The following is a 144,179-nucleotide window of genomic DNA, read 5'->3' as shown; positions in this document are numbered from 1 at the left end:
AACTGCATCTACTTGCCAAAATGTGGCTTTGCAGTCCCCAGGATGGCACAGTGGGCAACCCACCCACTGTAGAGACTTGAGAGACTGTGGCTTTGCACTCCCCAGGATTGAACAGAGGGCAAACCACCCACTATAGAGACTTGAGAGACTGTGGCTTTGCACTCCCCAGGATGTAACAGTGGGCAAGCCACCCACTGTAGAGACTTGAGAGACTGTGGCTTTGCACTCCCCAGGATGTAACAGTGGGCAAGCCACCCACTGTAGAGACTTGTGAGACTGTCGCTTTGCAATCCCCAGGATGGCACAGTGGGCAACCCACCCACTGTAGAGACTTGAGAGACTGTGGCTTTGCACTCCCCAGGATACATCAATGGGCATGGAGCCCCGTCATGGATCTGGCTTCGCATTCATCCGGCTGAGGTGCCCCCCCGTCCCTTCCCCCTGAGGTGCCTGTAGTGTTTCTATCTGATGCTCCGGCAGTGTTCTCTCGGATTTTGGTCAGGTATCTATTGTGGGCCTCGCCCATGCATTTTTGGACTGTTGGTGCACGGACATTGTTGTATACATATCTGCACTACTTCTTGTATTGTATATTTAGTTATGACAGATTTTGTGATATATATCAGTATATTTTTGAATGACATGTATATTGGCACAATAAAATGTTTGCCCGCAATTCGCATTGTCTTTGCATTCTTCCGGGGGGATTGTGGGTTGTTACTGTGATTTTTGTGACTGCATTGATGTGTATGTTGTGATATGCGAGGGTGGGGGTGTTTGGTGGGTGTCCCCCTAACTTTTGCCTCCCCCCTTCCCTGTGTCGTAGGTGCAGTACTCACCGGTATCTTCTGCGCCTACGTCGCTGTTGGTCGTAGAGGAGCAGGAAGACAAGGGCAGGTAGGATTTAGAGTTCCGGCTACATGGAGTCGTCGTTCCTCGTGGAGTGTGTAGAGGTGAGCAAAAGCTGTTTCTGCCGTGTTTTTATCCACGGTGAATCCGCCCCGGAAAAGGTGGCGGATTGGTGTGTTGTGATAGTGTGGGCGGTACATTGTCTCCCGCCTGTCTGTTGGCGGTGACCGCCACGCTGTTTGTCTCTACCGCCGTGGCGGGCGGTGTGTTAAAGTGGCTGTCTTTGTCGGCGGTTTCCGCCAGGGTCGTAATTCCCTTTTTTTTCCGCCGTCCTGTTTGCGGTATTTCCACACCTTTAACACCGTCCGCCAGGGTTGTAATGACCCCCTTAGTTTCTCCCCTATTTAGATGAGCTCTCCTCCCACATAACATTATCCAAAGTAGTTATGTTCCTCACTTTGAGTAGAGGCTGTTTGCATGGGAGAGTCCTGAGAATAAATAGGAGAAGCACTCCAGCTCAAAAGGGCTAGTGCTAAGGCTGTGCTTGTTCTGCCAAATGTTCCTGGGTTCAGAAAAAGGCATTTAAGCCCTCATTATGACATTGGCGGTAAGCACTGCTTACCGCCATGCTGACTGCCGCCAACATACCACCGGCGCGGCGGTTTACCGCTACCTATTTTATGACACACACATAGCAATCCATCACTATACAGCCACATACACAAGTCCGCCAGCCCAAAAGTCAGTGATAACCTGGTGGTAACCAAACCCACACCGTTACGCCAACAGAACTACGCCCACAGCATTATGACACACGAATAACTGTGGCAGACATTCAACCACTGTAAACCATTGGCGGTACATACCGCCGTGCTCAAAATACACACACACATACAAAACAGCACTACATTGGACAATTAAAAAAACACACACCTGACGCACACACCCCACCTACACAGCCACAACAATATAAAACACACGCTACCCACAACCCTTTACGACTAAAAACAATTGACAACAGAAAGAGAGAGAGAGAACAAGAGCACCCACAGAACCAGAGCCACAGAACACCATCACCCATACATCATCCACCCACCTTAGAGCACAAACACCAACACATCACCCCACATACCCTCACACACCACTCACACTACACCCATGGCACCACGAAGACACCCCAGATTCTCTGAGGAGGAGCTAAGGGTCATGGTGGAGGAAATCATCCAGGTAGAGCCACAGCTACTCGGATCACAGGTGCAGCAGACATCCATTGCTAGGAAAATGGAGCTATGGTGGGGAATCGTGGACAGGATCAACGCCGTGGGATAGCACCCCAGAACAAGGGATGACATCTGGAAGAGGTGGACCAACCTACGCGGGAAGGCGCGTTCCATGGTAGCAAGACACCAGATAGCAGTACAGAGGACTGGCGGTGTACCCCCACCTCCTCCCCCACAACTAACAACATGGGAGGAGCAGGTCTTGGCAATCATGCATCCTGAGGGCCTGGCAGGAGTAGCAGGAGGACTGGACTCTGGTTAGTGAACTATTTACTACTTCCACCCCCTATACCTGCATGTCATTACATAACCCCACCCCTACCCTCGCCCCTATTACTCCACCACCTCACATACACCCCACAATCACAACCCACCAATCCCAATACCAAGCACTGCACGTAACACCAATGCACAGACCCCCAACACAGACCTGCATGGACACACATCACTAAAGCATGCACAGTAGAGAGAATCACCTAGCCCACAAAATCACTACTCACACAAGGCAAAGCTGACAGGACAATCACAACCACCCATGCATAAAATGTCACACGCAGAAACAATAACACTGCATTTACATCCTCACAGGTCCCCCACACAACGTCACCAGAGAGGAGGTACCAGCAACATCCAGTACCCCCACAGAAGAGGCTCACAGTGATGACAGTAGCACTGGACACCTGGATCTGGATGACCAACCTGGCCCATCAGGGATCTCCGTACAGTTGGTTACCCGGGCACAGTCCCATACCACCACAGAGTCTCCCCCCTGAGGAAACACTAGCACAGCACCCACCCAGCGGGCCCATACCTCTGTCCCCAGGACACATCAATCAGCAGGGACCCCAGGAAACCCCACAAACACAGGACAATCAGGGACCTGGGGTCAGTGGCAGTGGGCACAGGGTTCAGGGGACAGAGACAGAGGACAGCAGGGAAGCTGGGAGGACTGCTGTGCAACAGGGGAAGGACAGGAACAGGGATATGACTCTCAAGGAGGCACTCACCAATATCCTGGGAAAATACCACCATTCCCAGAAGACGATGGGCAAGATACTGGACAAGTTGCAGGAGACCCAGTGGCTGAGGAGGGACAGTACCTGGGGATCGGGGTGGACCTGAAGGAAATCCACACCACCCTGGTCACCATTGCAGGGGTGCTGGCAGACATGGCCAACACCATGAGGGAGGCAGTGGCACACCACCGGGCCCCTGACACTAGCTACACCGATGAACAGCACTCCACCTCCGCTGCTGCTAGTGGACAGGAGGGCACGCCACAGGACCAACAGGCCTCCAGCACCCCTCCCCCTGCAGAAGGAGAACCACCCCGCAAATGGTCCCTGCGATCCACGCAGAAGCCAGAGAACATTGCCAAGACCTCTGCCAGGAAATAGGACTCTCCCGATTGTCACCCTTGTGTCCCACTCTGTCACCCTGTCCACCTTGAACTGCCATTGCTCCCCTTCCCATGTCCCCTTGGTCAATGGATCTGTGATACAAATAGACTGGACTCTATCCTGGACTTTCCTCCACCATCAACCCAGCCCATTCCGCTACCCCCTCTACTTCTTAGCACTTAAATAAACACCATTAAAAACATACAAGTATGGAGTCTGTCAAATGATTGAACTATGTATTCATTTAACAAGCATGAAACACTGCAATACAACTGTACATGAATAAATACATAGGAGAGACCTGTAGTAGTCTGCAGTCAACACACCAGGTGCCAGAGTGGGGCACAGATGTCTGAAAACAGAGATGCCAAAGGGTACATTAAGTGGCTATAGAATTGGAAGAATCTGCCTGCCATGTACAATGTCAAACACAAAACTGTGAATGTAAAATGAAGTTACAGTGTCTTACCTGTGTGTCACTGAAAGTACTGTCATATAATTGCTGTTCTGTTGTCCTCATCCTCAACCTCTGCCTCCTCATATTCACTGTCTACAGGGTCCACTGCTGCCACACTCCAATTTCCAGCCTTATCCTCCTGCAGAAAAGGCACCTGGCGTCTCAAGGCAAGGTTATGCAACATGATTATCTGGCAGACCTTCTTGGGTGAGTAGAACAGGGATCCACCAGTTAGATGAAGGCAACAAAACCTGGCCTTCAGGAGACCAAATGTCCTTTCTATTATTCTTCGTGTTCACTCATGTGCCTCACTGTAACGTTCCTGTGCCCTTGTCCTGGGATTCCTCACAGGGTTCAGTAGCCATGTGAGGTTGGGGTAACCAGAGTCACCTGCAAATATCGAGGGATACCTGTTAGACACAAACTAACCCTTATGGCCAGCACCATACCTATTCACCAACCTCCACTGGGAGGGTCCAGGGCTCACCTATTAGCCACACCTGGTGCCTCTGGAGTTGAGCCATCACATATCGGATACTGCTATTCCTCAGGATAAAGGCATCATGCACAGACCCAGGATATTTTGCAATGATGTGGGAGATATACTGGTCCACCAGGCACACCATCTGCACATTCATCAAGTGAAAGCTCTTTCGATTTCTGAACACCTGTTCATTTCTCTGGGGTGGGACAAATGCAATATGTGTTCAATCGATTGCCCCAGTGATGATGGGGATATGTCCCATTGCATAGAAGTCAGCTTTCACTGTGGCCAAATCCTCCACCTGGGGGAAAACGATGTAGCTGCTCATGTGTTTAATCAGGGCAGACAACACTCTGGTCAACACTATTGAGAACATTGACTGTGACATTTCTACAGCCAAGCCCACTGTCACTTGGAAGGAGCCAGTTGAAAAGAAATGGAGAACAGCTAGGACCTTGCACAAGAGGTGGGATCCCAGTGGGGTGAAGGATAGCAGATATCTGGTCTAATTCCAATTGGGCACTGTGACTGTGGCCCTGTCCAGCCTATAGGTGAGAATAATGTGACTGTCCTCCATTGTTGCCAAGTCCACCAGGGGTCTGTACGAGGGGGGATGTCTCCACCTCCTATTCATCCACAGCGGTTGTAATCTAGGGGGCAAAACGGGGAGCAGCTGGTCAGTATTCCACATTTCCAAACACTACACTGCATTGCATGTTGTGACTGTAACCGTATATTGTTGTATAGGCCCAAATGGTACCTATGTGTACTGTGATGCAGTTAGGTGCATGGTCTGCACTCTCTGAAATGGCGTCCACCTGTCCTGTGTGGATGGACATGTGGAAATGAAGTACTGTTGCTGCCGTTGTGTGCCGTTGCTGGAGGCGGTCGAGTACCGCCGTGCAACTCCTCATTGGTTGTCATTGGGCCCTATGGGTTACAGTGGCCAATGGTGATGTACGCTGGCAGTGACAGTACGCACTGCCGCAAACGTGACTGCCATTTTCTATCTGTTCACTTACTTGCTACCTGACCTTCAACAGGAGAGGACCTACACTGCAAGTGCTGCTGTGACCTGTGTCCGGAACCTACCATGGCTCATTTCACTGGGGAAAGGGGACCTGCCTTCACCACTGCGGAGTTGGAGAGACTGGTGGATGGAGCTCTACCGCAGTACCGAATGCTGTATGGGCCTCAAGACCAACACATGAGTACACTGTGAGCATGATGCATCGGGCATGAATGCATGGAGTGCTGTGTGTGAGGGCCTCGTGTGGGGGGGTTGGTGGATGCGCCCTGGGCTTGTATGACTGGCAATGTCTGTGCGTAAGGGGATGGGAGGGCTATGGTGAGACATGAGTGTAGCAGGCCTGACGGTCTGACTGATACCTTTTTCTATGTGTATTTTTCTGCAGGTCAGCTCCCATTAGAAAAAGGGTATTCGGCGTGCCATCGCCAAGGATGTGCGGACCCTGGGGGTCTACGGCAGGTGGAGCACCCACTGTCGCAAACGGTGGGAAGACCTGAGACACTGGGCTAGGAAGAGGCCAGAGGCCCAGCTGGGGATGTTCTCCCAACATGGAAGGGGTGCCCGTCGAATTCTGACCCCCCTGATGGCCCACATACTGGCAGTGGCCTATCCCGAGCTGGATGGGCGCTTGAGGGCATCACAGCAGCCACAAGGGGGTGAGTACAGTTTTCTAATATACTACTTGCGCATGGTGGGGTGGACTTCGGGTGGGGGATGTGGGCCTGTGGGTGCCCCTATACCAACATTGCAGGGTAGTCCCATGTTGGGTAGGGGCTGATGAACACCACCTCCTACCAAACTAGTAGGCATCCACTACTGGGCAAGGGTCTGTGGCTGTCAGGTATGCTGTTATTGGCGTTAGGTATTCCTGTCCATGGCCTGGTGACTAGCATTGCTACTGGTTGTGCATTGCTTAGTGTGTAGGGCTGTTCCCTGTGTGTGTGCTGTGTATACCAATGGTGGTGTTGTTGCTGCCATTGACCAAGTGTATCCTTTGTCCCTTCCCCCCCTTTTTGTTTTGTCACCCTGCCCTTATGTGCATTAGCATCATCTGGCACAGGAGCAGAGGCGCTGGCAATGGAGGGAGCTGTATCCCACAGGGCCCAGGAGCCCGATTCCACTGACGGTGAGGGCACCAGTGGGACGGAGGGTGAGGGGAGCACCATGGCAGAGACAGGAGGAGACAGTTCTGACAGTGATACCTCCTCCGATGGTAGCTCCCTGGTGGTAGTGGACATCTCTGTGCCCACCCCAACTATAGGTATCGCCGCCACCCCGTACCAGCACCGCCCTCCCAGCAGCCCCTCAGAGTGTTTCCTGTGCCTGCTCACTGAGGAGGGTGGGCATCTCCTTCGTCCCAGGCACCTCAGGACCTGTCCCAGTTAACCCTGATGCCCTGAGTGAGGAGGCTATTGACCTCCTGCGATCCATCTCTGTTGGGCAGTCTGCCATAGTAAATGTCATGTAGGGGCATTGCAACACACAAATGCATTCCTGGAGGGCATTCACTCTGGCATGGCGGCCCAACAGAGATCAATCCAGGCTCTGGCTTCCTTCTGATGACAGCCATTGTTCCTGTTTCTAGCCTCCCCCTCCAACTTCCTCTACCCAGTCCCATTCCCCTCAACCCCAACCCATCCCAAGCACACAGGCAACAGGCAGACCAGCATGCACACACAACAACACACAGGAGTGGCTCAGGCAAACACAAGCACCACACATCATCCCACTGGCACTCACACAAACATATCCATATGCAGACATACCAACATCCACTGCCTCCACTGTGTCCCGGTCCTTCTCGTCCTCCACCTCCCTCCCAGTAGCATCTCCACTCACACTTGCATGCACTACATCCTCATCCATTACCACCATCACCAGCACACCTTTCAGTACACACCCCTCACTGGCAGTCACCACCCCCACACCAATGTACAAATCCTCTGTGTCCTTTCCCACTGTGTCTGTGCCCCCTCCTCCGAAAGTACACAAATGCAAGCAATCAGACACCCAACAGCCATCCACCTCACAACAGCATCCAGCCCATGCACCTGCACCCAAAATCGGCAAACAGACACCTTCTACAACCACTTCCTCTTCCTCTACTCCCAGACCTTCACCCTCTTCCCACCCCAATGTACATAAGAAGCTTTTTCTCTCCACTGTTGACCTCTTCCCCATCCCTCCACTGGTCCTTCACGTCTTGCAAGGGTGGTCAGAGCCCAGGCGAGCACCTCAGCCACCCAGTCCACGGCCACAGTAGTGTCGACAGCTACTGCAGGTGGGAGAGGCTCCAGGGAACCAGGCATCAGCATTAAAAGTGTGCCTGCACCAGCTGCCAAAGGGAAGGGCAAGGAGGCACCATCAGCTGCCAAAAGGAAGGGCAAGGAGGCACCATCAGCTGCCAAAGGGAAGGACAAGGAGGCACCACCAGCTGCCAAAGGAAAGGGCAAGGAGGCACCACCAGCTGCCATGGGGAAGGGCAAGTGGCTTGCACCAGCACGCAGGAAGGACAGGAGGCCTGGTGCTGGGACTGTTTCTGAGCCTCCACCACCCACCATGGCGGTCCAGCCATCCGAGGCTGGAGGGGAAGGGCTAGAGACTCCCCCCACCACTGCCTGCACCACCGGCAGCACCACTGCCAGCAGCAGCAGCCCCAGTAGGCAGACGTCCGAGGCTGCAGGGGAAGGGCTGGAGCCTCCCCCCACCACTGCCTGCACTGCCACCAGCACCGCTACCAGCACCGCCAGCACCACCACTGCCAGCAGCAGCAGCCCTACTGGGCAGCTGTCCGAGGCTGCAGGGGAAGGGCAGGAGCCTCCCCCCACCACTGCCTGCACCGCCACCAGCACAACTGCCAGCAGCAGCAGCCCCAGTGGGCAGACATCCGAGGCTGCAGGGGAAGGGCTGGAGCCTCCCCCCACCACTGCCAGCCCCAACACCAGCCCCGCCACTGCCACCACTGAGCAGCCATCACCACTGGTGGGCAGTGTGTAGTCGTGCCTACATGGGCTGTAGTGCATCCTGGGCCCTGCAAATCCTGTAGGTATGACACCCAGATGAGAGACTGTGACTTTGCACTCCCCAAGATCTGCATCACTGGGCATAAGGCACCCTCCAGAACCAGTGAAGAAGCCATCCACTCACCCCATCCTTGCCAGCATAAAGCACACAGGGCATAATGTTCCCTCCAGAACCAGTGGAGAAGCCATCCACTCACCCCATCCTTTTCAGGATGAAGCACACTGGGCACAAGGACCTCTCCAGAACCAGTGGAAGAAGCCATCCACTAGAGGGACTGTGACCTTGCACTCCCCAGGACCAAGCAGTGGGCAAACCACCCACTTGAGAGACTGGGGCCTTGCACTCCCCAGGACCAAGTAGTGGGCATGTAGCTTCCTCCAGGACCAGTGGCATTGTACCATCTTCCGTCTGAAGTGCCCCCCATTCCCCGTCCCACTGAGTATTTTCAACCTGATGCCCCTGCAGTGTTCACACCATGTTGTTGCAGGAGTGAGGTACAGCCTTGGCCTATGTGTAGTGATGGTGTGCCCAAGGACATTGAGGACTGGGCAGTGTCCCTAAATTTATAAATATGTATATACTTTATGATTTTGAAGCACGTATTTATACTATTTTGGCTTACTACACTCACTTCAATCACTTCCTTTTGTCCTTGCTTTATTCCTGAGAGGTACGGGGTCGATATGTAATGTTATTGCATCTTATTGTGTATGGTGTTGGGGGTGGGGGTGTTGTGTGTTGTGTGTGTGTGTGTCACTCTCTTTTTCCTCCCCCTCCCTTGTGTGCTAGGCAGCAGTACTCACTGCGGTTGTCTTCGCCAGCGTTGCTTTTCATAATGCTGGATGAGGTATGCAAGCATTGGGAAGATGTGCAACTCGGGCTCCATGGTGGCGTGGTTGTTCTCTGAGTCTCCAGAGGTTAGTCCTCTGACTTCTGTGTTCTGTTTCCGCTGTGCTTTTGTTGTCGTTGGTACCACACCGGAAAAGGTGGCGTATATGCATGTCTTGATACAGTGGGCGGAACATTGTCTTCCACCTGGCTGTTGGCGGTTACTGCTGTGGTGGCTGCTGCTACCGCCATCCCGATTGTTGTGGTAAAGTGGCTGTCTGTCTGAGCGGTTTTCGCTGCGGTCATAATTCCATTTTTTGTTTTACAGCCGGCCTGTTGGCGGTATCACCGCCGCTTTATCATCAAAGCCAGGGTTGTAATTAGGGCCTTAGTCCTCTAAACCAGAGTTGTTAACTTTTCCAGCAAATATATGTATTCTACCTCACCTGAAGATAAGCAGCAAGAGTGATTTTAGGCCAATTTTGGATCAGGCAGCTTGCTTTTATCAAGTTATGTTGATTCTTACATTAGCAGAAATCTGATTTCATCATTAAATCATTTTTGATAACTTTAAGAAAGTTTTCTAGCATTTTGCCAGGCACAGATAGGAATTAAAGACTTAAATCTGAATGTAAGAGATTGGGGTATTGGTTCAGGAGTTGTAAACCCCACTCAGGCAACAACCAAATTCCTGGGTGAACCACAAAAGTCACTAAATTAACCTAGCCTTAATCCTGTGAAAACTCAGAGGCAATATGTAAAGTATTTATGCAGCACACAAACAGTAATAAAGCACAAATAGAACCCAAGACAAATCCCAAACCAAGTCAGGAAAATAGAGTAATTTTTAATAAACAAAATGAAAATACATTGACAAAACTTCAATCAGTAGAATCAGAGATATGCAGTTGTTAAGTTGTTAATGACAATAGTGCTTAAAAGTACGAAGTGCCACTCGTGGTCACCTGGTCACAGTAGACAGGAGGAAAGTCCGAAGTTCCGGCCAACTGCAAAGGTTCATGGGTTGCACACAGTTAGTCCTGCTGAAAAATTACTGTCTAAGTCTGGTGCAAAGAATTGTGTTAGCAATGGAGTAGGCCATGAAGAGCAGTGTCAATCAATTAATCAAAAAAATGTCTAGAGCGTGCTACTCACCCATGAGGGTCTCAAGGCGCTGGGGGGGTGGTGGGTTGTGGCGGGGGGTCAAGGAGGGTCACTGTTCAAACAGCCATGTCTTGAGGTTTTTTCTGAAAAGCAGGAGATCTTGAGTTTTGCGGAGTTTGGTGGGGAGGACAGTGGCCAGCAAGAGTCGTTCCATATGGTTTTGTTGGGGCCGAAGATGATGATTTCTGTTTTGTTGGAGTTGAGCTTGAGGTGATTTGTTGTCACCCAGGTGGCGGTGTCAAGGAGTGCAGCGTGGAGGTTGGTTTTGGTGGTGGTGGGGTTGCAGAAGAGGGAGATGATGAGTTGGGTGTCATCTGCGTAGGAGAGGATGGTGATTCTGTGTGGTTGGAGGATGTTGGCGAGAGGGGACATGTTGAAGAGAGTGGGACTGAGGGAGGACCCTTGGGGGACTCCGCAGATGATCTTGGTAGCAGTGGAGTGGAAGGGTAGGAGGCGGACTTTTTGGGTTCTATCGGTGAGGAAGGAGGTGAGCCAGTCTAGGGCTTTTTGTCGAATTCTTGTGTTGTGGAGGCGTGGGCGGAGTGTGTGGTGGCAGACAGTGTCAAATGCGGCGGAGAGGTCTGGGAGGATGAGTGCGACGGTCTCGCCCTTGTCGACTCTGTTTCTGATGTCATCAATAGATGCGATGAGAGCAGTTTCTGTGCTGTGGTTCTTGTGGAACCCAGATTGTGAGGGGTTGAGTATGTTGTTTTCCTCAAGGAAGAGGGATAGGCGGGTGTTAACTAGTTTCTCTGCAACCTTGGCGGGGAAAGGGAGGAGAGAGATGGGGCGGTAGTTGGAGAGATCGTCTGGGTCGGCTTTGGGCTTTTTTAGGAGTGCAGTGATTTCTGCATGCTTCCAGAGGTCTGGGAAGATGGCGGTGTTGAATGAGGTGTTGATTATGGCGCGGAGCTTGGGGGGGTGATGATTGGGCTGGCTTTGTTGAAGATGCGATGGGGGAAGGGGTAGGAGGGGGTGGAGAACCATGGATGGTCATCGCAGTTGTACGAGAAACAGGCCTGGCATCGCAGGCGGTCATCACTAAAGCATGAAGAGTCAGGAATCATAGTTAGTCATCGCTGTAGCTTTGTATTTGCAGTCATCACAGGCTGTCTTTGCTGTAGCACAAGGTGCCGTTCTTAAATTGCCAGTCATCACTGGTGGTCGCTGTTGATGTGAAAGTCAGTTCTCACCAGGGTTTCTTGCTGGTGATCGGCATGGGTGGCAGAGTCCTGGCTTGAACGGGCCCATTCATGGTTGCATGGAGCCCAAACTTCAAGATTTTTACCTTTTGATTAGGCGGATCACTCTTTGACTCCAGCCAAGGGTTCAGGACTTGGGAAGGCACGTCATCTACTCACTCCAGCAAAGACCAGCAGGGCTGGAGGAGGGCTACTTGCAGCAAGTCAGTTGGGCAGTAGCAGTGGGGCCTCTGAAGATTGTTGCCCTGTAGCTCACATACAACTTCAGCCAACTGGTCTTTTACGTCAGTCTGGGTAGTCAGGGATGATGGCAAGCAGGTTCAATCAACCTTCTCAGATACCAAGGCCGTCCTTCAGCAGTAAGGCAGTCCTTCTTCTGTAACTTCCACAGGTCCACAAGTGTTCTAATGAATGGCTCTGGAGGTCCATTATTTATACCTAGTGCCAGCCTTTGTGTAGGGGGACGACCTGCCCTACATCAACACCTGGTTCTACAAAGTTCTTCCTCTTCTCCTGTCATGTCTCCAAACTGTCTGGGGATGACAAAAGGTAAGTAGGCTGGTTGACAGGGTCCTTTACATGTACAAGATTCAATTCCTTATAAAGTGTAAGTAGGGCTGGGAATAGCCCCACCCTGTAATCCTGCTAGGTTGGTCCATCCTGTCTAACCTAAGTCCCCATCATATGTACTGTCTAGAAGCGATACCCACAACCCAACAGCAAAGTCATTCATAACCATATGACCCATGTCAATGGCAGCAGACACAAATATTTGGAACAAGAAAATGCCAACTTTCTTAAAGTTGCTTTGAAAAAACAAGGGAAACCTAATAATGTGGTATGAGGAACAAAGGTCCCTAAGGAAACATTAAGGAGAATACAATTCACTGGGGCTATAAATATAACCCTGGGAATGTTCAATCAGCTTTTCAAAAAACATAAATGTATTTATGCAGAAGGTAATACCCCTCCAGGGGTGCATTTGTACAGGTACGCAACATATGCAGGCAAAAGAAAAGTGACAAAGCCATACAAAATATATAGTCACAGTTCACTTTAGAACACAACACTACTGCACTTAATATTAAATTACATATTTTCAGAAGGGTCATAGTGCTATAGTCAATGACGCTCCATCCATATAAATGTAAGGATCATCATCAGGACTATAAAATGCATGTCTGGCACCTCATAACTAGACAAGAAAGAATTAACTAAATGGATATGATTAGAAAGTTCAATGGAAGGGGACAAATATGAGGCTGTGTTCAACTGCAGTATCTCTTCCTTACATACATCCAGTCCGGACCCCTCTCGCACCCCTGCTGTCACCACATTTTCAACAGAGCCAGTGCCTCCATTGCACCTGAACTCTGACGCACCATCAACTGTTCCATGGAGACCACCACCTTCCCTGAAGATTGAAAACACTCAGAAATCTACCCCCTACTGAAGAAACCCACTGCTGACCCGACATACCTAAAGAATTACACATCAATCTCTCTACTCCCCTTCCCAGCCAAAGCCATCGAGAAAGCCATCTACGACCAACTCTCTAAGACATCAAAACTAATAACATCCTGGACCTCTCCCAGTCAGGCTTCAGGAGCAACCACAGAACTGAGACAACCACCTCGCTGCCATAGACGACATCCAAAGGCTCCTTGACTAAGGCAAAATGACAGCCCTCATCCTCCTGGACCTCTCAACTGCCTTCAACACTGTCTCCCAACACACCATCTGTGCAAGACTCCACAATGCCGGCATCCATGACAGAGCCCTACAATGGATCCTCTCCTTCCTCACCAGAAGAACGCAGAAAGTCAGAGTACCACTGTTGCACTAAGAACCCACAGAGGTCAGCTGAGTGCCTCAGGGCTCCTCCCTCAGACCCACCCTCTTCAACATCTAAATGACCCTGCTTGCAGCCATCGTCAGAAGCCATGGACTCAACATTGTCTCCGACGCTGATGACACCCAGGTGATTCTCGCCCTCACCAATGATCCAGCAGCCACCAAGAGGAACTTCCACAATAGGATAAGGCAGTCACCACATGGATGAAGGAAAGCTGCCTCAAGCGCAATTCAGAAAAGACCACAGTCCTCATCCTTGGACCCTCCCCACCAGGGATGACTCCAGGTGGCCCGCTGCACTCAGAAGACCCCCACACCAACAGACCACATACAGAACCTTGGCATTATCCTGGACTCCTCGTTCCCCATGAACCACCAAATCAACACTGTCTCGTCCTCCTGCTTCCACACATTCCACCTGCTTCCTAAGATCTTCAAGAGGATCCCCACCGAATCCAGAAAGACAGTCATCCATTCTCGGGTCACTAGCACACTCGACTTCTGCAACGCATTCTATGCCGGCACCACACAAAAAATCCCAAACAAACTGCAGAACATCTAGAACACCTCCGAAAGACTCATTTTGAGCACCCCAACACGACCACATGACTGGACACCTGAGAGACCCCCAATCGACAAGCGATTTACCTTCAAAATCCTTACACATGCCTACAAAGCTCTCCACAATGGAGGATCCACATACTTCAACCACGCCTCTCCTTCTACACACCTACCAGACATCTCCGCTCTTCCCAACTGGCCCTGTCCTTCATCCCACAGATCTGCAAAACATCAGCTGGAGAAAGCTCCTTCTCTCATTTTGCTGAGAAGACCCGGAACTCCCTGCCCCTGCATCTTAGGCAATCAACATCTCTGCCTCAATTCAGGAAGGACCTCAAGACCCGACTGTTAGACTGAACCGCAGAAACTACACAGCACCTTGAGATCCTTACAGTCATGCTATATAAGAAATCTGATTGATTGATTGATTGATTGATACATGACCACAGGAGCTATGAGGCAACTGAAAATCTAAAATTAATGCAGATTTCAGAGTGAACAATAAGGGAGCATTTAGAGGTGGTCGCACAGTCTATCTTCTGTGTTGCGAACTATGACAATGCTGGGGTGTTAAATGAATTAAGGAAATAGTCAGGTCACACAGAACATCCAATGTGTGCAAGCAAGCATGGACACTATACACAATTAACATCAGTAGATGGGGTCAGAAAGACTTGGCGAGCAGGTCAGCCGAGATTTGGGTGGAACTGCTCGCTGAGTTGATCACTGCCTCATATTACAGTTAACTAGACTAACTTGGCCGAACCAATTTTCTCAATACATTTTTAAGGCCAGGCACTTACACTGCAGATTTGAATAGTGGTGTCACAGTGCATAGAGTCCTAATATAAGCAACAATAGGGTCTGGAGAAAAGTGAAAAATCTGGAGTTACAGTGTGCAAAAGGAACATTTGCTTCACATCTCAAACAAAAATGTATATGAAAAAGGAGAGAATGGTGGTAGGATACTGGCTGTCCAACTACACCAACAGAATTTTCCACATTCCATACTTGTGATTCATAAGAAACAATAGAGCCACTTCACACATCCTTTTATGATAGGATCTGAATTTGCCTTCTTTGCAAGTGATTTCAGTGGCATAATAAAGGGCCCTGGAGCCCCTGCCCTGCAGTGGGGGCCCTCAGCTCAGTACTCTGTCCTGAGAGCTTCAGAGAAGGACCCCTCCATGTATATCAAGCTTCCTTACTCTACTGAGTGATTTGTAAAATTCTGACTAAACAGCCACTAGGGAAATAGAATCTACCTTCTAATTGGGCCTTAGTCTCCCAGCACTGTCTGAGAAACTAAGAAAACATTCTATGAATGATTAAATTAACTATGTGATTGGCAAGCCATTAATGATCTCTCCAGAGAGAAGAAATGATGGTCATAAGGATTCACAATATAATATTATAAAATCAATACATCCATGGCTGACGCTTTAATTTGGAAACTAAAGATGAAGCTGAACATTAAGGTTTGGACTGCTACTTTAAAAGAACCCTTAATTTCTAGATCTGTTAAGGGCCCATTGGAATGCAATTATCAGCTAACATTAGTGATAAATATAGATACAGAAGTCCTTGTGAAACTACAGATGGATATGTGAAAACGATACATGTTTACTGCAATACCCCTCCCTATTAGATTTTCTACACATGTAAGAACACTTCTGCACATCCTGTGGCAGGTAAAGGATGACCATGATGATAAAATACTGACCCCCTAAGATGCATATTTTCCAAGGTGTGCAACCTTGCTCTAAGCTACCTCATTATACTGTATTTATCTAACCTACCTCTTTAATCCCACAGCAGACTCTGCTCTGCGGTTTCTCTATGGGATCACTCCAAGTCTGCGAGCTCTGCCTTCAATCATGCCAGGCAGCTCCAAATTGAACAAAGCACATTCCCTGAATACAAACCTTGAACGCCTCCCAAATAGTGGCAAACATCTTAACAGACCACAGGTTGTTACAAAAGTGTTTGACAATCGCCTGAGTAAGTTCCTTGCGGAATGCAGCATCTAGCAGCAAGTATTGCGGGAACCACAAGGAAAATGCAAGGGGTCGCAGATTTTCCAGTTCAACAACCAATAACACCACTGAATGGTTGGAATATGTTTGCAGTTGGTGCTCACAGTGCTGGACCTGAGGCCCCAAGCTCCGGGACAAGAGCCATTACTCAATACGCATGTAAATGTTATGGACCGTGAAATAATGAGTGTACCCCCTGAATAAGGAGGTCCTAAGATGCCATGCATCCAGCATTCCGCAGTGACTGGCCATGGCAGTGATAGCACCGCCTGCCGACGAGGGCCATCAGGAAGAGCCCTGGGAATGACCCAGTTCTGTGGATAAGACATTATTAAAGTCACCATCCCACATCTGGAGCAGACCTTCACATTGAACAAGCCGAGCACGCACAGCATAGTAAAACTGCAGATCATCATAGTAGGGGCCATACACCCCCACCAACAATGCAGCAAATTGATCTTTCTGACAACACGCCACCACAAAGCGGGCCCATCAGTGTCTACACACATTTCATGGACTTTGTCCCCAGAGTCATGCTGGACCCAAATCAATAACCGCTGTGCATGTGCATTGAAGCCTGCTGCATAACAGATGCCCCTCATGTATTTCTGGGTGAGCACCGCACTCCCCGAAGCCAAAGGTGAAACCTCTAATATTATGCTGTTGTAAATACATTACCACCTTTTGAACTTTTCTGCTGTCATTCAACCCCCTGACATTCCATGTGAGGAAATTCAGTTGTAATGGGCACCTACCACTGGCAGGGGCATTCATCATGTAGTCAACCATATCCATGGCATGCAAACTGATCATACCAGCCATACTGCAAACCAAATTGCACTGCCAGCACTCGCCAGGACAAAACTAATGGTTGTATGAAGCCCAGTCTACCCCCAGCCACATTGTTGCCCCAACAAATAGCGCAGCAGTATCTTACCTACCCAAACCCCACCCAATAAATGAACCCCCAAGGCAAACAATGTTCTACACACATGGAGACAGAAGATCCTCGCCAAGTGTTCCTGCTACATAAAGCACAGGTGGCTGCATCACAGCTATAGTACTCCCCCGTTAACCACCCACAGGAGCCACAGCAAGTATACAGTGAAGACTAGCCAGGGGGGATCCGCTCAACATGAAATAGTCATAGACACCAAGGCTGCCACCCTCTAATAACTGATTGTCAAGCCACCCCACCCCTGAGTGAACACTGCAGAAACACATATAACAGTACACATGTAAAACACCACTATGGAAGAAAAGTGACACAATCAAGATGATACATCTTGAAAGCATTAGTCCAGCCTCTCCAGTTCCTGTAGAACGTACAGTGCCTTTGTCGCAAAGAACCTGCAATTCCCAGGATCGGCAAAGTGCCACATCCCAGTCACAGCAATTTAGCAGTCTTGTAATGAGCAGGTGGGATCTGGCCCTCAGTGCTGGGGGAGGTGTAAGGTAATGGTGGGCATGCTCCACCACAAAGGTGTCAGAAAATGTTCCCCGCTCTATTAAATCAATGAGCAGTTTCTGCGTAAGCGGGCTTCCAGGTCTTCGATCTTGGTCTGTAGTGTGGCAATCGCCTTCATCAGCTGTTTTTGTACAACTGAGGTAGAAACCTGCTCATCTTCTGCCTCCGACACAAGCCTCTCCACCATATCCAGGCGCTTTGCAACCTTATTGATTTACTCTGACAACTTGCCCATCCGATTATAGAGGGCATCTATCTTGACATAAATCTCAGTGAGGCTGAGCTGCATAGTCATGTGAGAAGGCAGTTCTGAGCATCTAATCTAATCTTTTTTACCTTTTACTGTGAGGAAGCCTCAGAGTATGTGACTCACCCACAGTAAACACATGGTAAAGTAGACTACGCATGTCTAACACCAGTGCCTGCCTTTTAAGACAAGGTTACTGTGATGTAGCCAGGGTAAGTGGCACATGGCTGGTTACACGTGACCACATGTGCACAGGCATGTGGACACGTATAAGTGCTGCACGTGGGAGGCTCCTGTTGTGTGCAGCCCAAGAACTGCGTGCAGGTAGCCTGGTGCAGAAGGAACTATGCAGAGTATGTGGTGACCTGGAATAGGCCTTATAATGTGGGTGTACGCACGTAGGGAAAGTCAGTGTGCTTTACTGTTTTGACTCTAGTGACACTCCATTGTACTGCTATGGGAAAGGCTACCCTAGGGCACAACTCCAGTTTCCTAGGGTCCACAGACTCCAGAGTCTCACCAATGTACACTGCAACCTGCATGAAAAGAGCACTGTTGTGAAGGCCTTTTGTGACCCTGCTGAGCTGGGTTAATAATTTTTCTATCCTGCTGCAGGAACAAAGGATTCTGCCATCAAAAGAAGCAATTAACAGTGCTTAAGTCAGCACTAAAGGAAGAAAGAATTGGGTGAGTTGCTTTGCATCGATCAGCCAGCTGTCATCTCATGCCAGGAAAAGGGCCTGGCCCTGGCCACTGCACAAAGGAGGGAGGCCTGACCTCTGGAGCCAAACCAGAGGCGGGGCTCCTGTGAGGAGTTCCTGGGGGAAGGCCCTGTTAGTAACATCAGCGAGGGGTGTAACTGGGTCACCCAGAGCTCATGTGGCAAGTGACTCCTGGGTGATGCCATGTTGAGCTATCCCAGCAGACTGTGCAGGGAGGTTGGGACAATGGTGGAGAGCTGATGTAGCACATCAGGACAGGGAAGGGGTGAAGCCCTGTTAGAAACTCCTGCTCACACTTAAAAGGTTCTGCACAGGGGAGAGAGCTCTCTCTTAGATGTGCTTTACTTCAGAACACACAAACTGGAGGCTGGTGCAATGGATTATGGGAAGAAAGAACCCCCTGGCTGCCCACTGGATCAAATACTCTGTATTTGATTGACTCCAGGACCAGCTGTGGGAAAGACTTGGTTCTGCGTAAAGCGGAGAGTCCTAGGGGAGAACACAGTGAAAGTCTGGCACACAGAAACCTGCTCCTTAGAAAGTTTAGCATCTTTGAGGCCAGGAGGCCTGACAAAAGTGCTCCAGGTGGCAAGGGCTACTCACCAGGGGTAGAAAGACAACAATTAATCCTGGCCCAACGGGGTCTGAGTTAGGGCCAGAAGAACTTTTATGCCATTTGACCTTTGTTTCCACTGGTGACAAAGCGCATGGGGCTCTGCATCTATTCCCAGTCTTGCCCCCAGGGTGGGCCATAGCCCCGGGGCTGTCCCAAGAACAGAATATGTGCGGAAGCGCCAGCACATTTCCCCAAAGTTGAGGGGGGGAAGAGCCATCACACCCCTGTGTTATGCAGAAGGGGCCTAGGACCCCATTTCTGACCAGAGAACTACGAGGGAGCAAATTGCGCCCCCTTATGATTTGAGGTAGGGGCTCAGGACCCCATGCCTGTGCCTGAGAAGATTAAGCTTTGGTGGAGAGCCGTCATGCTTTCCACCACTGGTGTGGGAGGGATCCCAGGACCCCAACCCTATGCACTGAACAACAAGAAAGATGGAGGAGGAGTGCTGCTGCACTCTCCTTGATGACCCTGCTTTCCCTGCTACCTGTGCCTGCGTCCTGGGGTAACGGGAAGTTCGGCAGAGCAGTGTGCGTCTGCCCACAGGAGCATGCAGACCAGACCTAAGTGGCAGCTCATGCAGCAGCACATAAGTGTGTTGACTGGGAGGGGAGATGGAGGAAGCGGCTGATTGTGGAGTCCTCGAGCTGCTCTCCACATCATGAAAGCAGCACACGGGGTGTCCAGGTGGGACTAAGTGCCCAGCGCAAGACCACCATAAAAAAGAAAAACAAAAAGGAAACTGCGATAGCGGCTATCTATTAAGCAGCGGGAGGGACTCTCATTTCATATTCATCAACCTCTCGGAGGAGCACTCCATAATGCCCTGCGGAGCCTGCCCCCATTTCTTAACAGAAACCTACTCATTTTGGCATTGTGGTAGCCCCAGGGGGATGAGATCACCACCAAATGTCAGCAAATGGACCGGTGGAGCTGAAGGAGTAGCACAGCCTCCCCCCAATAGGAAGTTTTGCCTCCTCACCCTATGTTGGCTAGGACTCATAGGGTTTTCAAGCGTTGCCTTGGCTAGAGCTTTTGCCTAATGGGGAATGCTGTGTCCTCTTGTGGCTTAGAGTATGGCTATAATGCTTGTGGTTTACAGTGTTACAACTAAAGTCCTCATGTTGGCCTGACACCAACTAGCGGTGAAAAGCTGTAATTGCATATTTGTGTTACTGTTATCAGAGTAATGTCCTTTAGGGACTTGGTCAAAAGTGCAGGATTCTGCAAGCACCCTTTAAGGGTGAAAGTCTATAATTAGTAGGAAGGTAATTATAAAAGTGATGCTCTTTAGGGGTTGTGGTTACATTGCATGTATCATAAATCAATCAAAGATGTCTTTAACTTATAAATGAGACTTCCAGTCACTCTTGATCAAAGTAGACAGGCTTTACTGACAGTATTTAGTGTTCTCATTCCAAGTTATACTCAGATATTGCATTTGAATACACATGAATGTTTTTGACATGTGGCTTGTTGGTCTAAAACTCCCTTTACGAGAGACAAGAGTGATTACGCAATGTCACCCAGGAGCATTTCTATCAACTTGTGTACCTTTGCAAATTGTCCGATAGTATTGAGTAGTGTGTGGATGTAATATTTGTACTCGTTCCTTTTTCACAACAAAAAGCACAGACTGGACAATCATTTATTGAGTATTATTATTGTGAACTTGTGAATGGAGATTACTAGCCCACACCACCTCCCTCGAGGAGGCCTTGGACTGCTTTGCTTCACTATCTGGTGAGAGTCAAGAGCTTCAATAGGGTGTTTGGCTCCCAGTGGAGGACAAATGAGGACCCATTACTTCTGCAGGTCACACAACCAATGACCCATTTTCTAACAAGTGGTCAAAATCTGGCATTACTCACCATCCAGCTCTTGACCTGGGGTGGCAGAGCCAATCTCATGCATCATATCACCCTCCTCACTGGGGGTCTTCCATGTTTCAAAACAATGACAAGCACATTCCACTATTTGCAGAGACCCCAGCTAAGTGGAGCAGTCCCCAGTGTTGGTGCTATCATCACTGATATAGTCCTCACTGACCAAGTACTGGAGGTACCGCTCTAGGGGGCCCGATGGCTACAGAAGACCCAGCAGTAATGCCTAACAGGGAGCACCATAATCCACGCACCGCACCCTGCTCTCCTTACTTCATGTATGTTCCTGCCAGGGTGGTGCTCACCACAGAAGTCCTACAGCATCCAGCGATGTCACAGCATGATTGTTGCACACAAACAGGCTCCAAGGGGCTTTGCATCGTTCAGCACCTGTGTCATGGGGGCAGAGGGCCCAGAGATCACCAGCTGAGCACCACACCCATGGCACAGCAAGTAAAGGGCCGGTGTGCATGCTAAGATGGGCCCGGCAGCGAGGCAGGGGCCGTGCAGCAACTTCCAACCCCTGCAGCAGTGATAGGTCCAGCCAAAACCAGAGACCACCCCATCCGGTCCCACTGGCCTCACAGACAAGTACACCATCTGTGATCAGGGGTGACCAACCAGTGTTGCAGAGCCTCCCTTTCCAGACTATGGAGGCCCCACCTGGGTGTGAGGAAACTGCAACAGGCCCTACGGCCCGTGCTCAGCTCTGGCTGTGCAGCAAGCGGCAAAGGGCAGTCACAGTGCCCATTCACAGGCACACAGCAAGATTTCCGCAACCGGTTACGTACCGCGCTGGACTTCTCACCTCTGGATACTGAGTTGGTGAATACACCAGATCTTCTACAGGTTCTGGATACTCCCAGATAAGGGAGACCCCTTCTAGTAGCCACGGTGCCACTTGACATGCTACGCCAAAGAAGACTGTACCCTCCAAAAGGAGTCCCAGATGGATAAAACCCCAACACTGGGGAAAAACCTCTAACAGGATCTCTGGAAGAAAAAACAAGAAAAAACAGGACTTGACAACAGGAACAAAATAGGCAAAATCTCCAAAGGCAAAAAGCAGGAACAAAGAACAGGCAAAAGCTCCCAAGGAAAAAGCAGGAACAAAGAACATGAGCGAATCGCACAACCAGAAGGAAGTGTTTGCAACACAAGGCAGAACAAGACTGACTGACTTATATACTGAGAAAATGGAAGTGACATCACAGGAAAGAGAAAGAACACCATCTTGAATTGGGAAGAGCCCATAGACAAGAATAGGAAAAAGAAAGTAGTAGAAAAGAAAACCAGAGCATGCTGGGACAAAAACATGAAGAAGACAAGATGGACACAACTTGGACAGAGACAGGAAAGAAGACCAAACAAACCCACCACCATCAACAAAAAAGAAGAAAAAAGGGCTACAGGTAAGTGTAGCACGACCAGGAGCGAAATATATGCTTCCCAGGATGTGTAATAAAAAAACACGGGGAACAATGCTCCGAGAGTCGGCAGCGCGTTCAATCCGCGAGGACAGAAAGAGAAGCCGCGTCTAAGCGCAGCGTTACAGTAGGTCCCCTCCCGAGGCCCCAGGTTTATCAGGATGACGATCAAAAAACAGGCAGACCAAACGGGGAGCATGGACGGAGGAAGCATCCTCCCAAGAACAGTCACTGAGAGGGTATCCTTTCCAATGAACCAAAAACTGTAGTTTGTGCCAAAAAATTCTGGAATCACAGATTTCCTTTACTTCATACTCAGGCTGTCCGTTAACGGAAAGAGGAGGAGGACGCTGGAAATGGCGGTGGTATGGATCAGGAACAAAGGGTTTTAACGGGGACACATGGAAAACAGGATGAACCCTCCAGGTATGAGGTAAGCGGAGACGCACAACTACAGGATTCAGGATTTGCGAAATCCGAAAGGGTCCATAAAAACGTGGCTTGAACTTATTGATGGAAAACCGGGAAGGTAGAAATCTGGAAGAAAGCCACACCTTGTGGCCCAACTTGATACAAAGGCGCTGCTTGTCGATAACGATCCGCCTTTCGTTTCTTTGCTTGTTTTGAAGCTAGGAGAGTTGTGTGATGTAGACCCTGGATTTGATGGATCTGACGTGAAAAAAAGTGACAGCAGGAACAAAAGAGGATGTTCGGGAAACAGTAGTGAAAGTCCTCGGATGAAATCCATAGGTACAATAAAAGGGTGTGGTCTTGGTCGCACTATGTACTGTGTCATTATAGGAGAACTCGGCAAGAGCAAGATACTCCGACCAATTGCTTTGTGTGGCATTACAGTAACATCTCAGATACTGCTGAAGTTCTTGATTCACACTTTCAGTTTGCCCATTAGTTTGTGGATGGAAACCAGAGGATAAGGAAATCTCAATGTTAATTAAGGCACAAAAGGCTCTCCAGAAACGTGATATATATTGAGGCCCTCTGTCCAAAATGACCTCTTGCGGAATACCATGGAGGCGAACATTATCCAGCAGAAAAATGTGACTAGCTTCTGGGGCTGTCGGAAGTTTCTTCAAGGCTGAGAAATGGGCCATCCTGGTGAATGAATCTACGGTCACCATGATTACTTGGTTACCAGAGGAGGTAGGTAAAGAACATTATGAAATCCGTGGATAGAGTACACCAAGGAGCGGAAGGAATGGCAAAGGTCTTAATAAACCTGCCACCTTAGTTCAGGGTGTCTTAGTCTGAGCACATACTGGGCATGCTGACACATAGGTTTCAGTATCTGTCTTAAGCGAAGGCCACCAAAAGGATCGCTGAAGCAGCTCCTGGGTCTTACTGATACCTCGATGACCGGCTATAGGAGAATCATGACACATTTGTAGAGCTTCTGTCTGCACTTTTTTGGTAGGTAGGAAAAGAGCATGTTGAAGTAGTTGTCCTTCTTCTGCAAAAATGGAGTCACTCTATCCCATTCTGAAGCAGACAGAAACTGATACTCAGATTGAACGCATTCTTGAAAAGATTGAATAGCTCCGATGATTTTGCTAGACTCAATAAGATGTGGAGAGGAGTTCTTGGCTATGTCAGGATATCTGCAGGATAAAGCATCTGCCACTGAATTCTGGGAACCAGGTATGTACATGATCACAAAATCGTACTGGCTAAAGAAGAAAGCTCATCGTGCCTGATGACTATTGCGACACTGAAAACTCCGAAGACATTGGAGATTGCGATGATCAGTCCTGGCTTTAAAAGGTTCTCCGGAACCCATTAAGAAATGCCCCCATTCCTTACAAGCTATATTGAGAGCGAGTAGTTCTCGTTCCAGTACAGAATAATTGCGTTCAGCCTCTGATATGATATGAGACAGATAAAAGATAGGATGTTCCAATCCATCGTTGTCTTGTTTCTGCAGTAGAACTGCCCCAATAGCTCTGTCTGAGGCATCAGTCACAACAATACATTTCTTGGTATTGTCAGGATGACGCAAAACGGGTGCTTGAGTAAAGGCTGTCTTTAACTCTTGAAATGCGCATTCAGCATCCTTGGTCCAGACGAAACCCTTCTTCAGGTTCTCTTTCTTAATTGTTTGTGTTATGAAACTTTGTAGGTGGGCAAAGTTCTGAATAAACTGTTGGAGAAGGCCAATTTAATGTGGCACTGACCTTGTCAGGGTCCATGGATATTCCGTGTTGATTGATACAGAACCCCAAATACTTTACTTCGGACTTATGGAACTCACACTTCTCTGGTTAACAAAACAATTGATTTTTCTTGAGTCTTTCCAGGACTTTCAGGACATGATCTATATGTTGCTCAAGATCACGGGAATATATCAAGATATCATCCAAATAAATGACTTCATATTGGTTGAGTACATCAGAGAACACTGAATCCATAAATCGTTGAGAAACAGACGCAATGTTGGTCAGTCCAAAGGGCATAACACTGTACTCATAGTGTCCAAAAGGGTTACGGAAAGCTGTCTTCCATTCACCACCTTCCTTGATCCGAAGAAGATGATAGGCACCCCGTAAGTCTAATTTGGTAAACATCTTGGCTCCTTGAATGGCATCCAATATATCCCTGATTAAAGGCAACGGATATCGATCCTTAATTGTTATTCTGTTGAGTTTGCGAAAGTCAACACATGGATGCAGATCCTTAGTCTACTTGGGGACGAAGAAGAGAGGAGCCTCAGCAGGGGATGAGGAAGGAGCAATCAAACCGTTGTGTAAGTTATCATATAAATATTCCTTTAGCACCTTCTTTTCTTGGTCTGTCAGAGAATACATTCGACCAAAGGGTACGACTTCATCAGGAACTAAAGGAATAGCACAGTCATAACTGCGATGAGGCGGCAAAATAGGATTACTAGGTTTCTGAAAAATCCCGATGTAGTCCTGATAACAATCTGGAACTCCCCGGATCATATTGATAGAGTTAGCGTTATCCTTGAGTGACGGGCTGAATGCGTCTCGCCCGCACAGGAACGGGACTTGTGCTGACTCTGCCCCTGCTCACCCCGACTTTCCTGACCTAGTTCCCTGTGATTGGCTAAAGATCGTTCCTTCGCGGGTCAATCTGAGGACAAATACGGCACCGCCAGTAATTGAGGGCGTGTTAGGGGAAAGCGGAGAAGGAGACCTAGGAGACGCCGAAGACACTCGAGAAGGAGAAGAAGACAAGCAGACTAACATGGAGAGGGGAAGAGACCGGTGGCCGGATTCGGGGATGTCCAGAACCCGGAAGAACCCCGTCAACGACCTCGGACGCTACAGCAACAAACCCCGGGGAGACGACACGCTCATTCCCGCCACGCTTCTGGAGAAGCGTGGCTATACCAGGTGCTTGGGGCCGGTGAAGTGAAAGAAGCGGGAGGGAAAGGAAGGGAATAGAAGGGGGAAGGGGGGGAGGGGATCGGGCACTTGTTTTTGCACCTAACATAGTTTGAATTGCGCCGCTCACCGTTACGCCATGGCACCTTATCACAAACCAGAATAGTTGCGATAATACACAAGAGTCCCAGGCAGTGAGCACGTATCTTGATGAAGAGCTGGTACAGGAGAAAGTCAGGAGAACTGGGGGTACGGAAACAGAGACAAAGGAGAAGAATATGAAGAAGAGGCTTCCTAGGCAGTAAAGAACGACAGGAATCAGATCAGAAGAAGAGGAGGTGGAAAAACAGAGAGCAGGAAACGGGAAAAGACAAGACGGAAAAGGGAAAGACAGGAAAGGGCTAGACGACAGAAAGCGCACGACACAGTACTTACCATGGTGTTTTTCTGTCTCTCCACATGCGTTGTCCCGGGGAACCTGTGAGACGATAAAAGCAATGGAGAAGGAGGAACCCTCCAACAACCCCGCAAAGACCAGAAGGAAGAGAACTTGGACAGAACCAAAATGCAGGAACAGAGAACAGAGAAAGAGAGAGATTGTACCAAGCCTATTTGAGAATAAAATCCAAATAAGTCCACGATAACTGACTCCTGAGAATTCACTATACCCCGAGAGTGTCACACCTTGGTTGACTGACAGGCTCTTTTGTGAGTCCAATAAGAGGTAGTGGAATAACAATTCTGTTGACAAAATAAAGATATTAGCAATATAGTTCTTGTTTCCCAATTGTTATAGGGGATGTGTCGGGTTAACCAGGGTATTCCCAAAATCATGATGTGATTTGGTGAGGCTAAGAGATCAAAGGAAACATTTTCTTGATGCCCCCCAAATGTCAAACAAAGAGTAGGAGTTGAGGCCACCACAGGACCTGAGGTTAACGGAGAGTTTCTTTAGGAATTCAGGGAATTCCTTTATTCGTAGCCCAGGTCTCATCCAGATAGATTTCACTGGCTCCACAATCAAGGAGAGCCAGAAGGTGTTCTTCTTGATCTTGTGAACTTTTTAACTTGACCGAGAGGATAAACAGGGTGGACATTCTTTCTCTGGAGCGTGACCGGTAGTGAAATATATGCTTCCCAGGATGTGTAATCAAAAACCGTGGGGAACGGCGCTCCGAGAGTCGGCAGCGCGTTCCATCCGCGAGGACAGAAAGAGACACCACGTCTAAGCGCGGCGTTATACAACCTCAGTCACCCCGTCGGTAAAGATTGGCAGGAGATGTTTGAGGCAATGCTAGGAGCAAGTATGGCACAGTATTTTACAGGATTGTAATAGAGGCCAAAAAAGTTTGCCTAAATTGGTGCCATCTTCAGGCTAGGCAAGCTCTGCCCCCGATTAGGAAGATATTCCTATGTATCATGCTAAGAGGATACAAGATTGGTCATTTCACCATCCTGAATTAATGGCACTGTTACTTGTCCAAATAGGAAACTGCAAACCTGTGTCCAACATTAATATGCTGTAGATGGACCAAAAAAGAATGTGATGTTGTTCATATTCTATGAAATATTGTGAAGGTAAAATATTGCTGATTAGCAATTTGGGAAGAAAAAATAGTACATTTGGGATTGATGAGACTTCTATTCTCAGGAAAAGCACTTCATAAAATTCCTTCTAACGTTTCTGAACTCACACACCTTGTTAGGTGGTGATTTTCCATTTTATTGACTCTGGCCAAAATAATCAATCTAAAGCTGTGGAAAATACCTACAGTCCCAACGTACACTACCTACCTAAATGACATATTTACAATGAATATTATGAAAGGATAATTTATAAAATTACTGAACAATTTGTCAAATGACTATCCTTTACTCATGTGCTTGAATAACAATCATAATGGAAGAGGATGGGACCATAGCTAAGCTTGCTGCTCATTCTTCTCTATTTCTCAGAACATCTTTATTTTTCTATGTAGCATCAGGGATCTTGAGATTTGGGGATGGATCTAGCGGGCAATTTAGCAAGTATGCCTATTGCTTATTGATATTAACTTGATTTCTAGGTATAAATTTTAGCCTTGTATTGTTTCAATTCGGGCATGTGTTTAATACCATTACAGTAATGCTGGGTGATAAAACGTTATTTGTTTAAAAAAAAAAAATGAAAATATGCAAGCAATGTGGAAATGACTGTGTGTTGCATTTAATGTATTTATACTAGATGAATTATCTGTTTCAATTTCTTACACTGTATTCTGTTCTCCCGCTTCCCCTACTTATGACCTCTTGCATCTTACATGATGCCTTGTGGTGTCTCATGTATCTGTATCTGTTCTGTGTCATGCCTTTGTTTGGAGTCATATCAATTCTTAGTCCTAAGCCATGTGTAAGAAAATGTTCTTTTTGTTGCCTGGGGTGGAAGCCTGGTCAAGCAACAGCCATAATCCCTGGCAGCATGAACCACAAAAAGTAATTAAATTAACCTGCGCTTAACCCTGGGTGGCTTGGCACAAAAAGCAGTCAGGCTTAACTTAGAGGCAATGTGTAAATTATTTATGCAACACAGGTAAAGCTCAGGTGGGGTAGTCTGCAGGAGGTGTCTAAGGAGGGAGTGTTGTTGTCGGGGAAGCTTGGATCGAAACTGCGGTGAAGTCCTAGTCATATTTATGGAAGTTGAAAAACTTAAATGGGACAAGGCTGTAGCCAAATGGAACTGGACACCTCTATGATGAAGGACGGCTGAACAGGATTTGCTGCTGCTGGGAAGAACATAGTGGGACCAGCCACAAAGCCAGGGAAATCAGCGATGGACTTTGGGTGGCTAGAAGAACAGGCTGATCCCATTCTCCTCCTTGTTCTCAGAGCAGTTTTTAGACTCAAATTTTAGTCTTATGTTTTTGATTTTTGCTGTCTGGGCAAAGTTAGCACCACAACCAGGATTGGTTTCAGGACTAGAAAACTAGCCCTTTGAGTCACTCTGGTAGTCCTGGGTTCAGATGAAGAAGCAGGGCTCAAATAGCAGGGTGGGCCAACCACAGTACACAGCAGGCCCCAGGCAGCATCACAATCTTTCCAGGTACCGAAAAGCAGTCTTGGAGGTGCATAGACGTTCACAGCATCTGGTAGTCCTCTGAGAGTCCTTCCACAGGTCCACAAAATGAACAGAAGAGTTTATACTCAGTACCTCATTTGAAATTTGGGAGAAATTTCTACAGGTTTTTTCTTTGAAGTGCATGGAATTTCTAGACTCACCTGTCTTGACTCCAAGCTGGCTGCAGTGACAATGTGAAGTTGATAATCCCTTTGTGTGAAGGCAGAGCACAGCGTTTTCGGTAGTCAGTGGGGCTGTGCTCAGCTCTGTGCCCACATCCAGTTAGCAGATGGCACATTCAGGCACTCTATTGTGTGACTGCATGGAAGGTCAGTGAAACCCAGTCTGTCAGTTAAACCCAGTGATGTGACCCAGGAAAGGATGTAGATACAAAATGAATATGCTCAGGAAAATGGGAACTTTTTATTGTGAAACCGGTGCTGGGTGCTTATGTTACAGTATGGAAGTTTAGGCTGGACTGTTCACACTGGAAGCCCCGTCCTCCATGAATCAGAATACAAGCAGCCCAGGACTGGTTTCCCCCTCAATAGGACTCATCAGTCAGGTGTAGTTTTGTTCCTCTGACAAAGCTCTCATCATAGTAGGGCAAACTGGATAAATTGGAGGAAATCAAATGAGAGATTTCTTGTGCTGATTAGACTCTTAACCTCTGGTTAGTTTGCCATTTGCAGTGCTCTTACATAGCTATAAACAAATGGGCAAGATTATACAAAATACAAATAATTGTTGTCTGGAGTCATTAATGTATGTATGGTCATGGATCTTTGAAAGTCAACCTTGCCATGTGCCATCGGATGTTAATGGCTGAGAAGGGCTAATGTTATGTTATGTGCATTTGTTAAGTGAACTGTCAGAAGCAAGGTCATCCTGACACTGAGCAGACGTGCAGATGTGTAAGCCTAGCCCTCCCTCTGGTAGGTTGGGTAATTGAAAAGTCAGGTCTTGGGGAGTGGTCTGGCCATGAGCTGAGATAGCCGTCTAGGGAACGAGCTCCGTAGAGCGGCGGGCCTCTGGACGGGGGCGACAGCGCTTATATGTGTGGAGGTGCCACATGTTGTGCGCCGGAGAGATGCTGAGGACCGCGGGTGCCGGGGCTGCCCCATGGGCAGCCGTGGGAGGCACTTGACACTGCCATCTGTGGACACGGGGGAGGCGGCGGCCTGGCGGCCTTCAAGCAGACAAGAAGCCGCAGCCTCGTGTAATTTGGGGGCCCTGCTGGGAGCACGCAGGTGACCGGGGGCTTGGGAAGCCCTGAATACAGCTGTATACGGTGGCAATGGGCTGGTTGGGCAAGGGGAGACCTGGATTGCGGCCGCGTACTCGTCCATCTGTGTGTCTTTGCCTGTTCTCTCTTTTTTGGCCATCCAGGCCTGCCGGTGCACCTCACGGCTGTAATGCGGGTGGCACCCGGGGCAGTGTGGAGCCTCGGCTTTGGCGCACCCGCTGACTGGACCCTGACGAAGGAGAGGGAGACGGCGGCCCACCTTCCCCCCATATAACCATCAGTAACCCCTCTCTCTCCCTCGTCTGGGTGATTGCTGGAGAGCACGTGCTGGAGCAGTGACAGAGGGGGATGGCACCTGAGAAGTGGTTACCATGAGCACTCCATGAAGGCACCAAGAGCAAGAGGGAGAGGTGCGCAGGGGGATGACCCCTGATTGACAGCACCAGAGGTGGGCCACATGACGGGTGCACGGACGTGGAGGACTGTGAGGTGAGGAGGGGCCCATAGGGGTGCAATACCAGGCGGTATCATACAGCAAACCTGTGTCTCTTATCATATACCCTGTTGGCAATGCAGGGGGTCCCTGATCGGACTGTCCGGAAAACACCAACCACGGCGGTGTTTACTGCGGGCGAGGACTTAGTACAACCATAGCCACCACCCTCGTACCGGTCTGAACCATCGGACTGGAGCGCCAACAATACTTTCCTGGCCTTCCCGGCACTGGCCCGCTCCTCTTCCTGGACCATGAACGATGGGGCCCAGCATCCTCCCCACTGACTGCTACTTGGGTCCATTGATCACTGAAGCCCCGGTGAATGCTCTCTGATCACTGCTGGGATATGATCACCGCTTGAGAGATGACACACCTCCCTCCCCCTCCTTCTTCCCTTCTTTTCCTGCATCGCCCGCCTGCCCTACTGCGTCTGCCGCTCTGAGGACTGATACCCTCCCGATCCTTACCAATACGGAGGAACGTGCGATGCCCGGCAGACGGACGTCAAGCAAACACCTGGGAAAGCTTTTCCGACAACTGCTCTTCTCTGAAGCCCTGCGCCACCAAAAAGTCCCACCGACGGAGGAGCACTCCCTCATCCCCTCCAGTAGTATGGCAGAATCTACACGGGGGGACCATGGACTGTATCCTGCAGGAGATCTCTGCAGTGGGCCGCAAGTTGGAAGGTAAGGACAGTGCTATGGCCTCTCTGAAGGCGGAGACGAAATCCATGCGTTTGGACACAGCGGGCTTACAGACACAAGTTATGGGTCTAGAACAGTGAGTAGCAACTGTGGAAACACGCATTGCCTCCTGGGTGGACAGAGATCAGGAACTCCTATATCTCTGCAGCAAACTGATTGACTTGGAGGACAGGAGCCGAGAGACAATATCCGCTTCCTCGGGTTCCTTGAAAATGTTGAGGGTGCAGACATACACTCTTATCTGTGGGAGACCCTGCCCAAGCTGACTGGCATTATCTATGCCCCCCCTGGAATTTCAAAGGGTACACAGGCTAGGTCCCAAACGGCGAAACAATGCCAACCGTCCTTGCCCAATCATAGCATGCCTGCTGCACCATGTACTGACCCGTCAACTGTTGCAGGCGGCCAGAACGCACGGCCCATTCCGGCTAGACGGCCTGGAGGTTAGACTAGCGCTGACTTCTCCAAGCAAACGTAGGAGAGCCTTCTTGGACCTTCAACCCCGCCTCCGTCAGCTGGACGTGAATTACTACTTATTCGAACCAGCCAGGATGTGGATCACCAAAAACGGAGTGTCAAAAGACTTTTACAACCCCGAGGACCTATGAGTGTTTTTGGATGGTCTTCAGCACCAGATCCAGTCTATGGACACAGCGCCCTCGACCTGGCCTCTGGACCTGCTGGGGCCACTTTCGGGTGTCACCGCTTCTGCACCTGAAAACACGGGACTGCCCGCTACTGACTCTCACCCTAGGGGGATGGACCTGGAGAGACTCACGAAGAGTTATGACGATACGGGTCAAGTGCTGCAGGCGGTGGCAATGCACACGCAGATAGCTGATAGAGACAAGTCTCACTCACCCCTGAAACCCACTTTGACCCCCACATGAGGACATGGAAATGTAATACCCCAGGGGTGAACTGTCATCGAAGGACACAGGGGAGGTCATTACAACATTGGCGGTAAAAGCCGCTTACCGCCGTGCAGAAGACCGCCAACACACCGCCACGGCCGTGGAATTCCGCCACAGCTATTATGACCCACATTTCGGAATCCGCCAAAATTCAGACACCCACACAAGTCCGCCACAAAAGGTCAGTGATAAACTGGTGAAAACAAAACCTCCACCGTCACGCCAACAGAAATACGCCCACACTATCACGACACACGAATCCACGCGGTGGTCTTTCAACCGCGGTATTCCATTGGCGGTACACACCGCCGCGCTCAAAATACACACACATTTTCAAAACACAGCCACATTGGACAATTCAAAATACACACACCTGATACACATACACACACCAATCCCACACACCCATTACAATATAAAACACACACCCACATCACCCACAAGCCCCCATGACCAGAATCACCGAGAGAAGGCTAGAGAGAGACACCACCATCAACAAACTAGCATCCACAGGCACACAACACCATCACGCACACAACTTCCACGCACCTCACACAACACACCAGTACATATCACCACACTTATCACCACACACTCCACCCCACACATCACCTACACCACCCCATGTCATGGCAAAGACACCCCAGGTTCTCGGAGGAGGAGCTCAGGGTCATGGTAGAGGAAATTGTCCGGGTAGAGCCATAGCACAGGTGCAGCACACCTCAATTGCAAGGAAGGTGGAGCCATGGCGAAGAATACTGGACAGGGTCAATGCAGTGGGACAGCACCCAAGAAATCGGAAGGACATCAGGAAGAGGTGGAACGACTTACGGGGGAAGGTGCGTTCCGTGGTCTCAAGACACCACCTGGCGGTTCAGCGGACTGGCGGCAGACCCCCACCTCCTCCCCCACAACTAACAACATGGGAGGAGCAGGTCTTGGCGATTCTGCATCCTGAGGGCCTCGCAGGAGTAGGTGGAGGAATGAACTCTGGTAAGTCAAAGCTTTACTATTACATCCCCCACCCTACCTGCATGCTGTCACATACCCCCACCCTCACCCCAACACCCCAACTCCTCACATATGTCCCAACATCATAAACCACCCATCCCAACACCAAGCCCTGCATGCAACAACAAAGCATGGACACCCATCACCAAAGCATGCCCACTGCACATACCCACACCCCCCCCCTAAACCACCATCACACAAGGTCCCACACAGGAATGCTAGCACTGGGGTACATGGTCACCCACCCATTGCACACCATTACACACACAGATTTAATAAACATTATTTTATACCCCTACAGGACCCCTACCCAACGTCACCGGACAGGAGAGTCAACACATGTCCACACCACCAACAGAAGAGGCCCACAGTGATGACAGCACCTCTGTCCAACTGGATCTAGATGACCAGCCCGGACCATCGGGGACCTCGGGACAGTCGGTTCCCCTCACACAGGCACAGGCCACCACAGACCTTCCCCCCTCTGGAAACACCGGCACAGTACCCACCCAGCGGGCCCATACCTCCGTCCCCAGGACACGTCAATCAGCAGTGTGTCCACCACTACAGGGAACCCAGGATAACCCACCACCCCAACAACAACAGGGACCTGGGGGCAGTGGTAGTGGGCACACAGTCCTGAGGACAGAGGCCTAGGAACACAGGGGAACTGGGAGGGTTGCTGTGCAACAGGGGGCGGACAGGCCAAGGGAACCAACTCTCCGCAAGGCCCTCTACTCCATCATGGGAGCCTACCACCACTCCCAGGAGATGATGGCAACGGTACTGGACAAGTTTCAGGAGACCCAGCGCATGCAGGAGGAACAGTATATGGGCTTCAGGGAGGAACTCAGAACCATCAGCTCTACCCTGGGCACCATCATAGGGGTGCTGAAGGAAGTACTCAATACCAGGAGGGACACTGTGGCACAACATGGGGCCCCTGACACTAGCATGGACGATGAACTGCCCACCACCTCCGCCGGCGCTAGTGGACAGGACGCCCCGCCACAGGACCACCACACCAGCACCCCACCCCCTGTAGAGGGAGAACCACCATGCAAATGGTCCCTGAGATCCAGGACAAAGACAGAGCACGATGCCAAGACCCCCGCCAAGAAATGAGACCACCCTGATTGTCATCCTACTGTCCCACTTTGTCACCCTGTCCATACTTAAACTGCCGCAGCTCCACTTCCTATGCCCATATGGGCAATGCACCTGTGAGACTAATAGACTGGACTCTGCCATGGAAAATCCTCCAACATCTCCCCTCACCATTTCACTACCCCCTCCAATATTGAGCACTTAAATAAACACACCTAAAGCACAAAACGATCTGGAGTCTGTCTGTGATTTCGAAATAGTGTATTAGCAATTACAGTGACAAAATGCTTTTTAAATAGTAATGTCAACATACCTATGTCACACAGCTCTAGTCCCTGATGAATCTAAGCAGATGTCACACAGTGGGACCCACATCTGTGAAATCGTAAGGGAAAATGACAACTCAGTGACCATACACTGGGTGAAAATGACAGACAGTAGAGAGGTAGTAGTGTTAAAGTACATGTAGTAGGCAGGTTTGTATTCTTGCCTGTGTCTCACTGGAAATATTGCAGGATCACTGAGTCCCTGTTGTGCATGTCTTCTTCCTCTGCTTCCTCCTCTTCACTGTCCACAGGCTCCACAGCTGCCACAACACCACCATCTGGACCATCCTTCTGCAGAAAAGGCACCTGTCGTCGCAAAGCCAAGTTGTGAAGCATACAGCAGGCCACGATGATCCGGCACACCTTCTTTGGTGAGTAGAATAGGGATCCACCTGTCATATGGAGGCACCTGAACCTGGCCTTCAGGAGCCCGAAGGTCCACTCGATCACCCTCCTATTTCTCCCATGGGCCTCATTGTAGCGTTCCTCTGCCCTTGTCCTGGGATTCCTCACTGGGGTCAGTAGCCATGACAGGTTGGGGTAACCAGAGTCACCTGCAAATGGCGAGGGACAACTGTTAGACACACACTAACCTGTAGGGATAACCCCAGACCAAGACAACCATTCCCAATGACTTGCTTCCAGGTGCTCACCTAATAGCCACACACGGTGCCTCTGGAGTTGACCCATCACATAAGGGATACTGCTATTCCGCAGGATGTAGGCGTCATGCACTGAGCCAGGGAACATGGCATTCACACGGGAGATGTACTGGTCTGCCAAACATATCATCTGTACATTCATCGAATGATAACTCTTCCGGTTTCTGTACACCTGTTCACTCCTGTGGGGGGGGACCAAAGCCACATGTGTCCCATCAATGGCACCTATGATGTTGGGGATATGTCCCAGGGCATAGAAGTCACCTTTCACTGCAGCCAAATCCTCCACCTGAGGGAAAACGATGTAGCTCCGCATATGTTTCAGAAGGGCAGACAACACTCTGGACAATACGTTGGAAAACATAGGCTGGGACATCCCTGATGACATGGCCACAGTTGTTTGAAATGAGCCACTTGCAAGGAAATGGAGCACTGACAGCACCTGCACTTGAGGGGGATTCCTGTGGGATGGCGGATTGCTGACATCAGGTCTGGCTCCAACTGGGTACACAGTTCCTGGATTGTGGCACGGTCAAGCCTGTAGGTGATAATCAAATGTCCCGCCTCAATTGTCGACAGGTCCACCAACGGTCGGTACACCAGAGGATGCCGCCATCTCCTCACATGTCCCAGCGGACGGTGCATATGAAGGACAACAGCGAGCACAGAGTCAACCAACTCAGAGGTACGTACCCACAGTTTACACAGAACACCATTCATACACAAAAGGTGGCCTGTATGTGTGTTGAGTCTAGGCCTAAGTCTGTGTGACGCAGTTGAAAATGAAGCCATGTGGGCCCCTGAAATGGCAGCTGCCTGACCTTTAAAGTGGGATAATGGGATGTGAGGTAACTGCGCTGGAGTTGTACACCGTCACGATAGGCAGTCGAAGACCGCGGCGCAATGCTGCATTGGTTAACATTGGACCCTATGGGTCCCAGGAGCCAATGACGCTGTACGCCGGCGGTGACGGTACGCGCGCCGCGGACGTGACCGCCATTTTCTATCTGTTCAATCACTCGATACCTGATCTTCGACAGGAGAGGACCTACACTGCAAGTGCTGCTGTGACCTCGGTCTGGAAGAGACAATGGCTCCAGTGTCTGGGGAAAGGGCCCCTGCCTTCACATCGGAGGAGTTGGAGAAACTCGTTGATGGGGTCCTCCCCCAGTACACGCTACTCTACGGTCCTCCAGACAAACAGGTAAGTACACAGGGAGCATGTTGTATGGGCTATGCTTGTGTGGAGAGGGCTGGATGTAAGAAGGAAGGGGGCAGAGTGCTGCATGCATGAAAGACAGTGAATGCATGTGCCACATGGCAAGAGTAGGGATGGGGGCCAATCACTTTGACGGTGCAGTTGGTAATGACTTCTCTTTTTCCACTGTACATTTCATGTAGGTCAGCGCCCACCAGAAGAAAGATATTTGGCATGCCATTGCCAAGGACGTCCGGACCCTGGGGGTCTACCACAGACGGAGCACCCACTGCCGTAAAAGTTGGGAGTACATTCGCCGCTGGAGCAAGAAGACGCGGAGTATCAGCTGGGGATGGCCTCCCAACGTGGGAGGGGTGACCGTCGCACCATGACCCCCCTGATGTTCAGGATCCTGGCGGTGGCCTACCCGGAGTTGGATGGGCACTTGAGGGCATCACAGCAGACAAAAGGGGGTGAGTACACTCTCATTCAGCTGACTTTACGCGCATTACGAGGTGTCTGGGTGGGGGATGTGGGCTGTGGGTTTCTCTAGGCCAGGGCGAGTTCCGTAGGCAAGTCCCCTCCGTAAGGCAGGCCATGTGGCACCCTACCCCACCTCTGTAGAGTGCCAAGTACAGCTATTCATGCCCCTGTGTCATCTATGTGTGCAGATGTTGTCCATAGCCTTGTAGGCCATTTCCCAGGAATTGAACAGTGGAGCCCAAGAGCGCGGCGTAGTGCAGGGGGCTTCTGTGTCTGTCGTGTCCGCCAACGGAAGCGGTAATGCATGCACTCAACATGTCTTTCTTCTATTTCCCCCCCCCCCTTTTTGTGGTCTCCCTGTTCTTGTGTGCATTAGCATCATCAGGCGGAGGAGCAGTGGCACCGGAGCACGAGGGAGTCTGAATTCACCAGTGGGACAGAGGGCGAGGGGAGCTCCACGGCGGGGACAGGAGCTGAGACCAGCGACACGGACTCGTCCTCTGATGGAAGCTCCCTTGTGGTGGTGGCAACATCTGTGCCCCCCGCATCTACAGGTACAGCCGCCACCCCCCCTGCCAGCACCGCCCTCCCAGCAGCCGCTCAGCCTTTGCCCCGTGCCCGCTCACCCAGGAGCAGGAGGGTGGGCATCACCTTTGCCCCAGGCACCTCAGGCCCTTCCCCAGTCACCCCTGCTGCCCTCAGTGAGGAGGCCATTGACCTCCTCAGGTCCCTCACTGTTGGGCAGTCTACCATTTTGAATGCCATCCAGGGTGTAGAGAGGCAGTTGCAACAAACCAATGCATTCCTGGAGGGCATTCATTCTGGTCAGGCGGCCCTTCACCGAGCTTTTCAGACTCTGGCCTCAGCACTGATGGCAGCCATTGTTCCCGACTCTAGCCTCCCCCCTCCAACTTCCTCCACCCCGACCCAATCCCCTGTACCTCTGCCTATCCCAAGCACACCATCAGACCAGCCTGCACACACGTCAACACACAAGGGAAGCTCAGGCAAACATAAGCACCACACATCCCACAGGCACTCACGCAAGCAACACACACATGCAGACACACCAACATCCACTGCGTCCACTGTGTCCCCCTCCTCCTCGTCTCCCTCCTCTCACCCAGTCTCGTCTACACTCACACCTGCATGCACTACCTCTACAGCCACTACATCCCTCACCAGCACACCCACCACCACACCCCGCTCACATGCAGTCACCACCCCCACTACCATTCACACGTCCCCTGTGTCCTCTCCCAGTGTGTCTGTGACGCCCCCTCCCAAGATACACAAACACAGGCACACATCCACCCAACAGCCATCCACCTCACGACAGCCTCCAGCGCATGCACCTTCACCCAAAGTCACCAAACGTACACCTCCTACAGCCACCACCTCTTCCTCCACTCCCAAACCCCCTCCAGCTACCCGTCCCAGTGTGTCCCAAAAACTTTTCCTGTCCACCCTTGACCTCTTTCCCACACCTCCCCCACCCCGTCCATCTCATAGGTCCCAAAGTAGCTCCTCTGCCACAACATCTCCTGGACCAGTAGTGCCTGTAGTCACCGGAATGTGGAGTGCACCGGCCACCAGGACAGCCAGTGTGGCACGGAGCCACAGCACAGACAGTCCCCCACCTGTGAAGCCTCAGAAGTTGGCCAGTGCCCGGCAGGAGAGGGGGAAGACTCCATCCACCAAAGCCGCTCCCAGGGGTCCTGTTGGCAGTGTGGAGTCAGCTGTGACACCTTTCAAGGTGGGGAAGTGGCACAAGAAACCCGGCAAGTCTGGGAAGAGCAGCACGGCGTAGAAGACCGCCATCATCCCCGCTGTTCAGGAGGCCACCGCCAGCCCAAGCCCAGCTGCCCAGGAGGCCACCACCAGCCCCAGCCCAGCTGCCCAGGAGGCTACTGCCAGCACCAGTCTAGCTGCCCAGGAGGCCATCGCCAGCACCAGCCCAGCTGGGCCATGAAGGACCACCAGCAAAAGGCCCGTTGGGCCATGAAGGACCACCAGCAGCTGTGACCCTGCAATGTAGACCGCAATCTGAAGCACCGCTGAACAGGGCACCGCCATCTGAAGCACCGCTGCTCAGGGCACCGCCATCTCAAGCACCGCTAGCCCATGAGTGGCAGGGGCACTGACGCAACTGGGTCCGTCACGGGGTGAAACATACACTCTGGGCACCAGTCCCCATCCAGAACCAGTGGAGAGATCCATCCACTAGCTCTGTCCTTAACAGGATGAAGCACTCTGGGCACCAGTCCCCCTCCAGAACGAGTGGAGAGATCCATCCACTACCTCTGGCCTTAACAGGATGAAGCACTCTGGGCACCAGTCCCCCTCCAGAACCAGTGGAGACTGTCATCCACTTGAGAGACTGTGGCTTTGCACTCCCCAGGATTGAACAGTGGGCAACCCACCCACTGTAGAGACTTGAGAGACTGTGGCTTTGCACTCCCCAGGATTGAACAGTGGGCATGTGGCCCCCTCGTGGATTTGGCCTCGTGCACTCAACCGGCTGAGGTGCCCCTCTCTCCCTCCCCCTGAGGTGCCTGTTTTCTTGCTCTCTGATGCCCCTGCAGTGTTCTCTCCGTCATGGTCGGGGATCTTGTGTGGGCCTCGCCCATACCGTGTGGGCCCATAGTGTTCCACTGACTTTCTTTGTGCAGTACCTGGGCTACTATGCCTGGTATTTATTTTGTACATTGTGTATATATATATATTTCTGCCTACTTGTTTTTAATATATTCCCTTGGTTACACTCATTTTCTTTGGTCTTTGCATTCTTCCGGGGGTGTTTAGGGGGTGTAACTGTGATGTATTGATATGCATTAGTGTGTGTGTTGTGGTGGGTGAGGGTGGGGGTGTTGGGTGTGTGTGTCCCTGTTTTTTGCCTCCCCTGTGTCGTGGTCTTCGCCGCCAGCATTTGTGCTCCTGGTAGAGGTGCAGGAAGACTATCGCAGGGAGAATTTGGAGTTCCGGTTCCATGGTGTCCTCGTTCCTCGTGGAGTGTGTAGAGGTGAGCATTTTCCCTTCGAAATTCCTGTTTCCGCTGTGTGTTTATCCGCGGTGAATCCGCCCGGGAAAAGATGGCAGATTGGTAGGTTGTGATACTGTGGGAGGTACATTGTCTCCTGCCTGTCTGTTGGCAGTGACCGCTATGCTGTTTGTTTGTACCGCCGTGGCGGTCTGAGTGTTAAAGTGGCTGTCTTTGTTGGCGGTTTCCGCCACGTCGTAATTGCAATTTTTTTACCGCCGGCCTGTTGGCGGTCTTACCGCCGCTTTAATACCATCCGCCAGGGTTGTAATGACCACCAGAGTCCTGTGAGAACCCTTAGTGACCCTCCTGTTGAGACGACAGAGAGATGAGTACTTGCCTCTACCATATCACAGACATCTCACTTATAGATGGCCAGTTTTCTCACTTGGCTTATGGCAGCCGCACTTAGTTGATTAGTTCTTATTTGGTTTGTTTGCTGTGTGATTAACATTCTCACAAGTCTTCTCTGATCCCTTTCGCTAACAAGATGTTCTAAGTTTACCTGCTTCTGTATGTCAACTGTTGGATGTCTCAAGTTCTCTCGGCTACTTGGTTTAGCATGATGGAGACTTACTCTTCATCTCTCCCCAGCACATCACCACCTCCCCCCTGCGCCCATCCGTCCCTTCCCTCCCCCCTTTTTTTGTGATTCTGTCTCCTTCGCTGTGGTTTTGCTGTGGTCCAGCCTTGATATCCATCTCGATATGCCATTTACCACCCCTTCTCAGACACACACTCTCCCCTCCCTCCCCCGTCCAATTTGTGATGCGATGTTGCTCTGACCCCCGCTGCGTGCGCTCCTGCTGTCCCCCGATCTGCGCGCCCTGATGGGGAAGATTGGGAGTGCGGGGTGGTGATGTCCCGGGCCCATCAGTCGTACGATTGGGCTGCGGAGGATTAGGTTTAGACCCTCAGGTTACAGTACAGTTCGAGATCATCTGGACTTCTGTCCCACTCACTCTTCTTTTTTTTATTTTTTCTCTCTTTCCTTCTTTCTTTTTCTTCTCTCCTTTCTCCTTCCCTTCCTTCCCTCTCTTTCATCCTCTTCACTCCTTTTCTCTCCTCTCTTTCCCCCTTCATCTTCCACCCCATTCTCCCCTTCCCCCTTCCTCTCTTGTCTCACTCTCTTTTTTCCTCCTCTCTGCTCCTGAGGACAGCACCAGGGTTTCATTGCCCTCTCGGTCCATCCTTTGTGTTTCTCTCCCTTCCCTTCTCTGTTCCTAGCCTCCCTCCCTGTCCCTCCTTCCTTCTCTATCCTTAACTGGGTTCCAGGATGGCAGGGCCTCACCCATCCCCCTCAGAACCATTGCGGATCATATCGTGGAATGTAAATGGTCTCACCCACTTTATCAAATGGAAAAAAGTTCTGGTATTGGACAGCACAGGGCCCCTGGACGTTAACAATAACGCCGATAGAGCCTTACAGTCCAATATATTGTCGGACAATGGCCTGGTGGACCACTGGAGGTTACTACATCTGGCTGACAGGGAACATACTTTTTTATCAACAGTCCACGGCACCCAATCTCATCTCGATTACTTCCTTATGTCGCACACATTAGTGGCTCTGGCCCAAGATGCCTGCATACTCGAAAGCGGTCTCTCGGACCGCTCTCCAATCTTTGTTGCTATTCAAGTGGGCCTGATATCCCCGGGTCGCAAACCATGGAGATTTGTTGTTCACCATTACCGTTTCCCCAAGGCAAGAAACAGTGAAAAGCCCTCGCGCTCACCTTCTCACCTTTGCCCAAGAAAACCTGGGAACTGTCGACTCCAGGCGAACTCTGTGGGCTGCAGCCAAGGCAACGCTCAGAGGGCAGCTCATGCGAGATGTGGCGCTAGCAAATAAAGAGAGAAAAGCGTGACAAGCTGCACTGGAACAGAACCCGCCTCACACGCCAATATACTGACCACCCCTCTCTCTCAGTGTGTCGTTGTCTGGAACGCGCCCGTATGGCCCTTAATGAGTTATACACCTTCCAGGCCGAATACGCTCTACAGCATCTACCAGGGAGACATTACGAACAAGGCGAGAAAGCCGGTCTGCTGCTGGCAGATCAGCTTTGCTAGAGGACAGCAGCTCTCGCTATACCGGCCATTCGTGCCCAAACAGGAGTCGTGCTCATGCACCCTCAGGCGATAGGCAATGATTTTGCGTCCTTCTACCAGCATCTTTACACACCGGGAACAACATCTAACCCTGCTCAGATTGAGACTTTTCTTGCTAATCTTGACTTGCCCTCTCAATCCGTCGACGGGCGCAGCCTCCTAGATGGCGAAATTAGCAAACTGGAAATAGAGGGAGCCATCTATGCTCTCCCCTACCATAAATCACCCAGGGAAGATGGATTCCCTTCTGAATTTTATAAATGGTCGGGGGAGGAGGCGATTGACATTCTGCATGAGGCCTTGAGCGAAGCCTGCAGGGCAAAGGCTTTGGGATCCATCTCCAATAATGCCATGATAGCACTCATACCAAAACCAGGGAGGGACCCCATGCTTTGCGGCAGCTGCTGGCCCATCTCTCTCCTGAGCAGCCATATTAAACTTTTGTCCAGTATCTTAGCAAACCGGCTGCGTAAAGTCATACCATCCCTGATCCATCATTCTCAGGTGGGGTTTGTACCGGGTCGCACCTCCCGCAATCACTTACGTACTCTGTGCCATGCTCTATGGACTTCTAAGGAATTGCCGGAAGCTGCGCTGGCCTTGTCTCTAGATGGCAAGAAGGCATTCAATCGCATAGAGTGGTCCTATCTGTTTGCGACGCTAGCAAGGTTCGGTTTAGACGACAGATTTATTTCCATGGTACGACGGCTGTACGACCAAGCGAGAGTTAACTGTGGGGGTTTCCTCTCGGATCCCTTCCCCATCCACAAAGGGATGCGACAGGGATGTCCCCTCTTGCTACTTCTGTTCCTATTTGCGATGGAACCCCTTGCCGCTGCCATTCGCTCCTCTACCTCGATAAAGGGTCTCACTTTGCTGAACAACATCTCTAAAATATACCTGTACGCCGCCGACGTTCTGTTGACTATTACTTAAAGCATTCTCTGCCAGCCTTGCTGGAGAGTATCAACAGGTTTGTACTCCTCTCTGGCTATTGCATTATTTGGGACAAGAGTGAGGTGCTCCCTCTCTCGAGGGTGACCACGAAGGCCGCGCTTCTCGGCTTCCCATTTCGATGGAGCCCTGGTCGCGCGAATGAAACTTGATTTTGAAAATGGTTACAGTCCCTCACTTTACCTACGTCCTGGGGCTTTTACCTTTGCAGATGCCTCTCGCTCCTTTACCGAGCATTGACACCCTCATTAGAGCATTTGGTGGGGCTCTATGTGACCTCAAAGTTGATAGCAAGCCGTTCCTGTGGGGGCATGGGTTTCCCCTCGGTGGAACACTATGCGCTGGCACTACATTTGTCGCAACTGGCCCACGCCTGGCCCACTCCTTGGAGAGAGTATTACTTTCCACCAACGGTAGACTTGGAGGGCTTTATCGTGATGACCTTTCATCTTTTGGTAGGGCCAATCTGATCCTGAGGGTGACCCGAGCGGCCTGGCACAGGGCCCACCGCCTGTTTGGGGTCCATCCTCTTTTTGATGCCAATGCCCCCTTGTAGAACAACAATGGACTAAGGATAGGCAGGGAGGTACTCAACTCCGTTATGGAGGAGAGCTGGTATCCAGGATCTGGCTTAATCCCTTTGCCAAACTGCAGGAGGAATTTAATCTTCCTTCGAGGCAAGAGTGGCGATACTTGCAACTTAGTAAATGCAGCAGTGAGAGACTGCCTTTTCTCAGTAATAAGCCAACCTAGTAAACGTAACTGTGGTTGGTACGACAAGATCTGCTCTGATGCAAGGACAAACCTGAAGATGGCCACTAAGAAACATCCTAGAGATTGGGTCCTCGTAAAAGAAGCTAGAATGAAATATAAGAGGGCCCTGAGGGATAGCAAGATTAAACATAAGGATAAAGCCTGGGAAGAGTTAGAACGTGCCATAGCTCTGAAGGATCCTGGCCTGTTTTGGAGAGTGGTAAATAGAGGTTCCTTTGGAACAGACACATCTGAGGGCTTTGGCTGTAACATCGCCACGGAAGCATGGGTAACTCACTTTTGTAGTATCTTCGAGGGTTCTCCCCTAATAAATAATCGGGAGAATGAGTATGAGATGGCTCCCAATCTATCAATTAGGTTTTTGCTCCAGGAGGTTATGGATGCGATACAGAGTAGTGCATGCAAAAAACTCCGGGCCCGGATTCGATCCCTATGGACCTGTATAAAGCGAACCCCCAGTTATGGGCACCTGTTCTCTTAAATGTCCTCAATGCAGCAGTTACTGTGGGTATCCCTGCCTCTTGGAGACTGGCATGTATTGTCCCAGTGTTTAAAAAGGGCGACCATAATGATCCTAAGTCCTACCGCCCTATTTCTCTACTGGACTCTTCAGTGAAGATTTTGGGACGTTTTATTTTAAGGCGCCTGGAGTCCTGGATGAGAGGGAATGATATTTTAAGTCGGGATCAGTATGGCTTCAGGGAAGGCCTTGGCACGCAAGATCAATGTCTTAACCTATTGATGCTGATCGGCAAATACACGCAGGCTAGGAAAGGTACGCTCTATCTTGCTTTTATGGATCTTAGCTGTGCCTTTGATAAGGTGAACCGGTCTGTATTATGGGAAAGATTAAATCAGCTAGGGCTGGATCCTAATATTGTAGAGTTGCTCCGATACTTACATTCTGGGACGATTGCTAATGTTAGGGTGGGGTTGAATGGGGAATGCTCAGAGGCCTTTAAGCTGTCAAGGGGTGTGCGCCAGGGGTGTGTTCTGGCTCCTACTTTGTTCCTTCTATATACAAATGGATTGTCTGATTTTCTGATGAAACATTGTAGGGATGTTCCAAATGTGAATGGTTCTGATATCCCTGTACTAACGTACGCAGATGACGCAGTCCTTATGTCCCGTACTATGAATGGTCTCCGGGAATCAGTTAGAGCCTATGCCTCCTTTATGTCAGCTTTGGGTTTAGAGGTTAATTTTAAGAAATCTCATTTTATGGTGTGTGGAAGACCCCTGAGTAGGGTGGGGGAGCTAAGAATGGAGGATCAAATTATTAGTAGGGTCCATGAGTTTCTATATCTAGGGATTATTTTTGATGAGAAAGGATCTTGGAAACCTTGTATTGCCAGAAGGGGTGCGCTTTTTCATGCAGTAGTTGGCACAACTTTTGACTTTGCTGTAAGGGTAGGTAGTAAACCCATCAAGCCCTTGCTTGAAATTTATAGGCGGAAATGCCTCCCTGTTCTGCTGTATGGTGCTGCTCTTTGGGGGTATAGGGACTCCAGAGCCCTTACGGTGGAAGAAAATCGGTTCTGTAGAAGGCTATTGGGAGTTGGACAAAATATCCCTGGTTTCAGCCTTCATTTGGAGCTGGAGCTTGAGTTTGTCCAGGACACTATTCAGTTGGCTCCCCTCCTGCTATGGATTTCAATTTGGACTAACGAACATGCCACTCTGAATAGGGATATCTTAAAGGATTGTCTGGCTTGTGACAATGTAAAGAATATTCCCTGCCTGATGCACATAAGGAAGATGGCTCATGATTTGGGGTGGCCTGATTTGGTTGATTATCCTGAAGGCCTGACCAGGTGTGATAAGAAATGGGTTAAAGAGAATTTTTTAAAAATCCAGAAGAACAGGAGGGAGGGGGAGGCCTTTGGGAAAAAATTGATCAGGGATTTCATTATGCTAAAGATGTGGGTAGGTCCTGAGCGCTATCTCTTAGAGATAAAGGATGTGAGGGAAAGGTCTCTCATAACCCGTTTCCGTTTGGGGATCATTAGAAATAATTTGTGTTTCCCGTTAGGTCAGTATGGGGACAAATGTATTAGACCCTGCCCCTATGATGGGGTGTCCCAACAGACCTTGCCCCATTTTACTTTGTTTTGTGTTTTTTATGCACCATTCAGAACTCGTTTTTTATTACCTCTCCTAAGGCCCAAGGGTTTTGTGCAATATCGTCCGGCTTTTATGTGGCTGCAGATGGCTTCAGATGTATTGGTGTGGAAGGGGCTGGGATCATTCCTGAAGGGAGCTATTACTTGGCGTAACAATGTAGAGTTTTTAGAATGAATCCTTCTATTTTATTGTTTCTATGTATGTGGTTATATATGTTTTTATTCCTGATGGGTGGTCTCATTATTTATGGTTTTATTGCTAATTTTAACAAATGTATTGAAGATTATCTATTGTAATGGATGAATTTTTTCATACCGAATAAAAGTTTAAAGTTACTTGCAACTTAAACATTGCTTGCAACAGAGAGCCGACACCATTTGTTGGGGTTTCCAGACATCGCCTGTGGTAACATACCTGAAAACATGGGGACAGCACAAGGGCATCATGGCAGGCCTCTATGAGACTATCACTCAACAGCTATACTCTCAACCTCTTCTGGACACGCTACGCTTACAATGGCAAAACCGCTTACAGCAGACGTTTGACACGGAAGACTGGGTTGACATCCTGGAGGCCTTGGACAAGGGCACTCGGGAGGCCCGACTAAAGTTGTTGCTATTTAAGGTGCTGCATGACTGGTATTGGTCCCCAGAGTAACTGCATAAGACGGGACTCCTCCCACATGCACAGTGCTGGCATTGTGCGGAGGCGCAGTGTGATCTGAAACATATTTTACTTGACTGCCCAATGGTCCGCCCTTTGTGGACAGCTGTGGGCTCTACTTTGGCCGAATCTATACTGCTCCCTACGCCGCTCCCCCCCATCCCTCATCCTATTGCATAATATGACCGCTCTTTCGGGCCTACCCAGGCCGCGCAAACAGCTGTTGCACACGGCATTAGCAACAGCAAAAATCTGCATCCTCCGCCATTGGCAATCGCCAACATCCCTGACCCCAGAGGAATGGATTGTGGCAATGACCCACATAGCCACGTACGAGAGAGTCATTTACAACTTACAGGATCAAGCCCAGATATTTAACCAAGTGTGGACCCCTTTCCTGACCACCGGACCACCGGAGGCTGTATAACTACGCCCATACTAGCTACAGGCCACCCCTTGTTTCTCACTTGCACCTCTGTTCCTACCAGCCACTCATTGACTTTACACCTGTAAACCACATCAAATTCATGATTAAAGCAGAAGCCTTAGATATCATATTATTGCCCCCCCCGAGCCTCTGGCCATCTGTCCCCTCTTTCTCCTTCTCATCCAAACACCACACCGCAACATGCTTCCCCCCTCCCATTCCCTCCCTCCCCCTTCCCCTCTGTATGTGGGCCTTCCCTCCCCCTTCCTTATTCCCCCTCTCCCTCTCCCCCCCCATTGCCCCCTCCACACGGAATCCCCTGCAGTCCTCCTGCTAATGTCACTACCACTCCTTTCTCTATTCTCCCCCCTTGTTTATTCTATCTCCTTCCCTTTTTACCATCCCCCATTTCTTTTCTTTTTTCTCTGTCTTTATCTTTCTTCCTCACTGCCCTACGTTACCATTTTCAATCAATGCTAGGAAGCCGCGCAGTGACGCCTGCGCAGGCCGCCACGGGTCTTATCAACGGTCTTAGTCTAGTAGATTGGTCCTTGGCCCTCCACTTCTCTCACTATAAGACCCCTTCATAGTTGCCTGTTACTGAATCACAGCTATTGTATTAGGCCCCAGCTATCACATATGACATGTGAATGTCTTGCTGCAAAGGGTTCCTGTTCCTTTGTAATTTTGATATCATGACATTGTGTTTTTCCGATATTCTGATGATCGGATATACTGTCCTTTGATACGATGGACTACTATTTATTTTGGCAACGTGGGGTGAGCAGAAGGAATAGTAAGATGCAGCCCTGTTTTTCATCCTAGCAAAACCAAGCATTTTTGACACTACGTCATCAAGCTATTATGCATCACCCTTGCCCTATTACCCCTCTCCCTCTTTCCTATTATTTTTGAGATTCTGATTTTTCTTTTATATTCTGTTTCATTGCAATTGTCCCTTTATTGTGATTTGATATGTGGATGTCTGTGTCTTACTCGGTTTATTTCCTAAACGATCTATTGTGTGTCATTTCTTGTTCATGAAGGGACCTCGCTCCTACCTGGTTCTGTATTATCTTGCAGTGTTAATTAAGAATTTAAAAAAAAGAAAAAAAAAATTCAGGTCTTCAGCTTTTTGTGGAATTCAAGAAGAGAGGAGGAGGCTCTGATTTGGAATGGGAGGGTGTTCCATGCTTTAGGAGAAATGTACGGGTACACTTGTCCTCCTGATGAGGTTCTGTATGTGCATGGGATATGTGGAAGTATGAGTCCTTCTAAGTGGAGGTGCCTAGTTGGATGGTGGAAGGAAAGGCAACTGTCCAGGTAGGTGGGGCCTGAGTTGTACAGTGCCTTAAATGTATGTGTGAGGGGCTTGAATTGAGCATGTTTGTGTATGGGGAGCCAGTGGAGCTCCCTGTGGTGTGATGTGATGTTAGTTCTGTGTAGAAGGTTGAGAGTGAGTCTGGCTCCTGAGTTCTGGATGGTTTATAGTCTTCTGGTGAGGTGCTTGGTAACCCCGGCGTAGACTGCTTTCCCATAGTTCAACTTGCTGGTGACTAGGGAGTGAGTTTTTCTAGTGTTGCCTGGGAGCCATTTGAAGATGTTCCTTAGCATCATCAGGGTGTGAAGCAGGATGCAGTGATGATGTTGACTTGTGCAGTCATAACCATAATAGTTTGCTGTTGATGATTATTTCAAAGTTCCTGTCGTGGGTTATGGGTGCCCTTGTAGGTTTGAGTTTGGCTGACCCCACTTAGAGTTCCACTGTGAGGTGTTCTTGATAAAGATCACTACTTTTGTCTTGCCAGTGTTGTACTTCAGACAGTTGCCTTTTATCAGCACATACCCTCAGTGCCCTTACATACTCTGCACACGGTTGCCACTGTAGTGCACACTCCTCAGCACCCTTACATATTCTGCAGTGGTTACTGCAGAGTATTTAAGGGTGCTGAGGGATATGCACTTCTGTGCATACCCCTTGGCGCCCTTACATACTCAGATTATGTAAACCTTATATACTCTGAGAATGTAAGGGCACCGAGAGGTATCACTGCAGTTTAAAGTTTCATCTTCAATGGTTTTTAAACATAGTGGGACTGCTCCCTTTTCCAGCCCGGATTAAAAACCAAACAGTGCTGATTAATTCTGCTAGCAGAGCTGCAGAATTTATTAGTAATTCCACGTTACATGAGTAATTTGAATTACTAAATTTCTCCATTTCCGGTCGTGAAATTAAAAATGTTTTCCACCCCTGTTCGAGGTCTGGGCGAAGTGTGCGTAGCGTGTAGCTTCATAATATGACAAAAAAACTCTGCTGTGCTACGTGGAGTTCTGCAAGTGGCAGAATGTGTTAGGTCACACCGTTCACACTGATTTTTAGAGCTGAGTGTTTGTCCTGTGCTGTAAAATCGGCACAAAATGCACGACATGCAGCATAAGAAGGCGCTGCTTGGTCTCTGCCACTTGAGTAGATTTTCTACTCTAGCTGCACCTTCCTTAACACAAACAGGTTTCTCAATGCAAGTGGTAGCGACCATCCGTGACCACCCACACTGAGAAATCTCACTGGGAGGTGGACTGGAAAAAGATTTTCCTCGCTCGTGGTCACTAACTTAACGTTGGCAAGCGAGGAAAAAGCTCTGCTCCACTCCACTGTGCAGAGTTTTTTGCAACTCCATGGAGTGGGAAAAACTCTGCAAACTCCGATAGTGGAGCAAATTCCACTGCCTACCCCTATCCTATTCTTGAGCAGGGGCATGTCAGTGGAATGATTCCATGTGTCAGGGGATGTGGCTGAGTCAATGGGTGTGTAGAGGGTTGAGAATGTGTGTTAAAGCTTCAGTGATCACTAGAAGCCCTTAGGTGAAGCCATGGCCTGAGCAAGGGTTAGATGGAGCCCCCTGAGTGGATGGTCTTCATAGTACCAGTAATTTTGATGGTTGTGATGGAAGGACACCAGGTCAGGGTTTGTTCATCGGCTTTGATGGGACGTTAAGTTGCAACAGTGATGGGTTCATTTGAGAGTCAAAGTTTTTTTACAGAAGAATTCTGAGAGCTTTTTGCAAAGGTTTTGTGAGGGGGTGATGCTGCTGGAGATGAGGTGAAGTCTTTGATGATGGGTACAATCTTCTTGCTGCTATTAGTGCTGGTGTTGGTGAGTTCCGCAAGAGCTGTGCACTTGGGGTTCCATACCTGCAGGTGGGTAGCATCTTATGGCTGATTTGAAGATGTTTTTATCAGTGTTGTCCTGATTTGTTCTCCGTTTGTGCTTCAGTTGCTTGTAGTTGTCTTTTGTCAGCCTGAGTTCCTCTGTGTACCAGCTGGTATGTGGTTGGGTTTTTGCTGATGGGTTGCGCTTCAGGGGAGCCAGTGTGAAGGTGCATTCAGTTGATGAAGTTCTTTCTAGATTTCTGAATGTTTTTGATGTTCTCAGGCTGGTGCTGGAGAGGGTGTAAAGCCACTCCTCTTCTGTGATGCTTTTCCAACTGCTGTGGGCAGTTCCAGTGGTGGTAGGATAGTGGTGGTGCAGGATGAGTATGCTGCAACTGACAAGGGTGGTCTGTCTAGGTAATATTTGTTGACTTGTTGACTGTGATGTCAGACCCAATAGGTATTCAGCGGTGTGGGTGTGTTCAATATCGTACTGAATAAGGCCAAGGTATCTGAGGTTTTCTAGATGGGCCATTGAGTTTGAGTTTGGGTCGGTCTTCTAGGTGAATGTTAAACTCTGAGAGGAGAATGAAGGTAGGGGCATTGAGAATGAGGGATGCAATGAAGTCTGTAATATTGCTGATGAAATTGGTGCAGGATCCTGGTGGTCTGTATATGAGGGTTCCTCCCAGGGAGAAATTGGCTAGGTTGCATATCTTGAACGTGAGGCATTCCTGGAAGTTGGTGGGGGTATCCGTGTAGGTAGTGCAGCTGAATTTGAATATGATGGTAACTCCTGCTTTGGTCTTGCCTGGTGATCTTGTAGAAGGTGGGGATGACTGTGCGATCTCTGCTGCAGAGGCTGGGTTTTGTTGTGTCTGTGAAGACAATCAGGACCAGAACATGGTTGTGTAGTAGGTCCCATATCTCAATGTGAGCAGATGACTGGTTTGTGTGAGTCTGAGAGAGTGGGGTGCTGGGTGCTGTTGGTGCAGAAGTGGTGGGTATAGCGTATAGGAAAGTGCAATAGAACTTGCAGGAGACACATGTGACTGCTTGTTCTCAAGTTCAGTGTGCCAGAGCTGTGAATGGTGGTTGGCATTGAGAGCACACAGAAACCGCAGCAGAGTAGCAGTGGGTAGGAGAAGAACCAGTATTCCTGGAGCTGGGTGCCGTACAGACATGAATAGGTAAAACACAGGGTTCCCTTTGGCACATCTTCAATGCACTAAAAGCATGCATCTGACCTGCAGCAGCCTTTAAATAGGTCCTGGGAGGTGGAGGAGCACAGGTACCATTGGAAGGAAACCAGTGATGTCCCTTCCAGTGCTGATGTATGATGGTAAATGCACTGATTTCACTTCTTGTGCAGATTGGTGTTAGGAAATCCAATGATGTCACTTCCTTGAAGATGGATGATGGGAAATCAAGTGGTGTCACTTTTTTGCAGATGAGTGATGAGAAATGAAGTCCTATTGCTTGGCCTCTTCTTTTAAAGAGAGTTTTGACAGTAAAACAGGGATGCCACTGTGAAGTCACTTCCAGTGCATATAGCATATGGGAAATCCAGATGGGTGAAGTGCTAAGCTAAAAAATTGAAGTAGTATTGGTCATGGCTTTGGATGACTTTGGAGATCCTAGGTTATCCCATATTAATGGTGAGTGGTTCTCTTAATCTGATTAACACTACTACTGGTACAGCTCCCTGTATTCTCTTTGGCGCTCTCCCTTCCCTCTCCTTGGACTCTCTCCATGATGTTTGTGATCACCATTTCTCACCATCTCATAACTGCCACTCAGCAATGTTCATCTGGGCAGGCGTTCATAGGACATCGCTTGACGAGATGAGCTGAGGTCGGAGAAAGTGCGATGGGAACCTGCTCACTTCCAGTTTTAAATTTAATGAGTTGTCACCAGAAGTGTGGCACAATGGTTAGAGCGGCAGACCCTGATGCAAAGATCTGGCCCGGGGCCAGGGTTCAATTCCCTTGGACCAGATAATTCTTACCTCGGTGCCTAATCTAATTAATGGGTCCCACTCTGTAACTCTGGGCAATAGCTTGCTTAATCTCCACAATGCCCCTGCCAGTGTCTGATTGCCTGGCATCACCTTGGCGATTGCCCAGGAGTAGGTGCCTCACAGGGAAAAGCCAGGAGGGGTTCCACAGTGGTATGCGTACAGCGCCTTGAGACCCTAATGGGTGAGTAGTGCGCTATACAAGGGCAAGTTCTTTTTTTACCAGGTGAACCCCCCCTGGCAAGTACGGTTACCTTCATTCACATTGTACATATTGTAAAGTATGCAGATTTCACAGTAGTTACTCTATCGAAGAACTATAATAATGTTTCCTATTTCAACTGTGACCTGTATATATCTTTCCCAGTTGCACTGCATCAGACAGCAAATAAGCATTTCGTAGCTAAAAGTGACTTTTAAAGGCATTGCCTTTGGAAATGTTAATAGTTCATGCTCTGATAAGAATGCAATTTGTGTCAGTCCCTTTTAGAAATTACTAAACGCTAGTAGCATATCTACGTAACATATCTACGGCAAATATTGTTACCAAAATATGGGACTTCATTTTGATGATAGTAAAACATGAGTTTAAACATTAATTGCCCAAAACAGTGCAAAACATTAGCCGAGGCCAGATGTCACAATACTACGGCCATCCCACTTCGCAAAAGCATGTGTCCTCCTTTTTGGTACTGTATTATTTTTAATGTTTTTGCTTTGCAAACAAATGGAAATATTGCCGTGCATTTAACTGATGGATTCATAATCATTATAATGTGCCTTCAGTGGTACTGGCATTGTTTCTCAGCTGCTCAATCTCGAACCATTCTACATACTTTTAACATAGAGGCGTATAGGCATATTGTAGTTTCTATACATTGAGGAGATATGCATTTTTACTAACTATAAATCAATTACATTTGTTCTTAACGTCACGAGCGATAAATATTTGGCTACCTATGTACTAGTATTCAATTTGCTCACCAGAATGGCTGTATTTTATCTCTCTTATGACAATATCTTCTCATGCTGTTGATCTCACATACAGTAATATTTATCAACTGAAGGGCTGGAAATAAAAACAATATTTTGTAAGAGAACACACGCAGTTTTGCTCAACATTTGGTTATTTTTAGGTTGTTTTCTTAAAACTTTTTATTTCAAGTATCATGCTGCTTTTTCATTGCTTAAAATGACTTCATTTTCTTTTGAGCTGTTATTCTTTACACACATGATGAAAGCTTATTCCTGGCTTAGATTTGTTGTGAATTCTCTTTGCACAATCAATAGTCATGGAGAAAGCACTATATTTTAAAATTTGATCCTGACAAAATAAGTTCAGATATGATTTCATTTAGCAATGCACCCGAAGCCTAGAGAAATAATATTATATTTTTTGCATGTTTAGCAAAGATTGAGTCTACCAACCAGACAGTAATTTTACCGAATAAGACATAAAAAGCACTACCTTCAAAATACATTAAAACTAAATGGATGAATTAATAACAAACAGGTAAATCATATAAAACAACAGCAATCTACAAGCATGCACAGGAAATCACAAGTCAGAGGCTAGTCAAGCCCATTACTCCATATGTACAGTAGTATCGGGACAGGAACTAGCAATGCTACCCAATTTTCCCCATGCTTTCCAAAGAAATTGCACTACTGTAAATTGCTTAAACATATATTATCCACTGTCTCACGGGTCACATAAACAGTTTGTACGGTTTGTAGTCCGATACAGTGGAAGAGAGGTATTAGGCAACAATTGCAAATATTGGTGTAACTAGTAAGACTGCAAGTAGCCTGATGCTCTTGTACAAAAGATTACAATAAAATAGGTAGGTATTTATACGCTGGATATGAAACGTGCCATTTATTATTATTAAAATGCAGGATAAAAAAAGGCTTCACAAGTGTTATAAATGTGGTCTTTGGTTGGCAGTCAGGTTACCCCGTGTCCAAGCAAGGACCCTCACTCTAGTCAGAGTACGTCACACACAATCCAAATTATCCTGTGCCCACCCTCTGGTAGCTTGGCACTGAGCAGTCAGGCTTAACTTAGAAGGCAATGTGTAAAGTATTTGTGCGATAAATCATACAATAACACAATATAGCACCACAAAAATACACCACACAGTATTTAGAAAAAATATATAATATTTATCTGGGTATTTGTAGGTCAAATCGATAAAAGATGCAATAAGAAATTGTAGAGATATCACTGGGAAGTGATATAAAGTGTCTTAAGTCTTTTAAAAGCAAACACAGTCTCTTTCAAACACAAACTACCTGGTTTGGAGTGAAAAATCGCCACAAAGGGCCGCAGAGGAGGAGATGCGTGGAAAAATGGTGAGTGTGTTGGTTTTGCCCCTTCACACACGGACTTGCGTTGTTATTTTTCACGCTGTGAAGACGTGCGTCGATTTCCGGCACGCGGACAGTCGCGGGGTTTTCAGACACCCCGGGGTCTGTGCGTGGAATCCTGGGCTTGTGGTCTGGCTGCGAGTTGTTCCGGTGGGCTGTGCGTGGAATTTTCTTCCTCACGGCAGGCGCTGTGTCGATTTCCTCTCTGGAAGACGGGCGGCATTGTCCAGGCGGGCCGTGCGTCGAAGTTCCGGTCGCACCGCAGGCATCGCGTCGATCTTTTCCTCACGGGGTCGAGCGGCGTCTTTCTGGGTCGGCGTGCGGTGAATTTCTCTCCACGGAGCAAGCTGTGCGTCTTACTTTTTGCCGCACAAGGAGTCCAGTTTAAAGAAAGAAGTCTTTTTGGTCCAGAGACTTCAGGGAACAGGAGGCAAGCTCTATTCAAGCCCTTGGAGAGCACTTCTGCAGCAAGGCAAGAGTTCAGCAAGGCAGAAGGGCAACATCAAGGCAGCAGTCGTCTGTAGAAAGCAGTCAGGTGAGTCCTTTGAGCAGCCAGGCAGTTCTTCTTGGCAGGATGCAGGTTCTGGTTCAGGTTTCTTCTCCAGCAAGTGTCTGAGGTGGTAGGGCAGAGGCCCTGTTTTATACCCAAATGTGCCTTTGAAGTGGGGGAGACTTCAAAGAGTGGTGTAGAAGTTCACCAGGTCCCCTTTCAATTCAATCCTGTCTGCCAGGGTCCCAGTAGGGGGTGTGGCAGTCCTTTGTGTCAGAGCAGGACTTCCTCCCTGCCAGCCCAGGAAGACCCATTCAAAATGCATATGCATGCAAGTGAGACTGAGTACCCTGTGTTTGGGGTGTGTCTGAGTGAATGCGCAAGGAGCTGTCAACTAAACCTAGCCAGGCGTGGATTGTAAGGCACAGAAAGATTTAAGTGCAGAGAAATGCTCACTTTCTAAAAGTGGCATTTCTAAAATAGTAATATTAAATACAACTTCACCAGTCAGCAGGACTCTGGCCATACTAAATATGACCTTCCTACTCCCTTCAGATCAGCAGCTACCACTTCAACAATGTATGAGGGCAGCCCCAATGTTAGCCTATGAAGGGAGCATGCCTCACAGTAGTGTAAAAATTGAATTTAGGAAGTTTACACTACCAGGACATGTAAACTACACAGGTACATGTCCTGCCTTTTACCCACACAGCACCTTGCCCTAGGGGTTATCTAGGGCACACATTAGGGGTGACTTATATGTAGAGAAAGGGGAGGATTAGGCTTGGCAAGTACTTTTAAATGCCAAGTCGAAGTGGCACACAGTGCTGCAGGCCCACTAGTAGCATTTAATCTACAGGCCCTAGGCACATAGAGTGCACAATACTAGGGACTTATAAGTAAATTAAATAGTCCAATTGGGTATGATCCAAGGTTACCATGTTTAAAGGGAGAGAGCAAATGCACTTTAGCACTGGTTAGCAGTGGTAAAGTGCTCAGAGTCTAAAAGCCAGCAAAAACAGAGTCCAAAAAGTGGAGGGAGGCAAGAAAAAGTTAGGGGTGACCACCCTAAGGCTGTTAGGTCTAACAACAAGTTTATGTTTTTTTGTTTCAATGACTTTGTTTCATTAATCTGCAAACACCTTCCGAACATAAACACGTGTCAACCTGAGCTCAAACTTAAATAATGTATATCAGATTTCTTTAGGCGTAAAAGTTAAAGTGTTGTCCCAAAATTTCCCTTTCTCATTCAGTCGAACAGCAGTGTTTTGTCCAAGGATAACATTGACTCTATCACATAAAATTTAACAACATAGAATTACCAAAATAACTACTAAAAGAAAATTAAAAAATAAGGGCCTGATTTAGAGCATGTGAGAAAGGATACTTTGTTGCAAAGTAAACGGAGAATCCTTTCCATCATACTAAGGAAATTGCTAGTCTTTCACTGTCCGTCGCCACCAGGTAGAACCAGGTGGCAAGAGGCAGTTAATGCTTGTAAATTACCCCCCTCTCTATCAGAAAACGCTCTCACAGCGAGAGAGTCATTGTTTTTTTTGATTTCCAAAAATTAAATACCACTTTGGGATTTTGTTACTGAAAATTAAAAAACAAAGTTAACGCTTCCGTCATGCTGACAGAGCTGTCAGTTGAATTTTCAGTACATTGGCAAGAACCACTGTGACTGTGGTTTCTGCCATTGCAAGAAATGGCCATTGGTTTGGTGTACATCTCTAAATTCCATTGCCCTGATGGAGTAAATCTCATCTGCTGAAAACTAAATTGTGCCTTGGGTGTCTGCTTGCATAATGGTCAATAGCCCAAATAAAAATCTGAGCTTAAAATCTAATTCTCTACCTGAGTTGAAACTCTTCACTGTGTTAGATATTAGGAAGCACACAGACTTTAAATGAGGCCTGAACACACATTTGTCAAAAGGTTTTTGTTTTGGCCATGGGATTGGGGTAGAGTTTGGAGGGAGCACACTCCACCACACTAGGCACAGGAATACAATCTAGAAGTGTGTGGTATGTCATTCCTTCTCAAATCCTTTGGACGTGGGCATGAGAAGCATGAGCTGATTCCACAGATCATGCTCATTGCTGAAAATTCTTAAGGTGATCTAAAATGGTTTTAGTTGTCTAAACAATGAAAACAATGAAAAAAATGCAAACGTACTAGGCACAAGATAAGATCAATTTAAGATCTCCAGGCCTCAATTTATTTTTTTATAACTAACATTTGCAGAGCCAATAGTTCTCATCTTTTGACTTTGCCTATTCTGTTCAGGATTTGCAAAAGAAAATAAATGGTTAACAAAAAAAGCCACAACGCTCTGATGTATATGGATGCATGCATCAACACAAATGCATTGTATGAATTATGCTATAGTGGTCTCACCATGCAAAGTAGTAAGTAATGATGAGATGCCAATTTTTTTAATTTACTGTTCTAAGATGGGGGCGGACATTTTAAGACTTCAGACTCAGCCCCTTGTCCTGTTAAAAATAATAATTTAAAAACATATAGAAGTGCAGGGTAGGAATACCCTGGCTCCATAACTCTGGTTGGGGGTCACAAAGATCACAGACCCCAGATCCATGGTTCAGTTAAAAAGTAAATGTAGAAAGTTGGCTCTGTCCATCTTATCTCAAAGTGAGAGATACTGTGCACAGAGTCCAGGGTTCCCCTTAGAGGTTGATAATGGCAAAATTAGATAATTCTAATGCTCTATTTTGTGGTAGTGTGGTCGAGCAGTAGGTTTATCAGAGTGTAGTGTTAAGCATTTGTTGTACACATACAGGCAGTAAATGAGGAATACACACTCAAAGGCTTAACTCCAGGCCAATAGTTTTTATATAGAAAAATATATTTTCTTTATTTATTTTAGAACCACAAGATTCAATATTTGAAGTAAATACATGAAATGCAATGTACTCCACATAGGTAAGTAAGGAACTTTGCATTAGAGCAGTAACATACACAGTTTTATTTAAAATGCCAATATACTATTTTAAAAGTGGACACAGTGCAAAAATCAACAGTTCCTGGGGGAGGTAAATACTGGATAGTTTTTCAGGTAAGTAAGTCACTAACAAGTTCATTTGCCTGGGCATAGGCAGCCCACTGTTGGGGGTTCAAGGCAACCCCAAATTCACTGCACCAGCAACACAGGGCTGGTCAGGTGCAAAGGTCAAAGGAGGGCCCAAAACACATAGGCGTCTATGGAGAACAGGGGTGCACCGGTTCCAGTCTGCCAACAGGTACCTGCGTCTTCGGAGGGCAGACCAGGGGGGTTTTGTAGAGCACTGGGGGGGCACAAATAGGTACACAAAACACACCCTCAGCGGCAAAGGGGCGGCCGAGCGCAGTGTGCTTAGCAGGCGTCGGGTTTTCAATAGAAGTCAATGGAGGGACTCGGGGGTCACTCTAGCAAGGGGCTGCCCTGACTGGTGGGTGACTCCTCCTTTTTTTCTCATTATCTCCTCCAGCCTTTCCGCTAAAAGTGGGGGCAGTGGCCGGAAGGGCGGGCATCTCCACTATCTGGAATGCCCTGGGGTGCTGCAACAAAAGGCATGAGCCTTTGAGACTCACCGCCACGTGTTATTGTTCCTGCAGGGGGAGGTGAGAAGCACCTCCACCCAGTACAGGCTTTGTTCCTGGCCACAGAGTGACAAAGGCACTCTCCCCATGTGGCCAGAAACTCGTCTGGTTGTGGCAGGCTGGCAGAAACTGGTCAGTTAGCACTAGGAGTTATACTGGTTTTCAGGGGGCATCTTTAAGGTGCCCTCTGGGTGCATTTTACAATAAATTCCACACTGGCATCAGTGTGCATTTATTGTGCTGAGAAGTTTGATACCAAACTTCCCAGATTTCAGTGTAGCCATTATGTGACTGTGGAGTTCATGTTTGACAAACACTCAGACCATATGCTCTTTATGGCTTCCCTGCACTTACAATGTCTATGGTCTTGCTTAGACTCTGTAGGGGCATAGTGCTCATGCACATATGCCCTCACCTGTGGTATAGTGAACCCTGCCTTTGGGCTGTAAGGCCTCCTAGAGGGGTGACTCACCTATGCCTTAGGCAGTGTGTGGTGGGCATGGCACTCTGAGGGGAGTGCCAAGTCGGCTTAGGCATTTTCTCTCCACCAACACACAAGCTGTGAGGCAGTGTGCATGTGCTGAGTGAGGGTTCCCCAGGGTGGCATAAGATATGCTGCAGCCCTTAGAGACCTTTCCTGGCATCAGGGCCCTTGGTACCAGGGGTACCATTTACAAGGGACTTATTTGGGTTCCAGGGCTGTGCCAATTGTGGGAACAAAGGTTCAGTTCAGGGAAAGAACACTGGTGTTGGGGCCTAGATAGCAGGGTCCCAGCACACTTTCAATCATAACTGGCATCAACAAAAGGTAAAATGTTGGGGGCTCATCATGCCAAGGAGGCATGCCCTTACACCGCCCCCAATGAAAGAGGATGAGATTAACCTTTCCCAAGAGTGTCTTCATTTTCTAAGTGAAAGAACCTGGAAAGGCCATCAGCATTGGCATGGACAGCCCCAGGTCTGTGTTCCACTACAAAGTCCATTCCCTGTAAGGATGTGGACCACCTCAACAGTTTAGGGTTTTCTCCTTTCATTTGCATCAGCCATCTGAGAGGTCTGTGGTCTGTTTCAACTATGAAGTGAGTACCAAAAAGGTATGGTCTCAACTTCTTCAGGGACCAAACCACAGCAAAGGCCTCCCTCTCAGTGGCACTCCAACGCTGCTCCCTGGGGAGTAACCTCCTGCTAATAAAAGCAACAGGCTGGTCAATGCCATCATCATTTGTTTGAGACAGGACTGCTCCTATCCCATGCTCAGAGGCATCTGTCTGCACAATGAACTTCTTAGAATAATCTGTAGCTTTCAAGACTGGTGCTTTACACATAGCTTGCTTCAGGGTGTCAAAGGCTTTTTGACAGTCCACAGTCCAGTTAACTTTCTTGGGCATTTTCTTGGAGGTCAGTTCTGTGAGGGGTGTCACAATTTATCCATATCCCTTCACAAACCCCCTATAGTAACCAGACAAGCCAAGGAATGCCCTGATTTGAGTCTGGGTTTTTGGAGCTATCCAGTCCAGAATAGTCTGGATCTTGTATTAGAGTGGCTGAACTTGGCCAGGTGACCCAAGTAGACCACAGTATCCTGACCTATCTGACATTTAGATGCCTTGATAGAGAGGCCTGCTGCTTGCAGGGCCTGCAAAATCTTCTTCAGGTGGACCAGGTAATCTTGCCAGCTGGAGCTAAAGACAGCAATATCATCAAGATGAGCTGCACTAAAGGATTCCAAGCAAACAAGGACTTGATTCACCAACATTTGGAAGGTGGCAGGGGCATAATTTGAGGCCAGAGGGCATCACAGTAAACTGGTAGTGCCCATCAGGTGTAGAGAATGCTGTTTACTCTTTTGCTCTAGGTGCCATTTTTATGTGCCTGTACCCTGTTATTAACTCAAAGGTACTTAAGTATTTGGCATCACCTACGTTGTCTATTAGCTCATCTGCCCTTGGGTTGGGGTGAGCATCTGTCTTGGTGACAGAGTTGAGCCCTCTGTATTCCACACAAAACCTCATCTCTCTCTTGCCATCTTAAGTGTGAGGTTTAGGGACCAAGACCACTGGTCTAGCCCAGAGACTGTCAGAATGCTCAATCACTCCCAACTCCAGCATCTTGTGGACTTCCACTTTGATGCTTTCCTTAACTTGGTCAGACTGTCTGAATATTTTATTCTTGACAGGCATAGTGTCTCCTGTGTCCACATCATGGGTGCACATGTGTGTCCGACCAGGGGATAAAGAAAAGAGCACAGCAAACTGCTGGAGTACTTGCCTGCAGGCAGCCTGCTGTTGGCCAGTGAGGGTGTCTGAATAGATCACTCCATCAACTGAGCCATCTTTAGGGACATTGGAGAGGAGATCAGGGAGAGGTTGACTCTCAGCTTCCTGGTCCTCATCTGTAACCATTAACATGTTTACATCTGCCCTATCATTAAAGAGTTTGAGGTGGTTCACATGGATCACCCTCTTGGGGGTCCTGCTAGTGCCTAGGTCCACCAAGTAGGGGACCTGACTCTTTTTCTCAGGAACTGGGTAAGGGCCACTCCATCTGTCATGAAGTGATCTGGGAGCCACAGGCTCCAGAACCCAGACTTTCTGCCCTGGCCAAAACTCAACCATAGCAGCCTTTTGGTCATACCACAACTTCTGGAGTTGTTGGCTGGCCTCATGGTTTTTGCTTGCCTTTTCCATGTTCTCTGCCATCCTAGAGCAAAGGCCTAGTACATAGTCCACTACATCTTGTTTAGGCTCATGGAGACGCCTCTCCCAGCCTTCTTTTACAACTGCTAGTGGTCCCCTAACAGGATGGCTAAACAGAATCTCAAAGGGGGAATACCCTACTCCCTTCTGTGGCACCTCTCTGTAGGCGAAAAGCAGGCATGGCAAGAGGACATCCCATCTCCTTTTGAGTTTTTCAGGGAGACCCATGATCATGCCCTTCAATGTCTTGTTAAATCTCTCAACCAGACCATTAGTTTGTGGATGGTATGGTGTGGTAAATTTATAAGTCACTCTACACTCATTCCACATGTGTTTTAGGTAAGCTGACAAGAAGTTGGCACCTCTGTCAGAAACCACCTCCTTAGGAAATCCCACTCTGGTAAAAATACCAATGAGTGCTTTGGCTACTGCAAGGGCAGTGGTGGACCTAAGGGGAATTGCTTCAGGGTCCCTAGTAGCATGATTCACTACTATTAGGCTATACTGATTCCCTGGTGCTATGAGTGGTTCCAGTGGACCCACTATATCCACTCCCACTCTTTCAAAGGGGACCCCCACCACTGGAAGTGGAACGAGTGGGGCCTTTGGATGGCTACCTGTCTTGCCACTGGCTTGACAGGTTACACAGGAGGAGCAAAACTCCTTTATCTTTTGGGACATATACGGCCAGTAGAAATGGTTGACTAATCTCTCCCATATCTTGGTTTGTCCCAAATGCCCAGCAAGGGGAATGTCATGGGCTAAGGTCAGAATGAACTTCCTAAATCCCTGAGGCACTACCACTCTCCTAGTGGTACCAGGTTTTGGATCTCTGGCCTCAGTGTAAAGGAGTCCATCTTCCCAGTAGACCCTGTGAGTTCCACTGACATTTCCTTTTTCCTGTTCAGCTGCTTGCTGTCTTAGGCCTTCAAGAGAGGGACAGGTTTCTTGCCCCTTACACAGCTGTTCCCTTGAGGGTCCCCCTAGGCCTAAGAGCTCAACCTGATAAGGCTCTAGCTCCATGGGCTCAGTTCTCTAAGGGGATAGACCATCTTCCTGGGAAGAGAGGTTCTGTATCTTTTGCTGTGTTGAAGCTGGTTCCCCAGTCTTCTTTCCTTTTCTCTTGGAAGTACTTGCCATTATTCCAGACTCCAACACTTCTTTTTCACCCTGAGCCCTGCACTGTGCCCTTGTCTTGACACACTCCAGATCAGGGATACCCAGCATGGCTGCATGGGTATGGAGCTCTACCTTAGCCCATGCTGGGGGCTCCGGATCATTTCCTAGCAGACATTCTACTGCAATTGCAGAGGAGACTACCACTTGTTTCAGCCCAGTGACCCCTCCCTATTCTAAAGTTACCATTGCCATGGGATGAACTTTAGTCTGATTGTCAGCATTGGTGACTGGATATGTCTGTCAAGCCAGGTACTGTCCTGGGAAAACCTGTATGTCTGTCACCATTGTGACACTAGCACCTGTATCCCTCAGGGCTTCTACTCTAGTCCCATTGTTAGAAATGGGGACTTTGGTTGACAGTCAAGTTACCTCCTGTTCAAGCAAGGACCCTCACTCTAGTCAGGGTAAAAGAGAATCACCCTCAGCTAACCCCTGCTTACCCCCTTGGTAGCTTGGCAGACTAGTAGGCTTAACTTCAGAGTGCTAGGTGTAAAGTATTTGTACCAACACACACAGTAACTTAATGAAAACACTACAGAATGACACAACACAGGTTTAGAAAAAATAGGAAATGTTTATCTAAACAAAACAAGACCAAAACGACAAAAATCCACCATACACAAGTCAAGTTATCAATAAAAATGCAAAAAGAGTCTTTAAGTAGTTTTAAACACACACTAGCGCTGCAAGCGTGAAATTGTACCTGGTGTGCATCAAAAATAACCCCGCACGGGCGGGTGTGAGTCAAACATTACTCCGCACGGCGGTACATGAGTCAGAAATTCAGCCGCATGATGATCCGAAAACCCCGCAGCGCAGGTTGTGATCTCCCATCCTCCGTCAGCGAAGCTGCGCGTTGTTTCTCCTGCTGCGTGTGTTGATTATTCGGTCGCATTTCCTGCGGGCATCGTTTTCTCAGCTGAAGAGCCGGCGGCGCGTCATTTTTTCAGCCGCAGATCGGAGTTGCATCAATCTTTTCCCTGCACGGCGCTCTGTGCGTGGATTTCCTTGTCTTTAGGCTGCCAGCTTCTCCTTTCAGGGTCCCAGGAACTGGATGGGCACCACAGGGCAGAGTAGGAGCCTCTCCAGAGACTCCAGGTGCTGGCAGAGAGAAGTCTCTGCTGTCCCCGAGACTTCAAACAACAGGAGGCAAGCTCTACATCAAGCCATTGGAGATTTCTTCTCAAGATGGAAGGCACACAAAGTCCAGTCTTCGCCCTCTTACTCTGGCAGAATCAGCAACTGCAGGATAGCTCCACAAAGCACAGTCACAGGCAGGGAAGCTCTTCTTCCTCAGCTATTCAGCTCTTCTCTAGGCAGAGGTTCCTCTTGGTTCCAGAAGTGTTTCTGAAGTCTGTGGTTTTGGGTGCCCTTTTTATACCCAATTTCTCCTTTGAAGAAGGCCTACTTCAAAGTAAAGTCTCTTTGGAATGTGAAATCCTGCCTTGCCCAGGCCAGACCCCAGACACTCACCAGGGGGTTGGAGACTGCATTGTGTGAGGGCAGGCACAGCCCTTTTAGGTGTGAGTGACCACTCCCGCCCTCCCTCTTAGCACTGATGGCTCATCAGGATATGCAGGCTACACCCCAGCTCTCTTTGTGTCACTGTCTAGTGTGAGGTGCAACCAGCCCAACTGTCAAACTGACCCAGACAGGGAATCCACAAACAGGCAGAGTCACAGAAATGGTATAAGCAAGAAAATGCTCACTTTCTAAAAGGGCCATTTTCAAACACACAATCTGAAAATCAACTTTTTAAAAGATGTATTTTTAAGTTGTGAGCTCAAAGATCCCAAACTCCACATGTCCATCTGCTCCCAAAGGGAAGCTACACTTTAATCAGATTTAAAGGTAGCCCCAATGTTAACCTATGAGAGGGACAGGCCTTGCAACAGTGAAAAACGAATTTAGCAATATTTCACTGGCAGGACATATAAAACACATTACTACATGTCCTACCTTAACCATACACTGCACCCTGCTCTTGGGGCTACCTAGGGCCTACCTCAGGGGTGTCTTACATGTAAGAAAAGGGAAGGTTTAGGCCTGGCAAATGGGTACACTTACCAAGTCGAATTTACATTTAAAACTGCACACACAGACACTGCAGTGGGAGGTCTGAGACATGATTACAGAGGTACTTATGTGGGTGGCATAACCAGTGCTGCAGGCCCACTAGTAGCATTTGATTTATAGGCCCTGGGCACCTCTAGTGCGCTGTACTAGGGACTCACTAATAAATCAAATATGCCAATCATGGATAAGCCAATTACATACACAATTTGTAAAGGAGCTCTTGCACTTTAGCACTGGTTAGCAGTGGTAAAGTGCCCAGATTAACAAAAACAGTAAAATCAGAGTCCAGCACACAGCAACAACCTGGGGAACAGAGGCAAAAAGTTAAGGGAGACCACGCCAAAGATGAAAAGTCTAACACCCATTGATTAAGATCTGCTGCCTGTATTTCTAAATGTTAGGTGGCCAGGCAGCAAGTGTGGCCAAGTCTACCCAACCCTCAGAGATTAATGTAGCTTCAGTGTAAACCCTGATTTGCTCTGGGCACACTGTTGATCCCACCTGGAGACTGGCTATTCCAGTGCTAACTGGAGTAGTACTTGTTGTGGGACTTTTCTTGGGACAGGCCTTGTCTCCAGTTTGGTGTCCATGCTGAGTACTGATGCGACACCAGGCTTCTTGGGATACATTTTTTACCCTTACACCCATTTGAAGAGGCTCTGTAGAAGACTCTTTACTTTTTCCCTTGGATGTCTCAACACTCTTCCACTGGGTAGGCTTTGTGACCCCTTTCTTTTGGTCACCCCCTGTGGAAGTCTTGGTCACCCTAGTCTTGGCCCAATGGTCTGCCTTCTTTCCCAATTCATGGGGAGAAATTGGACCTATGGCTACCAGATGTTGATGCAGTTTGTCATTGAAAAAATTAAAACAGATGCTCTTTCATAAACAAGTTATACAGCCCATCATAATTATTTACACCACTGCCAGTTATCTAACTATCTAGTGTTTTGACTGAGAAGTCAACAACATCAACCCAGGTCTGGCTCGAGGATTTTTGAGCCCCCTGAACCTAATCCTGTTCTCCTCAGTTGAGAATCCAAAGCCCTCAATCAGGGTAGCCTTCATGACGTCATAGGATTCTGCATCTTTACCGGAGAGTGTGAAGAGAGGTTATCCGTACACTTTCCAGTGAACATTTCCCAAAGGAGAGCACCCCAGTGAGATTTGTGTACTTTTCTGGTTGCACAAGCCCTCTCAAAAACTGTGAACCATTTGGTGATATCATCACCCTCTTCATATTTTGTTACAATCCCTTTGGAGATTTTTAGGATGTCAGTAATCTCTCTGACCCTATTTAAGTTGCTGCCCCCATTGATGGGAGCTAAACTCATCTCATGTCTTTTCCTTTCTATGGCTAGGAGCTGTCTCTCCAAAGCCAATCTTTTGGCCATCCTGGCTAACAGGAGGTCATCTTCATTGAGGCAGCCCTCAATGCTTCCAGAGGTACTGGTCTCCACTGTGGAAGAACCAGTCTCTCTGTCTATGACTTGTGAAGCCAGGGTTTGAGAAACCCTGTTCTCCCTGATTAGGAAAGGAGGGGGGAATCATCCTCCTGGTCACTAATTTCCCCATCTTTAGGATTATCCTCAAAGGGGTGGTCCTTTGCAAACTCTGCCAAAAGCTCCTGGAGCTTTACTTTGTTAGGGTTGGACCCAGTATTTTTATTTTTTAGCTTACAGAGAGTCCTTAACTCGGACATCCCTAGATGCAGGCAAGGGGTGAGGTTGAGTTCCACCACCACCTCATCTGTGCTAGTCATTATCACTCTATAAGTTGGGATTACTTTTTAAGAATCTAAAAACTACTTCTAGAACTTAAATCCAAACTTTTGTAAACTTTTAAACTCTAAAAGAAATGGTAACAGGGACTTACACAAGGCCCTAGCAGGACTTTTAAAAAATTAGAAAAATAGCTAAAATTTAAAAAATCTGTTTCTAATGACAATTTTTGAGATTTAGCCATTTGATCAGGTATTGGCTGAGTAGTCCAGCAAATGCAAAGTCTTACACCCCACCGCTGATCCACCAATGTAGGAAGTTGGCTCTGTATATACTATCTCAAAGTGAGAGATACTGTGCACAGAGTCCAAGGGTTCCCCTTAGAGGTTTTATAGTGGCAAAATTAGATAATTCTATTTTGTGGTAGTGTGGTCGAGCAGTACGTTTATCAGAGGGTAGTGTTAAGCATTTGTTGTACACACACAGGCAATAAATGAGGAACACACACTCAAAGACTTAACTCCAGGTCAAGAGTTTTTATATAGAAAAATATATTTTCTTAATTTATTTTAGAACCACAAGATTGAAGTTTTGAAGTAAATCCATAAAATGCAAGGTACTCTGCATAGGTAAGTAAGGAACTTTGGATTAAAGCAGTAACATACACAGTTTTAGTTAAAATGGCAATACACTCTTTTAAAAGTGGACACTGCAAAAATTAACAGTTCCTGGGGGAGGTGAGTATTGGTTAGTTTTACAGGTAAGTAAGGCACTTACAAGTTCAGTTTCCTGGGCATAGGCAGCCCACCGTTGGGGGTTCAAGGCAACCCCAAAGTCACTGCACCAGCAGCAAAGGGCCGGTCAGGTGCAGAGGTCAAAGAGGGCCCAAAACACATAGGCGCCTATGGAGAACAGGGGTACTCCGGTTCCAGTCTGCCAACAGGTAAGTACCTGCGTCTTCGGAGGGCAGACCAGGGGGGTTTTGTAGAGCACTTGGGGTGGACACAAGTAGGCACACAAAACACACTCTCAGCTGCACAGGGGCAGCCGGGTGCAGAGTACTTAGCAGGCATCGGGTTTTCAATAGAAGTCAATAGAGGGACCCGGGGGTCACTCTAGTGATGCAGGCAGGGCACAAGGGGGCTTCTCAGGACAGCCACTGACTAGGCTGCGCAGAGGGTCGCCTGATGGTCACTCCAGCACTGGAGTTCGGTTCCTTTTGGTACTTGGGGCTGCGGGGGCAGTGCTTGGTCCAGACGTCGGGTTCTTTGTTCCAGGCAGTCGTGGTCAGGGGGAGCCTCTGGATCCTCTTTGCAGGCATCGCTGTGGGGGTGTAGGCGGGTCGTATCAGGTTACTCACGAGGTCGCAGTCGCCTGGGAGTCCTCTCTGCAGTGTTCATTCTCTGGAGCTCACGTCGGGGGCGTCGGGTGCAGAGGGTGAAGTCTCACGCTTTCGGCAGGAAGAGTGAGTCCTTTAAAAGTTGCTTTAAAGTTGCAAAAATGTTGTTGTAGGTGAACAGTGCCACTGTTCTCAGGAGTTTCTTGGTCCTTAAGTTCAGGGCAGTCCTCTGAGGCTTAATAGGTCGCTGATCCCTGTCGGATGCTTCGCTGTGCAGGTTCTTTGAGTCTGGAGACACGCCGGTAGGGCTGGGGCCAAGTCAGTTGTCGTCTCCGTTGTCTCTGCAGGGCTTTCAGGTCAGCAGTCCTTCTTCTTTGTGTAGGTTGGAGGAATCTGATTTCCTGGGTTCTGGGTCAACCCTAAATACTAGATTTAGAGGTGTGTTTAGGTCAGGAAGGCAGTAGCCAATGGCCTCTGTACTGGAGGGTGGCTACAACCTCTTTGTACCTCCTCCCTGAGGGGAGGGGGCGCATCCTTAATCCTATTGGGGGAATCTCCAATCTCAAGATATAGGATTTCTAAAGGCAGGGGTCACCTCAGCTCAGGACACCTTACAGGCTGTCCTGACTGGTGTGTGACTCCTCATTGTTTTTCTCATTATCTCCTCCAGCCTTGCCGCCAAAAGTGGGGGCAGTGGCTGAAGGGGCAGGCATCTCCACTAACTCTGATGCCCTGGGGTGCTGTGACAAAAGGCATGAGCCATTGATGCTCACCACCAGGTGTTACAGTTCCTGCAGGGGGAGGTGATAAGCACCTTCACCCAGTACAGGTTTTGTTCCTGGCCACAGAGTAACAAAGGCACTCTCCCCATGTGTCAAGAAACTCGCCTGGTTGAGGTAGGCTGGCAGAAACTGGTCAGCCTAGCACTAGGCTTCAGACTGGTATTCAGAGGGCATCTCTAAGATGCCCTCTGGGTGCATTTTACAATACATTCCACACTGGCATCAGTGTACATTTATTGTGCTGAGAAGTTTGATACCAAACTTCCCAGATTTCAGTGTAGCCATTATGAAACTGTGGAGTTCATGTTTGACAAACTGCCAGACCATATACTATTTATGGCTACCCTGCACTTACAATGTCTAAGGATTTTCTTCGACACTGTAGGGGCACAGTGCTCATGCACATATGCCCTCACCTGTGGTATAGTGCACCCTGCATTAGGGCTGTAAGGCCTGCTAGAGGGGTGAATTACCTATGCCATAGGCCGTATGAGGTGGGCATGGCACCCACCAGCACACACAAGCTGTGAGGCAGTGTGCATGTGCTGAGTGAGGGGTCCCCAGGGCGGCATAAGACATGCTGAAGCCCTTAGAGACCTCCCCTGGCATCAGGACCTTTGGTACCAGGGTTACCATTTACAAGGGACTTATCTGGGTGCCAGGGCTGTGCCAATTGTGGGAACAAAGGTACAGTTTAGGGAAAGGACATTGGTGCTGGGGCCTGGTTAGTAGGGTCCCAGCACACTTTCAATCATAACTGGCATCAACAAAAGGCAAAAAGGCAGGGTGTAACCATGCCAAGGAGGCATTTCCTTACAGTAAATACATAAATAAGTCAATGAGGCTCTCAGGATGGGCATCCTCTGCCCACACTGTCTCAGGCAGGGAACATAGCCTTTCTTTTTTCTGTGCTTCTGTGGAAGCACAGGAAAAGCTGCTTCAGCCCTTGTGGAAGCACATGAATGGAACTGGCTCCCCATGGCACCAAGGATTGGTGAAATGGGGAGCTTCCAAGGGCTACATAGGCCTTGGGGCTCTCCCCTTTGCCCCTAACAATGCTCATGTGGGTGACCAGGGTGGGCACAGGGCACTCACCTGAAAAAAACCGCTGGATCTTGCCAGCAACTGGTATTGGGTGCTGGCTGGGGTTGTGGGAACCTTAGGGCCCTCCCCTCTGCCCGTATCATTTGCTCATGTTGTTGGTGCTCTTGTAGGGCACCAAACACCCACTATAAAATAATTGCCAGCTCCCGCCAGCCCTCAGGATGGCCTGGGACTGAACTCATGGTGCCCGACCCTTGCCAGGTTGTGGGCACCCACATAAAAAATAATAATAATAAATGAGCATCAGGAGCCCTTCATTTATTATTCACTGCTCTGTGCATGGAGCTCCCCATAATGTCCTGAAAGGACATTTTTAAATTATATGTTTTATCCTGGTGGTGACCCTAAGTGCTGGAAACTACCAACCCTTATTTATGTCTGCGAAGACTGTATGGAGCACAACAGCCTCACAAGCAACATGAACAAAACACAGTAAGTCTCCTGGGTCATTAGAACCATGACCCCAGAAGAGATTGCCATCATTTAAAGGGCTCAGAGCTGGAGATGTATGATTTTCAACTGGAGTGCAGGGACTTCTTGTGGTTGGTTCTATGGCTGCCATTTGTGGCCTGAGAAATGTTAAAATTAGGTTTGAAGACATGTGTCATAATTTTTCCACAAGCCAATAATTCAAGTGAAACCCTTAAGGCTGCATCACAGAGAATGCACATAGTTGTTAGTTAAATAATGGGAAAGCAGCAAACAAAATCAAATCAGCAAGAGGACTGACTTAACATCTGTTCTATACGCAAGTGTAAAAAAACTCTTAGAATAATCAAATGACAGATTAACGCAGAGTCTGTTGAATTATAATGTCAGGACAAGCATAAGTATAAAGAAAGTAAATAGGCTAGTGCAGAGTCTGCTTAGTTTAAAAGGCGGAGGTAATCAGACACATATACCACAAACATAGGGCCGGATTTAGAACTCAGTGGACGGGTTACTCTGTCAAAATGCAATGGATATCCCCCCCACAACATTCTAATTCAGGGCTCTAATCCTTTAATAGGTTTTAGGCAAGGAAGATACACACTCAGGCCCAGATTTATTAAATTCTCACATAATGCAGCACAGCAGCCAAAAATGCTGAGGTGCATTGTGTGGGAAGGAGAGAGCAGGATAGCACCATTATACAGAGATATGGCTCTCTCCTTCCCTCTCCCTAGTGCAAGTGCAGAAATGTGCTGCTGAGTGCCACACACACACCTTTGCGCCATAGTGCAAGGGTGTGTGCATGAGTCCAGTATAGGTTTTCCACTGGAAGGTTATGTTTCCAGTACAAAATGCCATGTTTAGACTAACTTCAAAACTTTTCCCAACTTGTATGTGAGGTGTACATTTCAGCATACATGCAAAGTTGGAAAAGAAAATTTAAATAAAATCATTTTTTGACTCAAAACCCTGTAGACCTTGTTTGGTTGAGAAGGTTTTGCGTCAAAAACCATGGGTGTTTGCATGGGAACACCCATTCCCCACCTATGGAATGTCATCATGGCACTAACTAATGCAAAGTAATGCTATGCGCTGCTTCGCATTAGATTGAAGTGAACTTCTATTGAAAGGTTTTACGCTGGAAAGTATATTGGAAAAAAAACGATTTTGTGATTATTTGTGGCACTTTGTGCACAAAATCTTAGTAAATATTCACCTTGGCATGGTAAAACATAACATAATAGGGCTGGACTAACAAAGATATTTCAAATAAACCACTCATTCAAATAGGCAAGATTCTTCAAATAAGATATGAGCTATAATATACTTCTAGTAAACACCTACTATGCTGCATATTTATGAATGAGATGTGCTAGGAAGTTAGAGTTCTGACATTACGTTTGTGTAATTGAAAAAAACCAATAAACAATTCAGTTAATAAGTAGTCTCTAGAAATGACTCAAATAAAGGAACCTGAATGTTACAAAGACAAAAACATCCAGATGGCTTCTTCATGAAGAACACAACTTTAATACAACCAAAACAAGGTTTCTGTTTTGCAGCTTTTCTGAAACAGAAAAGAGCACAATGAAACACTTGTATGTGGAGAATGCTTGTTATCATGAAATAAAAGTGCCCTTTTTTACAACACTGGTGGACTAATGTCAATGCAGGCTGTTTGCGGCCTAGTCAGGCTAACCTGATCACATCAAAATTAAATATTATCTTTCATTTATTTTAAATATTCCTACATTTCCCACTTTCTGATGGTTTTCAAACTCATCATACTGCGCCTCATTATTACACACTAAACTTCATCATTCATCATTCTTGTTTCCAATGACTTATTATCCCTCAAGGCTTTCAAACTGTTGTATATTCTGGATTTAATTTCATTGAGTTCAATCACTCCCTTCCTTCTTCAACTCAACTAGCCATCTTCTTTGCTGTGACAACACATTTTAAACCTCTCTTAAAACAAATAAGTTTTAAATGTTTCTATATTAGCAATAAAACAATTATGATTAATAATATATATATATATATATATATATATATATATATATATATATATATATATATAAATGCTATACTGGGGTTAGCATTTTCTTTAGCATAACACCACCAATACTTCGAACCATTCACTCATCTCACCCAATCCTTACATAGTTTTACTAAACCAACAGGTTCCGAAGCACCAGTTTCTCTCAAAGAATGAATATCTCATCTAGTTCAGAACTGGATCTGGCTCAAGATGTTGTTTGCAGTTTTACAGGCAGTACGTTTGTCTAATGCCTGTTTACAGAACAGAACATTTTCTGCAGCTATTGCATTGGATATAGAATTGATATATGGTACACAAATATCCAATTCAGAAAGAAAAAGATCTGAGAGGATTTTATCTAAACCAATTGTTTTAGCCTTATTCAGCACTCTGATAGCTGCTGCACTTTCATGTAGGGAAAAGATGAATGCGTGGGGGGTATTTGCATTGCATGTATCTAGGCACAATTGTTCTGATTTATTTTGTTCATCCATTATCGGCTAATGATTATAAGGAGCTTGAATGTACTTGATCAAGTCACTTGCCTGCATAGGAATCTCTGGTAAATAGTGGAATTACAATCATCAATCAATCAGTCAAGTCGTATTTGCAAAGTGCAGCTTGCCACCTGAGAAGGTATTGAGGCACTTGCTGCTTGTGTTAGTCAAAGAGACAGGTTTTGAGCCTTTTCCTGAAGTGGGTCAGTGAGGGCATGGTGCAGAGGTTAAGGGGGAGGGCGTTCCAGGCTTTGGCAGTGAGGTGGGAGAAGAAGCATCCTCCAGAGCGCCAGTGGCATGTGTGAGGTATTTGTGCAAGGACATGGTGTGTGGAGAGGAGGTTCCTGGGAGGTCGGTGAAAGTGCAAGCCGTAGTTCGAGTTGGCTGGTACTTTGTTCTGGAGAGCTTGCTAGGTGTGGATCAGGAGTCTGAAGTAGCATGTCTTCTGAATAGGGAGCCAGGGAAGTTCCTTCAGGTGCTGGATGATGTGTGTTCTCTTGGGCAGGTTGATGATTAATCTGGCAGCTGTGTTCTGGATCACCTGGAGTTTTTGCATGAGTTTGGTGTTAGTGCCTACATAGAATATATTGCCAAAGTCCTGTCAGCTGGTGAGGAGGGCCTGTGTCACTGTCTTCCTGGTGCAGATGGGGAGCCATATGAAAACTTTGCAGTGTGTGGAATCAGGCTGAGGAGATGGCGTTGAGCAGACTTTTCATGGAGAGTTTGCTTTTGAGGATGATGCTGATGGTGCGGGTATGATTTATCGGTGTGTGGGGGGATCTGAGCTCTGACAGCCATCAGGCTTGTCTGTGTTGAGCTTCAGGCAGTTGTCCCTCATCCAGGCTGATATGTTCTTCATACAGTTGTGGAAGTTGGTCTTCAGGGAGAGGTCTGCTGTGTTGGTAGGCGATGATGTTGATGTGATGTGATCTGGAGATGTCTGCGAGTGATGTCATATAGATGTTGAAGGGGGTTGGGCTGAGGGATGAGCCTTGATGGATACTGCAGGTGGTGTGCTTGGCTTCCAAGGTAAAGGGGGGGAGTCTGACTCTCTGGGTGCACCCTGTGCGAAAAGATGCCATCCATCTGAGAGCATCACCTGACCCCAATCTAGCATAGTCGATTGACGAGTGTGTGGTGGAAGACTGTCTTGAATTGCGGAGAGGTCAAGCAGGATCAGGACGGCTGATTCTCCTCTGTCGAGTAGGGTGTGGATGTCATCTGTAGCGGCGATCAGAGCTGTCTTGGTGCTGTGGTTGGCGCTGAAGTCTGATTGAGATGGAGTCAACTAGATTGTTTCTATCTGCTTGATGAGTTGGAGGTTGATGGCCTTCTCCAGGACTTTGGTGGGAAACAGGAGCAGAGAGATTGGACAGTAGTTCTGGAGCTTGCTGGGGGTCGTGGAGGGCTTCTTGAGGAGGGATCTGAGCTGTGCATGTTTCCAGGCTTCAGAAAAGGTGGCTGTGGTTAATGAAGCATTGAGGATGGGTGTTAGCTGGTGGCTGATCGGTGGGTGCTCCACAGTGGATGGAGATCATAAGTGTGATTGTGTTCGGTGTGTTGAGTTCTTCCGGTGCAGTGAGTGGTTGGTTAGTGGAGGTTGGTGATGGGATGCGGAGGAAGTCAGAGGGTTGGGGACCATAGTTTACATAGATTATTTCTATCTTGTTGTGGAAGTGGTCAGCAAGGGGATCACAGAGTACCTGTGAGGAGGGTATACAGTTCTTGGTGGCTGACTGGAAGGTGAACTCTCTGACGATGATGAAGAGTTATTTGGTTTTGTTGGTGCTGGTCTTTATGTGGTGGATCAGGGCCTCTTTTTTGGTGGCTTTGATCTTGCAGTGGTAGTCGTTAAGGGCTCATTTGAAGGTGACTCAGTCATTGTGGTTCCTGCTAGTGCGTCTTCTTTCCAGTTGAGTGCATCTGTGTTTTGATGTGCTGACTTCCAGGGTGTACCAGCTGGCTAGTTTGGAGGGACTATGGGGTTTTATGTATTTTTTGGAGAGACTCGGTCGGTGGCCTTGGTTACCCAGTTGTTGAAGTTCTGTACTGCCTGATCCGAATTGATAGTGATGTTGGGCTGTGTGGTGCTGGGGGCTGAGAGAAAACAGGGCTGATTTCAGAGGCCCCCTGACTTTTTGCCCCCATTTTTCCCTTTTTGGTAGTGTTTTCCTGACTCTAATGGTGCCCTGGGGGGTACTGGTAACCAGTCCCAGGGCTTGTGCTCTGTGTAAAATCATAATGTAAATTAGGCTAATTATAACTGGCTAAGTTAGTCTTCCTATAAGTCCCTAGTATATAGTAGGGCATGTAGGTTTTGGGATCCTAGCATAGGTAGTGCACCTATAGGTGCACTGCTGAGGTGCTCAGTGTCATTTTAAAGGTAGGCCTGTCTTGCTGGCTGCTTTTAAATGAAAGTTACATGCAAATTTGACTTTGGAATTAAAAGTAGTTCCAAAGTCCTAAACTGACTTTTTTTACATATACGTCACCCCTAAGGTGTGCCCTATGTACACCTGGGGCTGGGTGCCATGTAACTATAAGCAGGGACCTTATACAAATAGTTTTATAAGCCCTGGTTAGGTAAAAACAGCCAATTTTTTTTCCCTCATTGTAGTGAAAGGCCTCCATGGGCTAGAATGGGGAGACTTCATTTTTTTGTATGAAGTCCCCTTAATTAACAGATACCTTAAGTTTGATATTAAATTAATTGTTATAATAAATCCCACCGCTTACAATTGTTGGATTTAATATAACTTGTGCAGGTAAAGAGTTTAAAACTTTATCTGAAAGGTTGCCAACTTCAGCCCTGCAGTGTTTTGCTGCTTTGCTCTTATTGGCCAGCCTCTGGCAGCCTGGCCAGGCTGACATGATGAGGTGTGAAGTGGCCTGGCTCAGCACAAAGAGATGTGCCTGGGGAAGGAGGAAGAGGAGGGCTGCCAAACTGGTCTTCAAAGGCAGGGAAGGACATTTGGAGAAACTCAGCACCTCCCTTACATTCTGCAAACCCAGGAAATTAGGTCCCCCCCCTGATTAGATTAGAAAAGGGCAGGAGAAGTGTGTGTTTAAGATTTTTAGCCACACCAGTGGGTGGGCTCAGCCAGAGGTAACCTCCAAAAATCACTTTCAGCCATGATGGATTTTTGAGGAATGTTGCTCCCTGAGATTGATTTTTGCCACACTTCCCAGGATGTGGTCATCACGGGAGGAAGGACCCTGCACCTGATTGGAAAAGCCTGGAGCAAGGATAAAACTGGCAGACCTGCACCCACACCTCAGATCCCTACCGGATTCCAACAAGAATGAACTACAGAAGAAGAACTGCCCTGCTGGACCCCTGACCTGCACCTGGACATTGCACTCTGGAGCACTCTAGAGGACTGCACCAGCTGCACACTTAGGCCCATATTTATACTTTTTGATGCAAACCAGCACCGGCAAATGTCATTCCTACGCACTCAGCAAAACTACATTTTTGTCTCTAATGTAAACTAATATTGGTATAGATATATTAATCCAACTAAATGAAAACTTTTAATTTAGTTGGTTTTGCTGTACACAGGAGAGCTACTGGTAAGTAGCTGGAGAGCTACCCTCTGGAGATGCCTGCTCTAATTAAAGCCTCAGTTTAAAAACAATGTACAAAATGAAAAATAAAAATGGTTGGAACCAATATGATGCAGGCATTTAACAAACATAGGGCCTGATTTAGATATTAGAGGAGGGGTTACTCCGTCAATGTGGTGACGGATAACCCGTCCTCCAAAATCTTAATCCCTTTGAGAATAGTGGGATTTAGATTTTGGTAGATGGGATATCTGTCACGGTTGTGATGGAGTAACCCCTCTGCCGATATATAAATCAGGATTATAATCCATTAAGAAACAATTGCTAGCAAATCTTGTGGTCCTTCAGGGAATTGATGCAAGTACAAAATATAATAGATTCAGGCATATAATTCAGAAGCTCAGAATTTCACAAAAATAATTCTGGCATCGGAAACAGTAGCATAAAATGCTGTTCAAATTTTTACAACAATTATGTGGGCAAGAAATAAAGTTTAGTTAAATTAAAAATTCTTATATGAGAGAGTTATGCAGACACATTAAAATTCAAAAAGTAAAACTTTCTTCTCATAAATTAAAAAATTCTGTTTCATTACTTTATCAGGAAATTAGCCAGTGTTGATAATCTTCATTCTCAGTTTGAGTGTCCAGTCATGAACATTCTTCAAGCAACAATCACAACTCCAAAAAATCAATGTCTTTTTCTTCTGGTTTGATGTTAGTCAAATACACCCAATCAGAAGCTGTGTACTTCTTGTTTTGCACTCTTACTCTTGTTGATCTTTCAACTTCAGATGATTCAAACTCTTTGTCATTTAGGTCTGTCACTGCTACAACTGAACTAATTCCATTTCTCCTTAGGTTGTTGAAAATGTGCAATGCTCTCTTTCTTTCTCTTACACCTTTGGATCAATCAGCTTTTATTAACCTTTCATCTTCAGTTTTATTTGCTTCACTTGCCTTATTTTCATATTTCTTCTTCATTTGTACACTTTGCAACTTTGATTTATTCTCTGAGTTTGAAAATGTGCATCAATAATTGCAGTTTGATTTTCTTCTTGTTGGCAAGGTAGAATGCAGGCATCACCTCTTCCACTTTGGTTTTTCAGACTCTGATTTTTAAAAGTTTGATTTTCTTGATTTTGCTGTAGTTCTTGTTTTATCTCTTGAGCTCTTTGTTCTACTCCCTCTGTATCCACATAGCAAACTTGAGCTTGACTCTGTGACTCAGCAGCTTGTATCACTGCTTCTTCAGCTACAGTCCATACTCTTTTTGTGTGGGATGCGTGGATCCAATACAACAAACCACACATCACAGCAATATTTTATCCAAAATGCCTTCATAAGGGCCCTGTCACTAAGGCTCTAGTCAGGTCTTCACCAAAACTAGGACTCCGGGTTGTAGGTCCCTGCAGGGTTCATTGCTTGTTAAATGTGTACCTAGTTTCCCCTGATAAGAGATAGAGCATACCAAATCAGCCAAACCCTTGCACTGATCCAGAACCTGTTGCTCAATAATATGCACAAGAGAAGCTGAAAGAGTGCCAGGAACCGTCAGTGCTTACGCCATTAACAACTTTTTGTAGTGCTAATCATATGACTTTATAAAGGATGCTTCTCATGCTTAGCAGAGCTAGGGGAAAAGCCTATGGACATTTCAGTGGCATATACTTTACTCACCTTTGCTTTCATCATACAGTTCACTCTCTTTACTAACCTGATGCTTCAGGATTGTAACTACAATGGAACTTTGTTCTGTTTTCAGTACCATGCAAAGGGTCCTAGTAATTTCCTTTTTTAAATGAGTTCCCTATCTGATTATAAAGATGATGCCAGGCCAAACCTAGGAAACAACTCCCGCAGTAATAACTTGGCTACAATGACTGCATGGCCCGCCTTGTTGAATATGCCTCAATCCATCTGGAAACCAGATAAGTAAACTATAAGATGTATCTAAGTCCAATGCGAACTGACATTTCTACAAAAGTATTGACCACACCATAACCATATTGCTATTTGTGTAAATTGTAACTAACGCTCAATTCATTCGCAATGAACCATGCTCATGTATTGGCAATCCGTTTTGCTACCTGTTCTGAAGTTATCTTACACATATATGATGCCTACACAACATGTGTAAAGGTGCAAAGGGTACATGCAGCTCAAAGAATCACATGATGGTCCCTCAGACAAGAACCATCCACAAATAGAATTAAATCAGCTAGTTCAAGTGGTTCATCTTGATTGTCTGATTTTGGCTTGGTGCATAATTTAGTTACATCAATATAATTATGCTTGTAATCATCAATTTCACTATCAATTTCTTTTGCTTCCTTCTTCAGCAAAGGCAGGAGTCTGGAAGGATTAGGGGTATTTCAACATTTATTTGGAATGTTCTCTGCTGTCAATATAATCTGTTCATACTTAGTAATGCTGCCACGTTTTGAAAACTCAGTACATGTGCAAGTTAGCAGTATCTCAACTGAATGTTGAACCAACACAATAAGTAAATTTTCTGCTACGATTACCTCACTCTATACAATTGACAAAGCAGCAGTTGCAATATTTTTTAGTCAACCAGGCAGTGCAGAGGGTACTGGATCTAGTATTGTAGAAAAGTATACAATGGGTATGTTCCCTGATCCATGCTGCTGAGTGAGAACAGCAAGTTGCCACCATTTCTTTTCATGGCAAAATAAATAAAAGTACTTCTTGAAATTAGGCATTCATAGAGCAGAGCAGTACACTAGCAGTGTCTAAGCTTTATGACGGATTTCCTACATTCATCATTCTAGGGCACTGGATCTCCGACATCATTGTGCATCGTCATCTGTAACAGCTTTAAAATCAAGGAATAATTTGTACGCCTCTGAAAACAGTAGCAAACCACTCCCATTGCCATCCTCATTCCTCTCTATGTGGTTGGTGGGTTTAGTCTCAAAATTGCAGAAATGCATTCTTTGGGCACTTTCAACACTCCCTTCTCAGTTTGGTATCCAAAATAAATGACTTCTATTTGGCAATACCACATTTTAGTAGGGGGTCTCTGTATGCCCCTTTTCATTCACATCATTATATAAATCCTATTGCCTTCTTTCCTTTTCTGCAATCATCAAATCATCAATATACTGCACCAGCACTGAATCACAAGGCAAATTTAACTCACAATATCATTTATTTTGCACAAATCCTGTACTATTGGTCATTTACCACTTAATTTCTTCTAGTCCATTATATGTGCATTAAATGAACTATGTAGGACTTCCTTTAGAATGCACTGCTCTTTCATTTTATCAATAACAAGTTTAATTCCCTCCTAAGCCTCACAAGTATGCCTATACTGAGGAGTGCAGGGATACACTACATTTGTTTTCACAATGATCTATTCTGGGCCCACACTTTTGAAAAACCCAATTCCTTTTCCTGTGAAGTACCAAATTACAATAGGGCTAAATCCTTTGTTATGAAAAAGGGAACTATTTATACATCTGATCTCCTGTAAAGTCCATCTCATCATTATTTTAATTACCAACACCATCCAGTGTCCAGTAAAAAAGGCAACTTAACTTGAACAAACAGTCATGGTCCAACATAGTTACTGGTCTTGTCTCAATAATTCTGAATTTGTATTACTAACACTTGAACAAATCTTAACTGGGACATTTGCTGACAACTTAGTAGCCACTTGTTTATTTGAAATATATATGACTTGGACCTTTTTCCCTTTAGGAGCAGGTTAGCAAATTCTGTTGGTCTTATTGTGCCTCTGGTAGCACCTGTATGGATTAAAAATGATTCTGCATTGTTTTTTACTTCCCCTTCACCAAAAGGACCATCCTGGTCTACCACTAAGGCTACGCCAAGCATGCAATCCTCAGCCCCTCTTAGACAGCATTATTGTGCCAAGCCTGTTATATAACTCAGCCCTTTGGGAACTCCAATTGTTGCTGCAATTTGTAAACAAATCATCATTAATTACAGAATGTTTTTGCTGAAATGTAAAATGTGGCTGACATCCTGCTGTATCATTCAGCACAGGTTATGTATGACTGTGGCTGAAGGCACGTTCCATTGACCCGCCTTGCATTCTGCAAGTCCTGCACAGGGGTCGGTAGATGTGGGACCATTGACTGATTCATCCCTGTGCCAGCTACTAGTGGGCCTACAGCACTGGTTGTGCCACCCACATAAGTAGCCCTGTAAACAAGGCTCATATCTGCCACTGCAGTGTCTGTGTGTGCAGTTTTAAACTGCCAATTTGACTTGGCAAGTATACCCAGTTGCCAGGCCTAAACCTTCCCTTTTTATACATGTAAGGCACCCCTAAGGTAGGCCTTAGGTAGCCCCATGCGCAGGGTGCAATGTATGTAAATGGTAGGACATGCACTGATGTGGTTTACATGTTCTAACTCTGAAATACTGCCAAATTCGTTTTTCATTGTTGCAAGGCCTCTCTCTATCATAGGTTAACATGGAGGCTACCTTTAAATATTATTAAAGTGCAGAATTCCCTTTGGGAGCGAATAGACATGTGGAGTTTGGGGTCTCTGAACTCACAATTTAAAAATACTTCTGTAAGTGAAGTTGGTATTTAGATTGTGTGTTCGGACATGCCCCTTTTAGAAAGTAGGCATTTGTGTGCTTAAACTATTCTGTGACTCTGCCTGTTTGTGGATTCCCTGTCTGGGTCAGTTTGACAATTGGGCTGTTTGCACCTGTCTATAAACAGTGACACACGAGGAGCTTGGGTGTGGCCGGCATATCACGATGAGCCATCTGTGCTAGGAGGGAGGGGAAGAGTGGTCACTTACATCTGAAAGGGCTGTGCCTGCCCTCACACAATGCAGTCTCCAACACCCTGGTGTGTGTCTGGGGCCTGGCCTGGGCAAGGCAGGATCTTGAAAACAACAGAGGCTTCCCTTTGAAGTAGGCCTACTTCAAAGGCAGAAAGGGGTATAAGAAGAGTACCCAAAACCCCTGAAAATTAGATCACCTCTGGAATCAACTGGAACCTCTGCCAAGGAGAAGAGCTGAAGAGCTGAGGAGAAGTTCTTCCCCTGCCTGTGGAAGAGAATAGAGTGGACTTTGTGGTATATTCCTTCTTGAGAAGAATCTCTGAGGGCTTGGACTGAGCTTGCCCCTGTTCTGAAGTCTCAGGGCCATCAAAGACTTCCCCTACCAGCACCTTGACTCTCTGCTGAGACTCCTGCCCTGACATGTGGTGCCTTATCCAGTCCCTCGGCCCTTGAAAGGAAAAGCTGGTGAAAATCCAAGAAAGCTGTCTTCGGACGACTTCGGATCAACACTGCTGCTGAATCCCGTGACGCTGCCTGTAACCGACTTCATGCTCCTTGCTTGAGTGTGATGACCCTCGCAGACCCGCCATCCCTGCAGCCCTGCAGAAGTCCCTGACTCCATGGAAATCGTGACCACCGGATATCAACTTCGCCCAAAGTGCGAGTATTCAACGCCTCCACCGTTCCACATCAAGGACCTGACGCCTCTCCATGATGCCTCTGCCCCTTCGCTTCACAACACTGTAACCGATGCCGCCTTGGATCCAGTGACACTGCGATTCCCGACTTGTTTTCACATTTTTCAGAGGCATTGTACCTGACTCGGTACCTGGCGCCATTGGTGTCCGATTGTTGGGAACGACTCCGTTGCAAGCTGTGTTTCACCTCATCAAAGCATTTTGTGTTTCTAAGCGCTACGTTTGAGTTTAATCTTTACAAATTCATAACTTGACTTTTGTATGTTGGATTTTTTGTCGTTTTGGTCTTGTTTTGTTTAGGTAAATATTGGCTATTTTTCTAAACCTGAGTTGAGTCATTTTGTGGTGTTCTTACTATATTACTATGGGGGTGATTCTAAGTCTGGCGGGCGGCGGAGGCCGCCCGCCAGACTTCCCTCTCCAAAATACCGCTCCGTGGTCGGAAGACCGCTGAGGGTATTCTGGGTTTTGCACTGAGCTGGCGGGCGACCGCCAAAAGGCCGCCCGCCAGCCCAGTGCAAAACTACCTTCCCACGAGGACGCCGGCTCCGAATGGAGCCGGCGGAGTGGGAAGGTGCGACGGGTGCAGTGGCACCCGTCGCGAATTTCACTGTCTGCAATGCAGACAGTGAAATTCTTTGTGGGGCCCCCAGGGGCCCCACGACAACCCATACCGCCATCCTGTTCCTGGCGGGCGAACCGCCAGGAACAGGATGGCGGTATGGGCTGTCAGAATCCCCATGGCGGCGCAGCGAGCTGCGCCGCCATGGAAGATTCAAATGGGCAGCGGAAAACCGGCGGGAGACCGCCGGTTTTCCACTTCTGACCGCGGTCAAACCGCCGCGGTCAGAATGCCCAGCGGGGCACCGCCAGCCTGTTGGCGGTGCCCCTGTCATTTTAGCCCTGGCGGTCTTGGACCGCCAGGGTTAGAATGACCCCCTATGTGTGTTGGTACAAATACTTTACACCTTGTCTCTGAAGTTAAGCCTATCTGCTCGTGCCTAGCTACCAGGGGGGCGAGTGGGGGTTAACTGAGTGTGATTCTCCTTTACCCTGACTAGAGTGAGGGTCCTTACTTGGACAGGGGGAAACCTGACTGCCAACCAAAGACCCCATTTCTAACACTAGCTGTTTGTATTCTGTTTGTATTTAGCACCATTTCTTAAGTATGATGTATGCTCATGTCCATTTTGGGCAAGAGTGGGCATTTTTGCTCTAAGAAATACTGCTTAATGCAGAATTACTCTTCTTGCGTAATTCTGCATAATCTTGTGCTATTCCTCTGTAACTCCATGTGATTACATTATAAGGAATCAAAAAAGTTATACCCACCCCTACCTAAAGTTGAGCTGACCGCGCATGCTTAGAAACAATTTATTTTTTTGTAAACCCAGCTGCCAAGGCCTTCCTCATGTGCCTTTTAGCAGAAGAACAGCAGCTAAATTGTGTGAGCAACTGCTGCAGTCTGACAGACCTGATATGAGGAGGAAGTTAGTTTGCTCGCTCGTGGAACTAAACATCCTGATGAGCTGAATGTTTACTGAAAAAAAGTTAAGATAGTTCTGACTGCTGCTCACACTGCAGACGTGGACAGAGGTGCACTGTGGGGTGTACAAGACAGCAGGGCACAGGAATCAGGCAGCATCTAGTAAATTACATTTAGTTGCACTGTGCACTTGTTTGTGCCCAAGAGGTACATTCAAGGTAAATTCTGACATATAAAAACGTTTGAAATGAAAATATATACTGTATAAATCAATTCTCATTGTTTGGCTCTGCACGCAAGCATATCTATCTCAGCCACTAGAATGTTCTTGTAAAGAATACTGGTGATAAATTATGAGATGGTCAAAAACCTTGACGTGAGCCTGGGAATATGTTTTGGTGAGCCATCTATGTACACGTTTGACAATCACCCATATGTGCATCACTTCATGAATTATGTCTTGCTGCAAGGCAGTGGATTCAAATATTTCAGTTCATTTTGTACTTGTTGCTGTGTGAAAACTTTCTATTAAAGTATTTTTTTAAACTTTTTTACTAAACGTTACATTTTCTCTAGATGTTTATGGTTGAGGGATAATGCTGTTTCCTATCAGCACACCATCAATGACCATGGTAGAAGAAAGGTAAGTGTTTTGGAATGTGTAAATTGCTTATCTTATGGATACGAATGTGGATATGGATATGGATATGGATATGGATGGATATAGATATTGCTAAGAATATGTGCATGCCTCATGTCTTCCCAAGATTTTCATTGCCAAAAGCCAATTGAGACACATTTGGAGACGTGGAAAGGAAATGGACCATATTTGGATAAGTATGGGTCTTCATGAAGCCGAAGGGTTTGACGTGGTCCCACAACAGTAAAATGCTTGAATTACTGGCCAGATAGGGTACAACGCATGTCCAAACTTTTCAAATTTCTGGAGTACACTGGTTTGTGAAGAACATATCCATTAATACACTCAAAGGAACAAACCCATTTGTACTCGACTTGTGTAACTAAACACGTGTTTTTTTAACACGCTGACTCTGACAACTCTTTCTAACTTGGGGCCAGATGTAGGTAGGAAAACATTTGCGAGTCGGAAATTGCGAGTTGTTGCGTCTCGCAATTTCCGACTCGCTAAATGGTATCCAAGAAGAAAAAGCGACTTCATTTTGCGACTCGCAAATGAAGTTGCATCTCAGATTGCGAGTGGGTGTCGCAAATTGCGACTGTGCCGCAAATTGAATGCAGGTGCAGCAGAACACTCTGGAAAACACTTCCTGGCTCTTGATGATGACATCACAGCCAGGAAGTTAACTAATACACCTGGGAGGAGGGAGGACCACACCCATTTTAAACTGCTGAACAGCCAACAGGAGGAACAGCAGCTACAATGGCAGACACTCCTAGAAAGAGAAAATTGAAATTTGATGAAAAAGAACTGGAGGTGCTGACTGAGGAATGCTGCCAGCACCACAAACAACTTTTTGGGAGGGTAGCCCTCAGTGTGCCAGAGGTGGAAAAAAATGGATTTGGACTGAAATACCGTACAAGGTCAACTACATGGGTGTGAGCCACCGGAGTATCGAGGAACTGAAGAAACAGTGGTATGACCTGTGCTCCCGGACCAAGGAGAGGGTGGCAGAGCGGCTCCGGGAGATGAGGGGCACTGGAGGGGGACCATCCACCATACCACCACCCACACCCTTGGAGGAAAGAGAGTAGGAGACCTTGGAACCAGAGGCAGTGTCCGGGATGGGAGAGCTGGATACATCAGCGCCAGGACCATCAACCGGTGAGTACCATGAGACATACATGTACACCCATATCTGCCATACCCCCACCCACTTAGTACACAGCAGCATGCACAACCAAAATAGCTCCATTTCAGAGTAGCAACCACCTGCGGGGTGCATTATGGGCAATGTAGTCAAGTAGGCAGTTGATAGGCAACAGTTTATTAGGAAGCAGATAACAGATGGTAGATACTGACAGTGTGTTCCCTATGTCCCACAGGTCTCCCACACAACACCACCTCCAGCCACAGCGTCCAGGGGCCACAGGTCAGCCACCAGCCAGCACAGGACTCAGGACCAGCCACCACAGGGACCTGCACCACCCAAACACAGTCCCCTATTGATGCACCAGTGGCCATACTGGAGAGTGAGCCAGCACCGGGTCCCAGCCACAGTGCCGGTGTACAGGACACGGAACCTCCACTGCGTCGCAGGCGACATCTCAATGTCCCTCCAGTGCCACAGGGTGAGGCAGGGGATGCCTCCATGTCCGCCGCTGAGGCTGCACTCCTACGTGGTCAGCGCCTGCAGACATGAGAGATAAGAATCATATCAGGGGCCATGAGGCGCATGGAACGGAACCAGAACACAGGGCTGCAACTGGTACACACTGAGCTGCAACAGCTAAATACCCATGTTGGTGACCTTGCGCTCTCAATGAGACAATTGGTGTCAGAACTTACCACTGAGAGAGAGGGTGCAAGGCGCCGTGACCGGCAGCTCATCCACCGGCTGGACCGCATGTCTGCCTCCATCGTCCGGCTGGCTGTTAACACCACTGGGCTGTCACGGCGCACGGTCAGCCTCCAGGTGGACATGGGCCACTTTGCCAGCAATGTGGCACGTGGGCTGGGACATATCAGCCACGCAGTAGATCTTATGGAGGCACGACAGGTGGCTAGGGGCGCGGCAGACACGCCGCAGGAGAGTGAGGAACGCTCTACTGTTAGCAGTGTCTCAGCCACAGACACCAGGGTGTTGCGCAGTGGTAGTGCAAGGCAGGGCACTGCAGACGCACCAGGAACCAGCCATGCTGGGCGAGCACAGAGTAGAGTGTGAGCTACGCACTGTCCTTGACTGGAGGCATATGAGGTTAATGTGTCCTCATGGCAGGTGGACTTTTACAGCCCCTGAACTGTAGTTTTTGTAAATAGTTTTTTGGTGCACATTATTAAATTCCTTGTTTGTTCCACTTCACACCTGGACTCTTTGTGTGTGACATTAGTGAGTGTGGTGTCATTTGCCACGTACCTTTCAAAGTATTGGTTTGCAATGTGGTCCCGTCTCTGTCTTCCTTGATTTGCAATGCTTCTATCCCCATGATGGCGATGTGGTAGCTCTTGCTCGTCATCCTCCGAATCTGGGTCTTCTGGGGTAAGAGGTAGCCCACGTCTGGTGGCAATGTTGTGCAGTATAGCGCATGCGCCAACGATCTTGAAAGCTGTTATTTGGGCATACTGGAGGGCACCTCCACTTCTGTGGAGGCATCTAAATCGTGCCTTCAGCAGTCCAAAGGTCTGTTCTATAATATTTCGGGGCCTCCTATGTGCACTGTTGTATTGCCTCCCTGTCTCATTGCTGGGTGTTAAGTATGGGGTAAGTATCCATGGTCGCAGTGCATATGCACTGTCACCTGTTTGGCACAAAATGTACAATGTTAGCTGGGCATAGATGGGTTCCACATTGACCTGTGTGTATGTCTACAAGGTGTATTCAGCTATACCTAGGAGGTATCCGTCTCCAAACTCCCCACGTTCTAGGCGTTGGTGCATCCCACTGTGCCTGAACATTTAGGAGTCATCTGTACTCCCTGGAAATTTGGCAACCATGTCAGTGATAACATAATGGGCGTCACATACCACCTGGATGTTCAGTGAGTGAGTACACTTCCGGTTGCGGAACAGATATTCCAGATTTGCAGGAGGGTATATTTGAATATGTGTCCCCTCTACACACCCTATTACATGGGGGAAGTTGGCAATCATGTAGAATCCCAACTTGGTGCTGTTGATTTCTGCCTCATTCCTGGGTAGGTATATGTATCTGGACATGTGTGTGAGTATGGCATCTTGGAATGCTCTGAAGAACCGTGAGAGTGCACTTTGGGATACCCCACCTGCCACAGCAATGACCCCCTGATAGCTACCCGAGGCCAAGAGGTGCAGTGAGCATAGCACTTGCACATGTGTGGGGATAGCGCTGCCGCGCACAGTCTGGCGTTGAAGCTGCGGATTGAGTAGATCTATTAAATCTAGGAATTCTGCACTGCTAAGTCTGTATTTATCATATATCCCCTCCTCAGTTTGTTGGAAGTGTCTGACTGGTTCTGTATATCTTCTCCTGCCTCTGGCTCATCCTCCTCATCTGCTGTGCGGCGTGGGCTCTCCTCCTCCTTGCTATCACATATATCTCCGCCATCTTCTGCCTTCTGGGTCTCCTTTTATACTTTGGTTCTGGTTACCACCTGCTCTGAGTTAGTGGTAAATTGGAAGTGCAAAATGGGCTTTTTGCGACTTCCTATTTGCGGGTCGCAAAATGGGGTCGCTATTTTTGCGAGTCGGTAATGGCTCACGTCGCATTTTGCGAGTCGGAAATGGGATTTTTGCATCCCATTTCCGATTTTGCGGGGTCGCAAATTGCGATTCGGCCATTTGCTACTCGCAAAAGTTTGCTACATCTGGCCCTTAGTGACTTAACCATGCCTAACATTCTCTACCGCTATCCCTTTTTGGGTATCATTACCTTCTATCCCATCCCAATCTGCTCTTTGCATTCTTATCTATTTCAGCTCATCCACACTGTCTTACGTCTCTCTCTCTCTGATTCTTATTCGATTTCTCTGCCTCACTTTGTCGTCTCTACGTCTCTCTTAACTCAAAATGTTCTCTTGACCTGTTGTACTAACAATATTTTCTTCCATTGTCTGTACTTTATCTTTCAACTTCACATCAGTTCCTCTGCGCCTCATCTTTTCCTATCCTTCATTCCTCATTTTCTTTTTCGTTACTTCATTTCTTTCACATTACCTGCATTTCTATATATCATTACTTATTTGGTGTAACTCACCAACGACTCTCTTCTCCACATCTCACACTTCAACTCTTTCATTCTGCATCTTCACCTGTTACCTCTCACTGCCTATCACGAATTCATCTAAATGTATTAGTGATAGGCAGTGAGAGGTAACATCTAAATGTATACCTTACCTCTCTCTTTACCTCACCCTTCAGTGTACTCCATCGTTATCTTCAAATTTCTTTCTCCTTGCCTCTAGCGTTTTTCATCCAAATCTTACCTTACCTATGGGCATTACTCTACCTCTCCATCAACCTTTCCTACGTTCTACCTTTCTATATTTTTGTTTCTGGCCATCACTACTTTTACTTTTACTTATGCAGTTTAGTACCTCACCTATCTTTCTAGCTTATATTTCTCTCTCCCTCAAACTCACCCCTCTCACTGTCCGTATCTGTTTACATCTCTGTCAATATCCTGTCTCCTGCGCCTTAATATTTATGTTTTTTATCGTGGTTCCTCGCGGCCGCTTTTTTAATATGTTGCACCAGACCACAAAACTTCAACCACGTCACACTTAACTTATATTTTCTATAATGATGAGAACAGCTGGTTAGATGTTGGATGCCACCTAAGATTATTGCTTTTGCAAACCTGAACTCTTTATTGAAACTATTTGGCTGACTGACACCTATCAGCTTGAGCTTTTGGCTGTTTCTCCTATTTCTAAAAGGTTCACTTATGACTCAATTATGTTTGGCTTCTTCAAGGTAGCAATTAGCTGAAAATGCGGCATAAAACGTTGCGCCAAAAAGGGGGCCTGATAAAAACGTTTTGCATTGTAGCTCAAAATAATTAACATGGTCCTGTTTCTCACCGGTGGAAGTAATCTAAAGACCGGGCGTTACTGTACCACCTATATTTTGGCTGTTTTTAAACAAAGTCATAACTGCTTATTTTGATGGGTCAGAATGCACTGATGGTAGATTGTACACAGGGTGTGGAACCATCTGGAAAGAAGGCTTTTTCAGCGGGATACAGATTCAAAGAGCAATTAGATTTAATGTGGCTGCGAATGGACATTGTTTCGTGCAATGATACTGCTACACATTTACAATTAGCATTTGATACGCTCATTAAGTTAAGAATTATTTCAATAGTCTGTCATATCTTCAATAATTTGTCTCAGAAGGCCAGTGGCACTTTTGTACACAACAACTAAACCACTGTCGGGTAATTGTGTAGTTATGGAGATTTTACCGTGCAGAATAGCGTGAACGATAAAATATTTTCCTGTTAATTTAATTACTGATTGTATGTTACGTTTTACATGTCACCATATATCGTTCTCCGTTTTCCCTTTAGCTGCCAAGTTTGTTTTAATTGCTGAAGAGCAGGGTTAAAATCATGCAGTGGCGTAGAAGAATAAAGGCTCTTACTTATACTTTTTTAGCTCCGCATTTGCGTCATCTTTTGACGCAAAAGCAGCGCAAACTTACAAAATACAATTATATTTTACCGCCGGCTAACGCCATTCCTACACGCCATGCGGGCGCCTTATTTAAGGATTGAGGTTAGCCGGCGCTGCGGGCTGGTCAGAGTAAAAAAAAATGACTCTAACCAAGTAGAGCCGGCGTAGGGGAAAATGAGGGTTGTGCGTCATACAATGGTGCAAGTCAGGTTTGAGGCAAAATTCATGGCTCAAACCGGACCTGCGCCATTTTTTGACGCACAACCCCCATTGAAATGACTCCTGTCTTAACAAAGACAGGAGTCATGCCCCCCTGCCCAATGGCCATGCCCAGGGGACTTCTGTCCCCTGTGCATGGTCATTGGGCACAGTGGCATGTAGGGGGGCCCAAATTAGTTACCTCAAATACTTACCTCAACTTACCCGTACTTACCTGGGATGGGTCCCCCCATCCATGGGTGTCCTCCAGGGGTGGGAGAGGGTGGCAGGGGGTGTCCCTGGGGGCAGGGAAGGACACCTCTGGACTGCTTCCATGGTCAGAGACCATAGAAGTGAGCTCACAGGTCCCTTAACGTCTGCCCTCATCCAGACGTAAAAAAATGGCGCACATCAGGCTGGGCTCTGTTTTTTAAGGCCCGCCCCCTCCTGTGTGTCAAAATGACACAGGAGTATAAATAAGGCGCACAGGCCTTAAAGTCATTTTTTGGATGGGAACGCCTACCTTGCATGTCATTAACGCAAGGCGGTTTCCCGCATCCAAAAAATGAGGCACACAGAGGATTTTTGACGTCCGCGGGGATGGGCATCAAAGTATAAATATGGGGCAAGGTTTGCGCTGAATGTGCGTCCAAATTTTTTACACACATTGGCCGCAAACAGAGTATAAATATGCCCCTAAATGTATCAAACATTACATGTAAGAAACTACTCTGGTGGATTTGTTTGTATGTATAACTTACTGGGAGATACACTGACATACAGAGAAAAGCAGTAAGGACAAGCTATTCGTGTAATTTTAACACCCCTTAAATTGAACTGACATCAGTTAAATGGCCTAGAACCAGATCAATAGTCGTCAAGTACCATGCTTTGCTTACTGGACATGTTGCTTCTATTTTTTTTAGTTCATAGTTCACAGTCATAATTGTATTGCCTAATTTATTAAAATCAATGTAAAACTTCATAATCGAATATAAAACAAAGATTAAAAGACTGGGTAAAACAATAAAAAAGTAATCAAGATGCTTACAATCATTTCAAGATGGGGTAAGGTCCACTGCTGTCGTGAGCTATCATACTTCATCTGCCTGTATGCCCAGAATGAGTGTTATTCAGCTGGTTTCCCAGATCCCACTGACAACCTAAAATAAATAAGTATCATAGTGAAAAGTTAAAACCACCTAACAAAACTAAAAGTCCATACATATATGGCAGGTAGTACCTTGGGAATTTTATCTTCTTTAAGGCGCACTTAACTAGATCCAGGTTAACTGAAGCACGGCTGAGAGTCCAGCCTTAGATAACCAGGGCAGCAATGATATATTTAGTGTTAAGTATTTAGTGATTGAAAACCTGCTGTGCAGAGTGGGAGCCCCCTTACCCTGGTCCTTGCTGAACCCAAGCCTCCCAAAAGAACCCTGCCTGCTTCAGCAAAATCAATTTCCAAAGAATGCAAGTTTCATCAGGACTTTTTAGAAGTATACGCCTCTGTGGTGAAAGTCCCAGGCAGCACCATGTGAGGGCTACTGATTCTGTATGATCTTTGCATAACCTGCAATGTTTCTGAGTACTGGATGAGGGCTTCCAATGGCATCTATATTCCCATACAGGAAAAGCTAGAAGCCATATCAGAAGTATGCTCCTAAACCCATGCCCACAGATGGCCTCCTTTAAAAATGGTTGACAGCGGGTGTCCACATGTAACTCCACAAGGCCATCTGTACCCCTGATGTTTCTAATACATGCAATGTCATCTTCCCTTGACACCCTTGCCTTAAGCAGTTTTAAGGTCTTCTTTAGCAGAGGCATCGTTATAATGAGGTCTTGCACATATGTGGGTGCCAGATCAAAGAATTCCTCTGTGCTCCCTAGATAACTTGCAGAATCACTTGACTACCAGGGGCGGCTCCTCTGTTAGGGTAGAGGAACATTACACCCCGAACTCCCGCCAGCAGTGGCAGCTGCAAAACCTTTAAAGGAAAATGATAATAAACTGTTTATTATTGTTTTCTTGTAAAGGGGCAGAGCCACAGGGGTGACGAGTAGCAGGGAGGAGTGCACAGCACTTCCCATCAGTGCGCCTCTATGTTTGGCCAGCTGTCTCGGGCCAGCCAAATACACATGAGCAGTAGGCTCTTTCTCCAGCCCAGCAACACAGTTGCCAGGATGGATAGAGCATGCACAGGCTCCCTGTCTGCCTGGGAGCGCCCTGGCTGGGTGCTCCCAGCCAATACTTATGCTGCTCTGAGCAGTGTCAGGATTGGGTACAGGGCAGGCTGGGAGCCTGTGTCTGCAGCAGAGGAGCAGATGGAACGATAAATAAATATTTTTGATTCATTGTGAATTCAGCACACCCCCACACCCCATGCGCTGCCTCGCCTCTCCTGCATGCCGCAGCCGAGCCTGTTTGGTATCTGTAAAAATTCCTTTTAAGGACCCTTACAGACTGGCTCGATCCGCCATGAGCAGTCCATGGTGAAATTTAATTATGACTTTTTTGCTTTCAATCTCCATCGTCAGCAAGTCGAATTCCTGACAAATCACTGTCTGCCTTGTAAGTCTTAGGATCTGGAATATTTTCTTTTATACTTTTAGATGGCATCTAAAAGTCGGGGTGTGCAAGATCGCAGTAGGTGATTGTTGCTAATTGCATGGCCTTGATGACTCTCCTGATCACCTTTTCAGCCGGGAATTTGAGCCTGTGATATAGTTTAGAGAGGACATAGGTAATTCTCTCAGGTTTCTCTACCAACACAGCTGTATGATGCATAGTTTTATCTTTATCTGATATCCAAACTCCAGGAAACCTTTAGTGGGCCTAGATTCCATTCCACTGTGTATTTTTTTGAGTGACGGCCAAAGATCAGGACCTTGGTTTTACCAGCGTTTACCTGCAAAGAGATCTTTAAATTATACCAATTGAGTATTTCCAGTCCCCTTTTCATCCCTATCCGTGTCTGGACGAGCAGGACCAGATCATCTGCATAGTCTTCAATAGGAAGGCGTGTATGACCCAGTTTGGGGGAAAATGTCTTCCCCTTGAGAAGCTTCACATATGGGTCAGCGGTGTATAGATTAAAGAGAGTAGGTGCAATAACACAGCCTTGTTTTAAGCCTCTATTAGTTTAAATTCTCTCTGTTGCATGCATTTGTGAAATCTTGATTTGCATCCATATGTCTGTGTATAATGCAGTAAGCTTTTGATCTGTTCAAATTCCCTAGATGCAGGAAATTAATGGGCTTCACTTCTGTGAACCCTTGGTTACCTGAACTGGCCGATACTGTCACGTAGGTTCTCCTTATCCTAATGAGACTACTGGATTCAGGCGGCAGAATCACCTGTACTATGGGAGACTGAGTCTGAACCCACGCCATGTGATGTCTGTTGGCCTAATGCAGGTTTTGTTCCAGCTAACAAGCAGTGCCTCATCTCCACCCAAGAGTAGGGGGGACTGGGGCAAGCGGGCACATGATATAAATGACTCCTCAGGGGAATTGTGGTCATTTAGATCTCACCCGTTTCTCTCAGTTATATTGGTCTCACATATGCAAGGACAATCAGAGGCAGAGTATAGTTCAATAAGGTTTTATTGAAGTAACTGCATCTTAGATAATAAGGCATGTATTGCAAGAACTAAGATGATAAAGTACAATAGGATTAAAATTGTGAGAAGGGAGTAAAACACAAAAATGATGCTAACATCTTGTCACTAGAATTTATAAGGATAGTTCATACCTAAGTTATGTTAGAGCCCAGCATGTTAAGCTCTAATTCTGCCCTTCAGGTTTCCCCTGGGACGACATCATCCCTCTTACCTGTAGTCTACATAAGCAGCAGCGGCCTAGCAATCAGCATACAGTTGTGGTCATCTGGCTGGAATCTCCCTCTAACGTACATTGGTCAAAGTAGTGTTTTTATAATAAAACAGCTGATGTTCCAAGAAAGAATCCCCACTTAAGAGAGTGTATGTTTCTGTGAACAATGGAGACAAAGCGTACCACTTTTGCCAGCAACCTATCTTACTGCAGCCTTGAGAAAAGCACAGAGTGAAAGAAATGTCTTGTTTAAGAATATAGACCTTGACAAAGAGCAGCTAGATAGAGAAAATGAAACAAGACCGCAAATGTGGCTACTCTTAAAATAATATAACAAAGTTAAAATAAAACATATCAAGGTTAAAGTGCACAGCGGCAGGCCTAGTGTGCTAAAATAACATATATACAACTATGGCTAAAATGGGGGCACACCAATACTAGTCAGGGCATTGGTCCACCAACTGGCTTGTCTTCTTTTTTTGAAGTAGGAAAACTATGGGCCAGATTCCATTGTGCATACTTGGTCAAACTGGCTGGACCCCAAGTAACCCATTTTATTAATGGGCCAAGATTGATACTGAGCAGCTTGCCACTAGCTGTATACATGTGATGCCTCAAAGCCCTAAGGTTGATCTCAGTTACCACAGGGTTGTGATTGCTATCAATACTTTAAATAATTGATGGCTAAGGCATCTGGCACACAAGGCCATTTTTAAAGTGCTGGCAAAGGAAGTCTTTGATGGCTCTGAGACTTCAAAACAGGAGGCAAGCTCAGTTCAAGCCCTTGGAGATTCTTCTTCAAGCAGGAATGCCCCATAAAGTGCAGTCCCCCTAAACAGGCAGCAGCAGCAGCAACTGCAGGATAGCCAAACAAAGCACAGTCGCAGGCGGGGGCAGCACTTCTCCTCAGCTCTTCAGCTCTTCTCCTTGGCAGAGGTTCCTCTTGATTCCAGAAGCGATCTAATTTTCAGGGTTTTTGAGTCCAATACTTATACTCCTTTCTGCCTTTGAAGTAGGTAAACTTCAAAGGGAAGTCTCTCTTGTTAGCAAGATCCTGCCTTGCCCAGACCAGGCCCCAGACACATATCAGGGGGTTAGAGACTGCATTGTTAGAGGGTGCACAGAGCCCATTCAGCTGTAAGTGACCACTCCTCCCTCCACTCTAGCACAGATGGCCCATCAGGATATGCAGACTAGACCCTAGCTCCCTTTGTGTTGAGATTCCTGCCCTGCCAAGATGTGCTTATTCAGTCCCTGGGCCCTTGAAAGGTGAAGTTGGCAGAACAAGAGCTGAAATCCATGCATAGAACATTGTGCAGGGAAATTTTCGATGCACCACCTGCAATGCGGCTGATAAATGACACGCCACTCACTTCGCAGCAAGAATCAACGCCCCACCGTATATCGCGGCTGGAGAAACAATGCAACACCCACTTGCGGCTGCTGATGACGATCCCCCACGCAGCTTGGTTTTCTAACACTGTGCAACCAGATTTCTCATGCATCTTCCCTGGGTGTCAAAGTCATTGTTGAATCGATACAGACCCAAGGTGCTCTCTCTAGAAATCTAACCTGACTGCCAACCAAAGACTCAATTTCTAACATGTCCCAAGGCTGATTATTGCCTGGGCAGATGTCATCTCCACACCTAGCATCTGCTGTACTAGTGAGTTTTTAATTTGCGACAAGCAGTCAGTTATTCCCTCACTACTTTTAACTTTAGGGCATACCTGCTGGGCACAAGTAGTTATCTGGGCATTCTGTGCTTCACACGGTGTTGGCTGAGTGTCATATCTGCTTTCCCCATTACAAGCTCCTGGGGGTGAAGAACATTCTAGGATGACCTGCCCTTGTATTCCTTTGGCTGCAACAGTTGACTGTGGGAGAAAACTGGATGCAGTGCATGAGAGGGGTTTTTGATGGAAGATCGGACAAAGCTGCCCCCAGGGACATGAAGCTCCTGCTTTTTGAAAATATGCAGCATGGTGCTTTCTTTTTAGCCATTGTGGCTCAGTCCACCCTTTATTGAGTGATTTCTTTAGCTTTTTCTTCAAACGTCTTGATAGCTGCATCTGGCGGTTACTTACTGAGACCTGTCTGCTCACTGAAGGGATAGTGGCTTCTGTCCCCAGCCCAATTATGCGATCTTGTGTTGCGACCTCTCCCAGAGAGATCATTGACTTTATTTGTTTTTGAGTTTGAGACAAAGGCCCTCATTCCGACATTGGCCGGCGGCGGTCGCCGCCGGCCTGTCGGGGGCCGCCAGAATACCGTTCCGCGGTCGAAAGACCGCGGCGGTGATTCTGACTTTCCCGCTGGGCTGGCGGGCGGCCGCCTTCAGGCCGCCCGCCAGCCCAGCGGGAAAGAGGCTTCCACGATGAAGCCGGCTCGGAATCGAGCCGGCGGAGTGGAAGCTGTGCGACGGGTGCAGTTGCACCCGTCGCGTATTTCACTGTCTGCAAAGCAGACAGTGAAATACATTTAGGGACCCTCTTACGGGGGCCCCTGCAGTGCCCATGCCAGTGGCATGGGCACTGCAGGGGCCCCCAGGGGCCCCGCGACCCCCCCTACCGCCATCCGGTTCCCGGCGGGAGAACCGCTGGGAACTGGATGGCGGTAGGGGGGGTCGGAATCCCCTCGGCGGCGCAGCTAGCTGCGCCGCCTTGGAGGATTCCTATGGGCGGCGGTACACTGGCGGGAGACCGCCAGTGTTGCCGGTCCGACCGCGGCTTTACCGCCGCGGTCGGAATGCCCATTGGAGCACCGCCGGCCTGTCGGCGGTGCTCCCGCGGTCCTCCACCCTGGCGGTTTAAAACCGCCAGGGTCGGAATGAGGGCCAAAGTGTTTAGTACCATGTCTGTACCTTCTTCACTGTTCTCTTTTGATGCAATATCCAAACCTTCATTGCTGGTTTCTTTTGGTCCATTGGTTCTCCCATTTTCTGTTAACTCTAAATCCATTGGGTCCTCTAGCTTCTTGACAGCCATCCGGCTATAATGTTCCCTGCTCAATGCTTGGGTGGTTTTGCAATAGTTTATAAGTGTGCTAGTAAATCAGACAAGGCGGTTAATTTATCTATTATTGCATCATTTCCACTACTGGCTGCTGCGCTTCCTTCGTTACATTTGTTAGCCCAAAGTTACAACTTCCCAATTAATGTATCAAGTTTTCCATCGATTAAAAGCATGCTCTGTGCAAGCATGTTCATTAGTTTCAGATGAATCTCTAATTTATGCAACTGCCAAGTGAGGGTTTTGACTTCTGTAAGATGGAAGCATTAATGGCATTTATGATGTCATCCAGGCTTTCACCACCAGTCACAGAATTACTAGATGAATGATCTTTTATGCTATCAGAGCCAACTGCATCCCCCATCTCCACTTCTTCACTCTAAGCCACATTTCTGTGCTCTCATGATGGTTCAGTAATGGTGGCCCAAAGGCCCGGCACTGTTTTTCCTAAGCGAGCGGAGCAAGCCTGGCTGTTCCCAATGGTGTCTTGCCCATGAATCAAATCTATTTAGAAGGAGGGCCGGATAACGTATCATTGCCTCTACTGTTAGTTTTTGTGTTCTTGGTGGAAAGACATGGTTAACCACTAACAGCCCACCTCTACTCTTCACAGCTGATCTTAAAATACTACTTGGGTGCATCCCCTCTAAGATGTTGTCCTTTGGCATTGCATTAGGGTCTGCATTAGCCCCGTCTCTAGTTTCCTCTATGTTCAGTGTTGAGGCGATCTCGATTACCTGTGGGTCATTTGTTCACTCTTGTAGGGCTGGATGCTGAGCAAGGCCTTTTTTTACCTAGCACAGTCTCTGCAAGCTCAACAGTTCTGCAATAGTTGAAGCATCCAAACTGGAACTCGCAGCACTATAAGTTTGGCTTGTCCCAAGCTTGAGCTTTGGCAAGGGTGAAGGCGCAGACCGGAGATTTGGTCGACTAAATTCAGCAGCAAATGATGTATCCTGGTCACCTGACAAGGCAAGGGTGCCGGCATTGGTGTTAGACAGCACTCAGATGGCCAGCAAAGAGTGAATCAGCAAGAGTGTCCCATATTTAGTAAATATGGCATATTCCTGCATTCACCATTTGATGCAACACAGCAAGTTGCACTGCTGCACAACACATTAAATGCTAGCAAATCTGGGCCCTGGTTCCCCTTTTGATAAGACTGACCATAAATGTGAGAACATCTTTTGAAGATTAAGGGTTATGTGGATCCACCTGCATGTTAATATCCCCTAGTACTGGTTCTCACAGAAATTATCACCAATTCCCTAAGTACCATCACACAGCAGATAGAATGGTGTCTTAAGGGTGTCGATCATGAATTGTGTGAATCTATTCACAAATCACAGTCTGATGGAGAACTAGGAAGCGATTGTAGCAGAAGCCTGGAATTTAGATGCACAGGCCCAAACAGGCAATGCATAAGTGCCTCCTTTATGAACCAAAGTCCCTTGGCATGATGTAGCGATAACGTGATTCTCCTAAGATAGGCAGTGGGCTCTGAGGCAGCACTCTGTTAAACACATTGGCTTGCAAACTGGCAAAGAAAGAGGCAATTATGTTTAAAATAAATGCAAGAAGAGCCTCAATCACCTTTACTAAGGCAGATCACTAGGCCGAAGACATGGTACATGGCAGACCTGACAGCCTTAGGGTAGTCTTCCTCCAACTGTTTGCCTGCCTCCCCCATTTTTCTGATCTCAATTCCACTTGTTATAGGACTCTAAGCACTTCACCACTGCTGACCAGTGCTAAAGTGCTTGTGCTCTCTCCCCTAAATGTGGTAACATTGGCTCATGCACAAGTGGCATATTTAATTTACCTGTAAGTCCCTAGTAAAGTGCACTAGATGTGCCCAGGGCATGTAAATTAAATGCTGCTATTTGGCCTGCAGCACTGATTGTGCCACCCACATACCTAGCCTCTTAAACATGTCTCAGGTCTGCTATTGCAAGGCCTTTGTGTGCCACTTTGACTTGGCATTTAAAACTAGTTGCCAAGCCCTAAATCTCCTTTCCCACATATAAGTCTCCCATAAGGTAGGCCCTAGGTAACCCATAGGGCAGGGTGCTATGTAAGTAAAAGGCAGGATATGTACTTATACGTTGTACATATCCTGGTAGTGAAAAACTCCAAAAGTCATTTTCATTACTGTGAAGCCTGCTCCTCTCATTGGTCAGCATTCAAAATGTCCTTACATGCTTTTAAGTGGTAATTTCTGATCTGAGAGGAATAGCCTTATCATGTTTGGAATAGTTGAAATAATAGTGAGAAATCCTACTAACTGGTGAAGATGGATTCTACATTACTATTTTAAAAATGTGAGTTTTAGAAAGTAGGCATTCCTCTGCACTTAGTGCTCTATGTGCCTTTCAGCCTGTTTCCAATCCACTTCTGGTCTGTGCTGGTTCACAGATCCTCTTGTGTATTCTCGTGAGACAGCTATAAACACAGGACACTCAGCTCAATCCACATTCATCAGCATTCTTATTGGTTTTCCAGGGAAGGAAGGGTGGAGGGGCTTTCACTTACACTTCAAAGGCCAGTGGCCTGCCCTCACACAAAGGACTGATAACTCCCCACAGGGCTCCTGGCAGACACGTTTGGGTTGAAAGGGGAACCTGTGCACTTCAAAACCACTCTTTGAAGTTTCTCCCACTTTAAAGGCACTTTTGGGTATACATACTGAGTCCGTGACCCCAACAAATGAGACACTTCTGGACCTACAACTGGACTATGTCAGAGGGACTGTCAGGCTGCACAAAAGACTCATCTGGACTGCTTTTCTGAAATAATTGCTTGCCTGATTGTTGTCCTGCTACATACTGGCCCCTGACTCTGCTGGAGGGACTCTACCTTCCCCCACAAGTGCTCTTCAGGGGCTTGAATTAACCTTGCCTCCTGTTCTGAAGTCTCAGGGCCATGAAAAACTTCACTAAAGAGCCAAAAATCCAGTGCATCTGGAAATCGAGACAACGCCTGGAAAAGTTGACACAACATCTGCCGGGTCAACGCAGCACCTGCCTCGCAGTTGAAGAATCACTGCATCACCCGCCGGATCAATGAGGCACCTGTTGCCTCGTCACAATGTGTTCTGGATTTTTCATGCATCAGCCCTTGGTTCCACACCACAGTGAGGAACCAAGGCTGCTCTCCCAGAAACTGGCACATTACCTTTCTTTGTGGAAAGAAAATATGCATTGCCTCCACTGCGCTGGAAAAACTGACACATCACTTTACTTTCTGACACATCTCCTCCTCTGCAACCCTCTGCGGCATTTTTTGTATGCATCCCAGGTACTGTGTGTTAAAAGGATACAACTACTGTTTTTTATGGATTGAGACTCATCTAAACTTTTAAGAAGTGATATCTTGACTTGTGCACAGTGGGTTTTTGTTGTTTTGGTCTTATTTCATTCAGATAAATATTATCTAGTTTCCTAAACTGGTGAAGAGTACGTTTTGTGGTGTTTTCACTATGTTACTCTATGAGTTATTGCACAAATACTTTACACATTGCCTTCTAAGTTAAGCCTGCTTGCTCTATGCGAAGCTACCAGAGAGTGAGTACAGAGTAATTTAAATTGTTTTGTGAGTTACCCTGACTAGGACTGTGGTCTCTACTTGGACAGGGTACATACATCTGCCAACTAGAGACCCAATTTCTAACAGTCCGCCGCTCACAAAGTTACAACAGGACCCACAGAGGTTGCAGTGCTCCTCACATTAATTTAGTGACTATCTTTCCCCAGGGACACTTTAATGAACCTAGCCTAAAATATAAAAAGTGCTGATCTGCTCAACTCCTAATATTTACCACCTTCAGACCATTTTACAATGAATTCCACTAGATGCACTTAACGCATACGACTGATGTAAGGATTTGTTTTATACACTTCAATGCCATTTTTGTTGTTGTTTGTAACCATACAAACAAGATACAGCTGCCTGCATCTAGATATGGGGATGTGCGCAAAAACAGTTGATATACAGTGGTGCTCTGCAAAGATTTCCAGTTTTACTTTAAAATCAATCTCATGCTTGTTTTATGCAGCACTGGGACAGTTGCGCTGTGATAATAACCCACATTTGATTATGTTGTAACGTTATACTGTATTCTAAGCATTTTTCCCTGAAACATTAATTCTGGTAGTGTACCGTACATGACTTGCATAATGCATTACACTCAGAAAATGCTAACATCATTTTACCTTTGTCGATAACGAATGAAGAGTGTGTGGGTAGGATGCTTTTTCCTCTTTGGCACCCTACCAATTTTTCAGAAAGATGCACTTAGCCTACGTGTAATGTACTTGGAGCTATTATGAGCAGAGGCGTCTTCCCAAGTAACACTGAATAAGAGTGTAATAATAATAATAGTCTGTCTCAAGCCTAATAAGGTTGGCAAATGCATTAGGAGGCTGCTTTTCATCCTGCCCACCTGCACAATAATATAGAACCCAAAAATATATAATTTTGCAGGGCAATTGAAGTTCAACCTTATTCAGTTATTCCACACTATAAAGGCCTACCTAATTCCGTGGTAAAATGATGAACAAATGAAGTAAATATTTTAAATAGTGCATTATAGTAATAAGTAAGCATTATGATGCAAATGGAACCTTTACTTTAGGTAAATGCAGTAACCACACTGCCATTTTACCGTCTGTGATGCATTTTGTGTGTTGTTGTGTTTTTATAGATAACAAGGTAATAGGGCATTCTAGGTTTAGGTTGAGAACATCTCATCTATATGGAGCTCCCTATAACACCACCATCACTCTGAATATGCTTATCTCAAATGTTTGTTTTTCTAACAGCGTGTTTAAGCACAGGATCAGCACACTGCCATCCACAGCTAGATATGTGACAAAGCATTTTACCATTTTACAACAAAGTCTTTAAGCATAGGATTAGCAAGTGCCATCCAGGAAAAGCTAAAAAAAAGATAACAGCCATTTATTACTCCAGGCACAGTATTACAGCTTTGGATTGATAAAATACTACCCAGACTAACTTGTAATGACTTAAAATAATCCCTTTCACTCTAATTAGCCCTCATCAGAGAAGTAAAATCTTTGTCCTGACACAAGGGAGGAAAGCACCCAGTATTGGTCAAGACAATATTCTTTCAGGCTTAGAGTGCCACATAAATCATACAAAAAGGAAGCAGGGAACTCTGTGTAGTTACCAAGGTTAGGTGAAGACAGACATTTAAGGTCAGCAGATTCAGAGTGTTGAAGGGTGCTACATATAAAGGAGTTGATCTCCACCATAACTTGGGAGTTACCTAGAGTTCCCTGCTTCCTTTTTTGCACAGTTTGTGCAGTACTGTAAGCTTGAATGGGTATTGTCTTGACCTACACCAGGTGAAGCCTTTTGTCTGGACAAAGTTACAACTCTATGATGAAGGTCACCAGTTATAGTTATCTCAAGTGAATATAATTTGCAGCCTACAGTAACTATAACTCACACCCCAGGGGTGGAGCCAAGATGGTGGCCGGAGCGGACGCGTAGTTCAGAGCTCTGCGCCGGCCCCGGAACATTTCTCCTGGCACAGCGGTATCGCTGCCCTGAGGCCCGAGGGAGCGTAGTCTGGAGGTGTCTTGGTGGCTCCTGAGACAGCTGGCTGGTGTTTTTGGGCTGGCGCGGTGCCCCGCTGCCCCGTACGCACCACTGTGGCCGGGGCCTTGACGGCGCAGCCTGACGCTGCTCTGAGGCGGCGCCAGCGGAGGGGGGACCCTCCCGGATTGCACACTTTAACGCACCAGCACCAACCAAGTAAGCGCTGAGTGGGGCAGCACAGGGGACCCTTATCGTGATACCCCAACCGTACCCGATACTACCTAGGTGGATCTGGGCGAGCGTTCGGCCTTCGCTGTGAGCGTGCCCCACCTCCGGATCCACAGAGCCTCCTGACCTGTTGGAGGGCCGCATGCGCTGCACGTCTCCCCATCGTCCTTGTTGGTGCTCGTGCCATTCTCCCTCCACCCGGGGGGTCTCCCCCACTGATGACGGCGACCCGCACAATCTACCCGGCTGGGCTTCCTATGGTCCCACATACTTACGCTGTACACCGGAATTGCTTGTTGGCCCCTGCCCAAGGGGCCCGGAGCTTTTGGGACACATCTCTGGAGACTCTGAGACACTGGTGACCGCTGGCTACCCGCAACGAGCTGCTCCAATACGGCAGCCGACCCTTCCTTTTACCGGTGTCCCTACATATAGTACTTACAACGCACGTTCTGCAGACACCGAGAGGGATTTTCATCTGCGTGTGCACCCAGCAAGGTGACGGACTACTACGCAGAGGTGAGCAGAACTGTTAAAAGCGCCCTAACGCTGGCGATTACTGGACCATCTGATATTGGTAGGGAGTGGTCCACCTCGAGCTGGTTGCATCATAGGTGTGAGAAAGTACTGCCTCGACTATTACTCGCCTAAAAACTTTTGCGACTCCTCTGGGCCTTGAGGGTACCTGGCGACTTCCCTTCGCTCCGACGCTGCCTGCTCTTGTTGTTGCTCCTCGATTTCACAGAGCTCCACACCGCTGCCTCTGCTCTTTGCTTTGCTGCCCCCGGTGTTCTTCTCCATTGCTCCGCTATATTCCTCCTCGGGCGGCAATGATGGGCAAACCTAAGGCACCTAGGTCTATGGGCCTGAGCTTGATCTCACCTCAAAGGGAGGGGGAGTCTTGGAGACCCTGGCACAACTAGACACTACACTCAAATCCCAATCTGCCCAATTCGATAAGGTTCTTCAAGCTATTCTTGACACCAAAACGTCCTTGGAAACCAGAATCAACACAATCACCACAGATGTTACCCTACTTTGGGCCGACCATCGTAAATTGGCTGATCGTGTGGAAGAAACGGAATCCTCATTGGCAGCTCTCTGTCCCACGGTGCAAGACCTGCATTCCCAACTGAAACAAATGCAATTGGATCTGACTACCCTACATAACCGCGCAGAGGACGCCGAGGGCAGGTTTCGTCAGAATAACATTAGACTTGTGGGGTTTCCTGAGCAGGTTGAAGCACCCAATACTGAACTCTTTGTGGAACAATGGCTGATTGACCACCTGCTAGACAGCAAGCCTCCTAAATTTTTCTCCGTAGAGAGAGCACACAGAGTCCCCGGCAGGGCCCCCGCCCAGGGGCACCGCCATGACCTATTATCGCCCGGTTATTGAATTTCCGCGATAGAGACTTAATTTTACAGCGCTCTCGCTCCCACGGCCCATGGCAGTATGAAAATGCCGCGATATCAGCATATCCTGACTTTACGGCCGAAGTACAGGCGAAACGTAACTCCTTCACCAAAGTAAAACAACGCCTCCTGGAACTAAATTATAAATATGCACTTTTATTCCCAGCTAAATTACGGGTGATTGATGGTGAGGCCACTAGACATTTTCAATCCCCGGAGGGTGCGTGGACCTGGTTGCATGCGAAGGGATTGGTGCACTCAGCTTCAGATACTCTGGAGGACACCACTTGGTTGACCCCACACTCCAAACGACGCAAGCGGAAATCAAGTAAAACTGGCCCCTCTCGCGCTCAAGCGGTTACTGAACAAGAGAAAGCAATACAGGAAGCAGCGCACTTCTCTCACAACTCCTTTTTGGCCTTATCCGACAAGTTTCAGTTCCCCTCCGATTCAGATACTGGGGCCACGTCACCTTCCAAGACCTCTGGTGATGAACGTGTCCCCCTGATAACTCCAAGACTAGCTGATGATCTTTGACACACCACAATCTTTGGCTCCTAAATATTGGTGATGTTTTGTCCCGTGTCTCCATGTTAGTGGCGCCTCCTATCTCTCTCGTGGCCCCAGGGCGCAATTGTATGGAGCTATTCCAGGGTCCTTGGGATGCTCTTTATTGTACTTCATAATACATACAACCCCCCCCCGACCGCAGGGGATACTGCGTGTATACTATCTCTTAGTCAGAGCTGTTTCTTATAAAGGCGGTCATTCTGACCGCGGCGGGCGGCGGTCACCGCCCGCCATGCGGTTACCGCTGAATGACCGCTCCGTGGTCAGGAGACCGCGGCGGCCATTCTGGTTTTCCCGCTGGGCCGGCGGGCGACCGCCAAAAGGCCTCCCGCCGGCCCAGCGGAAAAGCCCCTGCAACGAGGATGCCGGCTCCGAATAGAGCCGGCGGAGTTGCAGGGGTGCGACGGGTGCAGTGGCACCCGTTGCGATTTTCACTGTCTGCCAAGCAGACAGTGAAAATCTGTATGGGGCCCTGTTAGGGGGCCCCTGCAATGCCCCCCAGGGGCCCCACGACACCCGTTCCCGCCATCCTGGTTCTGGCGGTGAAAACCACCAGAAACAGGCTGGCGGGAAGGGGGTCGGAATCCCCATGGCGGCGCTGCAAGCAGCGCCGCCATGGAGGATTCCCTGGGCCAGGGGAAAACCGGCGGGAAACCGCCGGTTCCCCTTTTCTGACCGCGGCTTTACCGCCGTGGTCAGAATAGCCCTGGAAGCACCGCCAGCCTGTTGGCGGTGCTTCCGCGGTCCCCGGCACTGGCGGTCATGGACAGCCAGGGTCAGAATGACCCCCAAAGTGTTACGTGCTTTTGTTCCTTTTTCATGGGGTTGTGGCATGCTATCTGTTACGATACAGGCCTGGGCTCTGGGAGTTGTTCTAATGTTTTTTGTAGTTAGAGCCTGCTTGGTGTTAGACATGAGGGAGATCGCTTTCTTTTGGGAGTTCGTGGGGTGGGGGGAGGGAGTACTGGTATGCTTTTGCGCTCTTACTGCCTAAGACTACAGACTATAATATATTAACCTGGAATATCCGTGGATTGGGTGATTCCATAAAAAGATATAGAATCTACACTTACCTCCGACGGCGCCATATCCATATCGCCTTCCTGCAAGAAACACACTTGACTCATGGTGAATTACTTAAAATTGCAGCAGCACTGGAAGGGTCAAGTTTTTGACACCGGCTATTCCGCGTATGCCACAGGCGCCCTGATATGGCTCGCGCCGGAAGTACCAATCACTAAAACTAGATCTCATGTTGATCAAGAGGGTCGGTATGTCATATTGGACGGCCTTCTAAATGGGCGCCCTATTCTCTTGACTTCTATATATGGCCCTAACACCCTACAAAGCACGTTTTTCGATGATTTAACTCCTACCCTATTGTTAGATCCCAATACTCTCAGTCTATGGGGGGGGGGGTGATTTTAACTGTATTCAACATACTGCAATGGATCGCTCGACTCCTCCCATGCCAAACACCCCTGGTCTCCTATCCACTAAACATTTTCAACGCTGGTCACACGCTATGCACCTATCCGACATATGGCGTTTACATCACCCAGACGATAGGTAATATTCGTATTATGCCCCTAGCTACCATATACACACTAGACTAGATTATATTTTTTGTAATTCCCTTCTGTGGCCACACATTCGTAGCTCTGAATATCTGGGTAGAACTTGGTCGGACCATAATCCCCTTAGAGTGTCGTTCCAATGGGGGCCAACCAGACCGCGAATCCCATTATGGAGGCTGCAAGTGGCAGCTCTCCAAGACGCGCTGTTTAAAACTCAACTCGGTACCACCACTGCGGAGTATTTTAAACATAATGAAGGCTCTGTTGGGGACCCTAGAACGGAATGGGATGCTATGAAGGTTGTGATTCGTGGCCATTGCATGGCCTCCTCCTGGGGAGCAAGATCGGCCCTTACCCACAGTATAGGGATGCTTGAACACGAAATACGGCAATTGGAAGTTGCAGCTATCACTGACCCTTCCGTCCGTCAATGTCTATCCGCGATGTGTTCTCCAAGGACTTGTTGACTTGCTCCTTGCTTTTGCAATCTCAGGGCCATCACCTAAATACCATCACTGTGGGACTCTGCCACCTGCGAGGCTGGCAGTAATGTGTTTGGACCAAGGGCACAGCAAGAGTTGAGTGTTTCCTCTTTTCACCAAATTCAGCACCTGTGCCTAAGGTCTGCACTTATCAAATGAAAAGTCACTGCCGAACTGAGGGAAGCGCCCCGACACAGCTCCCATGTTGCTGTAGCGACCTTGCTCCCTTCTGCCACGTGGCAATGGAGGCCATGCTACTGCCACCGGACAAGGATCAGCCTGACTGCAGTTGACCGCAAAGGTACTGTGCCATTAAGCTGGGACCCGTGAGGCCTGCTGCAATCGATTGACCACACATAGGTAAGCCTGACTGCTCTGTGCCAAGCTACTAGAGGGTGAGCAAAGATTATTTTAAAGTGTTTATCTGACTTACCATGACTAAAATTATGGTCCCTGTTTGGACAGATGCCTCTGCCAATTAGAGACCCAGGTTCTAACAGCAGTGTTGTTGTCAATGTTGTTATTTCAGATGTGTATGTAATGTTGTCAGTGATACCACAGAACATGTCATGATTGATGTAAATTGGGTGGTATTTAGCAGTGCATGTCAAAGGCGTGAGCTATAGTTACTTTAGGGCAAGAGTTACTTGGGGTACTTGAGAGAACCATAACTGGAGAATATCAGTGGTTTTGTTTGTTCAGAACATTATGGTGGTCATTACAAACCTGGCGGTCGGTGTTAAAGCGGCAGTAAGACCGCCAACAGGTCAGCGGAAAAAAAATTGAATCACGACCGTGGCGGAAACCGCCAACAAAGACAGCCACTTTAACACTCCGACCGCCACAGCGGTAAAAACAAACAGCGCGGTGGTCACCGCCAACAGACAGGCGGGAGACAATGTACCGCCCACAGTATCACAACCTACCAGTCCGCCACATTTTCCGGGGCTGATTCACCGCGAACAAAAACACAGCAGTAACTGGACTTCGAAGGGAAACCGCTCACCTCTACACACCCCACGAGGAACCAGGATGCCATGGAACCAGAGCTTCACATTTTTCCAGCCTTTATCTTCTTGCTCCTCTACCAGGAGCACGAACGCCGGTGGTGAAGACCACGGTGAGTACTGCACCTACGACACAGGGGAGGGGGGAGGTAAAAAACAGGGGAACACACATGCAACACCCCCACCCTCACCCACGACAACACACACACTAATACAGCATGATACATTACAGTTACACCCTCCAACCCCCCCAGAAGAATGCAAGGACAAAAGGAAATGAGTGTAACCGTTGTAATCTATTAAAATTCAGTACGCAAAAATATATATACACTATAAACAAATATATACACCAAGAATAGAAGTCCAGGTATTACACCATTTAAGTCCATGGAACACTGGGCCCACACTGCATGGGCGAGGCTCACACAAGATACCCAAACATGACGGAGAGAACACTGCAGGGGCATCAGATAGAAATAAAACAGGCACCTCAGGGGGAAGGGAAAGGGGGCACCTCAGCCGGTTGAGTGCACGACCCCAAATCCATAAGGGGGCCACATGCCCACTGTTCAATCCTGGGGAGTGCAAAGCCACAGTCTCACAAGTCTCTACAGTGGGTGGGTTGCCCACTGTACAATCCTGGGGAGTGCAAAGCCACAGTCTCACAAGTCTCTACAGTTGGTGGTTTGCCCACTGTACAATCCTGGCGAGTGCAAAGCCACAGTCTCACTAGTCTCTACAGTGGGTGGTTTGCCCACTCTACAATCCTGGGGAGTGCAAAGCCACAGTCTCTCAAGTGGATAACAGTCTCCAATGGTTCTGGAGTAAGCTTTGTGCCCAGAGTGCTTCATCCTGCCAAGGACAGAGGTAGTGGATGCCTTTCTCCACTGGTTCTGGAGGGGGCTTTGTGCCCAGAGTTCTGCATCCTGCCAAGGACAGAGGTAGTGGATGTAAATCTCCAATGGTTCTGGAGGGGGCTTTGTGCCCAGAGTGCTTCATCCTGCCAAGGACAGAGGTAGTGGATGTAAATCTCCACTGGTTCTGGAGGGGGCTTTGTGCATAGAGTGCTTTATCCTGCCTAGGATAGAGGTAGTGGATGTAAATCTCCACTGGTTCTGCAGGGGGCTTTGAGTGCATCATCCTGCCAAGGACAGAGGTAGTGGATGTAAATCTCCACTGGTTCTGGAGGGGGCTTTGTGCCTAGAGTGCTTCATCCTGCCAAGGAAAGAGGTAGTGGATGCCTTTCTCCACGGTTCTGGAGGGAGCTTTGGGACCAGAGTGCTTCATCCTGCCAAGGACAGAGGTAGTGGATGTAAATCTCCACTGGTTCTGGAGGGGGCTTTGTGCCCAGAGTGCTTCATCCTACTCGTGGCAGGCTCAGTAGCGTCAGTGCTCTTGGCGCTCATGGACCAGTGGTGCTTGTGGTGGCGGTGTCCTTGGCAGCGGTGCTTGTGGCGGCGGTGTCCTGCTAAGCGGTGCTTGTTACGGCAGTGTCCTTGGCAGCGGTGCTTGTGGCTGCGGTGTTCTGTTCCGTGGTGCTCGTGGTGACGGTGTCCTGTTCAGCGGTGCTGGTGGCGGCAGATGTCCTTGGCAGCAGTGCTTGTGGCGGCGGTGTCCTATTCAGCGGTGCTTGTTGCGGCAGTGTCCTTGGCAGCAATGCTTGTGGCGGCGGTGTCCTTGGCAGCGGGGTTTGTGGCAGCGGTGTCCTGTTCAGCGGTGCTTGTGGCGGCGGTGTCCTTGGCAGCGGTGCTTGTGGTGGTGGTGTCCTGTTCAGCAGTGCTTTTTGTGACGGTGTCCTTGGCAGCGGTGTTTGTGGCGGTGGTGTCCTTGGCAGCAGTGCTGGTGACGGCGGTGTCCTTCGCAGCGACTCAGCTGCTGGCGGTCCTGTCTGGGCCTGCGGGGCTGCTGCTGGCGGTCCTGTCTGGGCCAGCTGGGCTGGTGCTGGCGGTCGCCTCCTTGCCAGCAGGGCTGGTGCTGGCGGTCCTGTCTAGGCCAGCTGGGCTGGTGCTGGCGGTCCTGTCTGGGCCTGCAGGCTGCTGCTGGCGGTCCTGTCTGGGCCAGCGGGGCTGGTGCTGGCATCGCCTCCTGGACAGCGGGGCTGGTGCTGGCGGTCCTGTCTGGGCCAGCGGGGCTGGTGCTGGCAGTCCTGTCTGGGCCAGCGGGGGTGGTGCTGGTGGTCCTGTCTGGGCCAGCGGGGCTGGGGCTGGTGCTGGCGGTCGCCTCCCGACCAGTGGGGCTGGTGCTGGTGGTCCTGTCTGGGCCAGCGGGGCTCGTGCTGGCGGTCGCCTCCTGGTCAGCGGGGCTGGTGCTGGCCGTCCTGTCTGGGCCAGCGGGGCTGGTGCTGGGGGTCGCCTCCTGGCCAGTGGGGCTGCAGCTGGTGGTCCTGTCTGGGCCTGCGGGGCTGGTCCTGGTGGTCCTGTCTGGGCCTGCGGGGCTGCTGCTGGCCGTCCTGTCTGGGCCAGCGGGGCTGGTGCTGGCGGTCACCTCCTGGCCAGCGGGGCTGGTGCTGGCGGTCCTATCTGGGCCAGTGGGGCTGGTGCTGGCGGTCCTGTCTGGGCCAGCAGGGCTGGTGCTGGTGGTCCTGTCTGGGCCAGCGAGGCTGGTGCTGGCGGTCCTGTCTGGGCCACCGGGGATGGTGCTGGCGGTCACCTCCTGGCTAGCGGGGCTGGTGCTGGCGGTCCTGTCTGGGCCAGCGGAGCTAGCGGTCCTATCTGGGCCAGCAGGGCTGGTGCTGGCGGTCGCCTCCTGGCCAGTGGGGCTGCTGCTGGAGGTCCTGTCTGGGCCAGTGGGGCTGGCGTTCCTGTCTGGGCCAGTGGGGCTGGTGCTGGCAGTCCTGTCTGGGCCAGTGGGGCTGGTGCTGGCGGTCCTGTCTGGGCCAGTGGGGCTGGTGCTGGCGGTTGCCTCCTTGCCAGCGGGGCTGCTGCTGGCGTTCCTGTCTGGGCCAGCGGGGCTGGTGCTGGCGGTCCTGTCTGGGCCTGCGGGGCTGGTGCTGGCGGTCCTGTCTGGGCCAGCGGGGCTGGTGCTGGCGGTTGCCTCCTGGCCAGCGGGGCTGGTGCTGGCGGTCCTGTCTGGGCCTGCGGGGCTGCTGCTGGTGGTCCTGTCTGGGACTGCGGGGTTGGTGCTGGCCAGATCCTGGGCAGTGGGGCTGATGGCGGTCTTCTCCGCCGTGCTGCTCTTCCCAGACTTGCCGGGTTTCTTGTGCCCCTTCCCCACCTTGGAAGGTTTCGCAGCTGACTCCACACTCCCACCTGTACCCCTGGGAGCGGCTTTGCTTGCTGCTGTCTTCCCCCTCTCCCGCCGGGCACTGGCCAACTTTTGATGCTTGACAGGTGGGGGACTGTCCATGCTGTGGCTCCTTGCCACACTGGCTGCCCTGCTGCCTGGTGCCCTCCAGAATCCAGTGACTACAGGCACCACTGGTCCCGCCGTTGTTGTGGCTGAGGTGCTAGGTTGGGACCAGGAGAGTCGGGCACTAGGAGATTGACAGGGTGGGGGAGGTGAGGGAAAGAGGTCAAGGGTGGCCAGGAAAAGTTTCTTAGGAACACTGGGATGGGTAGCTGGAGGGGGTTTGGGAGTGGAGGAAGAGGTTGTGGTTGTAGGAGGTGTCCGTTTGGTGACTTTGGGTGAAGGTGCATGCACTGGAGGCTGTCGTGAGGTGGATGGCTGTTGGGTGGGTGTGTGGCTGCATTTGTGTACCTTGGGAAGTGGCGTCACAGACACACTGGGAGAGGACACAGGGGATGTGTGAATGGAAGTGGGGGTGGTGAGTGCACTTGAGTGGGGTGTGGTGTTGGGTGTGCTGGTGATGGAAGTAGTGGCTGTAGATGCAGTGCATGCAGGTGTGAGTGGAGACGAGACTGGGAGGGAGGAGGGACACGAGGAGGAGGGGGACACAGTGGAGGCAGTGGATGTTGCTATGTCTGCATGTGTGTGATGCTTGCGTGAGTGCCTGTGGGATGTGTGGTGCTTATGTTTGCCTGAGCTGCCTTTGTGTGTTGAGGTGTGTGCATGCTGGTCTGATGGTGTGCTTGGGGTAGGCTGAGGTACAGGGGATTGGGTCTGGGTGGAGGAAGTTGGAGGGGGGAGGCTAGAGACAGGGACAATGGCTGCCATCAGTGCTGAGGCCAGAGACTGAAAAGCTAGCTGAATGGCTGCCTGACCAGAATGAATGCCCTCCAGGAATGCATTGGTTTGTTCAACTGCCTCTCTACACCCTGGATGGCATTCAAAATGGTAGACTGCCCAACAGTGAGGGACCTGAGGAGGTCAATGGCCTCCTCACTGAGGGCAGCAGGGGTGACTGGGGCAGGGCCTGAGGTGCCTGGGGCGAAGGAGATGCCCACCCTCCCAGGTGAGCGGGCACGGGGCAAAGGCTGAGGGGCTGCTGGGAGGGCGGTGCTGGAGGGGGGTGGCGGCTGTACCTGTAGATGCGGGGGCACAGATGGGGCCGCCACCACAAGGGAGCACAAATCAGAAGACGAGTCCGTATCACTGGTGTCAGCTCCCTGTCCCCGTCGTGGAGGTCCCCTCGCCCTCTGTCCCACTGGTGGCTTCAGACTCCGTTGTCTCGCCCTACAGGGTCATGTGGGATGCAGCTCCCTCCTGCTCCGGTGCCACTGCTCCTCCGCCTGATGATGCTAATGTACACATGAACAGGGAGACAACAAAAAGGGGGGGGAGACAGAAGAAAGACATGTTGAGTGCATGCATTACCTCTACCGTTGGCGGACACAACAGACACAGAAGCCCCCTGCACTATGCCGCGTACTTGGGGTCCACTATACAATCCCTGGGACATGGCCTACAAGTCTATGGCCGATATCTGCACACATGGATGTCACAGGAGCCTGACTAGGTGTAGTTGGCACTGTACCCAGGTGGGGTGGGGTGGGGTGCCACAGGGTCTGCCTGAAAAAGAGGACTTGACTAGCACACTCGCCCTGGCCTAGGAAAACACACAGCCCACCTCTCCCACCCAGATACCTCCACTGCATGCTGAATCAGCAGAATCAGTGTGTACTCACACCCTTGTTGCTGCTGTGATGCCCTCAAGTGCCCATCCAACTCCAGGTACGCCACCGCCAGGATCCTGAACATCAGGGGGGGTCATGGTGCGACGGGCACCCCTCCCACATTGGGAGGCCATCCCCAGCTGAGCCTCCGCCATCTTCTTGCTCCAGCGGCAACCAGACCTTGCTCCACCGGACGTCCTTGGCGCTGGCACGCCAAATATCCTTCTTCTGGTGGGCGCTGACCTACATGAATTGTACAGGGGAAAAAGAGAAGTTATTACCAACTGCACCGTCACAGTCATTGGCCTGCATCCCTATCCTTGCCATGTGGCACATGCACTCTCCGTCATTTCTTGCACGCATCATTCTCCCCACCCCTATCTTTCATCCGCACCACTTCACACAGGCATTGCCCATACAGCATGTTCCCAGTGTACTTACCTGTCTGTCTGGAGGACCATAGAGTAGCGTGTACTGGGGGAGGACCCCATCCACAAGTTTCTCCAACTCCTCCGTTCTGAAGGCAGGGGCCCTTTCCCCAGACGCACAAGCCATTGTCTCTTCGAGACTGAGGTCACAGCAGCACTTGCAGTGTAGGTCCTCTACTGTTGAAGATCAGGTATCGAGTGATTGACGTGATAGAAAATGGCGGTCACGTCCGCGGCGGTGTGTACCGTCACCGCCGGCGTAAATCGTCATTGGATCCTGGGACCCATAGGGTCCAATGTTAACCAATGCAGAATTGCGCCACGGTCTCCGACCGCCTACCGCGACGGTGTGCAATGCCAGTGCAGTTACCTCACATCCCATTGTCCCACTTTACAGGTCAGGCAGCCACCATTTCAGGGGCCCACATGGCTTTATTTTAACTGCGTCACACATACCTAGGCCTTGCCTCAACACTCATACAGGCAAAATTCGGGTTATAAATGATTTTCTGAGTAAGCTGTATTTACGTACCTCTGAGTTGGTTGACTCTGTCTTCTCTGTTGTCCTTCATAGGCACCGTCCGCTGGGACATGTGAGGAGATGGCGGCATCCTCGGGTGTACAGACCGCTGGTGGACCTGTCGACAATGGAGGAAAAACATGTGATCATCACTTACAGGCTTGATCGTACCACAATCCTGGAACTGTGTGCCCAGTTGGAGCCAGACCTGATGTCAGCTATCCACCATCCCACAGGAATCCCCCCTCAAGTGCAGGTGCTGTCAGTACTCCATTTCCTAGCAAGTGGGTCTTTTCAAACTACAGTGGACATAGCATCAGGGATGTCCCAGCCTATGTTTTCCAACGTGTTGTCCAGAGTGTTTTCTGTCCTGCTGAAACACATGCGGAGCTACATCGTTTTCCCTCAGGTGGAGGATTTGCCTACTGGGATACATGGCCCCCCACGCAGGAGTGAACAGGTTTACAGAAACCGGAAGAGTTATCATTCAATGAATGTGCAGATGGTGTGTTTGGCCGACCAGTACATCGCCAAATTCCCTGGCTCAGTGCATGACGCTTACATCCTGCAGAATAGCAGCATCCCTCATGTGATGGGTCTACTCCAGAGGCACTGTGTGTGGCTATTAGGGGAGCACCTGGAAGCAAGTCAGTGGGAATAGTTGTCTGGGTCTGGGGATATCTCTACAGGTTAGTGTGTGTCTAACAGTTGTCCCTCGCCATTTTCAGGTGACTCTGGTTACCCCAACCTGTCATGGCTATTGACCCCAGTGAGGAATCTCAGGACAAGGGCAGAGGAACGCTACAATGAGGCCCATGGGCGAACTAGGAGGATTATAGAGCTGACCTTCGGCCTCCTGAAGGCCAGGTTCAGGTGCCTCCATATGACAGATGGTTCCCTATTCTACTCACCAAAGAAGGTGTGCCAGATCATCGTGGCCTGCTGTATGCTTCACAACTTAGCTTTGCGACAACAGGTGCCTTTTCTGTAGGAGTATGGTTCAGATTGGGGTGTTGCGGCAGCTGTGGAGCCTGTGGACAGTAAAGACTAGGAAGCAGAAGAAGAGGACATTGACAACAGGAACTAGGTTATCCTGCAATACTTCCAGTGAGACACAGGTAAGAAGACAAACCTGCCTACTACATGTACTTTAACACTACTACCTCTCTACTGTCTGTCCTTTTCACCCAGTGTATGGTCACTGAGTTGTCACTTTCCCTCACGATTTCACAGATGTGGGTCCCAGTGTGTGACATCTGCTTTGTTTCCTCATGGACTAGAGCTGTGTGACATAGGTATGTTGACATTACAATTGAAAGAGCATTTTGTCACTGTAATTGCTAATACACTATTTCAAAATCACAGACAGACTCCAGATTGTTTTGTGCTTCAAGGATGTTTATTTAAGTGTTCAATATTGGAGGGTGCTGTAACATGGTGAGGGGTGATGGTGGAGGAATGTCCATGGCAGAGTCCAGTCTATTAGTTTCACAGGTGCACTGCCCAAAGGGGCATGGGAAGTGGAGCTGGGCAGTTTGAGGATGGACAGGGTGACAAGGTGAGACAAAAGGATGACATTCAGGGCGGTCTCATTTCTTGGCGGGGGTCTTGGCATTGTTCTCTGTCCAGGGTCTCAGGGACCGTTTGCGGGGTGGTTCTCCATCTGCAGGGGGTGGGGTGCTGGTGTGGTGGTCCTGTGGTGGTGCCTCCTGTCCACTAGCACTGGCAGAGGTGGTGGGCAGTTCATCATCCAGGCTAGTGTCAGGGGCCCCTTGTTGTGCCACAGTGTCCCTCCTGGTGTTGAGGACTTCCTTCAGCACCCCTACGATGGTGCCCAGGGTGGAATTGATGGATCTGAGTTCCTCCCTGAAGCCCAAATACTGTTCCTCCTGCAGCCGCTGGGTCTCCTGAAACTTGGCCAGTACCATTGCCATCGTCTCCTGGGAATGATGGTATGCTCCCATGATGTTGGAGAGGGCCTCGTGGTGAGAGTGGATTATCTGGGCCAGTCCTCCCCCTGTCGCACAGCAGCCCTCCCAGTTCCCCTGTTTCCCTGGCCTCTGTCCCCTGAACCGTGTTCCCACTGCCACTGCCCCCAGGTCCCTGTTGTTGTTGGGGTGGTGGGTTAGCCTGGGTTCCCTGTAGTGGTGGACACACTGCTGATTGACGTGTCCTGGGGACAGAGGTATGGGCCCGCTGGGTGGGTGCTATGCTGGTGTTTCCAGGGGGGGGAAGCTATGTGGTGGCCTGTGACTGTGTGAGGGGAACCGACTGTCCCGAGGTCCCAGATGGGCCGGGCTGGTCGTGTAGATCCAGTTGGACAGAGCTGCTGTCATCACTGTGGGCCTCTTCTGTTGGTGCTGTGGACATGTGTGGACCCTCCTGTGCGGTGACGTTGGGCAGGGGTCCTGCAGGGGTGTAAAAGCATGATTATTGCATCTGGGTGTACCATGGAGTGCAATGGGTGGGTGACCCACACCTCCCCATGGCACCTCAAAGACACTCCAGGTTCTCTGAGGAGGAACTCAGGGTCATGGTGGAGGAAATCATCCGGGTAGAGCCACAGCTATTCGGATCACAGGTGCAGCACACCACCATAGTTAGGAAGATGGAGCTATGGCGCAGAATCGTGGATAGGGTCAACGCAGTAGGACAGCACCCAAGAACTAGGGATGACATCAGGAAGAGCTGGAACAACCTACGGGGGAAGATACGTTACGTGGTCTCAAGACACCACATTGCAGTTCAGAGGACTGGCGGCAGACCCCCATCTCCTCCCCCACAACTAACAACATGGGAGGAGCAGGTCTTAGCTATACTGCATCCTGAGGGCCTCGCAGTAGTAGCTGGAGGAATGGACTCTGGTAAGTCAAATCTTAACTATTACAACCCCCACCCTACCTGCATGCTATCACATACCCCCACTCTCGCCCTCACCCCCATCACTCCAACTCCTCACATATGACCCTTTATCACAACCCACCCATCCCAACACCAAGCCCTGCATGCAACACCAAAAGCATGGACACCCATCACCAATGCATGTCCACTGCACATACCCACACACACCCCTAAACAATTATCACACAAGGTCCCACACAAGAATGCAAGTACTGGGGTACAGGGTCACCCACCCATTGAACACCATGGCACACACAGATACAATAATCATGCCTTTACACCCCTGCAGGACCCCTACCCACCGTCACCAGACAGGAGGGTCCAGACATGTCCACTCTACCCACAGAAAAGGCCCACAGTGATTACAGCAGCTCTGTCCAACTGGATCTAGATGACTAGCCCGGCCCATCTGGGACCTCGTGACAGTCGGCCCCCCTCACACTGGCACAAGCCACAACAGAGCCTCCCCCCTCTGAAAACACCAGCACAGCACCCACCCAGTGGGCCCATACCTCTGTCCCCAGGACACGTCAAGCAGCAGTGTGTCCACCACTACAGAGAACCCAGGCTAACCCACCACCCCAACAACACCAGGGACCTAGGGGCAGTGGTAGTGGGCACACGGTTCAGGGGACAGAGGCCCAGGAACACAGGGGAACTGGGAGGGCTGCTGTGCGACAGGGGGAGGACAGGCACAGGGAACCCACTCTCCACGAGGCCCTCTCCAACATCATGGGAGCCCACCACCATTCCCAGGAGACGATGGCAACGGTACTGGCCAAGTTTCAGGAGACCCAGCGGCTGCAGGAGGAACAGTATTTGGGGTTCAGGGAGGAACTCAGATCCATTAACACCACCCTGGGTACCATTGTAGGGGTGCTGAATGAACTTGTCAACGCCAGGAGGGACACTGTGGCACAACAAGGGGCCCCTGACACTAGCCTGGATGATGAACTGCCCACCACCTCTGCCGGCGCTAGTGGACAGGAGGCACCGCCACAGGACCACCACACCAGCCCCCCTCCCCCTGCAGATGGAGAACCACCCCGCAAGCAGTCCCTGAGATCCAGGACAAAGACAGAGAACAATGCCAAGACCCCCGCCAAGAAATGAGACTACCCTGATTGTCATCCTTCTGTCCCACTTTGTCACCCTGTTGATCATTAAACTGCCCCATCTCCACTTCCCATGCCACTTTGGACAATGCACCTGTGAGACTAATAGACTGGACTCTGCCATGGACATTCCTCCACCATCACCCCTGACCATTTTACAACACCCTCCAATATTTAGCATATAAATAAACACCCTTAAAGCACAAAACAATCTGGGGTCAGTCTGTGCTTTCGAAAATGTGTATTTGCAATAATTGTGTGAAAATGCTTTATCCATTGTATTGTCAACATACCTATGTCACACAGCTCTACTCCATGCGGAAACAAAGCAGATGTCACACAGTGGTACCCACATCTGTGAAATTGAAAGGGAAAGTGACTACTCAGGGTCCATACACTGGGTGAAAGTGACAGACAGATGAGAGGTCGAACAATTATATCAGATGTAGCAGGCAGTGATGTCTTCTTACCTGTGTCTCACTGGAAGTATTTATGAATCACCGTGTTTCTGTTGTCGATGTCCTCTTCTTCTGCTTCCTGTTCTTCACTGTCCACAGGCTCCACAGCTGCCACAATACCTCCATCTGGACCATCCTCCTGCAGAAAAGGCACCTGTCATCGCAAAGCCAAGTTGTGAAGCAAACAGCAGGCCACGATGATCTGGCACACCTTCTTTGGTGAGTAGAATAGGGAACCACCTGTCATATGGAGGCACCTGAACCTGGCCTTCAGGAGGCCGAAGGTCCTCTCTATAACCCTCCTAGCGTTCCTCTGCCCTTGTCCTGGGATTCGTCACTTGGGTCAGTAGCCATGACAGATTGGGGTAGCCAGAGTCACCTGCAAATGTCGAGGGAAATCTGTTAGACACACACTAACTCTTAGGGACATCCCCAGACCCAGACACCTAGTCACACTGTATAGGCTCCATGTCCTCACCTAATAGCCACACACAGTGCCTCTGGAGTTGCCCCATCACATAAGGGATGCTGCTCCTCAAAATGTAAGCGTCATGCACTTTGCCAGGAAACTTGGCATTTACATGGGAGATGTACTAGTCAGCCAAAGACACCATCTGCACATTCATGGAATGGTAACTCTTCTGGTTTCTGTACACCTGTTCACTTCTGCGGGGGGTACCAAGGCCACATGTGTCCCATCAATGGCACCTATGATGTTGGGGATATGTCCCAGGGCATAGAAGTCACCTTTCACTGTTGGCAAATCCTCCACCTGAGGGAAAACGATGTAGCTGCGCATGTGTTTCAGCAGGGCAGACAACACTCTGGACAACACGTTGGAGAAAATAGGCTGGGACATCCCTGATGGTACGGCCACTGTAGTTTGAAAAGACCCACTTGCCAGGAAATGGAGTACTGACAGCACCTGCACTAGAGGGGGGATTCCTGTGGGATGGCGGATAGCTGACATCAGGTCTGGCTCCAACTGGGCACACATTTCCAGGATTGTGGAACGATCAAGTCTGTAGGTGACAATTACATGTCGCTCCTCCATTGTCAACAGGTCCACCAGCGGTCTGTACAACGGAGGATGCCGCCACCTCCTCACCTGCCCCAGCGGACATGCTCTATGGAGGAGAACAGCGAGCAGAGAGTCAACCAACACTGAAGTACGTAAACACAACTTTATTCCTCAATTTTTTCAAACTGCTATGTGCCTGTATTAGTGTGTATGCAAGGCCTAGATATGTGTGACGCATTTAAAATTAATGCCATGTGGCCCCCTGAAATGGCGTCTGCCTGACCTGTAATTTGGGACAAGGGGATGTGAGGTAACTGCGCTGGCTTTGTACACCGTTGCGGTAGGCGGTCGAAGACCGCGGAACAATCCTGCTTTGGTTAACATTGGACCCTATGGGTCTGAGGAGCCAATGACGATGTACGCCGGCGGTGACGATACGCACCGCCGTGGATGTCACCGCCATTTTCTCTCTGTTCAATCACTTGATACCTGATCTTTGACAGGAGAGGACCTACACTGCAATTGCTGCTGTGACCTCAGTCTGGAAGAGACAATGGCTCATGTGTCTGGGGAAAGGGCCCCTGCCTTCAGCACAGACGAGTTGGAGAAACTAGTGGATGGGGTCCTCCCCCAGTACACGCTACTCTACGGTCCTCCAGACAAACAGGTAAGTACACTGTGAGCATGCCGAATGGGCAATGCCTGTGTGGAGTGGTGTGGATGGAAGATGGGGGGAGAATGAGGCGTGCATGAAACGACGGTGAGTGCATGTGCGTCATGGCAAGGGTAGGGATGCTGGCCAATGACTGTGACGGTGCGGACGGTTATATCTTCTCCTTTTCCCCTGTACTATTCCTGTAGGTCAGCACCCACCAGAAGAAGGATATTTGGTGTGCCATCGCCAAGGAAGTCCGTACCATGGGGGTCCACCACAGACGGAGCACCCACTGCCGGAAAAGATGGGAGGGCATTCGCCGCTGGAGCAAGAAGACGGCGGAGGCCCAGCTGGTGATGGCCTCCCAACGTGGGAGGGGTGCCCGTCGCACCATGATCCCCCTGATGTTCCGGGTCCTGGCGGTGGCGTATCCTGAGTTGGATGGGTGCTTGAGGGCATCACAGCAGCCACAAGTGGGTGAGTACACTCATTCAGCTGATTCTGCACGCAGTGGAGGTGTCTGGGTGGGGGAGGTGGGCTGTGAGTTCCCCTAGGCCAGGGCGAATTTAGTAGGTAAGGTCCCATCGTAAGGCAGGCCATGTGGCACCCCACCCCACCTGTGTTCAGAGCCAACTACACCTAGTCAGGCTCCTGTGACTTCCATGTGTCCAGCAATCTGGCAAAGGTCTTGTACCCCATGTCCCTGTGATTAATTAGGGAACTCAAAGTGCACGGCGTAGTGCAGGGGGCTTCTGTGTCTGTAGTGTCCACAAACGATAGCAGTATTGCATGCACTCAACATGTCTTTCTTCTGTCTTCCCCCCTTTTTGTGGTCTCCCTGTTCTTGTGTGCATTAGCATCATCAGGCGGAGGAGCAGTGGCACCGGAGCAGGAGAGAGCTGCATCCCACATGGCCCTGGAGGGCAACACAACGGAGTCTGAAGCCACCAGTGGGACGGACGGCAAGGAGAGCTCCACAGCGGAGACAGGAGCTGAGACCAGCGACATGCACTCTGATGGGAGCTCCCTTCTGTGCCCACCGCATCTACAGGTATAGCCGCCACCCCCCTACAAGCACCACCCTCCCAGCAGCCCCTCAGTGTGTGCCCCGTGGCCGCTCACCCAGGAGGGTGGGCATCTCCTTCGCCCCAGGCACCTCAGCCCCTGCCCCAGTCAGCCCTGCTGCCTTCAGTGAGGAGGCCATTGACCTCCTCAGGTCCCTCACTGTTGGGCAGTCTACCATTTTCAATGCCATCCAGGGTGTAGAGAGGCAGTTGCATAAGACCAATGCATACCTGGAGGGCATTCATTCTGGTCAGGCAGCCCAATAGCGAGATTTTCAGACTCTGGCCTCAGCACTGATGGCAGCCATTGTCCCTGTGTCCAGCCTCCCCCTCCAACTTCCTCTACCCAGACCCAAACCCCTGTACCTCAGCCTGTCCCAAGCACACCATCAGACCAGCATGTACACACCTCAACACACAAGGGAAGCTCTGACAAACATAAGCACCACACATCCCAGAGGCCCTCACACAAGCATCATACCCATGCACACATACCAACATCCACTGCCTCCACTGTGTCCCTCTCCTCCACGTCTCCCTCCTCCTTCCCTGTCTCATCTCCACTCACACCTGCATGCACTACATCTTCAGCCACTACGTCCATCACCAGCACACCCATCACCACACCCCGCTCACATGAACTCACCACCCCCACTACCATTCACACATCCCTGTGTCCTCTCCCAGTGTGTCTGTGAGCCCGCCTCCCAAGGTACATAAACGCAGCCACACACCCACCCAACAGCCATCCACCTCACGACAGCCTCCAGCCCATGTACCTTCACCCAAAGTCAGCAAACGTACACCTCCTACAACCACTACTTTTTCCTCCACTCCCAAACCCCTTCCATCTACCCGTCCCAGTGTGTCCCAAAAACTTTTCCTGTCCAACCTTGACCGCTTCCCCTCACCTCCCCCACCCCTTCAGTCCACTAGGGCCCGCCTTTCCAGGTCCCAACCCAGCACCTTAGCCACAACATTAGCGGGAACAGTGGTGCCAGCAGTAACCGGCTTCTGGAGTGCGCCAAGCAGCAGGGCAGCCAATGTGCCAAGGAGCCAGACCACGGACAGTCCCCCACCTCAAAAGCATAAAAAGTTGGTCAGTGCACAGCAGGAGAAAGGCAAAACATCTACCACCAAAGCCTCTCCCAAGAGTGCAGTTGGAAGTGGGAATACAGCTGCGCCACCATCCAAGGTGGGGAAGGGGCACAGAAAGACAGGCAAGCCGCCGAAAACCTGCACGACGGACAAGACCGCCACAAGCACCGCTGCCAAGGACACTGCCACCACCAGCACCGCTGCTGAGGACACCGCCGCCACAAGCTCCGCTGCCAAGGACACCGCCGCCACAAGCACCACTGCCAAGGTCACTGCCGCCACAAGCAACGCTGCAAAGGACACCGCCCCCACCAGCACCTCTTCACAGGACACCGCCGCCACCAGCACCGCTGCCAAGGACACCGCCGCCACCAGCACCACTTCACAGGATACCTCTGCCACTAGCACCGATGCCAAGGACACTGCTGCCACCATCACCTCTGCCAAGGACACCGCCGCCACAAACACCACTTCACAGGACACCACCGCCACCAGCACCGCTGCCAAGGACACCGCCACCACCAGCACCGCTGCCAAGGACACCGCTGCCACAAGCACCACTGCCAAGGACACCGCCGCCACCAGCACCGCTGCCAAGGTCACTGACACCACAAGCACAGCTGCCAAGGACACCGCCACCACCAGCACCTCTTCGCAGGACACCGCCGCCACCAGCGCCGCTGCAAAGGACACCGCCGCCACCAGCACCACTTCACAGGACACCGCTGCCACTAGCACCAATGCCAAGGACACTGCCGCCACCAGCTTCGCTGCCAAGGACACCGCCGCCACAAGCACCACTTCACAGGACACTGCCGCCACCTGAAGTACTGGGTTTTTCAGAACCCAGTGTTGCCAGGGAACACACCCTAAAACTTCGAGTCCTTCCTGTTTCAGACTACAGAAACACAGAGTCTTCTTGGTGAAGTCAAAGATCTTGTTTATTGGCTGCAGCCAGTAACAGGTATCCTAGAAGTACAACACGGTGTATATTCTCAGGAGACTGCTGCTCTTGCAAAGCTGACCTTCTCTTTTATACAAAATATTATGCTTTGGGCAAACATTCCTTATTTTACAGTTGACCATTCACATATTTTCACTACAAAGAAATAGCAGGGTTATGATGACAAGCCCATATTTCAGTTTGTCCAGCCCTCAATCAATTACCCGGCAAGGCTCAGTACTTTCATCAGATATCAACGGACCCCCCAATATAAACAGGCACCTCCTCCTTGTAAAGCAAGTCATAAAGAAAGAAACAGGGACAGGTGTGTGTAAGATTAGGCATGGTTTGTGTGTGATGAAAGGTTTTATGATGTGTTGTGCCTTGATACTAATCTCATTCGGCCACTGGGAAAGAAACTGGCCTAACAGGTTTGGCTTCAGGCAGTGGAGTCAGCTTGCCCAGGTCACAGAGGAGTCAGCAAAGATGTACGTGTCCTTCAGACTCGTTTTCAGCATTAGACATTGGCCTATGTGAGGGCAATCACAAAATGGCTGTCGTTTAAATGGAACACGAGGGTTCAGGACGGAAACTCTGATATTCGGGTGATTTCGTTACCCGAATATGAATACAATGCTTGTGCATACTATTCTAATCATTCTCGGTCTGCTGATACCAAAATCGTTGTGATACGACGATGTTTATAACACGGGTGCAGAATTTTCAGTACCACACACCAGCACCGCTGCCAAGGACACCGCCACCACAAGCACCACTTCACAGGACACTGCCGCCAACAGGACCGCAGGCCAATGAGCGCCAAAATCTCCCACGCTACTGGGGCCGCTACGAGCAGGATGAAGCACTCTGGGCACCAAGCCCCCTCCAGAACTAATGGAGTATCACATCCACTACCTCAGTCCTTGGCAGGATGAAGCACTCTGGGCACCAAGCCCCCTCCAGAACCAGTGGAGACTGTTATCCACTTGAGAGACTGTGGCTTTGCACTCCCCAGGATAAAGCAGTGAGCAAACCACCCACTTGAGAGACTGTGGCTTTGCACTCCCCAGGATAAAGCAGTGGGCGAACCACCCACTGGAGAGACCTGTGAGACTGTGGCTTCGCACTCCCCAGGATAAAGCAGTGGGCGAACCACCCACTGGAGAGACTTGTGAGACTGTGACTTCGCACTCCCCAGGATAAAGCAGTGGGCAAACCATCCACTGGAGAGACTTGTGAGACTGTGGCTTTGCACTCCCCAGGATAAAGCAGTGAGCAACCCACCCACTGGAGAGACTTGTGAGACTGTGGCTTTGCACTCCCCAGGAGACATCAATGGGCATGGAGCCCCCTCGTGGATCTGGTGTCGTGCACTCATCCGGCTGAGGTGCCCCCCCTTCCCTTCCCCCTGAGGTACCTGTTGTATTTCGATCTGATGCCCCAGCAGTGTTCTCTCCGTTTTGATCGGGTATCTTGTGTGGGCCTCGCCCATGCATTTTGGGCCCAGTGGTCCACAGACTTTAATGGTGGAATACCTTGGACTTTTATTCTTGGTGTATATATTTGTTTATAGTATATATATATATATTTTTTTTTGAGTACTGGATTTTAATAGATTACAAACGTTCAAATAATTTCCTTTTGTCTATGCATTCTTCCAGGGGGGATTGGGGGTGTAACTGTACTGTATCATGACGTATTAGTGTGTGAGTTGTCGTGGGTGAGGGTGGGGGGGTGTTGTATGTTGCGTGTGTGTCACTCTTTTTTCCCTCCCCCCTCCCCTGTGTCGTAGGTGCAATACTCACCGTGGTCTTCGCCGCCTGCGTTCGTGCTCCTGGTAGAGGAGCAGGAAGACAAAGGCACGGAGTATCTGGAGTTCCGGTTCCATGGCGTCCTGGTTCCTCGTGGGGTGTGTAGAGGTGAACGTTTTCCCTTCCAAGTCCTATTTCCACCGTGTTTTTGTTTGCGGTGAATCTGCCCCGGAAAGGTGGTGGATTGGACTGTTGTAATACTGTGGGCGATATATTGTGTTCTGCATGTCTGTTGGCGGTTACCACCGCAGTGTTTGTTTGTACCGCTGTGGCGGTCGGAGTGTTAAAGTGGCTGTCTATGTTGGCGGTTTCCACCACGGTCGTGATTCCATTTTTTTTACCGCCGGCCTGTTGGCGGTTTTACCGCCGCTTTAACACCGACGGCCAAGGTTGTAAAGACCACCTATGTGTATCTGGAGTCTGATCTGTGCTCGCACTTTATTTCATTATATACGTATTGCAATTTATGAGTAACCTGAATGATGATAGCAATTTATGGGGTTTGAAGTGTTTAATTCGGGGATTGTGAAAATGAATAATACGATCAGTGGTAATTAATTAACCCCTTCGCTGCCAGGCCTTTTCCCCCTCCTGTGCTGAGGCTTTTTTTGGCTATTTGGGGCAGTTCGCACTTAGGCCCTCATAACTTTTTGTTCACATAAGCTACCTATGCCAAATTTGCGTCCTTTTTTTCCAACATCCTAGGGATTCTAGAGGTACCCAGACTTTGTTGGGTCTCCTGAAGGAGACAAAGGAATCAGCCAAAATACAGTGAAAGTGTTTTTTTTTTTTTTTTTTTTAAATGGGAAAAAAGGGCTGCAGAAAGGCAGCTCATGTTTTTTTCCCTGAAAATGGCACCAACAAAGGGTTTGTAGTGGCAAGATCACCAACTTCCCAGCTTTCAGGAACAGGCAGACTTGAATTGGAAAACCCAATTTTTCAATACAATTTTGACATTTTACTGGGACATACCCCATTTTTACTATTTTTTGTGCTTTCAGGCTCCTTCCAGTTAGTGACCAAAATGGGTAAGAAACCAATGCTGGATCCCAGAAAGCTAAACATTTCTGAAAAGTAGCCAAATTCTGAATTCGGCAGGGGGTCATTTGTGTAGATCCTACAAGTGCTTCCTACAGAAAATAACAGCTGAAATAAAAAAATATTGAAATTGAGGTAAAGAAACAGCAATTTTTCTCCACGTTTTACTCTGTAAATTTTTCCTGCGATGTCAGATTTTTTAAAGCAATATATCGTTACGTCAGCTGGACTCTTTTGGTTGAGGGGATATATAGGGCTTGTAGGTTCATCAAGAACTCTAGGTACCTAGAGCCAATAAATGAGTTTCACCTTGCAATGGGTTTTTATTCTACACCGGGTATACAGCAATTCATTTGCTGACATATAAAAAGTGAAAAATAGGTATCAAGAAAACCTTTGTATTTCCAAAATGGCCACAAGATAAGGTGTTGAAAAGCAGTGTTTTTTTGCGCATCTCTGAATTATGGGGTGCCCATACTAGCATGTGAATTACAGGGCATTTCTCAAATAGATGTCTTTTTGACACACTGCCTTACATTTGGAAGGACAAAAATGTAGAGAAAGACAAGGCGCAATAACACTTGTTTTGCTATTCTGTGTTCCCCCAAGTCTCCCGATAAAAATGGTACCTCACTTGTGTGGGGAGGCCTAGTGGCCACGAAAGGAAATGGTCCAAAACACAACGTGGACACATCAAATTTTTTCACAGAAAACAGAGGTGTTTTTTACAAAGTGCCTATCTGTGGATTTTGGCCTCGAGCTCAGCCGGCACCTGGGGAAACCTAGCAAACCAGCACATTTTTGAAAACTAGACACCTAGGGGAATCTAAGATGGGGTGACTTGTGGGGATCTGACCAGGTTCTGTTACCCAGAATCCTTTGCAAACCTCAAAATGTGACCAAAAAAACACTTTTTCCTCTCATTTCGTTGGCAGAAGGTTCTGGAATCTGAGAGGAGCCACAATTTTTCTTCCACCCAGCGTTTCCCCAAGTCTCCCGATAAAAATGGTACCTCACTTGTGTGGGTAGGCCTAGCGCCCATGAAAGGAAATGGCCCAAAATACAACGTGGAAACATCAAATTTTTTCACAGAAAACAGAGGTGTTTTTTACAAAGTGCCAACCTGTGTATTTTGGCCTCTAGCTCAGCCGGCACCTGGGGAAACCTAGCAAACCAGCACATTTTTGAAAACTAGACACCTAGGGGAATCCAAGATGGGGTGACTTGTGGGGCTCTGACCAGGTTATGTTACCCAGAATCCTTTGCAAATCTCAAAATGTGACCAAAAAAACACTTTTTCCTCTCATTTCGGTGACAGAAAGTTCTGGAATCTGAGAGGAGCCACAAATTTCCTTCCACCCAGCGTTCCCCCAAGTCTCCCGATAAAAATGGTACCTCACTTGTGTGGGTTGGCCTAGCTCCCACGAAAGGAAATGGCCCAAAACACAACGTGGACACATCAAATTTTTTCACAGAAAACAGAGGTGTTTTTCACAAAGTGCCTACCTGTGGATTTTGGCCTCTAGCTCAGCCGGCACCTGGGGAAACCTATCAAACCAGCACAGTTTTTAAAACTAGACACCTAGGGGAATCCAAGATGGGGTGACTTGTGGGGCTCTGACCAGGTTATATTACCCAGAATCCTTTGCAAACATCAAAATTTGACCAAAGAAACACTTTTTCCTCTCATTTCAGTGACAGAAAGTTCTGGAATCTGAGAGGAGCCACACATTTCCTTCCACCCACCGTTCCCCCAAGTCTCCTGATAAAAATGGAACCTCACTTGTGGGGGTAGGCCTAGCACCCACAAAAGGATATGGCCCAAAACACAACGTGGACACATCACATTTTTTCACAGAAAACAGAGGTGTTTTTTGCAAAGTGCCTACCTGTGGATTTTGGCCTCTATATCAGCCGGCCCCAGGGGGAGGCAGAAATGGCCTAAAATAAATTTGCCCCCGCCCCCCCAACCCTCCTGGGGAGCGACCCTTGCCTATGGGGTCGCTCCCCTTGCGTGACATTGGCGCAAAATCCCCGGTTCCTAGTTGTTTCTGCCCCCCTTGGGGGCAGATTGACCTAAAATCTGTCGATCTGCCCCTAAGGGGGGCAGAAATGGTCTAAATACACTTTGCCCCCCAGGGGAGCGACCCTTGCCTAATGGGTCGCTCCCCATCTCTAAAAAACTAACAAACAAAAATAAAACACAAAAAAATTATTGCCCCGGTGCCTAGTTGTTTCTGCCCCCCTTGGGGGCAGATTGACCTAAAATCCGTCTATCTGCCCCCAAGGGGGGCAGAAATGATCTAACTACAATTTGCCCCCCAGGGGAGTGACCCTTGCCTAATGGGTCGCTCCCCATCTCTAAAAAAACAAACAAACAAAAAAAAAACACACACAAAAAATTTGCCCTGGCGCCTGGAGGTTTCTGCCCCCCCAGGGGCAGATCGCAAAATGGCCTAAATTAATTTGCCCCCCCCTCCCCGGGGAGCGACCCTTGCCTACGGGATCGCTCCCCTTGCGTGACGGCGCAAAAAAAAAATCCCTGGTGCCTAGTGGTTTCTGTCCCCCTTGTGGGCAGATTGAGATAAAATCGGCCAATCTGCCCCCAAAGCTGGCAGAAATGGCGTAAATACAATTTGCCCCTCCAGGGGAGCGACCCTTGCCTAAGGGGTTGCTCCCCATCTGTAAAACAACAACAACAACAAAAAATCCCCGGTGCCTAGAGGTTTCTGCCCCCCTTGGGGGCAGATCGGCCTAATTAAAATAGGCTGATCTGCCCCCCAAGGGGGCAGAAATGGCCTAAAATAAATTTGCCCCCCAGGGGAATGACCCTTGCCTAAGGGGTCGCTCCCCTTGCGTGAAATTCATGAAGAAAAAAAAACTCCCTGGTGTCTAGTGGTTTCTGTCCCCCTTGGGGGCAGATTGGCCTCATAAAAATAGGCCAATCTGCCCCCAAGGGGGGCAGAAATGGCCTAAATATAATTTGCCCCCTATGGAAGCGACCCTTGAGTAAGGGGTCGCTCCCCACCTCTAAAATAAAAAATAAAAATTATCCCTGGTGCCTAGAGGTTTGCCTAATAATAGGCCGATCTGCCCCCGGGGGGGGCAGGAAAGGCCTTAAAAAAAATGCCCCCGCTGGGATCGACCCTTGCCCAAGGGGTCGCTCCCTCATGCCAGTTTCCTTTTAAAAATTAAATCCCTGGTTTCTAGTGGGCGTTTCAAAAGCCGGTTTGCTTTACAATCCGGCTTTTGAAACGCAGTGAGAGACTTCAATGGGAAGTAAATTCCTTCCCTTCCCTTTGAAGCCTCTCTTGCCTCCTCCACGTGATCGGAAGAGAAATGCTTTGCATTTCTCTTTCGATCATCAGCGCGAAGGAGGAGACATTGTGACAATCAGTGTGCAATCGCGCGCTGACGTCACGGGGGGTCGTGGGTGGAAGGGGAAGGTCTTCCCCTTCCATCCCTGCCTTGGGGGGAGGGGGGAGCCCCACAGAGGGAGCGTTAGCGCTCCCTCTGGGCTCTGTGCCCAGGACGTAATGGTTACGTCCTGGGCACACGAACACTGTGCCTCAGGACGTAACCATTACGTCCTGGGCACAGAAGGGGTGAAATAACAGTTGTCTGCCTTTTACTTTAAGCTATTTTTTAGAGAATGAGTAAAAAATTCACTGATGTATAGACACAAAGAGAAAAATCAAAGGGAAAGAAGGAAATTAGAACTTTTTTCATCTGATTATGACTGTGTAATCATACTTTACATTGTTATTTATAATTAATGATTGACTAGCGTAATACAAATGCTGTCTTCATCAAAAGAAAAGTGGTATTGTAAAAGAAACAGTTATATGAAACAATGTCATTAAGGTACAGGGAAGAGTGGAAATAAAATTATGACACATTTTCATGTACTTGGATTCGATCTATTCCACATTATAATCAATTTGTTTCAACATAAGGGATATTTGTTATAAATATAATGATAAGACAACATTAGAGAAAAGTAAGAAAAATTTACAAAAATATGAAATGTTAAGAAAATGTTTAAGAATGCAAAGGATATCCAAGTTGTTCTGACAAACTCCAATTGTTCTTGTATGAAAGGAAAAGGAGACTATTAGCACATATGCACTTTAATAGGAACAGTTTGGCCTTAGCACTCTATGGTCCAGCTGAAGGCTATGCTGAAAGTATTCAACCATGTTCTTTTTAAGAGTTAATCAAGAGCTGCTATGCCACCAACACAGGATGTAAAGGCATGAGAAAACACAAAGCAGAAGAAATCAAAGCACACACACACACACACACATATATATATATATATATATATTACTCGGTGGTGGTCGACACTGATTAGTTACACAGAGGTCTGCTTTTCTATAGGAAACACATTTTGGGGTTTGGTCCAGAAAGTGTGACTTTTGTGATTTGGTGAAACAAAGAAATATATTGCAGAAGCCATGATAGGACTCAGGGACTCAGTTCCCTGTCCTGATGTTTTAAAAAAGATATAAGGGAGCACTGTACGGATGCCCTACCCCCTAGAAGAATCCCCTACTCCAAATAAAACAAAATTGTTTTTTAAAGATACGATCCAGGTGGACTCCAGCAGGACTCCCACAAAATCAGGGCATAAAAATAAAAAGGGAAATATGAGCCAGAGTACTTTTTTATTTCAGTTATTAGCCCTGTGGTGAGCCAGGGCCCGGGGGTCTTTGTCTTATTATATTTGGGGAGGAGGAGTGAGCAGGACTCCAGGCTCATGTGGGACCCAGAGGCCCCATTCCCAACAGCCAAATGGTAAATAGAGTGTAAAGGGGGAACATGGCCCCCTTCACCGAGTCTGTTGCCCCAACCTCAGGTGCAAAATTTAAATAAACGGTAAGGATGTGCGCAACACCCCTGCCTGAGCCATTTTCAGCCCCAGGGACCCCATCCTCCAGGGCCAGGAAAATTATTGTAAGAGGATAGGAGCATGCTGCCTCACTCTCTGAAGCCTGTTAAGGCCATGGGGTCTCTATTCTGCAGGGCCAGCTTAATGACTGTGTCTCAGGGAGTCCTCTCCCAGGTCACAGTAGCTTTCCTGCCTGCAGTCTGGCCACTTCCCCTTTATAAATTTACACACGGTCTGGGGGGATGGCATCCCCTGCAGCATCATAACATTCAAGGAGGGGGTCTGCAAGCCCCTCTACCATTTGAATTTGGCCCCAGAGAAGGGGTCTGGGAGGCCTAATGAGGCTGGCGGAGGGGGGCTACTGTGCCCCCTTCCCTGTTTAATTGAATGTAACCCTGGGGATAGAGTCCCCAGGCCCAAGTAAAAGTTTGTGGAAGAAGTGCCTTTCCACACCCCTTAATGAAGCAATTTATCCCCAGGGGATGAGGTCTCCACGGCCTTACGAGGCTCTGGATGGGGGTGCCATGCTACACCCCTCCACTTTTTTATTGCTTTTGGGTCCAGGTGATGGGGTTCCCAGGGTCTAAAGAGGCCCGGCAGTAGGGCCATGTGGCTTTCCTCCCCTTTTTAATTACATTTAGCCTTGGGGGAAATAGGGTCCCTGGGTCCTAATAAGGCTGGGGGACCAAATGCCCCACTTCTTTAGAATTCAGCCCAGGGGATGGGGTCCCTGAGGACCACAATGTCTCTGAGAGATTGTCAAACACCCCTCTCCCATTAATTATGGGATTTTGCACCAGGGAATGGAGTTCCCTGAGCCTATTAAGGCTTGGGAAGGGGGGCTGCTGTTGTCCCACCCCTTAATAATAGTATTTGAAACTACTGATGGGTTGCCAGGGCATAATATGTTTTTTTATGATATTTGGCCCCGTGGATGGGGTGACAGTACATTCAGGAAGGAGGGGACCATGTCCCTTTCCACTTAATTATGGTAATTAGCCCTGTGCAATGGGGTACCCAGGGCCTTTTGAAGCTCAAAGGGGTAATGTGCCCTCTCCCCTGTAATTCAAATATGTCCCCGGCGGAAGGGATCCCCAGGGCCTCCTAAGGTTCAGGAAGTGGGGCAATGCGCCATACATCCCTATAATTAAAAAATGGTTCTTGAGGCCCAATTTGGGCTTGGGGAGTGTGTGCCATGCACCCCCTCATTCAGACTCAGCTGCCAGCCAGGTGTAGATGGCAATCCCACACTGGATGCTGCCTTCAGGTCCGTACAGCTTAGGTAGGCTGGCCAAGCCAATATAACCAGTTTCTATTTGAAATGTTTGTTCACTGCTCATGGGCTTCTGCCAACAGCATATACATTTCATCCAATATAGTTTCTGAGTTTTGAAACCTTTTTTGTGTATGGGAACACAACTACTTTCATGAATTTTAAGACCCCCAAACACAAGGCTCACAAACCTCACAAAAATCAGCATTTCTATTTGGACACAAACTACTAGGGAAGCCTCCCGTTATAAGGTGAGGTGTCAGAGTCGCCTTTTCTCCTTATGGGCTTTTCATTTTCTTTTTTTTCAGGTCATGCGGTCTGTGCCCTGTATCCTGCAAAGGCACGCATAAAAGAAAATGTTATGTTGCTGCAAGCCAAACAAATCACCTGGATTTGCAAACCTGATTATATAATGGAGGCCAGGAGAAATGAAAAACTCCTTTGTCCAATGAGGTTCATTTTGGTTTTTAATTTGTACGCTAAGATAGTTCACAAACGTGAGTTCATGAATTGACTGTGAACTAATGGTCAGGATATTTCTGTAAAACTTTGAGCAGGCCTCTGGACTGTGGATGAACTGTAATAAGGCAATCATGACCTGGCCAGGAAGATTGCTTTGACATAGTTCAGACAAACTACCAGAGATGGGAACTGGATAAATGTACATGTGTTAGTATTGAAGTAGTACATACTGCTGAAAAATAGTGCTCATATAATATGGGTAGAGCATTGCAGGGTCTAAAATCTTTTCTTCAGCCTGGAACACACTCCTGCTTTTAAGAATGAGAGGAATAGCAGTGGCAAAGATGGTATTTTTCCCTGTCACCTTTATATCTTGTAGAACATCACGTGCCATGTCAAACGATCAAGACTTAAGGAAGCAGACAGACAAATAACAGGTCTGGACTGGTCCGGAAAGAGAAGCAGGGCTGACTTAGGTTCACTAAATTGATAACGGGCAGAGGAAGACTATGGGTGGTGTGACCTAGTTACACTACATATTCTCACAGCTTCCATCTGACTTGAAATGGTACGCAGAAGCAAGCAATGTGGATAAAAGGCTGATAAAGGACTGTGCAGAGGAAGCTTCCTCATGGCCTTATTGATGCAAGGCAGAAATATATTGAACTACCGCTCATATGTAGTATAGCAGACAGGGCATGTATCAGGGAAAGCAGAGAAGAGGGTTATTTGCTGCCCTCCCTTCTTACGGGACTTCAAGGTCTGGTACCTCTCTACAACCATGACATGCCATTAGCACAAAGGAGAAAGGATAGATCCCTTATCCTCGGAGACTTATACCCAAATGAGTAGTTTATCTCATTTCCAAAGGTAGAAGATACATTCAGAGCAGGACCAAGCCAGTTCCTCCAGTAGGCTAAGCTGGCCAGGACAGCCAGGGAAATAAGGACAGAGCTCGTTGATGTGCCCAGCGCAACACAGACATTAACGATGCTAATGGGACTGGGCCAAAATACTGGGCTGGTTTCTCAGCTATATAGAACACTGAAGAGTAAAGACAACTGATCCCACTGATAGTGAGATAAAAGGGTGGCAGTGATAACCAGGTGCCACTCAGAGATGGGGATGGAAGACAACATGTGCACGTGAAGACAGTTTTAGTTAACAAGGCTCAAGCTGGCACATTTTAATTTTCTGCACCTTACATACTTAGAACCACAAAAACATAGGAAAATATGTCTAGAGAAACTGCAAGCACGCCTGGTCCTTAGTAAGTAAACTTACAAGGGGGTGCGTATAGGTCGATGAAGCTTTTGAATCGCATTTAGTATCCTAGTCATATAGAAACCAGTAAATCAGTAACTGACACCAATAATCAAAATACATTCTCTGAAAAACAACTCTAACCATCAGATTCAAGAATAACCACTACTCAGGGAATGGGTTAACAATTTGTGTTCCCTATTGCTTACAATTCTAAGTCATCTGTTAATTCAATCTTTATTCAAATCAATTATTTTTTATTCATCAGTTAAAAGACATTGGGGGTGATTCTGGACCGCCGGGGCCAGGGTCGGCGGGAGCACCGCCGACAGGCCGGCGTTGCCCCGCAGGGCATTCTGACCGCGGCGCTTTGGCCGCGGTCAGTGCAGGAAAACCGGCGGTCTCCCGCCGGTTTTCCGCTGCCCCTAAACTGCGCCGCCGAGGGGATTCTGACCCCCCCTACCGCCATCCTGTTCATGAACAGGATGGCGGTAGGGGGGGTCGCGGGGCCCCTGGGGGCCCCTGACGTGCCCATGCCAATGGCATGGGCACGGCAGGGGCCCCCGTAAGAGGGCCCCGCAAAGTATTTCAGTGTCTGCCTTGCAGACACTGAAATACGCGACGGGTGCCACTGCACCCGTCGCACCTTCCCACTCCGCCGGCTCGATTACGAGCCGGCATCCTCGTGGGAAGGGAGTTTTTCCCTGGGCTGGCGGGCGGTCTTTTGGAGACCGCCCGCCAGCCCAGGGAAAAACTCATAATACCCTCCGCGGTCTTCTGACCGCGGAGCGGTATAATGGGGGCGGAATTCTGGCGGGCGGCCTCCGCCGCCCGCCGGAATCAGAATCACCCCCATTATCTCTTGAAGGAAACATATACGGCAAAGCAACACCATAGGCTATGAATATCAGCATTAATAATGTAATCCAGCAGTTGAGTACATCAGTCATTTGTCACTGTCAACGTCACCCCTGACAGCCTACCTAATCAAGATTAGCATTAGCATGTGGGTCTTCATGCAAAAACAATTTAGAGAAAACATCAATTTAGAAAACTTCTACTTAAGTGGAAGTCTCTGTAAAACAGCGCAGTTGGTACCTAGAAGGAAAGGCACAAAACCATCAGTCACATTTTCATAGCTACCTATCCAGGATGGATCAGCAACTGGTCAGTCTTCATCCCCAGGTCATCAAACAGTCAGCTACAGATCAGGCTCATAGAGTATGAGCCCAATATCAGCACCTCGAAGAGCGTCTCCTGACGTCATCAATATCTTCCCAAATTTGCCTAAAAACTGAAGTCTTAGCCCCTTGTCATGACTTTTTATTAGGGTATCCCAGTCTGTCCCACTAATTGCTAATTGGTCAATCAGTCCGAAGATGTGACTCTAACCTATAGTTTTCATTTACCAAATCTTTGAGTTTGCATATGACTCGAGTCCAATAAAACTGATTGGTTCTTCTCGCGATGAGGACATCATCCGGCTCTTCAGGTAACAAAATTGTTGCATATGTTTCTTCAGTCAGTGCCTCTATTGTTCAAGTCCTGGGAAAGTACATTTAGCCTACCCTACACATAATTGTATGAAATTGTCTTCATCATCTCACATCCATTGGTACATTGCAGAATGTTCTAGCTAAGCGGCTTGAACTCTGTGCGGTTCAAGGTCTCCTGTCTCCCATTACCAGTCCTTTGTAAGGCGTTTAAATTCTCCATGTTCAGAGCGAGCGAGGCCCAGTGAAACCAGGCCCTTAGTCCAGCTAATTTAAGAATATTAATTAATAATATAAAACATAGGTTATACATTTCATTATGACATATTAGTACATTTTTCTCATATGTTTTTCATTAATTTGCATTGTTTACTTTATTTTACTACACATGGTGATCATACCCTGTGGGCGCATTTCTCAACACATACGTTATTTTTTTATCATTAGTTTCTCTACGCATTTTCTTCATTAGTAAACACAAATATAAGTCATTAATAATTTTTTAATTAACATATCTGCTCCAACAAAACTGACAGTCTGCCCTAGATGAGGGGAGATGGGGACATCATGCTCACAGTTGACACAGGCCTGCAGTACAGCGTTCTTGCAAAACTAATGCCACAGCAGCATAAAAAAATGATGCTAATGTGGTGCTAGATGGCACTAGGCCTTTCTTAATTTGGGCCTTAGTACTCTTAGAAAAGGGTCCCCATGTTAAAATATATGTTTCTGTGAAATGTTAGAGACACAGGCCCTCATTCCGACCCTGGCGGATTCAAACCGCCAGGGTGGAGGGCAGAGGAAGCACCGCCAACAGGCTGGCAGTGCTTCCCGGGCCATTCTGACCGCGGCGGTAAAGCCGCGGTCAGAAAAGGGGAACCGGCTTTGCAGGGGCTTTCCCGCTGGGCCGGCGGGCGATCTTTTGGAGATCGCCCGCCGGCCCAGCGGGAAAGTTGAAATGACCCCTGCGGTCATTTGACCGCAGTGCGGTCTTTGGGCGGTTTCCGCCCGGCGGGGTCGGAATGACCCCCACAATGTACTACTTTGTGCTGGCAACCCTATCTTGTCGCAGCCTTGAACAAAGCACTTAGTAAAGGAATGTTGTGCTAAGAAATGTAAATGCATTCCTAGGCACAAGAACAGCAAGGTTGAGGAAAATAAAACATCACCACAAATGTGATAGTTTCTAAAATAATAAAATGTAATAAAAGTAAATGTAACTAGGCTAAAGGGCACTATTTGCTGAAATAACGTGCCCAAAACATAACTAAAATCGCTTCACAACATACTAAAAATTTCATCGTTTTGTGTGTAAATGTAATAATCAACAATACCTATGGGTAAATGCAATTATTAATATCAATAAAGTATGGCAACCTTGAGCAGAAACCACTGTCAACTTTGCTGTATCAATAAAACCTTTTAAAGTAAACATAACATGTGTCTGAGTGCTTTTTATAGACTTATAGGTCACATAAAGTGCAAGCACAAAAACAGTCCCTAGCAAGCACCACTTAAAGCTCTATAAAATGCAGCCATATAAACTGCCCATTGTCTTTCTTATACCTCTTCAACCCACAAAAAATGCAGCAAAACAACAATACTCTAAAGAGCACAAAAGCTCCAATCATAGGATTTACATTAAAAAAAAACATGACAAATCCCACATTAAAAACATGTAAAATCCCAGAAGGTGATGGATTCCTTGAACCCACAAATGTAGGGTCAGTTTACAAAGTTTACAACTGTGGGGCTGTTGTAACTTCTACAGCATCCAACAACACATTCTAGACTTGTTGGTGGTGCCTGTCCTCCTGGGGCCATCACAAGGCAAGATAAATATGAAAATTAACCTGCCTCAGAGGGTATTATGGGGCGTTGAAGCTAAGAACAGTGACTATTTTAGTAGCAGCTCAACTGCTGTGTGAGAGAGCCCTGACACTTTTTCTTTATATTTCTGGGGGTGCCTGTCCCCACCAAGGCACCCTGCATGCTTTCATTTGTTGGGGAAAGCTGGGCTCGCTTTACTCCTGGTGGTGGCTTTAGCAGACCTCATTACCTCCAATGTGGTGTATGTCACAGAGAGCTGGTTCTACTGGCTCCCTGCTCCAGCTCTCTTTGTGGTCTTTTACTATAGGCACAGATACAAGGATCTTTTCCCCAAATGGTCCGCAGGTAGTGTAAAGGGGGAAGCCGTACTGGCCCCCCTGGGGAGACCCACTGGTCCTGGTGTCAACAGGGAAAATATCTTTGGTTCTTTTGGGCTTCAAGGGGGTTTATTTTTCTCTTTCCAGTTGCCCATGGCTGTTGCAGCCCCAGGTTTCATCAGTAAAAAACACAAAATCACCAACAGCCCTCTCTCTTCCTTGTGTAATAGCTTTAAAAGGGGGTGGACGTTTTTTAGAGGCTTGGCACCACTGCCCAATCCTAGGGTGCCACATCTCATGTCCAAAGCCTCCTGCACAAAATGGTGCAACAGTTCCAGATGGTGTTATCCATTAGTCACTTGTCATATCTGCTCTTGGGTTCTCAGCTCCATTTCTTGCTGACATCACTGCCAGCGTCTTTCACACCAATATCTCAAAGATGAGCCTTCTCCTGTGTTGGCTGCAGTTATCTGGGTGTCTTTCTTTATTCAATAGGCATAGGTTGCCCCTAATTCCAGAGCAGTGTGACAGTCAAATAACAGATGCTGATTTTTACCCCAACCTCTTCGTCCTGAGGACCTGAGGGAAGTCTGTTAATTACTTTTTTGTGCAGAGGCCTTTGTTCCTGCTGATGGAGAGAAATGCAATTAATGTGGTCCAGCACTGTGACAAAAGGCCAGGGCTCCAATCCTGAGCTGAGCCAGAGAAATATGACAAATCCCAAAAGACCCAAAACAGTGACATATATGGTCTTGGAACCTGTGAATATGAACCATTTCCACCCCAGTTTCATACCTTACTGGACTTTGTAGGCCTACAGGAAGTGAAATGGCATTTCTCCCATGTGTGTAATAAAGGTTCACTATGAAAAAACAATAAATCACACTGACTTTATCTACTAATATTATAAAGGCCTATCAAAGGTCAATATCCAACCCTGTAGAGTCCCCTATGCACCAGGGTACCTGTGCACAGCTATTTGGCAGTACATGACAATAGTATCACATGTACACATGTGTATGCACATGAGTTCATGTGTAACCAGCCAAGTGCCCCTTACCCAAGCTGCATTGCAGTGGCCTTATCTTAAAACGTGGACATTGAGAGTAAACATCTGTCTCACCCAGAGTAAAATGTCCTAAATCCGGTCAATCCAAAAAACTCTGGGTGTAGCAAATGGAAGGAACCCATTTTGTAACACTTACAATGTGCTAGTGTATTGTGGTATGTGTCTGTCTTCCCCTGAAGCTGGAGAAGAGAGCATGAGTGAATATATTTATACTTTATACATTGTGCCGTTACCTCAAGCTTGCTTCTGGCTCATTTGCATGCCTTCGTCAAAAGTCCAGAAGCAGGATGCATGCTATGTTTTATTTAGAGTTTAGTTTTGTCTGTGTGTTGCTTCCTGGGAGATATATGCACAACTTTAGGCAAAGTGCTGGAGGAGGTATTTTAATTTCTCTCATCTGCACTGTGCTCAGTTAGCTCACACCTGTTTCACGTTACATAGAGTGTGTGGGTTTGAATTAGAAGGAGGACGGTAAGACTTGTTTCAATCTTCTAATTTCATGCCATCAACTGCCAGTTCCCACTTTATATTCCAATTGTTTACAATGGTGACCCTTTCTGTGAGAGCATCAAAAGCATCAAAAATCATGCTACTGCTTCGGCATTGCTGTGCCTTCCCTCCCATAGCTGTCTCCTATTAGCATCCTGCCTAATCTATTTCTTCCTTCATCACAATCTCACAGTGTTTCTTCCTTTACTTTCTACAATGACATACTGAATTTCTGTCAGTTTTCACTTCCAAGGGGTCAGGACTGAAGTGGCACTACTTGGCAGAGCAGACTCACAGATGACACATTCCAGGTACAGGAACAGGGTGGCTGGAAGTCTTTTATGTCCCGGAGACTTTGGGTCAGGAGGTCATCCAGCAAGCCCTTCGAGTTACTCTAGGTTCAAGTAATGTAAGTCTAACCCTTTTGACCAGGATGAGAATAGCAGGGAGCTGGGCGGCTCAGCAAGGCAGGAGTCCAGTAAAGCAGCAGTCCAACAAAGTGGCAGTCCTTCAGGAGCAGCACAGCAGTCCTGGCAGAGTAGTTACAAGCCCAGAAGGGTACTGAGTTGGTGGTGCCAGTTGTCTAGAACTGCTCAGTTGTGCCCTTGAAGTAGAGGAGACTTCAAAGAGAGGTGTTTGAAAGTACAGAGAGGTCCTGACCACTCTGCCCTGACTCCAGACTCACTACAGGTTGTTATGCATCTCTTTTTGTGTGGACAGGACTCCGTCTATTTAGGTGTAAGTGAGACTGTAACCAGTTAGTCCCTCCCATCCTCACAGGATGGCCCATCAAGTCACATCTAAGCTCCCATAGTATGTAGTTGTCTAGAGGAAATATACAAAGCCAAGCTTTCACCCATCCCAGACAGGCAGCAGTCAACAAATCTCTAAAGTCAGAAAAGGTCAACTTTCTAAAACAGGCACTTACTGAATTGCAATTGAATTTCTTTTTTTATTTTTATTTAATTTTGTTTTTTTGAATTGTGATTGCATAGACACCGCACTCGAAAAGTATAGCTCTTCCCAATTGTGAATTACATTGATAGGATGTAATAAGGTAATCCCAGTGTTATCCTGTGGGAGAGATAGGCCTTGCTGTAGTGAAAAATGACTTTGGAAAGTTTTTCACTCTTGGGACATGTAATATTTAATTATAAAAGTCCTGCCTTTTAATATGCATTTCGCCCTGCCCTTTAGGTTGTCCAGGACCTACTTAGGGGTGACTTATGGAAGATCGGGCCTTGCAAAAGTGTCATTTTGCCAGGTTGACATGATAGTTTATAACTGCACATACAGGCTCTTCAATGGCAGGCCTGAGACATGGTTAAAGGGCTACTTAAGTGGGTGACACAATCAGTGATGCAGGCCCACAAGTAGCATTTAATTTAACGGCCTTGGGCATATGTAGTGCACTTTACTAGGGACTTAAAAGGAAGTTAAAGTTGCCAAATTGGGATGAGCCAATGTTACCATGATTAGAGGAGAGAGCACAAGTTATTGGTTATCAGTGGTAAAGTGCACAAAGTTCTAAAGCCAGTGAACAAGGTCGTAAAAGTGGAGGAGGTAGGCAAATATTTGGAAGGAAGACCACCCTAGGGCATTCAGGTCTAACAAGATAGGTATGTTCCTTGTATGACATACAGACATGTACCCTTCCCCTGACTGCCACACTGCATGTTAAACTAGTATTCTGATTTTTATTTTGGCCATGTTGTCACACTAATCTAGAGTGTGTACAAAGGCTTAGGCATGTCTCTGACAATAAGAGGCCCACAACCTTTCCTGCGACCCGGAGGGACACACCCATTTTCTGATCTCATTCAGTAGTTCACTAGCAAGGACAGGCTACTGGACTACAACCATGGATGTTAAGGCCTTTTACCATTGTTGGCCCCAGGCCTGTCCTACTATAGATCTGCAAATTGTCCAAGTACAAGTCTTTCTCGACTTCAATCTCAGTGAAGAGAGGGTGAGCAGTCACACAGTTCTCATGGAGGTTAGTGAAACTAGTGATGTCCTTGATGGGTGCCTTGTCAATATGGGTAACTACACATCCCAGATACACTACCTGGTGGAGCACTGTGATGACATCATCACCAGCCTCATATGTGAGCACCGTGATGACATCATCACCAGCCACATATGTGAGGAATGCATTACTGAGGAATAAGGAATCACAAGGTCCCCAATGTTGAGCTACAGACACAAGCACATAACATCCCGCCCGTGGATGCAACTTGTTCCACAGTCCCAGAATTCACACCTGAGCTTGTGATCGGGTTTGTCTCAACTAAAAATGAGAGAAGCGTCACAGGACTAATACAAATTCCTGGTCTGGGAATCTTGTCTTCAAAGATTACCTGTTACTCAGGTACTCACTAAATAGGCTGGATCCAAACCTAGAAATGTGAAGGTAACTCACCAGAAAAGTTTTGGGGTGGGGGACAAAGGGACTACACCCCATCCACAGGATGGCACTGGGTATAAAAATGGAACACTTAGAATCTGTAATCAGATCATTAGCGCACCAGAAGAAGGATGATCCTGCTGTCTTAAACCTGGAAGGCATACTGGACCTGCTTGCATAGCCTCCTGGATCACAGCGGTGTACCCAGGAGTCTACTGGCCAATCTCCTTTGTAAGATACAGGGACACTAAAAGTGTCTACAGGTCAACATTTTTTCTAAACGTTTTTAACTTTTAAACTATTTTGGAAGTTACACGCCAGTCCTGCAGCCTGCTCAGCTAGCCCGTTCTAACTGGACCTGCACTGAACTCTTTTGTGAACACTGTGAAAATAAATGTTAGCCTCCCAAGAGCTCCATCCAAGGTCCTGGACTATGGGTGTGGGCCTGAAATGAACTACATGGCCCAAAAGAGAAAGTGGGTACCTAGAAGGATTTGGGACCAAATCTCCTCTGAGAACTGACAGGAAAACCAGGACTAGCTTGCAAAGTCTATCCTCCCAAGGTGCATCAATGGTGGAATTGACTTTGCCACAGCTCACACTTCTTTATTCTCAGCAGCAGCAAATTTTACTACGTATAACCTTTCAGGGAAGACATCTGGGGTCTTGGGGCCTTCTTCAGCTTGAAACAATCCTGTAGAAGAAACATTACACACAAAAACATTACTTACTAAGTCAGATTGCAACTTTTGAGTAACTCCAGCCATGGGGCATCTTTATCAAAAGTTCACACACCGTAGGGCAGCAAGCAAAGTTGCTGTGCTGTGGTGCATGAATGGAAAAGAGTTGAAAGGCACCATGGGCCAGATGGAGAAAGATTCCAAATTGCGATTTGCAATTTGCGAGTCCCTGCGACTCGCAAATTGCAAGTCGCAATTTGGAATGCAGAAAGGTGTCTCAGACACCTTCTGCAACTCGCTATGGGGTCGCAAAGACCCACTTCATAAATATTTATGAGGTGGGTTGCAGTTTGCGACCCCATAGCGAGTCTAGGCACTCACGGGGATGGTGGCCTGCTGGAGACAGCAGACCACCATCTCCGTGACTGCTTTTAAATAAAGCAGTTTTTTTTTTCTCTTTGCAGCCCGTTTTCCTTAAAGGAAAACGAGCTGCAAATAGAAAAAAATACCGAAACCTTTTGTTTCGGTTTTTTTCAGAGTAGGCAGTGGTCCATAGGACCACTGCCTGCTCTGAAAAAATAATTTTGTGAGCATTCACAAAGGGGAAGGGGTCCCGTGGGGACCCCTTCCCCTTTGCGAATGAGTTACCATCCACTTCAAGTGGATGGTAACTGCGAGTTGATTTGCGACCGCTTTCGCGGTCACAAATCAACTTAAATCGCGGTGCAAGTCGCAAATAGGAAGGGAACACCCCTTCCTATTTGCGAGTCGGAAACACATTTTGCGAGTCGGTTCCGACTCGCAAAATGTGTTTCTGCATCGCTTGAGGGCTTTTGCACCTCGCAAACAGCGTTTTTCGCCGTTTGCGAGGTGCAAAAGCCTACCTACATCTGGCCCCATATCTACTAATAAATGGTGCTCTTCAGCTTACTCCCTGCGCAAGAGCAGGTGAGGCTGACTAGTGCCAACTAAGCACCCTTGCACCATGGTACAAGCGTGCAGGCATTATGCGCAGGATTGTTTTTGCGCAGGAGGGGCTTCCTGCACAAAAACAATGTTATAAGGTGGTTTTCTCTTTCTATGTGTAATGCAGAATACATTATGCACAGAAAGAGGAGAGGAAGTAACAGGAGTAATAAACATATTTATTCTTGTTATTCCTCACTGCTAAAGGGGTAGAATGTTGATGCAGTCCTAGGTTTACTAGCTTTGGGAAATCTGGGAAAGAACTAAGGCCCTCATTACAACCCTGGCGGTCAGTGATAAAGTGGCGGTAATACCGCCAACAGGCCGGAGGTAAAAAAAATGTAATTATAACCACGGCGGAAACCGCCAACACAGACAGCCACTTTAACACACCGATCGCCATGGCTGTAGCAACATGCACCTTGGCGGTAACCGCCAACAGCCTGGCGGAAGACAAGGTTCCAGCCCACTGTATTACGAGACACCAATGAGCCACCTTTTCTGGGGTGGTACCAACGCCATCAAAAGCATGGCGGAAACAGTACACAGAAGGGAAATGACTCACCTCTGGACACTCAGGGAACAATCATGAGCCCGTACTACAGGTATTTACCCATGCTGGTCTACCTCCTCCTACACCTGGAATACCAACGCTGACTAAGATGACCAAGTTGAGTACCACCCCTAGCACATAGGGGAGTGGGGAAGAAAAAGAGAGTGACACACACATGCAACACGCAACATCCCCACCCCAACACCATACACACAAACAGACGCAGTAACATTACATATCCACCCCGTACCCCTGAGGAATAATGCAAGGACAAAAGGAAGTGATTGAAGTGAATGTAATAAGATCAAAATCCTGAAAAACATCCTCAAATTATAAACAGTAGTTACAGATATACAAATGAAGGGACATTGCCCAGTCCATAATGTCCGTGGGCCACAGGGCTATATCACATAGGCCAAGGCCCCACTTGACTCCTGTCTCAATACGGAGAGAACACTGCAGGGGCATCAGCTCGTAAATACACAAGCACATCAGGGGGAAGGAAAAGGGGGGGCACCTCAGCCGGACAATGGTACTACCCCACTGATCCTGGAGGGGGCTACATGCCCATTACTCTGTCCTGGGGAGTGCAAGGCCACAGTCTCTCAAGTGGGTGGTGTGCCCACTGCTTGGTCGTGGAAAGTGCAAGGCCACAGTCTCTCAAGTGGATGGCTTCTTCCGCTGGTTCTGGGGGGGGATCTGTGCCCAGTGTGCTTCATCCTGGCAAGGAGGGGGTGAGTGGATGGCTTCTTCCACTGGATCTGGAGGGGGCTTTGTGCCCAGTGTGCTTCATCCTGGCAAGGAGGGGGTGAGTGGATGCCTTCTTTGACTGGTTCTGGAGGGGGATCTGTGCCCAGTGTGCTTCATCCTGGCAAGGAGGGGGTGAGTGGATGCCTTCTTCCACTGGTTCTGGAGGGGGATCTGTGCCCAGTGTGCTTCATCGTGGCAAGGAGGGGGTGAGTGGATGC

The sequence above is a fragment of the Pleurodeles waltl genome, chromosome 5 (genome assembly GCF_031143425.1).
Source record: "Pleurodeles waltl isolate 20211129_DDA chromosome 5, aPleWal1.hap1.20221129, whole genome shotgun sequence".
In the NCBI taxonomy this organism is placed as follows: Eukaryota; Metazoa; Chordata; class Amphibia; order Caudata; family Salamandridae; genus Pleurodeles; species Pleurodeles waltl.
This window is presented reverse-complemented; position numbering follows the sequence as displayed.